The sequence below is a fragment of the Pseudorasbora parva genome, chromosome 5 (assembly GCF_024679245.1).
Source record: "Pseudorasbora parva isolate DD20220531a chromosome 5, ASM2467924v1, whole genome shotgun sequence".
NCBI lineage: Eukaryota > Metazoa > Chordata > Actinopteri > Cypriniformes > Gobionidae > Pseudorasbora > Pseudorasbora parva.
The window spans coordinates 16,289,191-16,411,086 of NC_090176.1; the positions used below are offsets into that span (position 1 = coordinate 16,289,191).

Genomic DNA, 121,896 nt, shown 5'->3' on the forward strand with positions numbered 1-121,896 from the left:
TATGTACACCTTGCCTTGAGGGTGAGTAAATCATGTTAACAGCGGTGACTCCAGTGGTTTAACCTCAATTTTATAAAGCGATGTGAGTGCTTTGTTTGCGAAAAACGAAACAAAAAAACCCAACACAATTTGCTAGGGTTGGTCTGAATTGCATTTTTTGAGCTTCAAACCTTCAGTAGTAATCAACACCGGATATCCAAAGATTCGGAGGGAGGGGGCTGAACATATTCTTCTCTATTTTCTATTTCAACATATTTATTTTTCTATTTTCACCGATATCAAACTGACGCAACTTACCCAAGATGCAAGCTGGGTTATGTGCTTCTTCCATATAGCAGCCTTGAGGGAAGTTGAGGGAACCTTTAGGCTAAGAAGAAGCAAATATATTTATCAAGTATAACTAGGTTGGATTCCTATTCAACTGTTGGCTAGGCTATAAGATTTTTAAAAAAAGTATTGAGAGTATTGTATTTTGCCAGATGTTATAGTATAAACATATTTGAGTGTTTGAGCATTAAAACTGTTTGGAAGGGGGTGGCAGGTGTGCGAAAAACAACAACAAAACAAACAAATCCCAAATTTGAAAATCGAATACCAACCCACCAAACGAATATTCGAATGTTCTAGCACATCCCTACAATTTTAACATTTATTTGCAAAAATAATCTCCAGCATCGTCAACGCAACACGCATTCTTCGTGGTTCTCATGAATGCGCTAGAGATTATTGTTTTGTTAAAAAGATCCAAAAATGAACAAAAGTCTTATGCGTTTAGAATGACATGAGGGTGAGTAATTAATGACAGAATATTCCTTTTTGGGTAAACTAACCCTTTCCTTCTCAACTGGTTTGGCCGTGGGGCCCACATTTACCAATGGTCATGAAGCTGCAACCAAATTTTTTATTTTTTTATTTTTATTTTAAATTTTGCTCCAATTATTTAATTCTCAGAAATAATTGACAGTGACACACACAAGTACCATTCCACTTCACTTTACACACATATTAATTGTAAGAATATCACTAACACTGATGAATAAATCAAACGAGGTGCTGCGTAATATCACTGCACCTGCTGCACCCATGGTATGGCAGCAAAGTTCCTGGATTATTACGCAGAAATTAGAGTATAGTTCCTAGCTTTATTGGCATAGAAAATCGCAACTTTTTGTTTTCCGTCGATCTTAGTACACAATGTAACTACACCTCACAAAAAGGTGGGCCCCACTTTATATTAGGTCAATCAATCAATCAATCAATCAATCAATCAATCAATCAATCAATCAATCAACTTTATTTCTATAGCGCTTTAACAATGATTGTTTCAAAGCAGCTTCACAGTGTTAAACAGGACAATATTGCAACAAAATTTGATTTGGGAAGTTTGATTTGGATAGTTTATAGAATTAAATAAGACCTAATTAATACATTTAATTTGTATATTTAGTTGAATAACTTGGATCATAATTTTCGTGTCCCCAAAGGTGGCAAGGTATTGGGTGTCCTTAAAGGTGCACTATGTAGTATTTTTGCAGTAAAATATCCAAAAACCACTAGGCCAGTGTTATATATTTTGTTCAGTTGAGTACTTACAATACCCCAAATGTTTCCACATATTTGTAAATTGCCATTTTAACTAAGGACCGGGACGTTTCAGCATAGCGTTTAAGCGAGTCGCCTGTCAATCACATCATATCTGCGTTACCCTTGGTTTTATTCTGCAGAGGCGCTTTTCTCTTAGCAGTGTGAACATGTCACAGCAGCGTCGAGTGAACGCACAGAGGAACGTCATAACATAATTTTAAACACGCTTAAATGTATCTAATATGATAAACAGAGCTGCCTTACCTGACCAGAAAAAGCGGAAGTGCGAGCGCCCAGTGTCCCGTCCCGTCATTATAAAAGTCCCGGTACTCGCGAGCCGTGTGTTTGTATAACAATCGCTCCAGCGGCCGTGCTCAGCTCCACAACATCGGTCCTGCTCTGCTTTACACTACAGAAAGGTTAATAACCGCATCCATCAACATGATTTCTGCCTGAGTCCTATTTTCCACCGGCTGTGAGGTGAAGACCTAGCCTGACAAGCCAGACCCACATCAAGATGTTTGGTCTGGAAACTCACCATTGACAGGGCTCAATCCGAGGGGCGGGATAAACGGTTGTCTTTCAAACTCCCTCTGCACGCGATAGGATAGCGCTACAACCAACCAGAGCAACGAAGGTGAAGCAGAGCTTGTTGATAGATTAAACATTCGCTGTATCCGGTCGGCTAAACTCCGAACACATCTTCCCTTTTTAAGAATGACTTCAGTGCCGTTCTTTGTTCTTTTCTCAGAAAAAAACTTAACTCCAAGTCTTCCCGAATCACAGTCAAAGCTGAACCGAAAGACCACTGTTCGCCAGTTTCTGTGTTTACTAGAAGCACGCAAATGCAACTCGGCCGTCGTCATTATGGCCCCGCCCGCCCACCGAGTCTATACACGATGTGATTGGCCCGGCAAGAGTTAGGGGAATACAGCTCAGAAGGGTATTGAGAGTTGCTAGGGTGCGTCTAGATTTCTAGGCTAGTGAAGACCACATGTCCCAAAATACTGCGCTTACACTTGGCGTCATCAAACTACACCTTTGTTTAGAATAGGCGCCCTCCAGTGGATGGAAAGTTGCATAGTGCACTTTTAAGTACAATGTACTTACATCAAAAAATAAGTACAATGTACTTACTGATTTCAAATTGTATTGCAAAGCACCTTTGCTGACATTGAGTTGGATACGGGTAGAGTTAGGGGCAGGTGTGGTGGTATGGGTCAGTTTAAGGGTAGGGTTAGGTGTAAGGGAAGTGACAACAGTGTAATTACAAATGTAACTACAGAAATTAATTACAGACGTAATTACATGCTAGTATTTTTATAATGTAAGTACAATGTAAAAACCTGTATGTACACAATAAGTGCATTGTATCAAATGATTAATTCAAATGTAGTTATACATACTACGTAGTACATAGTTGTTAAGGCCACCTAATATAAAGTGGGTCCAAAAGGTGTAAATAGGAAATTGTTGCGTTATTTTGTCACTTATTGAGCAGTAGGATAGATGGAGCCGTTTACCTCCAGTCTTTGCCCTAAGCTAGGCTAGCGGTGTGTGTGTGTCAGACAGAGTTATGGCACGCATAGAGATTTGAATGTTTTCAAATGGACTTATCTAACTCCGGGGGATATGATGAATAAGCTAAATCCCAAAAAGTTGGTGTGTTCCTTTAATAGTCCTGGTGACCTAATAGGCCTTTTAGGAAACTTTTGGTAGCAAAGCACATACTGGTATGAGTCATGTTTGAGAATAGCCAATATTCAGAATTCTACTGGTTGTGTAAAAAAAGGACATGTGACCATGATGACATGCACTTTCACAACAGTGTGTTTCCTATTTCTATGAAAGAGCAAGAATAAATTGAGCTGGTCAAAAAACAAATGCTGCACTGTAGTAGAGGGTTAATGTGTCATGAGGAATGTATACTTTTATACCGCTTCAGCTAGCATTACAGGTTCCCATTTCATGTACTGTAGATCTAGCCACTGTGAAATATCATTGGTCCAAAATCCTGCTCCTAAAAAATATCTACAATAAACATCAAATGAGTCTGCATGATCATAGGAATCTGCACTCTGAATGATGGATTTAATGTGTTTGTTTTTTCTTTCTCAGGAAATGCACAGTGAAACTTTAATAGCCGATCCACTCAAAAGTTTTAAGGAGAAGGAGAAGAAGGAAAGATGTCGACAAAAAAAGGATACACACATGCCATCGGCTCACCTTCCTATCAAGGCGTCTACAAATTTTTCAAACAGTATGTGTAAGCTTTTTATTTCAGAATCATGACATGATTATTGGAAATTTTTCCTAAATTTGACTTGTGTTGGTAACCTAAAAGGGATCTTGATGTAATGTTTATATCCATATTAATATCATACATTTGTATTCTGACCATGTTACTGGTGTTTTTGCAGAAGATCGACATGATTTAACCATCCCCTGGGATGATTATCACGGGAATTTGAAGAAGATTAAATACCGCGATGGACGTATTTTAGTGGTTGAACCTGGCTATTACTACGTATATGCTCACACCTGCTTCCGATATGCTGAGGAGCACGACTCACACAAAGAAGACGTCAGCAATTTACAGCTGTTTCAATACATTTACCACGAGATCCACACGCAGTCTGTAATCAAACCCGTTATCCTCACAAAGAGTGGCGGCACGCTGCAGTGGAACATTCCGAACGTTGAGTACAACATGTACTGCGTGGAGCAGGGCAGAGGTGTCCATTTGAAAAAAGCAGATGGTATTTTTGTCAACGTTTCCAATGCATGGCTGCTGGACCTGGCAGCTGATGGGACATATTTTGGTACTTTTAAGATAAGCGATTGACTTGCATCATTTTTGCTACTGAACATGTGCACATTTTGCAACCTTACGGACTTTTTCAAAGTGATTATGAACCACTGAGCACTTGTTTTTGATCACTGACTTTTGAATTTTTGTTCAGTATAGATGACATTTAAGAGCACATTGACACTTCTCAGTTGTACCGATACGGCAAGTATGTATCCGTTCAATATTGGGACTCGTGCTCTTAACATATTCTAAAACCCGCGACCATGCAGAGAATCGCATTGTTGGAGTGATGCTGGACAGTCCCAGTAAAATGCGCCAAATCACAGGAGTTTGCTGCGACCTCCACAACAGGGGAAAACCTACGAACCAAGTGGTCATATTTAGTTCGAAATGTAATGTAGTCAATATGAACTTCTTGTTCATTGAAGTGTTGTATAAAAGCAATCGCATTTGCGGCTTTAGCCGTAGTGGTGTATTGTTATCAGTGAGTAGGCCTATACCAATAAGGAACAGCCTTACGAGAGTTATAAAAGACGACATATCAGTGCATCGCTAGTTTAAGAAATTTTACATTCAACTTTTCATCATCACATTGATAGGATTACAATGTGAAAACAAAACAGTCCAAATATGAAATGTTTCTAACACAATGTTACAATGATAGCTACCGCCTATGAGAAGGTTTTTTTCAGGTCACTGAAAGCATGATCGATTGAATGGAAGAAATGGTCATGCAGACTCGTGCCAAACTAGGGGATAAGTACTCTCTGTCTCCTCAAGAATATGTACTGATGCTTTACTGATTGATGAATTTCACTGTTGGATCTTCAGAGCTTCCTTTCAGATGATATTTTTTAAATAGCGTTAACTTCTCGAACAAAACTTTCAACAAAAATCAAGGCAGCTGGACTGTCTTCGAGAAGCGATGTGCAGGACCAAACTGAATTTGGTACGCTCTAATTTAATTTAGTTTTTAATGCACTAAGTGTATTTATTTATTTTCAATAATGATAGAATGTTTGTAAAATGTTCTGTCTGGTGTACAGTTTTGTACAGTGTATATAAATGCCTTTATTCCATTCTTCAGGTTATGGATGAAGTGGATTGACTTTAGGTCTGTCGTACATGCGCTTTTGTCCCAGGCACAGGGCTCCTGTTTAAAGGAATAGTTCATCCAGAAATGAAAACTCTGTCATTTATTCAACCTCAAGTTTTTCCTAACCTGTATGAGTTTCTTCTGTTGAACACAAAAAAGAAACGGAACAGTTGATGGACCCCGATGACTTCTATAGCATTGCTTTCCTACTATGGAAGTCAGTGTCAACCACATTCTTCAAAATATCTTCTTTTGTGTTCAACAGGAAAAATGCTTACAGCTTTGGAACAACTTGAGGATGACTAAATGATGACAAAATTGTCATTTTTGGGTGAACTATCCCTTTAAATCTTAAATGGATTGGTTTCTCACTGAGAAACTTTGTATTTAAGTATAATTAATTTGACAATTCTGTGTGCAAATGTTTATGGACAGCAGGATATATGGTTTCAAACCCAAAGCAAACCTAAGAATGTTTGCAAACTTAAAGTATAAGATTTTTTTTTCATATGTTAGCAAAAGTTCTGTTTTATATGTTTATTTATACTATTCTGCCTAATAAAGATACTTTTCTAAATAAAATACTAATTTGTTCATGAAAATGCTTCATTTGATAATCTGATGTAAAATGTCATTCACCATGCTTCAGGCCTTCACCTATAGGCATAGGCATTCATAGTTTACATATGCATTAAGTCTATTTTCATATTACCGTGACAAAGAAAAAGCACATGCAGTTCCCAGCGTTAACTGGCTTGACTCTGGATGTGACAGCTAAAGTAAATGTTTGGTCTTTCCTTTCTTTGTGGTATTGTCAAGCAAACGGTTGAATTACACTGGCTGTGGGGTGGGAACATGGTCATCCTTTAAAAAAATATCCACCCGTTAGTGGCGGTTGTTTTAGCCTCTAATTCGCTGCAGATATTTGGACCATAATTTAGCTTGGACTTAGTTGCTGAGAGAATAGAAGTGGGAGAAACCAAAACAAAACAGTGTCCCATTGTGTATTTCTCAAGCCTAACTCACGTTAGCAGATTCATTTGAGAGGAACTCGCAGTGCTAGCGTTTGTCACTCAGCATAGCCAACCACTTACAGCACTGCGGTCTGTGGAAATCCAAGTGTGATTGAAATGGGCACATAGGAAGTTTAACCTCAATATTGCAAATATATGTAAAACACAACTTGTAAAGGTTTGTTTTTTTCATATAATCATTACTCTCTAAACACTCCAAAGTCAAATTAATAAATTAAGTTAGTAAATTGGTCAATAACAAATAAATAATAAACAAATAAGTCAGAGATTTAAAAAAAAGGGGAAAAAAGGATAAGATTACACTTTTTAAGGTGTCCATGCTACAGTGTATTTATACATTTAAGTACTGAGTAATAATAAAGTGCATGTACTTATTATTTAAAGAGTTGCATGCAATTATGCATAAATATTACACTGTAAAAAGATATTGTTGGTTTAACTGAAAAAATTAAGGTTGCCTTAAAATTTTGAGTTTATTGAAATAAAAAGTTTGGGTTGATACAATGAAGGAAATTAGTTTAATAAATAGAAACTCAAAATATTATTGTATTATTTTGATAAATCATGAAAATAACACAATTTGGCATGTTTCACTGCGTCATCACAAATAAAACACAATTACCCAATATGCTTACATAATCTTTTAATAATATTTGAATAACTATTGTCGATTCTCAAAAACAGGTAACTTTTAAATAATTTTTTACAGTAATATAGTAACGTGTAACAAACATCGTAACAAGGAAAGTAAAATAAAGTAAGACCAAACATACTATTTTCTAAACTATAATAATAATAATAATAATATAATGACCTCAAAAAGTAGTGTAACCATAAAATATGTTAAAAAAATTATATATATATATATATATATATATATATATATATATATATATATATATATATATATATATATATATATTTATATATATATATATATATATATATATATATATATATATATATATATATATATATATATATATATATATACATGTTTTTCATTATTTTTTTTAAAATGGGTATTTTGTATTTTAAAGCTACAGTCCGTAGTTTTTACTCTTTGTAGCCATTATTCGCGGAACATCTCAGATGAATCCAATGTTTTGAAGAGAATGGCCCTCATTTATCAAAAGTGCGTACACCAAATTTCCAGCGTACACCTTGCGTACACCCAAAACCATGGTGACTTTGAGATTTATCAATATGGACGTTGGCATACGGCTCGCTCAAATCCTACGCCAGCTCAGGAGGTGGTGTACAGACGTTTTGAGTTTGTGCGAAAATGCGCAGAAAAACTATTCCTAACACCACAAAATGCACTGACAAGATATGATATATTATTACCCACTGTAAAAAAACAACAACAACATAGTAATTATAAACTTCAGTGTTTATTTTTGTGCAACATGGACTTCAATGTTTAATTTGTGTGATTATACCAAAGCATTTGATTTGTAGGCATGTATTCCTCCAGTTGCAAGCCTGTGCGCTTTCCTTTACCTGACGTTTCAGGGTTAGGCCCGGCAGCTGTACACGGACTGGGACTCAAAATAATTCAGACTGACAAAATAATAAAAATTACATTCTTCTTCTTTTAAATAATTATAATAAAATAAATAATGACAACATTCTTCTTCTAAATAACAATAAGCATTAATAATAATAATAATAATAATAGCCTAAGAAGAAGAAGAAGAAGAAGAAGAAGAAGAAGAAGAAGAATCTTACAACTTGTCATGTAATTATCAATGTAAATGAATGGTATTCACATCACATTATCATCACTGTCGTACACCCCAATACATGTGCCGTGATACGAAATTAAATGGTAATTGTTTCAAAACATGTTGTGTAAAATAAAAATAATAATAATAGATTTTATTTATAATGCACTTTTCATTCCGAAGAATCTCAAAGTGCAACAAAGGGAACAAATAACAACAACAACGAAAAAATGCATAACAAGTAAAAAAATATCGAATAATACAAAAAAATCAACCAACACAGACAACTGAACAGAAACAGAGCTGATGGTGAACAGAAACAGAGCTGATGGTGAACAGAAAACAGAGCTGATGGTGAACAGAAACAGAGCTGATGGTGAACAGAAACAGAGCTGATGGTGAACAGAAACAGAGCTGATGGTGAACAGAAAACAGAGCTGATGGTGAACAGAAACAGAGCTGATGGTGAACAGAAAACAGAGCTGATGGTGAAAAGAATACAGAGCTGATGGTGAACAGAAACAGAGCTGATGGTGAACAGAAAACAGCTGATGGTGAACAGAAACAGAGCTGATGGTGAACAGAAAAAAGAGCTGATGGTGAACAGAAACAGAGCTGATGGTGAACAGAAAACAGTGCTGATGTTGAACAGAAACAGAGCTGATGGTGAACAGAAAACAGTGCTGATGGTGAACAGAAACAGAGCTGATGGTGGACATAAACAGAGCTGATGGTGAACAGAAAACAGAGCTGATGGTGAACAGAAACAGAGCTGATGGTGAACAGAAAACAGAGCTGATGGTGAACAGAAACAGAGCTGATGGTGAACAGAAAAAAGAACTGATGGTGAACAGAAACAGAGCTGATGGTGAACAGAAAACAGAGCTGATGGTGAACAGAAACAGAGCTGATGGTGAAAAGAAAACAGAGCTGATGGTGAACAGAAAACAAAGCTGATGGTGAATGAACAGAAAACAGAGCTGATGGTGAACAGAAAACAGAGCTGATGGTGAACAGAAAACAGAGCTGATGGTGAACAGAAAACAGAGCTGATGGTGAACAGAAAACAGAGCTGATGGTGAAAAGAATACAGAGCTGATGGTGAACAGAAACAGAGCTGATGGTGAACAGAAAACAGCTGATGGTGAACAGAAACAGAGCTGATGGTGAACAGAAAAAAGAGCTGATGGTGAACAGAAACAGAGCTGATGGTGAACAGAAAACAGTGCTGATGTTGAACAGAAACAGAGCTGATGGTGAACAGAAAACAGTGCTGATGGTGAACAGAAAAAGAGCTGATGGTGGACATAAACAGAGCTGATGATGAACAGAAAACAGAGCTGATGGTGAACAGAAACAGAGCTGATGGTAAACAGAAAACAGAGCTGATAGTGAACAGAAACAGAGCTGATGGTGAACAGAAAAAAGAACTGATGGTGAACAGAAACAGAGCTGATGGTGAACAGAAAACAGAGCTGATGGTGAACAGAAAACAGAGCTGATGGTGAACAGAAACAGAGCTGATGGTGAAAAGAAAACAGAGCTGATGGTGAACAGAAAACAAAGCTGATGGTGAATGAACAGAAAACAGAGCTGATGGTGAACAGAAAACAGAGCTGATGGTGAACTGAAAACAGAGCTGATGGTGAACAGAAACAGAGCTGATGGTGAACAGAAACAGACCTGATGGTGATCAGAAAACAGAGCTGATGGTGAACAGAAACAGAGCTGATGGTGAACAGAAACAGAGCTGATGGTGATCAGAATACAGAGCTGATGGTGAACAGAAACAGAGCTGATGGTGAACAGAAACAGAGCTGATGGTGAACAGAAACAGAAAACAGAGCTGATGGTGAACAGAAACAGAGCTGATGGTGAACAGAAACAGAGCTGATGGTGGACATAAACAGAGCTGATGGTGAACAGAAAACAGAGCTGATGGTGAACAGAAACAGAGCTGATGGTGAACAGAAAACAGAGCTGATGGTGAACAGAAACAGAGCTGATGGTGAACAGAAAACAGAGCTGATGGTGAACAGAAAACAGAGCTGATGGTGAACAGAAAACAGTGCTGATGTTGAACGGAAACAGAGCTGATGGTGAACAGAAAACAGTGCTGATGGTGAACAGAAAACAGAGCTGATGGTGAACAGAAACAGAGCTGATGGTGAACAGAAACAGACCTGATGGTGATCAGAAAACAGAGCTGATGGTGAACAGAAACAGAGCTGATGGTGAACAGAAACAGAGCTGATGGTGATCAGAATACAGAGCGGATGGTGAACAGAAACAGAGCTGATGGTGAACAGAAACAGAGCTGATGGTGAACAGAAACAGAAAACAGAGCTGATGGTGAACAGAAACAGAGCTGATGGTGAACAGAAACAGAGCTGATGGTGGACATAAACAGAGCTGATGGTGAACAGAAAACAGAGCTGATGGTGAACAGAAACAGAGCTGATGGTGAACAGAAAACAGAGCTGATGGTGAACAGAAACAGAGCTGATGGTGAACAGAAAACAGAGCTGATGGTGAACAGAAACAGAGCTGATGGTGATCAGAATACAGAGCGGATGGTGAACAGAAACAGAGCTGATGGTGAACAGAAACAGAAAACAGAGCTGATGGTGAACAGAAACAGAGCTGATGGTGAACAGAAACAGAGCTGATGGTGGACATAAACAGAGCTGATGGTGAACAGAAAACAGAGCTGATGGTGAACAGAAACAGAGCTGATGGTGAACAGAAAACAGAGCTGATGGTGAACAGAAACAGAGCTGATGGTGAACAGAAAACAGAGCTGATGGTGAACAGAAAACAGAGCTGATGGTGAACATAAAACAGTGCTGATGTTGAACAGAAACAGAGCTGATGGTGAACAGAAAACAGTGCTGATGGTGAACAGAAAACAGAGCTGATGGTGAACAGAAACAGAGCTGATGGTGAACAGAAACAGACCTGATGGTGATCAGAAAACAGAGCTGATGGTGAACAGAAAAAAGAGCTGATGGTGAACAGAAACAGAGCTGATGGTGAACAGAAAACAGTGCTGATGTTGAACAGAAACAGAGCTGATGGTGAACAGAAAACAGTGCTGATGGTGAACAGAAACAGAGCTGATGGTGAACAGAAACAGAGCTGATGGTGAACAGAAAACAGAGCTGATGGTGAACAGAAACAGAGCTGATGGTGAACAGAAAACAGAGCTGATGGTGAACAGAAATAGAGCTGATGGTGAACAGAAACAGAGCTGATGGTGAACAGAAACAGAGCTGATGGTGAACAGAAAACAGAGCTGATGGTGAACAGAAACAGAACTGATGGTGAACAGAAAACAGAGCTGATGGTGAAAAGAATACAGAGCTGATGGTGAACAGAAAACAGCTGATGGTGAACAGAAACAGAGCTGATGGTGAACAGAAAAAAGAGCTGATGGTGAACAGAAACAGAGCTGATGGTGAACAGAAAACAGTGCTGATGTTGAACAGAAACAGAGCTGATGGTGAACAGAAAACAGTGCTTATGGTGAACAGAAACAGAGCTGATGGTGGACATAAACAGAGCTGATGGTGAACAGAAAACAGAGCTGATGGTGAACAGAAACAGAGCTGATGGTGAACAGAAAACAGAGCTGATGGTGAACAGAAAACAGAGCTGATGGTGAACAGAAACAGAGCTGATGGTGAAAAGAAAACAGAGCTGATGGTGAACAGAAAACAAAGCTGATGGTGAATGAACAGAAAACAGAGCTGATGGTGAACAGAAAACAGAGCTGATGGTGAACTGAAAACAGAGCTGATGGTGAACAGAAACAGAGCTGATGGTGAACAGAAACAGACCTGATGGTGATCAGAAAACAGAGCTGATGGTGAACAGAAACAGAGCTGATGGTGAACAGAAACAGAGCTGATGGTGATCAGAATACAGAGCGGATGGTGAACAGAAACAGAGCTGATGGTGAACAGAAACAGAGCTGATGGTGAACAGAAACAGAAAACAGAGCTGATGGTGAACAGAAACAGAGCTGATGGTGAACAGAAACAGAGCTGATGGTGGACATAAACAGAGCTGATGGTGAACAGAAAACAGAGCTGATGGTGAACAGAAACAGAGCTGATGGTGAACAGAAAACAGAGCTGATGGTGAACAGAAACAGAGCTGATGGTGAACAGAAAACAGAGCTGATGGTGAACAGAAAACAGAGCTGATGGTGAACAGAAAACAGAGCTGATGGTGAACAGAAAACAGTGCTGATGTTGAACAGAAACAGAGCTGATGGTGAACAGAAAACAGTGCTGATGGTGAACAGAAAACAGAGCTGATGGTGAACAGAAACAGAGCTGATGGTGAACAGAAACAGACCTGATGGTGATCAGAAAACAGAGCTGATGGTGAACAGAAACAGAGCTGATGGTGAACAGAAACAGAAAACAGAGCTGATGGTGATCAGAATACAGAGCGGATGGTGAACAGAAACAGAGCTGATGGTGAACAGAAACAGAGCTGATGGTGAACAGAAACAGAAAACAGAGCTGATGGTGAACAGAAACAGAGCTGATGGTGAACAGAAACAGAGCTGATGGTGGACATAAACAGAGCTGATGGTAAACAGAAAACAGAGCTGATGGTGAAAAGAAACAGAGCTGATGGTGAACAGAAAACAGAGCTGATGGTGAACAGAAACAGAGCTGATGGTGAACAGAAAAAAGAGCGGATGGTGAACAGAAACAGAGCTGATGGTGAACAGAAAACAGAGCTGATGGTGAACAGAAAACAGAGCTGATGGTGAACAGAAACAGAGCTGATGGTGAAAAGAAAACAGAGCTGATGGTGAACAGAAAACAAAGATGATGGTGAATGAACAGAAAACAGAGCTGATGGTGAACAGAAAACAGAGCTGATGGTAAACGGAAAACAGAGCTGATGGGGAACAGAAACAGAGCTGATGATGAACAGAAACAGAGCTGATGGTGAACAGAAAACAGAGCTGATGGTGAAAAGAATACAGAGCTGATGGTGAACAGAAACAGAGCTGATGGTGATCAGAATACAGAGCGGATGGTGAACAGAAACAGAGCTGATGGTGAACAGAAAAAAGAGCTGATGGTGAACAGAAACAGAGCTGATGGTGAACAGAAAACAGTGCTGATGTTGAACAGAAACAGAGCTGATGGTGAACAGAAAACAGTGCTGATGGTGAACAGAAACAGAGCTGATGGTGAACAGAAACAGAGCTGATGGTGAACAGAAAACAGAGCTGATGGTGAACAGAAACAGAGCTGATGGTGAACAGAAAACAGAGCTGATGGTGAACAGAAACAGAGCTGATGGTGAACAGAAAACAGAGCTGATGGTGAACAGAAAACAGAGCTGATGGTTAACAGAAAACAGAGCTGATGGTGAAAAGAATACAGAGCTGATGGTGAACAGAAACAGAGCTGATGGTGAACAGAAAACAGCTGATGGTGAACAGAAACAGAGCTGATGGTGAACAGAAAAAAGAGCTGATGGTGAACAGAAACAGAGCTGATGGTGAACAGAAAACAGTGCTGATGTTGAACAGAAACAGAGCTGATGGTGAACAGAAAACAGTGCTGATGGTGAACAGAAACAGAGCTGATGGTGAACAGAAAAAAGAGCTGATGGTGAACAGTAAACAGAGCTGATGGTGAACAGAAACAGAGCTGATGGTAAACAGAAAACAGAGCTGATAGTGAACAGAAACAGAGCTGATGGTGAACAGAAAAAAGAACTGATGGTGAACAGAAACAGAGCTGATGGTGAACAGAAAACAGAGCTGATGGTGAACAGAAACAGAGCTGATGGTGAACAGAAAACAGAGCTGATGGTGAACAGAAACAGAGCTGATGGTGAACAGAAACAGAGCTGATGGTGAACAGAAACAGAGCTGATGGTGAACAGAAAACAGAGCTGATGGTGAACAGAAACAGAGCTGATGGTGAACAGAAAACAGAGCTGATGGTGAAAAGAATACAGAGCTGATGGTGAACAGAAACAGAGCTGATGGTGAACAGAAAACAGCTGATGGTGAACAGAAACAGAGCTGATGGTGAACAGAAAAAAGAGCTGATGGTGAACAGAAACAGAGCTGATGGTGAACAGAAAACAGTGCTGATGTTGAACAGAAACAGAGCTGATGGTGAACAGAAAACAGTGCTTATGGTGAACAGAAACAGAGCTGATGGTGGACATAAACAGAGCTGATGGTGAACAGAAAACAGAGCTGATGGTGAACAGAAACAGAGCTGATGGTGAACAGAAAACAGAGCTGATGGTGAACAGAAACAGAGCTGATGGTGAACAGAAAAAAGAACTGATGGTGAACAGAAACAGAGCTGTTGGTGAACAGAAAACAGAGCTGATGGTGAACAGAAAACAGAGCTGATGGTGAACAGAAACAGAGCTGATGGTGAAAAGAAAACAGAGCTGACGGTGAACAGAAAACAAAGCTGATGGTGAATGAACAGAAAACAGAGCTGATGGTGAACAGAAAACAGAGCTGATGGTGAACTGAAAACAGAGCTGATGGGGAACAGAAACAGAGCTGATGATGAACAGAAACAGAGCTGATGGTGAACAGAAAACAGAGCTGATGGTGAAAAGAATACAGAGCTGATGGTGAACAGAAACAGAGCTGATGGTGAACAGAAAACAGAGCTGATGGTGAACAGAAACAGAGCTGATGGTGGACAGAAACAGAGCTGATGGTGAACATGAACAGAGCTGATGGTGAACATAAACAGAGCTGATGGTGAACAGAAATAGAGCTGATGGTGAACAGAAAACAGAGCTGATGGTGAACAGAAAACAGAGCTGATGGTGGACATAAACAGAGCTGATGGTGAACAGAAAACAGAGCTGATGGTGAACAGAAAACAGAGCTGATGGTGAACAGAAACAGAGCTGATGGTGAACAGAAAACAGAGCTGATGGTGAACAGAAAACAGAGCTGATGGTGAACAGAAAACAGAGCTGATGGTGAACAGAAAACAGAGCTGATGGTGAACAGAAACAGAGCTGATGGTGAACAGAAACAGAGCTGATGGTGAACAGAAAACAGAGCTGATGGTGAACAGAAAACAGAGCTGATGGTGAACTGAAAACAGAGCTGATGGTGAACAGAAACAGAGCTGATGGTTAACAGAAACAGAGCTGATGGTGAACAGAAAACAGAGCTGATGGTGAACAGAAAACAGAGAACACTGTGGTCCACTCCATGTATTACATTTCTCCCAGCGCTAGAGGCTCTATTGCTACATTTTCCCAATTCGGCAGTGTCCTGATGATGTCATCGAGGCATGACAGCTGAAGACCAGATGATGGGTCTTCATGACGATTCATGCAGGTCGCCGCAGCACCAAACAGGAGGCAAACAAAGTTTTCCGGGCACTTCTGTGGACACACCGGGGTTGGCCGCAATGCGGAACAGCGGCGCAGCCGAGACTCAGCAGCCGAGAAGCGGAACATCCTAACATCATGTCGGACGCTGATGATGCTAGCCCAGTGCAAACTTCAGCCACCATGCAGCTCAAGCCAGAGGGAGGCCACCAGTGAACAGCCGACACCCAGAAGAGAGAGCAGCCGCAGCGAGCAACAATTCAAACAGAAACATCAGAGAAGAGGTGGAAAACAGTGAGCGGCGAACAACGTCCTCTCATGGCCGCCAGCAATCAGCAACAGTCCTAATTGTAGCTCTGACTGTTAGACTAGTCACAAACATAATAAAATAAAATAAAATCTAAATCTAACTGTACAGTTAACATGATTTTTGGGTGGAGAAGCGGTAAACAGACAACGCCAGTGTCCACTCCCTCACGTTGCCTAGCAACAAATTGTTGCATTGTGATAGGTAATTTCTCATCCAAACAGCTATTTATACTGTGGAGAGCACTTCTCAACCCCCACACTATTAACAGTACTCGTAATTTGTGTCCATATTTTGTTTTTGTGGGCACCTTTAATCCCACTCTTTAAACTCTCAAATAAAACCATTTCATTTTTTCCCACCTGGTGATGGTCTCGACCTCCACGTCGGAGAAGTTTTGCTTCTTTGCCGACTTCCGTGTGTCCATGGCGTAAAATGAGGGCGTGGGGGAGGCGGAGACTTGAATATATAGTGGCGTGTTATTCTAATGACGATCGTTTTCAGCCGCGGCATTTATCAAGGGCAGGTATTCGGACACCTGGATTGCAGAGGTGCGCACAGCTTCATAAATCAGTGTTCAAAAAGAACACTGCGCGTCAGTGTTCTTTTTTTAAATTTTTTTTTAATTTTTAATTTTTTTTAGGCGAGTGATGATTGACAGCATCTGAAGTGTTGACGTGTGTTGACTGGTCTAAAATGGTGGTTCGTCAAAGTGCCTCGTTCGAATGAGGTATCTACGTATACATATCTATGGTTGCAGCCCTCAATTGATGTTGATGATATCATGTTTTGTTATGGCCTGAAGCTCCGCCCTCCACCTATCGACCAATCACAAAGTCAGTAGGGTTTGGGCATCCGGGTTGCCAGATCTGCTCTAGTTACCACAGCTGCAGATACAAACGTTCCTGCTGATCCTGCAGCCTATCTGGCAACCTCGAGTCAGGGGGAGGGGGAGAGGGGATACACCGCTCTACAGTCATTTGAAAGTGACTGCAGTACCAGTTTTGGCTACAATATTACATACACTTCCTTTAAGTTCAACAATTTTACTCTTCTTGTCAAGTCCCAAGCAAAGAATGCTGGGAAGTTTCAGCATAAAGCATTTTCGGGTACTTAATTGGTTCACATTCAACCCAAATAATGTAATCTAGTAGATTTTAGACATTTTAGAGATTTACATTAATCGAAAGCAAAGAAATCACATTTAGAGGAGTTTTAGAGGAACATAATTTTGTTGCATAGATGATAATTAATATGATAAATAAATTGGAAAATGTGTTTTCGTGTTTTTCTCAGTGTGGTTTATAGCCCGGACACCTTTTTTATGTGTACAGATGTGCTGTAATGATGCAAAGATATGCTCAAATTTCCAGCGGAAATCTACCAGTACCACTGGAATTAAAAACATTATTACAAGCCTAGCAATGTAAATCGAGCTACGGTAAGCAACACTGGCTATTTATGTACTTATTTGATCATTTTTAACCCCCCAAAAGCTTTAATATTGTAATTTTTTTTTTATTGTTTTACTGCCTTTATAAAACAATATAAAAACCTGAAAATATTTTAGCCAACATTTTTTCAAGAATTTTCCTTTTAAAATTCAGTTTTTACTATTCATTTTTTACTATTCATTATTCATTTTTTTTTACTATAATAGTTTTTGCACTATTACTTTCATGTTGGACGCTAGCACAGCAAACGTTTCTCTGTCTCTAAAAGTTTCTTTTTTTGTTTTTGTTTTTGGAGCAATTACATTTCTCAATACGTACTTGGCACGCATGGGGTACCATAAAAAGATCAGGATGTTTGCCAACTGTACTGTGCGCACATACTGGCTTTATGTCTCCTAGATAACATGTAGGCTCTGCTTCACTGGCTTTGAGTTTTGTTTTGTTTTGTTTTTGTCTCTTTGATTTTTTTTCTTCCTTTTTAGACTTTATTGTTTATATAAGGTTTCGGGTTACTGGTTTTCAAAGCCAGAACGTAGCAACTTATAGTTTAAAGTTTTTGTTTCGAGACAGTTGAATTGTCCATCCGTTATTTTCTCATGCAGCCATACGTGTGAGTGTCGCTCCATTTACAGCTCAGTCTATATGGCACATACTTTACCATAACACATTTCTGTGGCCATCAGATGTTAGCAACCCGGTGTGAAAAGTAATAGGCTTGATGTGGAATGAAACGTTTGTGTGACCAAATTGTGCTTTTGTAAGCATATATCACAGGCATTGATATATTATTAGATTAGCTAACTCCGAGTGCCTCTTTTAATGGGGTTCTGTGGTGAGAGGGAAATAGCTTCAAGGTTAGATTTATGGAGCAGCTGGGAGCTTTGTTATGCACATTAAAGTTGCTTAGCAATTTGCCCGCTCACGCATTCTTCCTCTGCTGACTAAGCTTCGCCAGTTGTTTTTACTGGGCGTCACGGTCTACATGGCCCTCTGACAAGACGGATTAAATATTAACGTCTTTAACATGGTAACAATACACATCTATGCTGATGTTACACTATATTTAGAAAACTATGTGATATGTGATAGTTAGTTATTGACATCATTACCAAAATGAAAATACAACCTACTGCACAAATACATATACTGTCAAATATATATATTTTTTATTTATATATAATATTTCAAATAAGCATCGATACAAAAACAAAAAAAAAATAGAAAAAAAAGAAAGAAAATCCCCTGCTGATGTCCGCTTGTGTTCCCTCAGGCTTCAGGACCTTGGACAGCACAATTGCAATCAATGTCCAAATTTATCAGAGGAGACAGTGGCCACTGCAGATGACCCAGTCACATGACCATGACCCAGTCATATGTGTTCAGGGTTACCACCTTCGCTCAAAGAAGAACATAGTTTACCTAGTCGCAATATGTAAAGACATGATGAAACAGCAGTAGCGACAGATCTTTTCTTGTGACGTAATATTTGAGTGTAATGGATTAATTATTGAAAAAAGAAAAAAGAAAAAATGTAAGGCAGGACTTGTTTCTATAGCATTGGTTGTTGATTGGATGGAGGCAGCTCTAAATGCAACCTTGCAGTCGATTGTAATAAAGGGGCGGGTTTAAGCGGAATAAATAAAAGCCTGCATACATCAATAAAGATAAGTCTGTCATTTCACTGGAAGACAGTTATGCTATTTTGATTAAACTTGACAAGATCAAAACATAAAAAAACATATGCAAATATTTGTTCACAATATCAATAACATACATTTAGAAAATAGGGAAATAGGGGTTTTATTTCATGCTGACTTTAATGCAGGCAATATTAAAGTTGTATATAAAATAAGTTAGAGTTAGAGTTTCAATTATTGTAACAATTATTTTTTTGTACTGTTCACTCAAAACAAACCAAAAAAAGATTCAGGCCCTTCATAGATATGACATTTTAGTTATGTTTAATTTACTTAAACATATCTAATTTTGACACAGCTTAATTTAATTGTGTTCAATCAAACTAATATATTTAAAACAGAAGTTTACTTAATTCATTTGTATTAAAATACATGAAATATTTGTGCTGACATACAGCAACCAACTGGGCAGTGGATCTGTAGTTCCCAGCATGCTTTGCAAGGGACTGCGTTAGAAGAGTAAATAAAAAAAATCAAAGTTTTATTTTATGTGTTTTTCAGTAAAGGGAAAGATGTTGTTAGTTTATGTTAGTATTTAATGTTCAGTTATGTTGGACATTGAGGAGTTTCTGTAATTTTGTGGTTACATGCAGAAGAATGGTGCCTGTGTTTAGGCTGTAGGTTGTGGGCACTTATATACAAATTCATTGGATGGAATTCCTGATATATATATATATTAGGGCCGGGACTTTAACGCGTTAAAGTCCCGTAGTTAATTAATCTTAATTCTTTTAAGATTATTAATTAATAATCTTAATTAATTAATTACGCAAAAAAAAAAAAAAAAAAAAATTAATCGCACTTATTTTTGCCCCGCGGAACGTTTTTCAATGAATGAGTTTTGACGGACCGATTATACTGGAACACCAACTAGCGCTCATGAGTCACGACAACAACCATGAAAACAACAAACCATAGTGAACATGAACGAAGAAGCTGATGAGACCGTTTTGCTTGGCCCCGTGGATGGGAAATTTAGTTTTAAAAAACGAAATGATGGAAGCGTCGACAAGAGCATGGTTGTGTGCAAGCTATACAACAGGGGTATCCAAAGTCGGTCCTGGAGGGCCACTGACGTCCTGCAGAGTTTAGCTCCAGCTTGCCTCAATACACTGCTAAAGTTTCTAGTATGCCTAATTAGACCTTAATGAGCTGGTACAGGTGTGTTTAATTGGGGTTAGAGCTAAACTCAGCAGAACAGTGGCCCTCCAGGAGCAGGATTGGACACCCCTGCTATACAACAAGGAATTAGCGTATCACCGCAGCACATCGAGCCTCAAATATCACAAATATACTTTTGCTACACTTAATGGCAAACATTGCACTGGTCTGCTGGACTGAAATAAATAAACAATATTTTGTTGATTAAGCTTATGTATTCAGTCATTATTCAATGGTATACTAAAAATACATGTGAAAAATTACTTCTCATTGTTCTCAGGTAAAATATTTATATGCGATTAAAATGCGATTAATTTCAATTAATTAATTACAAAGCCTCTAATTAATTAGATTAATTTTTTTAATCGAGTCCCGGCCCTAATATATATATATATATATATATATATATATATATATATATATATATATATATATATATTCGGTTTGTTGTTATTTAAAAGTTTTAAAGGTAAATTAAATTGATAAATGTGTTCATCTTACATAATAAACTTTTATAAACTGAACATAACATTATTAAGTAAACTATACATATAAATATTATGTAACAGTGACAAAATCACATGGTTTATATATTTACTCAAATACATTTTGTCAGCTTTTCTTGAATTTCTTTTGCTCATATAACTAAATTGTTAGTTATAAAAATGGCTCAATATAGTTGTATGCATCCACTTGACGCATCTTTAAGTAAATTCACAGAGTCAATGTTTTTGAGTGTCATATATTTCTGTTGTTTAAAGATAAGACAATAAAAACTCTTACAGAGGCAAAGATTTCATCCAGATATTACATTGAAAAGACTGAGCTGTTATGGCCCTATGTTATCAAATGAAAAAAACATTATTTGAGCACCAAACAGGAAGGGTTGAGGTTTAGAATAGGGAATACCCTGCTGACTCATATGAGGTGATCTTAACCCTTTGTTTAACCCTTTGGAAGAATACATAGCTTTTAAAAAAAACTTCTGGAATTTTAACTGATTAAAGTCTGTGCATTAATGAGGTCATCGGTTTACATATGGATAAACATATTCAGTCTAACAGCCATTTCTGTAAGTCCCATATGAGCTTTCATATGAGAATCTTTACATCATAGTTTTGCTGAAATAAGCATTTTCAATTGAGTGTGAACACCAGTTAAACCACAGAGCTCTGTAATGGAGTAATGGAGAGAGATGTCCGTTAGTGTTTTCTTCTTCTCAATGGCAGCTGCTTGACTGCAGCATGCTATTTTCTGTGTAAAGTTATATCCACACAGTGCCCTTTACCTAAACAATAAAAATAATGTACAAAATCATGGTTTAAACAGCTCACATAATAGACATTTAAACAGAAAACCCTAAAGATGGGTGCCTCTCTGTAACCTTGTTTTTTTGCTTCTTTTTTTTTAAAGAAACCAAGGGATGAGTCAAAATTATTTTCAGATAATTGAAATCATGTCACAAAATGTAATGGTTAATTTGCACTAAACCCAGAATACTATAAGATTGTTGTGATTGTGATGTATATTTATATGTGGTTTGCAAATTTAATCTCTTCAGAAATCATTCCCATTTTCAGTGGCCAAAAGATCATGAACAATGTCGCTTGTATGTTCTGTCTAGTACTATACTATACTGTTAATGTTATTTGTATATTCTGTTTTGGTTTTAGTTCTAGTTCCTGTACCTGTTTTTCCGTTGTACCTATTTTCCCGCTAATGTATAATTTCCTTGATTACAGACTGTTGCACACTTGATTGAGTTTCGGTTCATTAGCCTCCCTTGTGTATTTTAGCCTTCCGTTCTCACAGTTCTTTATTCAGTGTTGATGGTCCTTTGAGTTTATGTGGTTCAGAGTTTGATTTATTTCCTGTTTTTCTAAAGTGTTGTTATTAAATCCGAACTAGGTAACTTTTCAACCCTCATAATATATTTTCAAGACTCTTGTGATGATACATTGACTTACAATAGGTTGAATGACACGTCTGCCATAGCTTGATGGGGTCAGTATCGTTTTTAATCTTTCTTTTAAACTTCGGGTTTCAGGTAGTAATTCGAGAAAAAAAAAAAAACTACAAAATTCGACTGCTTTACGGCATATACGTCACTTCCACCAACACCCACACTTCCTTAAATTCGGACGTGCAAGCCCAACTTTGTTTGTCGGATAATATAGTCATGTCCGAAGCAGCACAGACAAATAAGAAAGAAAAGTGATGGGATCAAAGGCAGGACGAGGATCAACATTGGACCAGCATTTGCTCGTTGGTGTGAGCTGAAGGAGGAGGAGGCGTGCCCGACCAATGCTGTCCTGCTTGTTATGGTGATTAACGCTACCTACCACTCAAACATTGAACTGAAGTATCATATAGATTCTGTAAAACGGTAACCAATAAACTACTATAATGATGCTGGCTTGTAAACGTGAGCATCATGATTATTTGGCGTTTGAAAAAAATAAAACCCATGAAATTATATTCATATGACATGCTGAAACATATGCCACTGACTGTACCTGGGATGAAGACATTTAACATGTGATGCCAGAAGAACAACTGCATGTGAACTCCTGCAGTGTTCAGGGGAACTGTTAGTGCTGCACCAACCCACGGGGCCGCTTTTATGAAATTATTTGGCCCGCCCCGCACCAATGTATATATTTTTACAACCCGCCCCGCACCTGCGACCATTAAATAGACATACGGGGTCCGCGGGTTATGAAACGACCCGCACATAACTAGTTCAGGGCTATCGGGGCTGTCATGTCAACAAATGCACGCGCGATGGCATCCCCTGTTGTAGGATTACAGAGTTTACGACAGTAGTTGAGGACATAATTTTTTTCCCAACTGTAGGGGGACCCCAAGAGCAAAAGTTACCCAGTGCTGCTTTAAAGACGGTTTTCGCTGGATTCCCTTGCATCATGCGATCATGGCAACCACCATGATCATGAACAGTGATCATGAACAATTATTTGTGACACCCATTTTTTTGTGTCAGAACACAGCATCAAAAGAAAAGAAAGGATGGACATTCCTGCAATTCTCCTTCTCCTGGAACAGTCACCTTGTCTTCTCCACTGTTGACTCTGCTGTACCGATCCAACTTGGGCCTTCCGGTCTCCAGCTCTGCCTAGGCACTTGATTTCCCTTCTCCACCTTCGCTGCTCTCTCCTTTGGCTCCACATGGGACCGTCATCCTTATGGCTTCACCAGGCTCTCTGTTCCCTCTGGTTTCTCCTTGGTCAGTCATCGCTCTCCTGGCTCCACCACTGAGGGTCGGATATCTGACTGCACACTGGCTCCTCCCAGCACTGGTTCCACTGTGAGACTTTGTCCTGGCTTTGCTCAGGGTCTTCCTCCATCCATTGACTCCTCCTTGGCTCCTCAAATTTCCATTCTGCAATTCAGATATTCACACTGCCTTGCATTGTGTTTCCCTACCACCTTCAATAAACATACCTGTTTGTCCCTCAGCCTGTGTTTCTTGTCTCTTTTTGATCATGACAATCAAACAAAAGAGTTAAACAACCATTTTAGAACACATAATATGAAAAAAAAGATGGGATATTCTTTGAGGGACAAAACCATCTCATTCTCCAAAACACAACATGTGTGCATGTGAATGTTTTTTTTTTTTTTTTTACAGAACTCATATTTTGTATGCCCTTATTTGTGCTTGAGTATTGGGTACATTTGCGTAATTTATTTTCCAATTCATGAACTCCTGTCTCTTTTTAAATGCAATGACTCAGTCAGGGTTGAGCCAGGACATGTGAAATATAGACTTAAATCGGTAAAGCCTCCAGACTTCCCAAACCACCGGCAACACACCCAGACCGAAGACGAGGTGGAATGTCATTCATATGGTCCTGATTTCTCTCCCCACTACCATCAGAAGAGGACAGGAGGGAATGATGCTCAGCTGCAGAAACATGCCGGTGGCAGAAACCCATTTGGTTACTTGCTTACGTAGGAGCTCACCACAAACTTGGGCTATGCACTGGTTAAACATTTTCTGAATCTTCCCCTTCCATTGACCATGTGCAAGATAAATATTCGAGATGTAAGAGTGGACCAGCACTGATGCACCATTACCAGGAACATGATATACACAAACACTCTCACACACACACAGTCATCATGGTCATACACTGACTCAACGTTTTATGCTGTAACTGTTTGATTAAAATGTTTTATTTATTATGACAAAATTTAAACCGAACAAATGAAAGGTGAAATTAGTAATTTAATATCAAGTTTTATGAGACAATGGTAGAACCAGTACCAGTATGGCTGAAGAAGCTGAAAAGAATAATTGCTAAAATAAAAAATAAAAAAACATAAAAACAAGCATAAACATTGGTTCTACATTGGTTTAACACTGGCCAAGCAAGCAATAGCTGTTATTTCACCATCAGGGTTAACTATAGACCCGATATAGTCTGGCTATGAGTAACCAACTTCTAGCCAAAATAACCTTTAATTGGTTACATGTCATTTTTGCCAAAATAATGTATGATATTCAGATATTCCATCATGTAAGCAAAGTCAACAGATATTACAAGGTGTTTGGTTTCATTTCTTTGACATGTTCATGTTCTAGATGACTAGTCTATTCTTAAAGAATGGTTAGACATCCATTCAATTTTCACATAAAAAAAAGTTCCCTTTTGGGGAACTCGAGCTGCGTCGAAACGCTGTGAGAACGCCTCTGCGTTAATGCGTCGTGAAGCGCGTGTAGAACCATTCCATCGGAAGATCGATCGATCGTCGGTGTGATGACATCATCGACCTGAAGCTATAAAGCGTCCGTGAAAACAAACAGGAACTAGCTTCTGTGCCTTCAGCAAGTGATCTGTGTGAACCTGTCTGTCTATTTGGTGTTTTTGTTTGTCATTAGAGAGAATTTTCCACCCTTTTGTTAAATATCATAATATTTACAAAAAAAGAGAAAAATATAGATCGAAAATGGCGAGCGAAAAGCAGTTTAAGAGGTGTGTTCATCCCTGCCCACGCTACATCACGGGTGGGGATACACACGCTCTGTGTGTTGTCTGCTTGGGAGCACAGCATGCCCAGGCAGCCCTCGAGGGGGCTGCTTGCGAGCATTGTGAACAGCTTCCCCTGAGAACGCTGCGCTCCTGCCGGGCACTCTTCGAGGAGGGTGCCTCGGCTCGTGTTCCCCGCGGCTCGGGTCCCGCTGCTGCCGAGGCAGAGCAGAGGCTTCAGTCGTGGGGTTCACAATTGGACCTTGCAGAGGGGTTTGAGATGGGCGCTGCCTTATCTCTGCCCTCACCTGCACCGTCCAGCGCCTCTTCTCGGGGCTTGGAAGCCCGCCCTGCGGTTTCTTCTCCCCTGAGAGAGGCGCCGGTGCACCAACTATCCAGCTCTGAGGAGGTGGACGTTGAGAGCATCGCGACTGAAGACTCGCCACTTCAGTCCCCTGCTAGTGAGGAGCTAGTTGAGGTGCTCACGAGAGCGGTGGCCAGATTAAATATCGACTGGCCCACCAAGAGAGCTGAGGCAGGCAGAAAAAGAACTAGCAAGCTCGATGAAAGATTTCTGCCCTCTCGTGCAGCTGAACCTCAACGTCGGGTTCTGCCGTTCTCCCACGATCTGCACACCGAGGTGGCTAGATCATGGAAGAGACCGGCATCATATCTCGTCTTCAGCCTGCAAACGTCAACTTACAGTAACATCTTAGGGCTGAAGCAGTACGGTTATGGGGTATGCCAAAGGTTGAAGAGACGCTCGCGAGCCATCTCTCGCCTTCTTCGGCATCGTCCCTAAAGGCCCCAACTTTGCCCACCAAGCCATTAAAAACAACGTCGGCGTTGGTGGGCAAAGCGTACTCGGCAGCAGGTCAGGCTGCGGCCTGCCTGCACACAATGGCTATAATGCAGGCATATCAAGCCGACCTGCTCTGGGATCTGGACGGTCGTGATGAGGTGGGGGGAGATATTATAAATGAATTAAGACAATCTGCTGATCTCGCTCTCCGGGCCACCAAGGAGACGGCCAGATGTGTAGGCCGTTCTATGGCAGCCCTGGTGGCCACGGAGAGGCACTTATGGTTGAACCCCACCGAGATCAAGGAGAGGGAGAAAAGCTTCCTGCTCGATGCGCTGCTGTCCCCTGCGGGTCTCTTTGGTGACACGGTCCACACCGTCACCGAGAGGTTCCAGGAATCAAAAAAGCAGGCAGCAGCGCTAAAGCAATTCCTCAGAGAAGCAGCAGCCCAAGCCGAGTATGAGCTCCTCACACAGGGCTCAACAGAAGCAGAGCATCGCTACCCGCACTCCCCCTCAGCGCGGGGACAAGGGGCGGCGCTCTCAGGCGAGGCCTTCGAGGGGCAGGGCTGATCTGAGGACAGTCCTGATCGCCAAGAAGGCCTCGTCAAAGCGTTCCTGACGGCAGAAGCGTCAGGACGCTGAGGGTGGTTCCCCCCGCAGGAAAAGGTGGTTACCCCTGCCTACGGTACCTGTTTTCCTGCGGCAACGCGCTGCCAACCCCGTCGCATTGCTGGGGCGCAGTCGGTCCCCGCGGGCCACCCGAGGGTGGTCCGCTCCCCCCTCGGGCAGTTTCCGAGCAGTCAATTGTGTAGTCAGTTGTTCCCTGCCGGTTCACCGCTTCAGGGCACTGTGCTTGCTGTATGAAATACACCAGAGGCCAGCCTCGAGAGGCTGGCTCCCTTAGTAGATTTTCTAGATGAGTGGAAACGTCTGTCGAATATATCTCGTTGGGTCCTGCAGATAATCGAAAGGGGGTACGCCATTCAATTCAAGAGGCGGCCACCTCCTTTCAGCGGTGTTACTGCTGACCGCGAACATGAGACCACTACAGTGGTGGCTCAGAACAAAAGGGTTCTCCCCGAGGGGAAATCCGCTCCACGCGATCAAAGTCACGCGGCGATGCCTTCGTGCTCTGGTCATGTGGAAAAATCCTGGGTTTCTGTCCCAGGGACCCCTGTTGGGGGCTCATGTTCGTCGCGTAACGCTAACAACAGATGCTTCCCACACAGGGTGGGGTGCGACCATGAGTGGCCGTTCATCCCAGGGTCTATGGCAGGAACACCAGCGGGCACATAAATCGGCTAGAGATGCTCGCTGTGTTTCTTGCATTGAAACAGTTTTGCATTGAAACCTCAGGGGCCATCATGTATTAGTCAGGACGGACAACACATCGGTGGTCGCCTATATAAATCACCAGGGGGGTCTGAGGTCCCGTCCCTTATACAAACTGGCACGTCAGTTCCTCCTGTGGGCCCAAGGGAAACTGCTTTCCATCAGGGCAGTTTACATCCCAGGGGTCCTAAATCAGGAAGCGGACATCCTGTCGAGGCAAGGGCCGAGGCCCGGGGAATGGAGACTCCACCCCGAGGTGGTGGAGCTCCTATGGCAAAAGTATGGGAAAGCAGAGATAGACCTGTTTGCTTCAGCAGAGAATGCTCACTGTCCTCAGTGGTTCTCTCTGTCACATCCAGCCCCACTGGGGTTGGATGCCATGGTACAGGAGTGGCCGAGGCTGCCCCTGTACGCCTTTCCCCCGATTGTCCTGCTTCCAGGAGTTCTGGAGAGGGTACGCCGGGACGGGGCCCAGGTACTTCTAGTGGCTCCGTACTAGCCGACCAGAATATGGTTTTCGGACCTAATATCTCTCCTGGAAAGCTCTCCAATGAAGATTCCAACCAGGAGGGATCCCCTCTCTCAGGCGGGCGGGAGATTCCTGCATCCGCGCCCAGAGTTATGGAAACTAAGGGCCTGGCCTCTGAGGGGACCAGGCTCATAGAGGAGGGTCTCTCGGCTGAGGTCGTAGAGACCATCCTTCACTCCAGAGCTCCGTCCACGAGGAAGCTGTACGCTTTGAAATGGAAACTTTTCTCAGCATGGTGCAGAGAACGCCAGTGGGACCCTGTTAACTGCCCAGTTGGTACAGTGCTGGAATTCCTGCAGGCAAGGTTCTCGGCAGGGTTGACCCCCTCCACAATAAAGGTGTACGTGGCGGCCTTAGCTGCCTTCCACGTCCCTTTGGGTGGAGTGTCTTTGGGAAGACACCCTCTAATTACACGTTTCCTCCGTGGTACTTTAAGGTTGAGGCCGGTGGTGCATTCGAGGGTCCTGACCTGGGACTTGGCCATTGTTTTACGGGGCTTGTCTGAGCCTCCGTTTGAACCTTTAGAGGAAGTCTCAGAGAAGTTCCTCACCCTAAAGACCATCTTTCTTTTGGCCATTTCATCTCTTAAAAGAATAGGAGACATTCAGTCCTTGTCGGTAGGGCCCTCATGTTTAGAGTTTGCGCCTGGTATGGTAAAGGCTTTCCTGCATCCCAGACCAGGTTACATCCCCAAGGTTCCTATGAGCCCACGGGGCCCCATTACTCTACAAGCCTTCTGTCCTCCTTCATTCATTATGTCAGACCAGGAAAGATTAAATCTGCTGTGCCCGGTTAGGGCGTTAGACGCATACGTCCACAGAGCTGCCCTGTGGAGAAAATCTGATCAGCTTTTTGTCTGTTTTGGAGCCCCAAAAAAGGGGGCTCCGGTGTCTATGCAGAGAATGAGCAAGTGGGTGGTCGAGGCCATTTCACTTGCTTATGAGGCGGCCGGACAACCGTCTCCACTGGGGTATGGCTGCTTCTAAAGCACTTTTGTCATGGGCTTCCCTCCAAGATATTTGCAATGCGGCAGGCTGGTCTTCGCCGCTGACCTTTGTCAGATTCTACGAGTTAGATGTGGCATCTACTGTTGGGGCGCAGGTGCTTTCGTAGTCGTGTGCGCTACGGCTTCACACATATGACAAACTGCAATGATTGTGATATGATGTCAGAGGCAAAGACTTTAAATATACTAAGATGTTGTGCTTCCATTACAAACTGGAACATGTGCTAGTGTGTAATGTCCTACCTTGTAATTAAAAGAGTCAACCACTGATTAGTACACTCCAGTGATGTGCGGGTTGATCAAAAACGAGCGGGTGCCTGGGGTCACCCGTGAGTACCCGCGGTTACGGGTCACCCAAAATTATTTGTAATGATATTCGGGTCACGGTTGGTCTGGTCGTTTGAAATAAAGATGACGCGGGACAAAATGCCCAATTTCCCAACACGCTGAACCGAGCAATACCATTGTAGCCTACCATTTTAATAGGCTATACTTTTAAAAGCATATAGCTCAGTAATGTCCAACATGGTAATGTGTATTAATAGTAGGCTACTAGTGTGCAATCTCGTGGAATGTATATCTGCAGTTTTTCACGTGCATATGATTTGCACTTTATGGCATGTATATGACACGCTCTTGAGTAGGATGAGGGTGGTGGGGTGGGTGGTTAGTGCGTATAATACGCCATAAAGTGCGTATCAAATGCACTCAAAAAACTGCATGCATAAAACTCATTTGGCGTATACATTTCAGGGCGGGATTTTGTTGGGAAAGTCGGGGGAGAGACGCACTTTGATTAGAATGGATAAACACATGCAGCATCTTAATTGTTAAGAAAATGAAACAAAATAAATGAATGAATCAAGCCTTAATTACACAACACTAGGCTATATCATAGCATTCAGAAAAAGAACAGTTTGCGACTTTGCACTCCTAAGGGCTTTCACACTTCCAAAAGTGGGCTCTCAATGAGTTGACCTGCTGACGAATTCTCCAAGCAGGGTCTAAACGACGGTGTTCTTCAATAATATGCATCTGCAGCTGAAATGGAAAATGATGGGCTGCCTCAACTGCCTGCTCTCGCCCCACACCTCTAAGCACACGTCAGGGCCTGAAACATTACTCTCCTCCACAGGCTGGATTAATGGATATTGGTAAGAATTTACTACTTTTAAAAAATGCAGGTAAGGAAGCGGGTCAGGTAACGTTACAATATATTCTTTTTTGCAATCCAATTTGTGGGCGGGTTAGCTGAAAACGTTGGTCGGTGCGGGTTGTTTATACATTGACCCACACATCACTGGTACACTCTAATTACTTAACAAGACCTGACATGAAGTTACCTGTAACCCCAAAATTTAGAGTTCGGGAAGTAGTTTTTGAGATTTCAGGATTCAACCATCGAAGAAATAGGACTTGGTCTTAGATGCATGAAATAACTGCCTGGAGGCATTGCAAATGTCCAATGAGTGAACAAACTTTAAAGGGACTTTGACTTTTGAATGGCAAAATGCAACAATTATCTTGCGTTTCAGTTTCCAGCATTCTTATGCATGGAAGTCAATGGAAAGAAAAGTCTAGGGTGACTGAACCTTTAATGAAGAATATTCTCAGCACTAACATGATTAGAATCAGTTTGCCCGCAAACATTATAAGAATAAATTATTATAAGAATATTATATAATATCCACAGCAATTAAAAAACATAAAAAATGTATTGGTCACATTTTTATTTATTTATAAATATATAACAAGGATTTCTAAAATTAGCTCATCCTGGTATTAGTATTAATATTAATAAAATTGATTTTAGTGTGAAAAAAATAGCTTAACATTTCTGTACTGTATTTCCAGTTTATTATATTGGTTGTATCCTGTAAGTTAACACAGGGGCTATAGCTTTGCTTCCCTATCTGTCAGTCACTTCAACGTTGTGTCGATGGATTGACACAAGTGTTCGCACTTGCGAGCCTTAAACTCCTCTCATACTTTGAGAAAGGGCTCATGAAAATTGGCAAGTGGAATTTGCATGCCCTCCCCCCAATTTACGGGTATACAAGGAGGTGGCTAACACAATTATTCGGAGCCGAGCAGTTGTGTATGCAGTCACTCTTTCCAGTCATTTTACACAAGGGAATCTTCTATCAAAGCTGGTGTACATGGTGCATTGTAGCTCTCTCTCTCTAAACGTGCAGAGAGCTCCCCAGGGTGCTTCAGCAATAAAACAGCAGATTTCCCTAAAAGAGCAAACACAGACGGAAAGCATCTTTTTAAAGATGCCTTTTCACCTGTGTGATTCTGGGTGTGGTTGATATTTCTCGTCCTCGGGTGACCACAATCTCTGCCTTCTGTGTTTGGGTTGAACCTATGCGCAGGCAGCTACCATGAATGGTTCACATTCTCATTGCGAGAAAATGACATCATGTAGGACCTACCACAGACTTTTTTATCAAGCATGGTATTTCCTGGTTGGCAAGTCTATATGATGTTATTCTCTACATATTAACCTCCCCTACACCTTAGGGTACCGCCCCAATGACAGAAATGTACCTTTTATCTGACAGTGTAGGGCAGGATGTGGTCTCCATATTGTTCTTTCTCCTAGGAAGAGTGCTACCCCAGAACTAACTTCTGGTCTGCACAGCTGTGGTTGTTATATTTCAAAGATAAAATAAAATAAGAAAGCAGAAAAGCAGAAAAGAAGACCGGCTGAAGTGACCTGTTCCATTTGTAAATACTGTCCTCACTGTCCCTGTGTGGTATGAGGGACTACATGGCTTATTGGGCGTTGAGTCGGTTACGATGTTATGGGTGCACTTGTTACCCGGCACGCAAGAGCTTACCAACATCTGCATTGCTAGAACCTCGTAACACGGTTCAGCTGTTGTGGTGTTTCCCCAGGCGACTCCTAGTGTCAGTCCATTGACACAATGTCGAAGTGACTGAAAGATCACAAACTGCTCTGACACAGTTGAGGATTCAAATACATCTTAATTAGGGCAATCCGGAATCATAATTCAGGTAATAGTTCAAAACACAGGGCATATAGTTCAAAAGGACAAACAGAAAGACAAACCCAAAACATGGGTAACCAGAGGGAGAGCGTTCAGAAATACATTGTCATACTTACAAGACTTCACCAAGAATAAATGAAAATACAGAGCTTATATAGGCAGAGTTTAACAAACTGATGAGGCACAGCTGAACATAATCACAACATAAGTCCAGGCAATGAGTTAATTAAGTGAATTATATGATTGCAATGGACTAGGGAGGAATGCCCTCTGGTGAATATCATGGGCCCACCAGCTGGACATAGAGAATGCTGCCTTCTTTATATCAGGGGTGTGGCATGAATATTCCATTCACCAATTGTCATGGGTCTTTCCTCTAAGTATCAGATATGTTTGAGGCTGCTAAGTGTGCCCTCTAGTTTTAGTCCATTGACACAACTAATCGTTCCCTCTATCATGGTCCCACCCAGTTGCAAGTCTCTTGTGTCTCATCTACTGCCAAGGCTGATTCGTTGATGATGGTCCCACACAGCGTCTCTCCCCTGCCTCCTCTACCTAAGCCAGCCAGTTCTTAAACCCTGCCTCTTCTGACTCCCTTCAGTCCCTCGGCTCCACGTATATTGACTTCGGCCTGCAAATTGGATAAGCCTTGGCTTTTCTGGTCTCCAGCTCTGCCTGGGCTATATGGCTAGAAGGAATACAGCAATAGTCAGAAGTGAGGCAAAATCTCACAATAAAATAAAAATATTCTAAAAATGCTACTTATCAGACTTGCACCTACCCCAACTCTAAACCAATAATGCAGCTACAGCATGATTTGCAAACGCCCTCCACCTTGGCAGGGGAATCCCCTGGCTATGTCTCCAGGCCACTGAGGCCATCACTCCACCTCTTGTCCTGTTGACTAGTCAGCTGCACCTTGCCTCCTCCCTCCCTTGGCTCCACTGGAACCATCATCCTTACAGCTTCACCAGGCTTCCTCTTCTCCCTGGTAATGCTTTCGGTCAGTCCCTGCTTTGCCTACATCACAGATGTCCGGGCCTTCAGCCTTGCTTTTTCACTCCACTCCTTTGATTCTGTCCTGCTCCACCTTCAGTTTGGTCCTTAGTCTTCTGGCACCCAGGCTCCACCTCAGACACTCTTCAATGCGTCTCCACCTTGGCCTCCAGGACCATTGATGTCGCTAGGCCTCTCTATCTCCTCAGCTCTGCCTGGGTCTCCTACACTCCTGGCTTCTGAATACAGCCTGGCTCCTCCAACCATCAGTTTCACTGTGGGCCTTCATTCGGATGGCATTTTGGGTCAGCTGTATGCTCCCTCCACCATCTCCTCCTTAGCTTTTCCCTTTAACATCGTTGTCGTATCCACCTCCAAAGCCCTCGTCCTTCTTTCTCTGTTGGATTTTATTTAGTTGCCGCAAGGATGCACCTTCCGGGGCATGAGGGTGGTTTGGTTTGGTTCTGATGTGTTCCAGTTTGCCTGTGTTCCCTTTGCTTGTTTGTTTCCATTGTTTCTGATTTCTGTTCCATGTAATTGGTTCCCTTTGTGTATTTATCGGCCTAATTTCTGTTCACCCCGTCTTTTCCGATGTCAATGGTAAGATGTTTGCATCTTCATCTATCAAGTTCTTCTGTTTTTATTTAGTGCCCGTGTTTATGTTATGCTGTTTGTAAAGTTAAATAAATGACTACTGTATTAGTTTCTGCCTCTCAACTCTTATTGCTGCTAACACTTGTTACAATTACATTGTTGATTGTTAGCTCATTTTAACAATTAATAGTTAATAACTATTAGCCTGGCTCCGCCCTCCTACGTACTTCCGTTCAATTATAGTTTTCCTTCGGTACTCTGCCTGGGATTGCAGTTTATTCTCTGGTTTTTACGGTCAAATTGTACCAGTCCATCGAACAGAGAGAGTGCCTGAGAACGAAGAAGTTGATGTTGTGCGCTAATTTAAAATGACATACGTCACGACTAAACGTTAGCGACTGGTTATAGCAGATCCAGAGTGGCTCAGGGCAGATACAATAGTTTTAAACTTCAACAGTACCTGACTTCAAGGAAATGAACGCTTGGCAATGGAGAGTGGCTAGACTCTCTGTACGAATTAAATGTATGAGAGTCTGGTAGGAACAGGCTAAATAACTATACTGTTAAGGTGCTGATCACACAGAGTGCGTTTTTGCAGCGAGAGGCGCCTTTTTTGAATGTATTTCGATTGGCAGAGTGTGCTCTGCGCGCTGCTTATGTCCCCTGGGCGCTGTTTTTGAAGGAGTGCTCCGAGCACATGAAGTAAAAAAAAAAATCAACTCTGAGTGGAAAAGCACACGACGTCAACGCGTTTATTTTCTGTTGTCCAATCTAATGAATGGAGGCAGGTCTTCCGTTGTGTTGACCGTTATCTTGATTTGACTGACAGGACAGCTGATTCGGGGTTGCCTAAAAACATAAAAAATAAAAAAAACGCAGTGCACTGCTCTTTTCTAAATGAAAAAAAAACGCCAACCAAAAAAGGCAGCGCAGTGCGCCTTGCGTTTTTGAACCTGAAAAACGTGTTCTGTGTGATTGGGGCCTAATACAGCTTTACAGAAGTACAACCATATCCTCTGTTGTGACCTTTTCTTTTTAATTTAACTAGGGCAGAATGAACTTTGTGAGTCAGTGCATGTTGCATGTTAGGTTTGATGTTATCTCCCTAAATGTCAGACCAGCATTTGGAAACCTGTGTATGATAAGATGCAGCATTTCTGTATACAAAGACATACTTAAAAGTTTCACTCTTATTACCTTACTGTTGTGTAAGATGTTGTCTCCTGAGCAACAGTAAGGTGGTGACAGCATGACCTGCGTGTAAAGTAACACATTTGATAAACCACATACAATACATTGCTATACAACTCTTATTAAAAATATTAAACATTATCATTAACTATAAAAAAACAACATGTACATACTGTGCTCAGTAGATACCGACTGAAATTGTGGTTTGCTGTATTTTTTTTTTTTTTTTTTTGCACTCATGTTAAAAAAAGTGAACATGTTTACAACTACATGTGCATCAAAACTGTTCAAAATTCAGAAATGTGCAAGTATTCATCAGAGAAGCTGACTGAAAATGAAATACTTTCCAATAGCAAGATTATTGGCAGTGATCACTGAAGAATGAGAACTGACATGGAGTTTAGCACAGCGAGCTCCTCTCCTCAGCGTATTTATGCTCAGAGAACAGCAGCTTGATGGCTGTAAAACTGTCATCCATCTCAGAAAACCATGTTTTTCAGTCTAAGTGGCAGATTATTTCAGTATGCCCTAAACAATGGAATAATTCTTTGCTCTAGTGAAAGAAAATTATACTTATCCTCTTTCCCCAATGCCTTAAGGGCTAAGAGTTATGATCCATAACTATATGTTAGAGCTACTCTTTATATGAAAATCTTGATGTTTAAATCTTCACTTTCATAGAGTAGGATGATCTGAGAAAAATCAATTAAAAACTTGTATTTGCAATGGCACAATCATGTGAAAAAGGGTCTATGTTTATATAGACACTTAGCTGTAAAATAAAATATTTATTTTGGTAAACTGTTCTTGAACAGGGAAAAAACTGGAAAAAACAACTTCCCCTAACATTTTCCCTCATCATAGCGGTTTAACTCGCAAATGATGAGCATTCAGCTGAACCACATATAAATATTTCCCTTTTACAAAACACAGACGTGCTTGTGTATATGTAAGGGGAAGCATATATCCTGCAAACTCTGGAAAAATCTGTCAGAAAAATCCTTGGTAAAATCTTTTAATGAACGTGCCATCAAAATAATCTCACACTGGACCAGTTTGGTTGCAGACATTGCAAAAGGAGAATCCAAGTCTCCGAGAGGAAGTTGAGAATATGTCTTTGTGGTTAGATGGAGTAATATTGATTTGGTATTATTATGATGTATGTTACGAAGCGGCAAACAGAAGCATCTGTTTGCCATTACGCAGGCTGAAAAGTCCATGATAGGAGCTGTACTCGCGCAAGATCCAAACATGCAAACACTTGGGCTGTCCCAATTTACAGTGTTGTAACACTTTATGCCAGTGTGAATTTAAGTGTACTTGCCTATGAAAATGGAACTTATGAGAGGAAGCAGGAAGGACTGGAAATTAGTGTTGGGTTTGATTGTAATGAAGCCATTATGTCACGGGAGGATTATTGTTTTGGAGAAATTATGACTTGTCCTGAGTCTACACCGCAAGACGTAATACTTCCTTCATTTTGGATGAGGGTTTTCCTAATAGCTGATCGGTTTCCCTTCAATGAGACATGTTTTGTCTTCATTTCATGGTCTGACGTACTAATATTAGTGTTGAGTTGAAATCTAATGGAGAAAACATCTCATGCTTGTAGTAGCTCCAAATCACTTTTAGCACATGGCTTTGTGGAGATCATTGCGTACAGTCAGCCGGTCATTACTGAATAAAAAGGAGGTCTTGTATCAAGGCATATTTGTAAAATAAATCAATATGAAATACTGATACTGATTTTTCACCATGAGAAGAAGGATAATATGGTGCATGAGACATGTAAATACCTTATAATTGGTCAATTATTGAGTTTAATGATAATTATATACAAACATTTGACCGCAAAATGCTATGAGTGCACAGAATCTAATTAGAAAGAGAGTCATATGTTTGATTTGACACAGAGATTGTCTTATTATTGGAGAAAGCATAACAGCTAACTTGGATCGTGTAAAGCATCTTGGCCTATTACGTTAGTGCCCGGCGTTAAAAGTTTTGAAACAGTTTATGTTGATCAGTTTCTTGTGGATTAGCGCGTTGGTCTTGTGAATATACAATATACACAAATACACAATAAACAATATATTGTTTGACACACTCAAGGTATTTGTCCAGTAGTTTTACCAGATGATGATATCGGTATGAAATTTGAGACCGGGGAATAATTATGAATGAAGTCAACTTGACAAAAACAATTCCTATATCAGGTTGCGTTCAAAAAGCAAATTTGCGTGACCAACTTTAGGGTGACCAAATGCCCTTTTTCCCAGGACATTTAAGTTATAAATAGTAATTTTCTATCCATACAGAGGAGGCATACTTTAAATGTATTGAAATGAATAAGGTAGGCCTATCTCTGAGTAAACTCTGAGTATCATTTGAGTATCTCATTGCCGGGCCGAGTGTCCTGGTTTTCAGTAATCAAAAAAATATGGTCACCCTAACCAACTTGAACATGAGTGAAATGTGTGTGGGGAACTTTTTCGTCCTCATGTTGTCACACGAACTTCTATAGATGTTAATGTATTTGGTGAGCAAAAGCAAATATGACTGCTAATGCTGCTTTCACATTACAAGATTTTAGCCCTGATTGATTTTACACTCAGCGGCACTTAATGGATTTTGCCAACAAAAGGCAGTGAAATCAGAAATCTGTGAATTTTTAAAGGTGCAAGCTTAACATTGCAAGCTTAATAAGCTTTCTATTGGTAAATGTGAAAATCTGTGAAAACTTGATATGAGGGAATCTTTCGGCCTCGCATGAAATTCCTGATTGCATGGATTCCTATTGACATGACTGGATTTCACCATATCATAAATCTATGATTAAATATTCAGACTAAAATGACGCAAAAAAGAAACATTATTTAGTTGTGTGGCTATCACCAGACCAAGCTCAATTTAAGATTGAACATTGGTCTGGGGAGTCTGCTCTGTATTTTCTACTGCACAAGAGGCGTGATAAACGAGCATTATTCAAATGACTCTGTACACAATTGGATAGTCCTTCAACCAATTAGACCACAAGAGGCATGATCAACAGGCAACGACCCATCGCTTCTCTATCCGTCATTGTGTTAAACCCACCAATAGCGTGACAGGTGGATAAACCAGTCTGTGATTGGTTCCCGCAAAAGTGTAACAGCAGCAGTAGAAATAAATGTACAGGTTTCCAGACTGAGTTGCCGGGCGAAATCAAATCACCGGCAGATCAGGCAGGGTTTACCCAGTCTAGTTATTTAGGCAATTTCACAGCAAAAATGACCCCATAAAAAAGCCTTGTGTCCAACCAGCAGTAATACCTAAACATGGATATCATTCCGTGTGAAACTATACTTTTGTATTGCTTTATTGCATGATATAGATGAGACATATATGAGACACTGCATCAAAATAAAAGTTCCTGGGGTCAAGTCAAGTCTCCATATTTATATAGTGCTTTTACAATGACGATTGTTTCAAAGCAGCTTCACAGTGTTAAATAGAAACATATTGCAACAAATATGTAGAGTCGGCTGTACAGTGGCTCTGGAGAAAACGGTGATGTCATCAGCTCATTTGAATTTATCATATAGCGACAATGTTGGCAGATCTGTGATATAGTTGATACAGTTAATTGAGTTATTAATATTATTTGGATATTTAGTTGAAAACTTAGTTTGAAATTTGTGTCCATAGTTGAGCAAGCCTAGGAACCAAAACTCCATCAGGGCATGATGGAGAAAAATAAACCTTAGGAGAAACCAGACTCAGTCGGGCCAGACTCATCTGGCCTATTAACAAACAGTGCATGACTATTATTCTGGCAACCTTACAGGTCAGAAATCATATTCGGAATATTTGAAAGTTTGAGGTATCACGCAAGAGACGGGTTTATTGAGTATAATGCGTCGATTACACAAGAATATGAATATTTGAAAGATCGGAGTCAATGGGGATTGGGGTAAATAAAAAGCATGTTATTTTTGCGTTACTTGTGCTACTACAAAAATGATCATAAAATACGTTTGAAACACTAGAGAAAACAGATGGAAGAAATTTCTAGATACACACTCTGAAACACATTCAGTAAACGACATGAAACATGTTCAAGAGCATCTGCAGGTATCGCAAACACAACTTTATAAATGGCTAATCAGCATTTTCTCACTTGACATCAAATAAAGGAAGCATGGCCAAAGCACTTCCAAGCCTGCCAAGTTTCCTCAGGGATTTTACACACGCAGACCACAGCGCAGCCCTTGAAATCCTAGAGCAAACACTACAGGATGCTCGGAATGGTAGGGTCATGGGAATGTTCTTAATTCCACCTATCAAACCTCCACCCACAGGCACTAATGCTCTCACACACACACTCACACTTGAACAGGACTGTGTTGAAGGAGGTATTCATTTAGCCATGTGTCTTTCAGCCCAGCCGTCATTCTTTCCACTGTGGGAGTGATTGGCTTGCTTTACTCTCAGGTTAACTGGATGCTCTTCTGCCTATAATTCAAAATGAGTGATAGACAGCTGTAATTCAGATGTTATGGAACTGTTTACAGACATGTTACACTGTCATTAAGCAGACGTCTAAATACCAGACAGCTCTTCATCACAACAGATGAATAATGTGAATGAATAATGAATGTTTTATGAATTAAAGTAAAACATCTGTGCGTGTAATGAACATCCCTCTCCTCCCAGCAGCTTGTTTATTATGGAACGTCAGGGCAGGAATTAGTCTTTTTGACCACTGAGTGTGGACATAATTATATAATTTCCCATGAGAATAGCTTGTTGTTTTACAAGACCGTATTCCTATTAAAACAGAATTTCCATCACCTAATAAACATTGTACAAAACATTGATTACACATATTGCTTCTTTATTGATAAACGGCATTTGTACACCATTCAAACTTTCAGGCTTCCATGGGAATTGCTCAACATGTATATATAGCACTTGTTTTTGTCCGGATCAGTGAAAGAGCAGCTTACTGCTCAGCGTACCCTCAGTACTGCTCTGAGGGACTGCTCTTTCCTGAAACCATTTATTTTTTCATGGTGTCGACAAATTAAACGATTGGGTCTTGTTGAAGTCTTAATTAAAGTCTCATTGAAGTGTCTTGATTTGCGCAGAACTCTTTGCAAATAATAGCCAATAGTGTTAGAGTCCTAAAACCAAAAATAATTAATATTTATGCACTTCCCATCACATTATCCTGAATTCAAAGGGGGTTAAGGGTTTTTTGGTTTAAATACCTGAAATTAAATGTTTGTGGTTAACACAAATTCAAAATATAAGAAAAAGGACTATTTGCTATCAAGTGGCTAAGTGGGACTACAAATGGAACTTTAAACTTCATCCCAAGTTTTACTGCCTTTTTGTGTTTATAATCATGCTCTTGCAAACTATTCTATTTCCAACCTGTACATTTTCAATAACAGAGTGTCTGCTCAAACCAGGTGCAAATAGCCTGACTTGTTGGCAATTCACCCAACCGGTTGGGACAGGTGCCTGGTGCATCCTGTTAATGTACAACAATACTGTGATAAAAATCGTATCTTTCTATCAAAACTATACTATAAACTATAAAGTATAAACATGCATGTTTTTACTATTTTCACATATTGCAAACAACTGCTTTTAATATAGTGTCAATAAAATATATCACCATTTTCACCTAGTAAATATCCTCAGGTATTTGCACTAAGTGCAAATATCATCTATCGTTAAGAGAATGTTATTTTCACTTAGTGCAAATAGCCGCTGCCTTTAAATAAAGACTGAAAGAGTAATCAGCAGCTTAGTGGTGGTGATGTTAAAGATGTTGGGGTGGCAGTGGCTCAGTGGTTCAGGTTGTCTACAAACCGGAAGGTTGGTGGTTCAATCCCTGGTTCCACCTGATCAAGTGTCAGGGTATTCATGAGCAAGGCACCTAACCCCGGCTGCTCACAAAGAGTTGGATGGTGGCTGACATTGCCGTCAGTGTATGAATGGGTGAATATGAGGCAATATGTAAAGTCCTTTGGATGGCCATAGGTCTGTTGAAAGCTGTATATAAATGCAGCCCATTTACCATTTAAAGTCATGAGAATGTATAGTTCAATTGTAGCCTAACTTTATTTTATCCAAAGCCCACTGTATTTTGTCTTCAGAATCCATTAAAGACATGTTCAATGGTGATGATTATCTTCACTCAAAAAAATGAACTTATGATGCTGTTCACTTTATTTAAGGAATTCATCTTGATTTAACACCATATATCAGGTTTCTGGTGCAAATGTAATTGATTCATGTTAAACTGACTTAAACCCGTCACTCTTTGACATAACTTTATATTTTTATTTTGAAATAACATGTTTCAATCATGTAACCCAATCAAACAGAACATTCACTTCCCATCATGCTTTGCAAATTGGCTGAATTTGGAGAGTAAATGTTTAAATAAAGGGCTATTTTATGCATTTCTAACGAGATGAGAAAATGGAGAGACTTTTTAATGTTTAATGTTTTGTTATGTTGGTATTTAAAAGTTTGTGTTATGTTAGTGTTTTTGGACGTTACCGTTGTGGTGAAGTGTAGAGCATGAGCTTGGGGTATGGATCTGCTAATAACAATTAAAGTTGTTTTAAAAATAAAAAACAGCTACTTTAGGCATGCCATGGATGTAACAAAACCATCTAACCATTGCAATCTTGTAATGTAAAAGGTTTGGAAAATGTTGTAAAAAATAGCATTTCACTAAATAAAAATAATCAATTAAACTGGACTACTTGTTTTTTTTTATTTTATATTCATTTCAGAGTAATTCAACTTAATAATTTTGGACAAAATTAAGAATGTTAACCTGATTTAACTAAATGGCACTGAATTAACTTTACGTAAAAAATACTTTTCCAGAAATTAACAATGTTAATTATATTCAACATAACTCAATTACGTGGAACCTGTTGACATAAAAAAAAGTAAATCCAACATATAATTTTTTTGAGTGTTGTTAAACAAAACAAGTAAGAATCATAAACATTTGTTGATCACAAAACATATTTTCTGCAAAAATCAAAAAGTCAATAGAAAAATCGTATTTTGTAGAGAGAGCAAGGTTGATGCTAACTTCTGCTTTGGCCAACAAAAATATGTCAGCCAGACTTGACCGCTTGGGACAGCTTTAGTTGCAATAAAAACCTTAAGCCTATAAATTCAGAATCAGTGGCACAACACTGGAGGAAACCTGGCTGATCATGCATGTAATCCGCTGGGTGCTATACTGACGGTGTAGTCGCTTTAGTTGTTGTATTTATAATATAGGGGGAAGAATAATGTTTTATTGTGCATATCCTAAGTGTGTTTTGTAAACGTTTAGACTTACACACCAGCATATAGATGACTTAAAGGAAGTGTATGTAAGAATGTGGCCAAAACTGGTACTGCAATCACTATCCCCTCTCCCCCTCCCCTTGACTCGAGGTTGCCAGATAGGCTGCAGGATCCACAGGAGCGTTTGTATCTGCAGCTGTGGTAACTAGAGCAGAGCTGGCAACCCGGATGACCAAACACCACTGACTTTGTGATTGGTCGATAGGTGGGGGGTGGAGCTTCAGGCCAAAACCCAACATGTCAACATCAACATCAGTTGAGGGCTGCAACAACAACTTCTAAATGACAATATCCTAGTCGGACTACTGTTGTCAGTAATATTATTTAAAATCAGGGTAATTTTATGATTAATTGAAATACATTTCTTACATACAGTTCCTTTAAAGCCAGTAAGCATAATATGAAAGCAACAAAACCTTAATTTGAATTTCAAATTTTCCATCCACTTTTATTGCATAGACAAGAACAGCATGAAATTCTGGACATTATTTTTGTGTTTCACCGAAGAAATAAGATAATATGAAGTCAGAACAAGATGAGGGTGTGTAAATGATGACAAAATGTACGTGTCTGGGAGAAGCACTCCAGACGAGAGAGAGGTAACCACAGAAGCATCTCCCTGCAGCAGACACTTTGGAATCAACATCATTTGCTCTTGGTTTGTTATGTCCCAGTTTGGTTTGCTATGTCCTCATATCACATTAAAAACATCTGAGAGGAGCCATTCAGAGATCCCAGAACCATGATGAAGCTCTCTTTTCTCAAAACAATTTTCCAGCGGGCACTCCAGAAACAAGTCACTGAAGTTTCAGGCATATGAGAAGTCTCGGGTCTTAACTATGCAAGAGTAAACAGGAGTATATGCATTTAAACTGGAGTTGGGTTATATCACACCGGTGGTCCCGTCTCCCAGTCCTTTATGATTCAGCAAATCACAGTGTGGAGGGCACAAGGCTAAACACTGGTCAGGTTTTGGTGCCTGCTGCAGGAGTCCATGAAAGTCTCTCATATTAGTTCAGTTGGCGGCTCCTCTGATGGTTTGGGTATGGTTAACTAAACTCTCTAATTGATTTCAACAATGTCTTCTTGTCCAGACATCGCTAATTTCACATGGCACCATGCATCAGACAGTATGGAGGCGGCTCGATTTATTCGAAAAGACTAACCTCCCTGCTAGAAGGACTATCATAGAGCGGTGTGAATTGTCATGCGGGTCCAGGCTGGTTTAGTACTGGTTTAGTTGGTTGAATGGCATGGTCTTTCTGGTAAATTTCTTTGACTCTGATAATCATGCTTAATGTAAATGCTAATGCTAAAATGTAGCTTTTATGTTTAAACCTAAATATAATGACTGTTTTCGAACAGGTCCTCTGATCATCCCCCTTCTGTAATTGACTGGGCAAACAGATAGCCTTTTTCCAAACTCATTTCATTGGTTGAGTAAATATTCTTGTTTTAGATGTTCAATCATATAGAGCAGGTATCCTCAAATAGCAGACCTTTGTTCCAACCGAACCGCGAGACATAATGACAACGGTAGCACAATTTTTAAGTGAGCAGCGCATCAAAACAAGGGGGCGGTTCACACCGCATGTGTTCAGGATTGTTTATGGTAATGGTTATTCACCACTTTAGTGGTCCGAGAAACAAGCGTGAAGCCATCTTCAGAAGTTTGAACTTCTGTTTTTGAGGTAATTCTGTACATTTATATGGCATCGCTGTCAAAGAGTAATTAAAGGTGGGGTTGGCAATTATTTTTATAAGCACTTTAAGCTGTAGGCTACTGGTTGAAACTCTTTTCAATCCTGATAGCAATCAATAATAGAAGTGATCTAAATTAAAACATGTACCTTTAACTTTTGTAGAAGTCTCAGGACCAAAAACATTTGTCCAATCATTGCATATGGTCCGAATGCAATGTCCCATGCGACTAACGCCGCAAACAAACAGCAGATGCTTTTTACAATTCCTCCAGAAATTAAATCAACAAGCTTATGCTATCCTTATACTATTATGAGAATAGCAACCCATTGCAACATTCTACTCAGAGCTGGTCACGTCCTCAGACTCGCATTAATGCTTTTCTATGTCAACACTAAATGTAAAATTAATCTGCAGCTGTCAGGTGGTACAAGTCAGAGCTCTGTTGTTTACGTTCATTATTATTGTAATGTTATGTGTTTTAAAAAATGAGGTGATTTAATGCCGTCTCTCATCACGTGATGCTTTGCAGACTCAGCTGTGTGTGTTCATGTGTTTTGAAGGGGGTGTGGCTTTCGACAACGCCTTCACAGGGGAGTGGACATTTAGGGCTGCGTTTTGGTCATGTCTTGGTGCAGGTCTACCATCTGATCTGGACATGGACCGGATCCGGCTGACTACGGTAACCTCAGCATAAACAGAGAGACTAACATTAGTGTTTATGCCATTCTTAAGATGTAACGAGTACATTGGGTGTTGAAATGTTCCCAGTTCACTCAAAAAACAAAACGGTGCTATATTGTACTAAAAGTGGTTCTTTGTGTTTCCACAGCCAAAGCAGCAGCTCTGAGCCAGGAAAAGTGGTTCTTAAGTAACACTAAAACATTGCTGGGCTAGAAGTAAGAATCGCTTATGTCAGGCGCTGGGAGCGGGATCAGCAAGAGGAACACAAACTTAAGATCCGCCATTTTTTAAATAGCAGCTAATGGAGCTAATAGCTGCTGCTCGTTTATAATCACCGTCTATACAAATTACTGCGAACTGCGTGAATGCATTGGATTCGCTGTGTTTTGATGCTGATGATTTACGATGTCGAATCAATAGTAACGTAATGTTCGGCATTGTTGATGGAAGGCTCGTTCGAGATGCCTCTTCACTGTGACATCGCCGTATGACATCAAAGTAACAGCAAGAGCAAATGACTCCTTATGCTTTTGAATTGCTCGTGCAGTATTTGGATATCATATGTGGGTTGGTCTGCGCAGCGTCGATGCATTAGATAGAACATGCCTGGAAATCGTGTGTGTGTTTGTATTTCCCGCTGCCTCGCTAGCAGTAGAGTCCTGCAATGGGTCGGGTACCCGTGGGCATAAAAGTGGCTAAAACGGGGGGATTGTGACATTTATAAAATACACGAGTGGGGATGCGGGCGGATAATTAATTCTGTGAGGGGCGGGTAGAAGCGCGGATAAGAATTATGTGCAATATTTTCCTGTGCTGTGGCGAGGTGGAGGAGCGAGCAAGACCGGGGCGTGATGGCGAATGAGCGTCACCTGCGAGCCACACCGATCTCAAATCCTCTCATGAGGGAGCTCGGCGGCATGTAAGGATGAGAGATCACCAGACCTGGATTTTACGTTGAGTTGTGTTTATGTTTTATTATGTGTGTGCGTGGCAGATGTCCATCACGTCACCACCACTGCGACTTTTGTTGATGCCTCTCGTAGCCCAGATGGAGCGAGCGTTGCAGGATTAGCAATGGATGAAGTAAAAGTAAAGTTGGTGAGTGGAGTATATAAAATTGTTGACAATGAGTCTATAAAGGCACTTTAGCCTGTTTCTTTAGCCAATTCATGACGCTGTTGTGATGTTGAGAGAGGTGCAAGATAAAAAATAAATAAAGCATTTTAATTGGAATGATTTTAGCGTGTTTGATTTATTGCGGGCACTGATCGGGTAACAGGCAAAAATTAACGGGTCTGGAATGGACCCGTGCAGGACTCTTGTATGACGTAAGACCTGGCTCTGTTGTGGCTCTTAGCATGTGGAAAAGCAAACGGTTCTTAGAAGGCTCTCAAGTCGAACCAACTTAGAACTGACACTAGCACTGGCTCCGAACAAGCACCCGGTTCATTCTGATGGAAAAGTGGTAATGCAGAACCTGTTAAGCCCCTGTATGGTTCTTCAGCGGTTCTTTAGTGGTTCTTTGGGGTGGTAAGGGTACTATATAGCACCATTGCCGTACTTTCAAGCCCCTTTAAAGGTTCTTTACACACCAAAGAACTACTGTTGCTGCCGTTTAGCACCATTATTGAGGAAGAAATAAAATGCGATATGGCACCTCTTCTGGGTTCTACATAGCACCATTTGACAAGGTGTTGTAGAGCACCTTTAAAGATATGGTGGTATTTGGCACCAAAAGTGGTTTACCTATGATTACAAGCCAAGAACCACTTTTTGTGCCAAATAGCACCAATTTTTTTTTTGAGTGTTCCGTTTGACCTAATTTATGCAGCCTAAAATCATTTAACTGATTTTAATAATAGAAATGGTGAATGTGTTATGTGTATGCCAAGATAAAGCGATGTTTTTGAGTCTAGATTTAAACTGACAGAGTGTGTCTACTGATTGCAGTTGATTTTGAACAATGCTAGGAAGACTGTTCCAGAGTTTAGGTGCTAATAAATAGAAAAAAGGATCGCCCGCCTGCAGTTGATATTCTAGGTTTTAACAACTGGCCAGAGTTCTGAGATTGCAATAGATGTGAATGACTTAAATGCATTAAGAGCTATCTCAAGCACGAGGACAAAATCAACAATATTATAATTTGAAAAATTATTTGTAGATTGCAAGCAGGGAAAGACAACTTTAACTTTTAAATGACTTTGTTTTCTGCTCATTATGAGAGTGTTTTGATTATTATGTTTTTAGTAGATGCTTATTTTAAGCAAAATATTAAAATGTCCTACCTTGAATACCTAATATATTTTCTGTCACATTCTGTCATAAATGTAAAAATAGATTTGAACTTAAAAAACAACAACAGTATACAAATTTTCTCAAATATTGAGAAAATGTTGTTGAAATCGTCTGCTTATTTGTTAAATAAATAATTTTTTACATTTCAATAGAAATCTACCTTATAATGACACTTTATCATTTTAGTTACACCACCTTAAATTTCAATTTAATCCCCACAAAAATATAAAAAACATTTTAAATTAATGGATTGAAAATATTAGGTTTTTAAAAACATAATAGATCTGAGCAACAAAAAAAACTTTGCGTCATTGAACCTCATACAGAGACTACTGGCATGCTTTAAAGGTAACCTGATACATGTAATCAGGTCTTGCTTGGTACTGCCTAAAAAGCTGTTTATTTTAATGCTGTTTCCACATTTAAATACACAAAAGTTCTCCTTGACAACAGCTGATAGTTGATTTAAATTTTCTACCAACCTAACAAACAAAACCATGATTAATCTCTAAACATTAGAATATGCTGCATTGGAAACTATATCTGTTTATATACCACCAAAGTCTCCACCCAATTAATGTCATTTCTGCCGGTGTAGAGCACAACCAGATCAGATCTACACGGTCTTCGTATGAAAATAAAACATCAGACTTGCCAGTTAGACCCCTAGTGAGTGCTTGCGTGGGTGTGTGCCGAATGACGCATAAAATAGGTCGATTTGTTTAGATTTGACTGATTTTGGGCACCTAGCTCCCTAAAAGAGTTCAAATCCTTCTAGGACAAAAGAACATTTTAATTTCAAGTTTATTCAACCTTTACTTTATGTACTTTAAGATAAGGTTTGCAGACAATATAGTTCATTTTTGTTGCACCGCTGAAAGATATATGACCATTATTGTGCTATACTTTAGTTATATTAAATTAATGATGGTTGTTCAGTGGAAAATATTGTTTTCTTTGTACAGTAGAGTTGGACCATTTCAGTCTTTAGAGACTTCTCTGGTAGAATACCACAATTGCTTAAAATTGGGTTTTACGCAATAGTTAGCAATACTGGACTCTGTGTTGTGAAAGAGGCCTGACTGTCTGCTGGTCAAAGGCCTCCCCTTGGCTCCTGAACTGATTACACTATGAATAAACTGGGATATTGTTGGGATTTTAGATGCATCATTGAGGATTTTACTGAGACAGGAGACCACAGCATGGTCAGGGTTTTGTCCTGTGCAACTTCTAAATTAAGTCACTGAGTTTATTTGGTGGAATGTTTTCAGAAAACCGTAGAGACCTGTGTTTTTGGGTTTAAGTTATGTGTATTATTTTCATCTCAGCTACAACAATCGTAGCAACCTACGTGTTTTGGAGCAATATTTATTTACGATAATATTAACGCATATTGTAAAGTCATACAGAGTACAATATGTTCCAGAAAGAAAATGTTACACTACTGTTTAAACTTTGGGGTAATAATTTTTTTTAATAAATGTGTTTAAATCTGTATAAAAACAGTTAAAATTGATCAAAAGTAACAGAAAGTACATTTGTTACAGAATATTTATATTTCTAATTCTTTAAAATTTTTGGTAGCACTTTATTTTACAGTCCTGTCTCCTGTTCCCTGTGTACAGGCTATGTACTTATTTTAATAATTGCAATATCTAGGTAATAACTAGGTATTAACCCTGAACCTACCTTTAAACCTAACCTTAACCCATGTAGTTACCTCACCCAGTACTTTCTTAAGTAAGTACACTGTAAGTGCTTGTACTGTAAAATAAAGTGCAACTAAAATTTCTATTCATCAAAGAATACTGAAAAAGTATCACGGTTTCCACAAACATATTAAGCACAACTGTTTTTAATTTTGATAATAATGTTTTTGAACCAGTGCACTGAAATATTTGTAAAAGAATATTGCCATAATAGGAATATATTTAAATAGAAAATGGGAATTTTACATTTTAATAATATTGTTCAATATTACACTGCACAAAATGCTTTTCTTATTTAGTATTTTTGTATTGTTTCTAGTCCAAACATCTAAAAATTCTTAAAACAAGAATTATTTCATAGACAAGCAAAAGTAATTGTCTTGTTTTTGGAAAAAAAAAAATCAAAATGAAGAGAGTTTTTGCTTAAAATAAGCAAAATAATCTGCAAGTGGAGTAAGCAAAATAATCTTAATTCAAACAGAAAACAAGATTATTTTTCTAACCCCATTGGCAGATTATTTAGATTATTTTAAGATAAAACTCTCTTCATTTTGAGTTATTTTTTCCCAAAACAAGACAATAATTTGTACTTGTCTAGTAAATGTTTCTTAATGGAAGAATTGTTAGATATTTTGACTAGAAACAAGTCAAAAATACTAAGTAAGAAAACGTCTCGGGTTATGTCTATAAGCCTTGTTCCCTGAGAGGGAACGAGACATTGCGTCGTCGAGTGACGACATTCTGGGGGAACGTCCTCGGCGTGACGTCTCTGAAGCATGAATGAAATCTGTCACCAATCTGATTGGTGCTACGTCATGACATAGTAAGTGACGGCATATGCGGAAGCTATAATCAATGAATCAATCAATCAACTATATTTATATTTCGCTTTTACAATGATGATTGTTCCAAAGCAGCTTCAGAGTGTTAAACAGGGTAATATTGCAAATTTTTTTTTTTTTGGCTAGTTTTATTTGGCGAGTTTATAGAATTAAATATGACCTAATTAATACATTTAATTTGTATATTTAGTTGAATAGCTTGGATCATAATTTTAGTGTCCCCAATTGAGCAAGTCAAGCCAAAGACGACAGTGGCAAGGAACCAAAACTCCATCAGGGCATGATGGAGAAAAATAAACCTTGGGAGAAACCAGACTCAGTTGGGGTGCCAGTTTTCCTTTGGCCTATTATTAAACAGTGTATAATTATTATGATTCAGATAGATGAGGGAGATGATTCAGATATGATACCACAGACATATTGTCGGACCGTATCAGGACATGGTGGCCGTGGAGGTCCGGGAGAAAGCTCCCCAGAGCTTTGTAAACCGCCAACATGCTGGGGCCCCCACAGAACTCTCGTAAACCGGCTTTCCATGACCGTGCCCCAGCCCATGACGGAGGCATCTATTGAGAGGATCTTCCTTCAAACATCGCTCCCAACACTGGCCCTTGGGACAGGAACCCAGGATACTTCCATATGACGAGGGAACGAAGGCATCTGTGCGTTACCCTGATCATACAAAAGGGATATCCCCTCGGGGAAAACCCCCTGGTTCCCAGCCACCACTGGAGGGGTCTCATGTATAGCAGGCCGAATTTTTTAGCCTCAAGCACCTGAGATGGGACAGAACGACATCTCGATGCCGAACTGCCATCTCTCGCGACTGGGTCAATATGAGCCAGTCGTCGATATAATTGAGTACACAGATGCCCTGGAGCCTGATCGAGGCCAGCGCTGCATCCATGCACTTGGTGAATGTGCGAGGGGAAATAGCTAGGCCAAAAGAAAGAACCCGATACTGGTACATTTCCCCCCGAAAACGAACCTCAGGAACCTCCTGTGGGCAGGGAGGATGGAGACATGGAAGTATGCGTCTTTTAGATCTATCGTGACAAACCAGTTCTCGAACTAGATCTGACTCACGATGGCTGGAATGGTGAGCATCTTGAACATGAATCTCCTCAGAGACAGATTCAAGTACCGCAGATCTATTATTGGACGCAACCCCCCATCCTTCTTGGGAACAATGAAGTACTGGCTGTAAAAACCCGACTCCCTCTCTGGCGGAGGAATACGTTCTATGGCCTCCTTGACCAGCAGGGAGCGTAATTTCTGTTCCATAGCCTGCCTCTGGGCCGGGGGGACCACGGTCCAGACCACACCGTTGAACTTTGGTGGTGGAACTCTAAACTGCAGTGTGTACCCCCTTCCCACGGTACGCAGGGCCCAAGCAGAAATATTCGGGAGGAATGTCCATGCTCCGATATATCCTATTAGGGGAACCAGCCTCTCGGGGCTGGTCTCTGGTACCCACCAAGCCTCCTGCCCGACCCCCTGAAGTGACTGAACGGCGGAGTTTAGTCGGGAAGGATTTTTGGTGCGCACGCATTCGCTGCCCTGCCGAAGGTCGTTCTCGAGGCGGCTGGAGCGGCGTACGTATGCGGGAAACCGATGAGTCCCAAAGCGTTGTTAATGGCGGGAGCACAGCATCGTTTCCCCAGAGCTGCGGATTCGGAACGACCTCGGTCGTCCGCCCCCGAGAGGGCCAGCTCTGAACGGTCCCGCTGCAGCTAGGACCATTTGCCAGAAGCTTTCTTCGCCTGAAGGATGTCCCTCAAGTCGCCCTTCAGTTTAGAAGCCTTCTGGCAAGAACGCCATCTCCTTTGCCAAGCTCCCTTGGGAGGGGCGCGGGAGGCAACGCTTTCTTTTTGCGCCTGCCGGTAGGTGGCGCTGGTGGACGGCCGGGACTGCCCACTCGAGGCCTTCCTTGTTTCTGGAGGCCCCGAGCGGCGAAGGAGATATTGCCGAAAGGCCGCCGACTGCTTCCTCACCTCCTGGAATCTTTTGATGACGGAATTAACCACGCTGCCAAAGAGACCCACAGGGGCTATCGAGGAATCCAGAAGGAAGGATTTCTCCTTATCTTTCATCCCCGATAGGTTTAGCCAGAGGTGCCTCTCCACGCACACCAAACCAGCCATAGAGCGGCCGATGGTCTCTTTGGTGACGCGGAGAGACAAGTCGGTGGCCTTTCTGAGCTCCGTAATATCGTCCAGAGACAGTCCGTAGCCTTCATCAAGTTCTTTTAAGAGCTCCGCTTGGTAGGCCTGCAGAACCGCCATGGTGTGCAGGCAGCTACCAGCGCGCCCGGCCGCCTTATAAGCCCTGCCCACCAGGGACGAGGTATCCTTGTATAGCTTGGTGGGCAGGACCGTGGTCTAGTGCCTCCTCAACGCGTGGCAGCGCCCCATAGCCAGCCTTAGACGTGCCCACAACATATCCGAAATCTAACACCGGGGGGTTCGATAGGCGCGCTGAGTATGGTTTTTCCCACAATTTGCACAACTCATTGTGCAAATCTGGGAAAAACGGCAAGCCCCGTCGTGGAGGCTGAGTCTGCTTTTTGAAAACGCATCAATCCATCTTGCTCACAGGCTGGACTTCGATTTTTTCCTGTGGCCATTCAATGCTTAGTTTGGCCAAAGCGTGGTTCAGCACATCCACAAGCTCTTCTTGAGCAGGAGAGTGAAGAGGGGAATCCACCTGCACTCCACCCGCCTCCATGCTGAACTGATCTGACTCCTCAGAATCAGACAGCATCAGCACTGGGTTATCTGCCTTACGGGAAGAAGCAGCTTCGCGGGTTTCCTCATGAGGCGGGAGAGCTTCTGAATCATCGGACAAGGAGTGGGAAGATGCCTCAGCATGCATGCCTCCTGTCGCGAGGTCCAGTTGAGAGCCCCATGATCCCCGCTGCCACGCTGCCTCAACAGACGCGGGACCCGATCCCTGGGGCTCGTGAGCCTGATCGGTCTCGGTGAACTCAGCCAGCCGGGAGCGCAGCACTCGGAGCGGCAGCTTCTCACACTCGCTGCAGACGGCTCCCTTGAGAGCCGCCTGAGCATGCTGCGCTCCAAGACACTGCACACACAGCTGGTGTGTGTCCGTGCCCGTAATGAAGCGCGGGCACGGGTGCACACACCATCTAAATTGCTCACTTGCCATGCTTGCTTTCAATATATATAAGGGACAGACAAACAATAAATAGACAAACAATATGCTTTTCACACAGAGCACCTCCACTGAAGAGCAAAAGCTGTCTTTACTATGTGATGGTGTCCTATTATAGCTTCCGCATATACCGTCACTTACTACGTCATGACGTAGCACCAATCAGATTGGTGACAGATTTCAATCATGCTTCAGAGACGTCACACCGAGGGCGTTCCCCCAGAGTCTAATCACGCGACGACGCAGAGCGAGTTCCCTTGATAAAGGGAACCATTTTTTTGCAGTGTGCTGTTTTTACTGTATTTTTGATCAAATAAATGCAGCATTTGTGAGCATAAGTAGCTCGTAGGTGTGGTTCTGAAAAGCCGTAGAAAACACATCTAATACAGAAAAGAAGAAACAGTTCAGGCGCAAAATGATTAAACTGACAAAATGAACATACAGTAACGAATGCATCTTTTAATCACATAGTTGTATGCATTTGCTAAAACTGAATTGGAGAAATGTCCAACAACAAATGAAAAATCTCGGCTCATTCTTTTTGAATGAAGTTTCCTTGACATTCTTCCATGACCTGGATGTTATTTTCCCAAACAAAACAAATATTGTCTGAATCACAGACAGCCACTGAAAGCACTACTTTTCTGTTGTTGCTTCATCTTCAGCTTTGTTGTGGCCTTTAATTAAGCGGCAAGCAGTTTGTTCTGCCCCCAACAGAGTCTCCGCAGAACAGCGTGTTGGTGGTTTTCAGCATGGGGTGCTTCTCTATGGGCGGGAGGAGTGAATGTCGCCTCAAATCTACTGGCAGAGGAGGTCAGACAAGTTCGAGTGACATGCAGGCCTGGGGCAGAGGAAGTTCATCGGGGCATGGCGTGGCTCAGATCTTGTGTTACCCGTGAGAAGCCAGAGAGAGAGAGTCAGAGGAGGATGTTTTTTCCAGAGTGGGCTGTCAGAAGGCCAATCTGTGGGTATTAGCAGAGAGTTTGTAAGCAGGCAGAGCCATTGCTTTAGCTATAGTCTTGGGTTTTGTGCCAGTGCCAGACCAGAGAAAGCAAATATTTTGCTAGTCTTGCAGCTGTGCAGGTTCCATGTAGAGTGACTTCAGGTTGGAAAAGGGCCAAGCCTCAGCGGGGAAACGGTCAAGATAAAAAACGCTCCAGCAAAACAATATTGGCCATAATTAGAGTGTTAAATCACATGGGCTGTGAGGACTGTGAGTGGCGTCAGCGCCTCGGTCTATCCCTCTCTTAAGGTCCTGTCAGGACAGTAGGGCATAATCGTAGTAGAGTAAAGAGCACTCATCACTACTCAGTCTTTCCTCAAGCTGTTTCATGACAGTTAGGCCAACATGGTGACAGATTTCCAACCAGTGTGCTGTATTTCGGCTTCACACCCTCATGATGGCTTAAATGTTTGGAATATAATCTGTCATATCATCACTGTTGATGCTGCTTACCAGAGTGTGCATCGTCAACTACTTTGGCAGTTTTATTGCTCAGAGGTTGCTCTTCCATAGCTCTGGAGACTTAATGCAGTTCTAAGTCATGTCTTATTTAAGGATGACAGTTTGCCTCAGATGTTTTTCTAAAATTCCTTAGCATAATTAAAAATAAATACAATCAAAATTACTGTTGAAATATAGTACAGTAAGAGAGATATACAGCTTGGTTTTGTAAGTTGTTTGGGCACTTGCCAAGGCATAAAACCATTAGAGGCTGGTTTAAACTTTTTTCCAGCAGGGAGTATAGTATATCCAGATGAATGATTTTGGAGAAAAAAAAAATCTAAACCATGAAAATGAAAGCCTGTAGAATGATTTTTATGGGAAGTAAATGAAAAGGATGTGACATATAAGTGTGCTACCGCAAGCCTCTCTTCTGTTCAATGACACACATTCAGAAAATTGAATACAGAGCAATTCGGTACTGTAATGTCAATATGTCAAGCAAAGAAAGGGAATAATTCCTCACATAGTCGGATCTATATAGTTTATAAGCTGTGTCCCATTTAAGAGGCTGCATCCTTCGAAGGCTCAGTGGCACAACAAAGGCTGTCCCAATTCCAAAGTTCCTTTGAATGCAGCCTGCGTGTCTGCAACACATGCAACAAATGTGTCCTTTGTTTCCTGGACTGGGAAGTATAGAACAGATGGATCCTTTGCAGCCTATTGCATGGAGGTGATGACTGGATTTTTTTGGGGGGAGAGAATGTAATGTTACACTTTTAAATGTAATATTCCCAGACCTGTATTATCTTACTAATGATGATGTTGCTAGACTGCGTGTTTTTTCGACAGTATGATTTCGATCTCCCCCTGATGGCTGGCTGCAGTATAGGTCTTAAACCCCACCCTCTCTATGTCGAATGGGAATAATCCAAACTAAAAAAATCTAACTACATAAAAAATAAAAGAAAAATACAACAATGGTTTCTGTCATTTTAGATCAGGGATAGGCAACGTTGGTCCTGGAGTGCTAAACGATGCAGGACTGTGGCACTCTAGGACCAACATTGTATATCCCTGTTTTAGGTATAGTAATCACACAGACGTATGTTCAAGTATTAGCTTTTCCAATAAATGTGTATTTGGTTAGTTTTTTATACTATAAAAATCAGGATTGACAGCTGTGCTTGTGACTGGGACCTCAGGATCACTACAGCACAGACTCTGAATGTCATAATTAGCAACAATTCAAATCTAAACTACATTACTGGGATATTTTGGCTTAATTTTTCTACAGATGAAGGAAGTGGAGATGCACTGCCCATCTTCTTTTAGAGGCTCACTGGGGGGTTATTAATTGAGTATGAAGGAATGAGGTGAAGTCTTGCTCATGGCTGAAGTGAGTGTGCATAACACAAACACAAATGAGAGAGTTAAAGAATGTAAAAAGATTGTTTTGTTGTTTAACACCAAGTCTGTTTCATTGTCCAACACCAAGCCTGTTTTGTCATCCTGTCACCTTAGCTCCTCACTCCCTCGGCTTTACCTGGGGCCGCCATCCTTGTGGCTCCAATGGGCTCTCTTGTCCCTTTGGCTCTGCCTTTGTCAATTATCATTTCAACTATACTCTGGACCTCCAGGCCTTCGGGTGCGCCTCAACCCTCCAGCCTTTCAGCTCCCTTGGGCTCCTCTTTCCCTCTGGCTCGGCCTCAGTCCTCTATTGCAACCCTGGCTCCACTTCAGTCACTCGTCAACGCAGCTCTGCCATGACCTTTCGGTCCTTCAATGTTGCCCCGTCTCTTTGGCTCTTCAGCTCCGCCTGGCTTTCCATCTCTATCGGCTCTATCTGAGTCTTTCATCTCCCTGGTTCCACATGGCATCTCCACCCTCCTTTGACTCTGCTGTGGGCCTACTTCCTGGTGCTCCTGCTGGAAGTTACTCCCTCACTCCTCCCACTGTCGTTTTCTCCCTGGCTCCTACCTCTGTGAATTCTGCAGCTCTGTGTCCTCCTTATAAGCCCCCCACCCCCCCCACCCTTTTTGGACTTTTTGTTATTATTGGTTTAAGGTGGTTTAAGGCGTTTATAGGGAGTATTCCTGCTTCATTTTTATGGGAGTTGAACCACAATCAGTTCTATATACAATTCATGTCCTTTTAACAAATAACTATTAGACAAGAAAAAATTTCACAGAGTGTTCGGCAAAACCTTTTTACCATGATGAATTTAGTAAACCATTGAAAAGTGGATATTTGTAGAAATGTAGATATTATTTCTCTTTCCTGAGTATCATGAACTTGAGCACAATGCGTATAATGTCAAATTAGACCATAAAACTGTCAACTCTGCTACCTTCTAGGCTGGTTAAAGCTGTTTGTTTAGGGAGTATTCCCACTTCAGATGAATTACTTTTGGGGGATAAAATGGAGCTAAACCACAAACAGTTCCATATATGATTTGCAACTCTATAATAAATCACTTCAGCATAATAGCAGGCTGTCTATTCGTTGTCAACTGCATGGTGCTTTGTATTACAAACATATCCACCATCATTCATTTGAAATTAATGCATTTCCCAATGCTTAATCATACCATGTTTGATCAACTATTTTAAAGGCACCCAATTCTCAGTGGAACTGTAGTGTATGTCAATATTTGTGCTGTAACTAGTTTATTTGTTTGTTTGTGTCTGCGCATGTGAGAGAAAGCGAGGATTGTTGGCGCTGTCAGCCAGCAGCCGAGGCGTGCCTCAATAGCCTGTCTCGTGGAGCCCATTTTCCCCAGGAAGCACTGTGACTCAGTTGTGGTTGACTGTGGAGATCTCTACATGTTACAGCCCTGCGACTGGCATGTTTTCCTAGTTCACTTTGAGGTCCTCTTCTGTCCCAAAGTATCCTCATCTTTCCCTTCTAAGAGACAAGATGGCTATTATTTCAGTCAGCACACAAGCAAATGTTTCACCCTGTATGTACAGTCTTAGTGGAATGCTGACATGGTCCCTAGTGATAAAGTTCTATCTTTTGCGGGCGCAATCGCTTTTATTTTTCTATACAGCTAGGCTACATTTCATGACTCATTCTCTCAGACAAGACCTTGGAACAATAAAAGTGTGAAAGAGCAACTCACATGAGACATGAACTGAAAAATGGTCAAAGAAAAAAAAAACAAAAGGGGTAATTTCGTAGAGAATCAATATATTTGGCTTTTCGACACCAATGGATAATGGACCCCAGATCTGCTGGGTGTATGCTGTGGTTTATTGCTGTCTGTAGATTTTTATTATTTTTCCCCCAGAATTCTTGGGTGATATGGGTAATGCTGTGACCTAATTCTGATGGGGAACCACCCACAGGAAATCCCCCAGAATGCTGCTGAGGTAATCAGGGTCTTGCAGACCTACCAGTAGTTCTGATTTGTGGGTTATCAGAGTGCGATATGACGATTGTAGTATGATCCCTTTTAGTTTCATTGACCCAGAACAACACCTTTCGGAAACATTTCTTTGTATCGTGTGTCAGAAACAACACCGTTTCCTTTGAGTTTGGGTTACCTTGGGAACCGCTCTTTCCACAACTACCTCTCCACCCCACACACAGGAAAACACACTCACAAAAAAAGCACTCATCAAAAGACAGGGAAGCTGTCACAGGAAACGGCATGTTTAATGCAGTGAACACATTTACATGAAAAAACTGTTTCTGTGCAGGAACATGATTGATCATGGTTCAACAAAAACACAAGGTAGCAACGTTATTGCGAATAACACAGAATTTACTGCATTATTTTGTTCACTAAGCAGGGTAAGGACCTTTTGAAGATCAAGAAACCTGTGCCATGGTATGCAAAAGCAGATGTTCAACTACATTTTGGCCACATTTAAATCTGAACTCCCTGATAGAGTCACCAGCTGTTGCTGTATAAGCTACAAAATGGGTTCATATACATATGTAAAAAGAACAATAAAACAATAAGATGCCGACTTTTACTGTGTGTTAGTTTAGTTTTTCTAAACACTAAACATATCTACAATTTTTTTCTCTTTCTTCATGTGTACACTTTTTTGAATCTCTTCCCACTCTTTTTTTCGACTTCTCCTTGTATACTGTAAGTACTGTATTTTAGCAAATAATGTATGTGCACAAAATACATAGAAGACAGCATTGTTTGTTGTGAAATTCAACAAAACCTGTCAACTCTGTTGTCATCATATCATAATAATTACTCTTATTCATTTAATTTAATTTAGCAATACATACATGAATTGTGAAATATATCAATTAATAATAAAACACTAACATTTATGATAATTATACAAAATGAAAGACGACACAAATGCATTTTGTTTTTGTTTTTAGAATGTTTGCATTTATTGAAATAGGATAGTATAGAAACTGACAGGAAGAGAGAGGAGGATGAGATCATAAAATACCATTATTAATATCTTGATTTAAGCAGAACAAGGCACCCATTATCTTCCATGATCAAATCTGATCAATAGTGCAACAGTGCCTGTTCACTTTTTCTGTAGCCTTGGTTTGGTATTTTCTCATTTGTTTTCTCATCGAAGTCTTAAAAATCACAACATTACAAGCTTTGTTTGAAAGCCAAACCCGTATTCGCAAATAAAAGATAAATAAAGTACACATAACTATGAAATCACAATGTAGTGGAATTCCACTGTCAAACATGATTATTTTAAAATACATTGAAATGATGTGGCCTGATGTCTTTAAAGGTTTATAAGTAAATCAGTTCCTCTAGGTAGAAAATAAATGGGATATTTACTTTCAGAAACCTGACTGTTGCGCACTATTTCACATAAACAGAGGCAGCCTTTTCAAATTCCTGCAGAGTTCTAGCAGGAGCCTATAGCATTCGGGAAGCTAATGATCTGTATGATGGTTTGGTTTTTCACTGTCCATCCCTATTGTGGATGAGTACAGAATTCCTCTAGTGCTTTACCTCATTATAAATTAGCCTTTGGATTTTGTGAACGCACATCATTTACATCATTTAGTCTGCGAACTGTACTCATGGGATCCATAAACGTTCCCACAGCAGACTCAAATCTTGATTTATTGTTTTGATTTCTTTTCTCTGTGGCTGTGTCAATCCATTTTGTGTCAGAACAAAAATAACTGCATAAACTAAAAAATAAGTTTTTGTTTCAGTTCAAAGGACACTAGAATGTTTTGTTTAAGCTCACCGCCTTCAATAATTAAATGGATAGTTCACACGAAAATCATTATTTGCTCACAAAACAACATTTGGGTGAGAACACAATGGTTGAATTTTCAGCTATCGTTCAGCATCACAACAACAACAACAAAATAAAGTGTTCATTTACACATCTAGCAGCTCATATGCTCGCTGGTAATCGCCATCACACTGTTTGATGATGTCGTCCAGCATATCTCGCTCATAGTATGGAAACCTATTCTGGAGTTTCATCAGGGTCCACATTTGGTCATGATCTGCAAAAAAAAACAACAACAAACAGACTGTAAACGTAAATATCTTTATAGCACTAAAGCAGAATCATGCACACAATGCTGCGAAGTTGTCCAAAAATGATGAGCAACATGGTCACGTGTTCCTTCAGATCCTGAGTCTCCCAGGCACACATCTCTCCAATAATGTGCAGCTATGCAGCGCAAGATTGACCTCCCTGCTGGTTCATCTGGTTCACGGAGCAGGACAGACAGGGTGGGAGAACTCGTCTCCACCGCAGTGCTTCTGCCAGCCTGTTCCGCAAACAACGGCATCTTGATCCCACACTAAACCACACACTAATGGACAAAACTAGCACTATGGCTGACAGATGTCCCATACGCACAGATCCAAGGAATGCCGGATAGATAGGAAGGTCGTCATTGAATGCAAAGACCCAAGATAATGCAACAGAAAATCTATTGAATGTGGAAAACTGTGAAAGGATAGTAGCATGCTCATGGCAATAATTGAAACCGACAGAATAAGTGGCGTTCAATGCCTTTGGCAGATGCTTACAGTTGAAGGTATACATTTTAACGCTAATCTTTTACTCCAACCAATGCCTTGCTGAAGATTTGCTTTACCAGTTGAGCTACAGAAACATAATTGAAGGTGAAGTGTGTATTTTATCTGAGTTCAATATGAAGAGTCAACTGTAAATAATCCATTCGTAGGTTGATTTATGGGTGGAGATGTTCGGAAAATGGATGTCATTATTTCTTCAGTTAAATTGAGTGATGTTAGTTGTGCAGAAATGACACACTTCAACTTTAAAAACACTGCCTAAATGATTTTCTTTGGCCTTTCCCCCCAATACAAATATATAAACATTCTTAAATCAAGATTTCCATCGGCACCCTGACTGGTCTGTGGCTATGAAGACAATGTGATATGCAACAAACTGCGATGCACTGTGTATTCTGACACCTTTCTATCAGAACCAGCGTTAACTTCTTGAGGTATTTGAGCTACAGTAGCTCGTCTGTTTGATCGGACCACACGGGCCAGCCTTTGCTCCCCACGTGCATCAGTGAGCCTTGGCCGCCCACAAACCTGTCGCCGGTTCACCATTGTTTCTTCCTTGGGCTACTTTTGACAGATACTGACCACTGCAGACCAGGAACACCCCACAAGAGCTGCAGTTTTGGTACTTCATGGCATGTTTGTCGTTTAGCCATCACAACTTGTTCCTTGTCAAACTCGCTCAAATCCTTATGCTGGCAAATTTTTCCTGCTTCTTACACATCAACTTTGAGGACAACATTTTCACTTGCTGCCTAATTTATCCCACCCACTAACAGGTGCTGTGATGAAGAGATAATCAGTGTTACTCACGTCAGGTGTCATAATGTTATGCCTGATAACTTGACTTGAGAAGCAAAATTACATTACTTAAGATATTAAAAGCTTGTGCAAACCCTCTTTCGGCATTAAAAACTACTATGAGGGATTTTTCACTGTGCTAAAAAGGCATGCAAAAAGGTTATTTTTGCAGCTTACCTTATTTCATATGCATTAGGAGTTTCCCTATCAGACGGAAAATGTATTGGAGGTATTTCTATTTATCATGCAAGGTGATTTATTAAGGTTTGAGCTCATAAATTTGGTGTTTGCGGCATTACTTACTGGCCAAAAAAGCTTGCGCACATTCACACAGCAGTAGAATAAGGTTTCCACACACATATAGCTGGATTCAAAGAGAATAGAGAACGCTTCTAGTAACTCATCATTCAGCCTGAGAACTGTATTCATGGAAGTGTCATAAGCCAGGGCAGGTCCAATCTCTACCGTGAGTAAGCCGAACCGCAGCCAGACGAGAGGTCATTCTGAGACTCCTTGGTTCAGAGACAAACACATCTAATGTTTCTGGTAATCAGAGACAGAGGTGTGAGTTTGAGAATTGGAAGACCTGGCTGACCCCAAACCTCAGCTGAGGATACAACCTTTGGTCCTTGCAGTGATTCAGATGTAAGTGATGCTGAACACACAAACATAATGTGTCATTAGGCATCTGAGAAGATATACAGACGGTTTCAACGTGAATGGCACATTAGTCCCACACCATCACACAGCAGTCCACAGGCTCTGCACGCAGATGGGAAAGCTGGCCGTTACAGTCACACCTCTTGGCAAAAAAAAGTTCACTCCACATATGGAGCTAGATTCAGGCTCAATCGGACCATATGTCATTTCCAAATCCCACTTAGGAGACTAAAACAATACGTGTGAATCATACAAGTTCCATGCCTGTTTGTCAGAATAGAATAAACAATAGTTTTAAATTGATCAATCCATCAAAGGAGAAATGCAAAATATGTCATTATTTACTTACTATTATGTTGGTCCAAACTTGCTGTTATTTTTTAAAATGGAACACAGAATAAAATTTAGCAAAATCTTCCCACAGCTCTTTTTCAATACTCAAAAAGTAAATAAAAAAATCATCAATGTTAATCACTCTCAAATGCCTATTCACTCCAACAAAAATCCTGTCAGATTTTTGCAGACCAATGTTAAAAAAAAAAAAAAAAAAAAAAAAACGTCAAAGGGGTTTAAAGATTCAATCTCTGACAGTAAATTACAGTTTTATAAAAGCAGAATAATAAGCACAAATTCTACTGGCTGGCCAGTTTTCTTTGAGGTGCAATGGAAAAGAGATTATGCCCCGTCCATAAAAAAACAAAAATTGCATTGACGGCATGCTAACGTTTATGTCGGTCTGAACAGATGGATTAATAGCTGTTCATATAAATTAAAATGTTAATCACAAAAAAATCTTGGTTTCAGTGGGACTTAAGGGTACTGACTCAGTGACCAGGGGTTTATAGTTAACTAAAATAAAAACGAAAACCATAAAAATGAAATAAAATCACATATATATATATATATATATAAAAATGTTAAAAAAATTATTTCAACTAATTACCGATTTACTAATTTTCTACTAAGACCATTTCTTGTTTTAATTTAGCTTACACTGTAAAAAAAAGAACATTTTCTAGTGACTGATCACATCTACATTTTTCAGTTGGCCGAATTGAAATTCTGAACACTTGAAAATGTTCAATTGGAGACCTGATTTTTTTTTAAATACAGTGTATCAATGGACTAAAATAACAAACTAAAACAGATAAAAATGATTATGATATAGGATATATAATAAGAACTAGATATACAGATATACATCAAAATATTAATAAATAAAAAAAACTTGAATAGTACTTAAAGCTGGGAGCAGCGATGAAAGGGCCCTCGCACCAGGGACTGCTGCCACCTTCTACCAAATGTCATACTTGTACATTAAACGTAGCTCGAATGGCGCTAAATTGAAATTTTGCAGGTGGCGCTATCAAGCCATTTGGCCACATCAAATTCTGAAACCCATATCAGACATACATTTTCACCACTTCTGACACGTGTGCAAAGTTTCATGATTTTTGAGCATGTTTAGGCCCTCAAAAATGCAATACATTTAGGAGAAGAATAATGATAGGCTGAGCATTTTCAATAGGGTCCTCACACCATCGGTGCTCGGGCTCCTAATGATATTAAAATAATACTGTCAGTAACAGTCAGTTTTTGCACATTTATTCTGTGTGTTTTTGATTTAAGAGCTGTAAAATCTTTTGCAAGGGATTTTATTTTAGATTATTCATCATTATTCCTCACACATAGATTTAGCATCATAAGTCTTGGAATATGCTTTTATTGTGCTTTAATAGTACTTTTCATCCAAAAATGAAAATTACCTTATGATTAACTCACACTTTAAAAAATGTTTTTGGTTTAACTTAAAAAAGTAAGTAACCTGGTTGCCTTCAAATTTTAAGTTTATTGAAATAAAAAAAAAATTGAGCAGATAAAATGAGGGAAATTTAAATAAAATAATGTAAATAATGAGTTTAATAAATAAAAACTCAAAACATTATTGTATCTGTACCAAATAAAACAATTGATAAATCATGAAAATAGCACAATTTGACATGTTTTACTGTGTCATCACAAATAAAACACAATTACCCAATATGCTTACAAAATCTTTTAATAATATTTGAATAAATGTTGTCGATTCTCAAAAAAGGTTCATTGTATTAACTAAAACATTTAATATAATGAACTCAAAATTTTAAGGCAACAAGGTTTTTCCTTAAAATTTTGAGTTAATTATATAAAACATTTATATAAAAATATGTTTTAAATTTTTTTTTTTACAGTGCCTTCAAGCCATTCTAGGTGTACACGGGCGGCAGTGGCTCAGTGGTTCATGTAGATTGTCTACAAACCGAAAGGTTGGTGGTTCGATCCCCGGTTCCACCTGACCAAGTGTCGAAGTGTCCATGAGCAAGACACCTAACCCCAGCATGCTCCCGATGAGCTGGATGGCGCCTTGCATGGCTGACATCGCCGTCGGTGTATGAATGGGTGAATGTGAGGCAAAAATGTAAAGCGCTTTGGATAAAGGCGCTATATAAATGCAGTCCATTTACCATATATATAAATGCAGTCCATTTACATGGCATTCTTCTTTCAAACGAACACAATCAGAGTTATATTTAAAAATGCCCTGCTCTTCCAAGCTTTATAATGGCAGTGAAAGGCAGCCCAAAATTCGAAGCCCAATCCACTGACTGATTTTCATTTTTGGATAAACTATTTCTTTAACCTACACTAGAGAAGTGCCAGTCTGTAGACAACATGGCAAATTTCCAAGTAATAATAATGCCAGACTGGATCTTGAAGAGCTAACCAAGGTTTTTACAGCAGTCGCAGGCATTAATCAGTCTGATGTCAGACAGGCATGCCAATGATTCAAGCTTCTACAAGTCCAGATGAGTTTACTTTACAGTAGGCTTCAATCTGGATTCTAAAACAATCTGGAGGAAAAACATATCCACCATGCAGCGCACTGATAATGAATTTGCTAGTTACTGGCACATGCTTTAATTGACATTAATTTCTCATAACGCAGGCAGTTCGTATATACAGGGACATCTAAGAGCATCACGTGTCAGGAGTCTGTTTAATATCAGACACACATGGAGGCTTTGAGATTTAAGATTTCGACGCAATGGAGGCGTTTCCAGAAGTGCTGTGAAATGAAACAGACCTAAACACACACAGTGCCATAGCGGATACATATAAATCTTGTTTAAGACTCACCATCCTCCTCTGCACTGTCTGTATGGACCTGTGACGGGTTGGGTACTGTGGATGAGGCCGTATCCTGTGGTTTATCATCATCACACAGCCAGACATGACTGCTTTCAGGGGTTTGGGTCACAGGTTCAGACACCCCACCTGAACGACTCGCCACCAGACGGTCAAGGAAGGCAGAGTTTACCCTGAAGAGAGCAAAACATCATCAGAACATTTCACAACTGAAATACTTCAACTTTATTAGTACAGAGACCATGTTGAAATCACAAATGTATCTGTAAGTAAATAAAACCTTTTGTGATTTTTTTTTATTTTTTTTAAATAAGAACTGTTACGGCATTTTGCAAAATTTCAAGGTTTCTTTCAACCATTGTGAAAAAGAAGTGTGCTTAATTGTATTAAAATGTACACATGTACTTCAAATATTAAAATCTTAACTTGCAGAAAATAATGAAGGAATAAAAGTCACTTAAGTGTACTTAGAATACAGTTTCATGTTTCTTAAAACTACATTTTAATAATATTTTGTTGCGCTTTAAAGTAATTTATTCTGATGTGTTGAATAATATACTACAGCAGATGTAAAGTACTTTGATTTTATATATAATAATTTTAAATAATTTATATAATTTTAACTGTAGTATGTTATTCAATATAATACATGTAAAGTTAATATACTTACAAACTATGCTTAATAATATAAAAAATATATTAAATATGACATTACACACAACTTTCAATAGTAGTACAATTTAGTTTACCAAGAAAGCTTGTCAGTACATTCAGCAGTATGCTTTCAAAGACAATAGAAGTAATTATGAAATTACATAAAGATGTACTTAAGTCCTACTTAAGTGTGTCAAAATGGCAATATGTAGTTCATCTAATTGCATTTAATATAAATTTAAACTATAATACATAGTCTTTTAATTTAAAATCCAAATAACACTAGAACAATGTCATATATTTTGTTGACTTGTGTCTTACAATATTTCAAAAAATTTCCAAGAATGTTTAAATCCGGTCTAAACAGGACACAAACTAAGTCTGTGCATCACCTATCAATGACTTCATACCTGTGTTATCCTTGAATTTTCAGTTTTATTTTGTAAAAACCATGGAAACACCAAAGACGCATTGAATTGAGAAATCAACTTGCCCTTGACCCCCCCCCCCCCCCACCGGCAATAAATACGTGAACGCGACAACCGCGGGCATCATAAAGTAATGATGCGTAGGGCATCAAGGCGGCCAGCAGCGGTACTGAGTAACATATCTAGCTCACTGCATTGTGCAACAAGTGTCTCCATAGTAGCCGCAAAATAAATGAACAGAGTAGTATTATAACATAACTTTCAACATACTCAGATGTATCTAATATGATAAAAGAGTGCTGCGCTACCCAATAGCGGAAAAAACGGAAGCGCTCGTCCGCAGGCTGTGGCATGATAAAAGCTCTGATGCGTTCCAGCTGTGTGTCGCGCTGATCTCATATTAGCAATTGCTCAAGCGGCCTCGTTTCCGCTCCAGCAGTTTCAGCCTCACCCCGCTTTAAGCTAATCCATGAATATAATTTCCGAGTCCCTTCGGTAAAGACACCATTTCCCATAACTCCAGAAAGAAAAAAATGCATCATCAAGCTACACATTTGTTTTGAATAAACAACCTCTAGTGATAAAAATTACATATTGTGCCTTTAAAGTATAATATTGTCATGCGTATGTTCTGTTTTGCCTGAGTTCCTGGTCATTGTTAGTTGCCCTATAGTTGATAATTAGTTCCTTCACCTTTGATTATTCTCCCTGTGTTTTTTCATTTTTCTCTGTCTTCAATGTTTAACGTGGTTGTATTATTTAGCGTATTCCTGAAATCTCTTATTCAGAGTATTTCTGAGATGGATTTAAATTAAAGTCTGTTTTGTTTCTTGGATTCTCCTGTGTTGCATGCTTCATTCCAGCCACACGTGATTATTATTTTTCTAATATGTTTTCAAAGTGTTCTAAAATGTACTTATTTTTCCCCATTGGAGTATTTAAGTTGTGTTTCATACTTCATACAGGTTTCAAAATGTTCTTTGAAACCTGTATGAATTCTCCCATTTAATACAAAAGTAGCTACTTTTATGCAAGATTCTCTCTGAATCACTTAAAATCCTGCCGGAGAACATGATCATCAGGTTTAACACATGCTTGTAGAGTACATGCAGTCATTGTGGAGTCATTACAGCAACTAAAATACTAAAACATTAATGATATTTTTCAAATTCAACTTTCCTTCCTTCAAATTGCTATGTTGACAATATAATTTGTAATGAAAAAAAAAGGCATCAAATTAGAAAAATCCATAATATAAGCATTTTTACTAGTGGTCTCAGACTCCTTTATTAATTCTGACAGTCATGATTTTTTTAGCGGTTTGTCATGATTAGGCGCCCATACCGCCGATGGTCAGCTTCATCCCGTCTCTTCCTGTCCTCCTCCTGTTGTTTTTGTTTTTCCTCCAAAGTTTCTGTCTGGAAATAGTAAGGTAATGAAAATGTCATCTCCAACAGAAATGTCTCCTCTACTTATGTAAATGAACTCAAGATCTGTGGCTGTAATAATTTAATTGTGCATTTGCATAAATGAACAACAATATCAACATGATAGGTCAGACTGACCTTTTGGTCCTTGATGCATATCAATGAGAAAAATGTATGTTTGACCAACATAGAGGCATTCAAACCCACAGAAATGCCACTATACAGCCAGCTGGAAAACACCTACACTACTTCATCCATGACTACCTCCTATAACCTAGAATGTGGTAATCAACAGCATATGCTAGGCAGAAAGTTCTTTCTCTTGGCAAAGCCTAGACATTTAGCTGTGGTGTTCCTGTGAACCAAAAGTGAAGGTGATGTTCGTATGTTCAGGCCATCTGTTTTACTTCCTTTGTTCTGTACCTTTCTCCTCTGCTCCTCTTTCATCTTAAGCAGGCCTGCGTTCTCCTCCTCTCTTCTGGAATCCCTGTACTCGTGACATTTAACCTGGGAAGAAACAGTGACCACGCAATGAAAACTAGGAATGTGCAAAAATACATCTTTTTAAAATGGACTATGCTGAGTTTCCTGAACGCCCTGAATATTTAGGCTGGTTTCAGGTTCAACATGCATTGTTCAAAAACATAAGGGAAACATTTTTAACTTGACACGCTATCTTAACAATGCAAAACTCATGGCAGAAGGCGTTCACAAACCTTGATGCAATGGTTAAATATGTCCATCTGCATGTATGTGAACCACTCACAGTTAGATCTGTGGCCATATTGTGCATATTGGACACAAAAACGGCAAGCACTAACAAAAACCAGCAGTTCCAATATAACTGGTTGGCTTTACACTTTTATGCATACTGGACTGAAACTACCGTATAATTGGTGAACTTGAAGAAGAACCGGGCAATGGATTATACAAAATATGCAATGTTAAAGACATCTGAGTTTAGACTCATAGAGGCAGGCATGTCATCAAAATGCATAGCTGTATTTTCTGAATTATTACGTTCTGGGAGATGAGTATTTAACTTTTTTCGCTCTGGAGAAAACAGTGGTCATCAGGTCATTTCAATTTATCATAGCGACAATGTGGGCAGATCAGTGATATAATTGATATAGTTAATTTAGTCATTCATTTTATTTGTATATTTAGTTGAAAACTTAGATGAACATTTTTGTGTCTCCAACTGAGCAAGCCAAGCTAAAGGCGACAGTGGCAAGGAACCAAAACTCCATCAGGGCATGATGGAGAAAAATAAACCTTGGGAGAAACCAGACTCAGTCGGGGTGCCAGTTCTCCTCTGGCCTATTAACACACCGTGTATGATTATTATTCTGGCAAACTTACAAGTCAGAAATCATATTCAAAAGTTTGAGGTATCAGGCAAGAGACGGGTTTATTGAGGTTGACGTGTATTTAGGATGATTTGTAGAGTAAACAATTATTAAATATGAATATTTCGAAAGATCGGAGTCATCACGCCGGAGACGGGTTTATTGGGAATGACGTGTCGGTGAGGCAAAATTGAATTCTGTCAATTTTGAGGCATCGGTGAGGCATGAATTCTGTCTCCCCTTACGAAAAAGAAGTATACTTCAAGTTAATTTTATTTAAGTATATTTTATGTAGTAAGTATCATTTTTCTTATATTTTACCTTTATTCCACACTGCTGTCTCCAGTGTCGTTTGCTTCCTGCTTCTATGAAGCCCATTCCTCAGTAAAACGCAATGGTCTTAGATTGGTTAGATGGCCAAATGTAGTTTCATGTATTTGTATTGGCTGAAGTGCCAAGCACAGAAACGCCACGTCCCTTACCATTACGGGCAGAAGACACATCTGCGGTGACTAGCAAGGGTTTATGATGACACCAACCCGGGAAGAAGCTTGCTGTAGTCCAAACCGGCCGTTTTTGTAAACTGTCATAACTTTAAAAGACAACTGTATCAATTAATTTTCCCACAGTGGCCTGTGATTGTGGTATTATTATTTCAGATATCTTGGCCCTGTGTAAGAACCAAAACAAATGTGGCTGGTCATTGTGTATCTCAGTCAGATGGTTTCAAAGTAGGCGTTTCTTAGCCAGAATAAGCTGCAATGAGGAATTTCTTCTGCAACCATACTGGACCCCAGCCATTGTCCATACAGCACTACCCCAGAGGGTGTACATCACATATTTTAGCACAAAACTGAGTTCTGAAATGGTTGTCAGCTGTGATGTTACTCTAAGTTTCTCATGGCCCTGTTCAAAAAGATGCTGCAAGGAGGGGCAAGCAGAGAGCCTGGAAGTTGAAGAGATCCTTTGTGTGTTTGGTCAGACGGCCTGGGGACAGCAGGCAGGGGCTGCTCTGTTTGGAATGGCCAGAGAGTAAGGGGAATAGGTGGGACGACCTGGGCCTGGCATCCTGGGAAGCCAATACAAAGGATCTTTTGCACAAACAGAGGATATGGTGGAGATTAATCTGTCTTGTGGAAGCATCACTGAAAGCATAACAATTCTCGGTGGCCACAAAACCACATCAAGAACCCGTCTTTCCACAAACACTTTGATCGGCGGGCCTACGACATTTAGGTTGGAGCGTTCCATTACTTGGCCTGGAGGCCATCCAACCACTTAAGTCAATACAGCAAGAGAGAGCACAATTGGATGGCCTCCTCTCCGATAAGCCGAGAGAGCCAGAGCTATGCACAGAACGCTGTTGCATGTGTTGTGTACCACGACCCTGCAGTACTAATGCACAATCTGTCTATTAAAGGGGTTTTCCCCATTAGTCATCCAGAGGGAAGTCCTTGAAGGTCTCAAACAGGGAACAATTTTAGATGGGTTTCTGAAAGCCACACAACAAAACATTCTTTGCTCAACATGAGACAATATCGTTTTTTAACAGTGCTGTCAGATGCCAGTTTTAGTGGTTTCTACAACATAAGAGCCAGCCCTCAAAGCTCTTATGGTCAGCCCAGTCACGGTCAGAAATTAACCAGGGCTCAGGGCAAATTGCCACTCAATGTGACAAAAATACTCCTGCAGCAAACTTCTCTATTTGACCTGTTGCCTAACATTTCATAAATTTCATTACATCAAATTCTAGGCCTCTGCAGTGATCTCTGTAGAACAGTGGCGGCTGGTGATATATTTTTTTGGGGGGGCGCGGGTTTTTTTTTGGGGGGGGGGGGGGGGGATTTACGTATATTTAAGAATAATTGCGTATATTTAAGTATAATTGTTAATTTAAGTATAATTTACTTATAAATTATAATAATAATAATAATAATAATAATAATAATAAGTATATATAAGTATAATTACTTATAAATTATTTTACTTATTTATAAATCAAATAAGTAAAATAAATACAAAGCAGTACCAAGAAGCATGTTGACTAAATTCAAGCATTAAAGAGAAAACAGTGTCTGCACTTTTTATCTTTTTACATATTTATTTCCCATATATAATTGAACAAGGAAAGGAAAAAACAAAAGTAGCAACAACAGACTGGCATGTTGACTACTTGAACATAAATTTTGCTCTCCTTTCTTTCTGGCCAGTAAATTTCTCAATTACTCTCTGATTAAAGTCAGTCATCTCAGTGACAAGTCTCTTTTCCATGGAGAGCAATGCAAGTGCATTCAGCCTCTCCTGGGTCATGGTGTTTCTGAGAAAAGTTTTTATTCTTTCCAAGGTCGAAAAGCACCTCTCACTCACTTTGAAATAAGAGACAGTGAAAGCAAAAAAAGGGCAATGCTACCGTCACATCCAGTCAGCCACCTCCTTTTCTCATAACGAGAGCAGGTGAAGCTCCGAGTGTAGCTTCGTCCTCTGTCACTGGACTGCTGCTGAATTTGTAAATCGGGCTGGTCCGGTCCGAGATCCTTAATTCTTATTTTTTCTTCCAGCGAACGCCTTGTGAAAGGATTTTTTTGTAAATCAATCACAGAATTTAGTTTGACTGCTGCCATCTCTACGAATGTTTAGGCGGGCGGGGTCGGAGTGACGTTGTCACCAACGCTCTCTCGCAGTAGTGGCCAAGAGCGTAACATTGAATGACAGTTGACGAGAACCAATCAGATTGGATCAAAAAACATGTATGCAATTCTGATTCGCCAGGGACGCAGCGACCTGCGCCCGGAGGAGAATCTTTAAGAAACCAATTAGAGACCAGCTTCAGGTCACATGCTGCCCGACGATTTATGGACTGAGATAGACATCCATTTGTCCGGCGTCCCTCGCCCATGAAACCGCATGAAACATTAAAAAACATATAAAATAGTTTTTTTTTATTAAATGCTGAGGCTCTTAATTACCCACTCATACATCATATGAGTAAACTATTTTATTTTAATTTCATTTTTATATAATTTTTGTATACATGTATATTTCTGGAATTGTGATGGGGGCGGCGCCCCAGCGCCCTCTATTGACAAGCCGCCACTGCTGTAGAAACTGTTACTGATGTCAGCACAAATACTGTCTCAGAGTGCTGTGAATGCGCAGTATCTGATATGCTTTGTGACAGAAAAAAAGAGCTCTGAAAACAATGAAAAACCACTACAGAAAGGTTAAGATATCAAACACATATTTGCCACAGAATACAGCAGCTGTACTCATAGCAGATCTAGACAGGTGGAGCTGGGGAGAAAGCGGGAACATTTCATTTTGAGTTCACACTTACATATAGTTTATAGAGAGGAAATTTAAATGCATATTTGGCGTGTTGTCCAGGGGGAGGGATTTGAGCTCGGACTTCGGCTCAAACCCAGAGAACCCCCTGTATGTAAGTGGTTTAGAACTAAAAAGTGCAAAATGTGGAGAAGGGGTGGTGAAGGGTTGATGATAAATTGTTAACAAAATAGAGATAATACAGCTGCGTATGTATACACCTCTTTTGTTGATTAGCTGAGTACTCACCACCTGTGTCAATTATTTGATCATGCTCCTCCTGAACCTTGTTTAATAAAAATATAATTTAACATTGTGTACTGCATGTGCACTGTAAAGAGACCAGATGAGAACATTGTCTGATGTAGTTACACCTAAGATTTAATTAGTTTAGAGAGATGTACTAAAGAATATTAAGAACAATCATTGACAACAATAAGAAATGTTTCTGGTTCAGCACATTAGCATATTATAATGATTTCTGAAGGGTTGTGTGACACTGAAGACTGAAGTAATGATGCTGAATATTCAGCCATTACATAACAGTTATTTTAAAGGGGGGGTGAAATGCTGTTTCATGCATACTGAGCTTTTTACACTGTTAAAGACTTGGATTCCCATCCTAAACATAGACAAAGTTTCAAAAACTAATGTTGGACGTTTGCTGGAGTATTTCTGTGTCAATAATACTCCTTCCGGTTTCTCACAAGTCTCTGAGAGTTTTTTTCGAGTATGGGTTTTTTCCTTGTATGGCCGTACGGGCTCTTCTCCGGGTAGGGTGCGCGCGCGTGACTAGAGCGAGAGAGGAAATGCACGCCCATAAACACTCGCTCAGCTGCAGATCCACTCGTCCGTGAACACTTCTATGGTCGCGCCGCGCTCCACTTTATTCCTATGAGTGACATCAAGCGACTTCAACGCTTCAGCACAGCATTCCGGGAAGGCAGCGCTGCATTTGAACCAATTTGAACGCAGAAATGATAAGAAGCTTCACAACATCGCTTCAGTCGCATCACAAAGTGGATTTCCATGGTCACAGCTGTCAGGACTTCACCAAATCATACCAAAGAAGTGTGTTTTTGACGGAGCGGTCCCAGCGATAAAGGTTCAGTCCTGCTTTGGAAGCAGGCGGTGAGTAAAACTGCTTCAAATGTCTGTGCTGTTGGCTATCGTCGCGTGAGTAAACATCAGTAAACAACACGATCGTGTATAGTTAATTTATCAATGGAGCATGCGATCTATGGTGTGTGTTTATATGCATTTGTTTAGCTGACCAATATAGGTGTCAGTTTGTTTATTGTAAAACCACCCAAACATAAACCTAGCGTTCTCACAAAGCGTGCTTCGTCATTCAAATGCGCTAACGGTTACTCCATTGTTGTTCTCTGTATAACGTTACACTAGTCTGACGTGCAAAACCGTTTTGCTTGCTACTGCTAAGGTTTAGTCGTCATTTCCTCATAAACTGCGAGTAAACACACAAATGTTGACAGGCCACTAAATACAGTATACCACAGAGACGGACGTCCTGCTGTTGTTGCTTCTCCTGTTCAGTTTATTTCAGCCTCCGGATCTGATTCTGGATCATATATGTATTACTTGAATCTGATTGATAGCCATGGTTTTTTTAGGGTAGCGTTTTCTTCTCCACGCTTGAGGACGTCACCGCTTGTCATTCTTTAGCTCCGCCCACACGATACGCCTCCAGGCGCTCTTTTTTTTCCGGAAAGACTCGGTGCAGCCTATATTTCTTTTATAAATATGATAAAACTAAAGACTTTTCGGAGATATGAAGGATGCAATACTACTCTAGGTACTCAAGATTGACATGAGATTGACTGAAACTGAGTGTTTCACATCCCCTTTAAATATACATTAATATATTTGTATAATATATTATTCATATTATTATATTAATTATTCATATATTATATTATTCATAATAATATGACACAATAATGCTGCTACTGCTACAGCTGTTGATAAAAAAAAATAGTTTTGATACTCTTAACGATTCTGCAAACAAAGATTTGTAACAAAGTTTGCTTAAAAAAAAACTAGAAGCAAAGCATGATCTATATCTCAGTGTTTATTTAACACAAGAGCATACTGACGCATACCGAAGCTGCTTAAAATTCAAGTGAAATAATGGTGGTTAGCAGTAATTAACACCTCTAAAGCATCCTGTCAGATTGCTTTTGCTGGCTGAGACCCTGGCTCCTTTCCAGGTACTTTCACTCAAACAATACAGGTTATTCCACACCAGTCTCTCTTTTTGTTGCATTCTCAGAGACCCATCTCTGCCTTTTGTGAGGCGTGCTCGCTGTGAACTCTGGGAAGTCCCCTGAACTCTGCTTGCCTCACCGTTCCAAAGCAGCAAATGCGCCATTGCAATGGCTGCCCATGAAAAGGAAGCTGCATATTTAAAATTGAGAAAGGTTTGAGATGGACTCAGATCTTTCTTCTAGCATGAGGCTAATAAGGAGATAAGCAGCAGGTCGACTCTTTCTACAGTCCAATGTGCCATGACAATGAAAGCTCTGGAGTGAGGGCTGTTTACTTTGAAAACATGCGTCAAAGACAGATCAATTGGTGTGAATTATTCCAGTGCCTGAGGCTCTAACCTCAGCGCCACAGTTATGCACAAGAGGCTTGAACTCAGGCCTATGGAGCATACAGTGCATTTTTGTCTTACCCAGGATGATGCTGGTATGGAATTGCTTGATGCCATAGAAACGGTACTGCCCGACCTCTCAATTCTTTGAAGAAACTCATTGGTTTTCCTGCAGTAGGAAAAGACATAATTGTGATTACAGGGATAGTTCATCCAAAAAATGAAAAATGTGTCGTCATTTACACATCCTAATGTTGTTCCAAACCCATAAAACTTTTTCTTCCAAAAAAAGAAGAGTTAAAAAGTGCACGGAATTATGAGTTGTTCTGGATTCTGGAAATGCTGGAATTTAAGTTGTTATTTACAGACTGTCTTGGACTCTCAAATTTCATTCACATTTGCTAGGGCTGGAAATGTGATGTTTGATGCTGTAAAAATTATTAAATTAATTTAAAAATAAATCAATTTAACATCAACATAAAACAAAACAGCCTAAACTCAGTTTTGGAGCCATTCAATTACAGCAAATTATGCTGCATCCAGATTCTGATTTCTTCTAGACACACACTATACACAGCTAACATGCTGCTGATATCAGAGCTAGTGGTGAAGTGAATCTGAGCATCATCAGCACAGCAGTGATACCCAAGGCCATACTTCCTAATAAGTAGCCCATATGGAAGCATATTTGCTAAATAGAGTTGGGCCTAGTACTGAACCCTGAGGAACTCCCTGTTGAGCTGGCATCAGATTATGATTTACCAGACTAACACACAGGGCAAGATTAGTTAAATAAGATTGAAACCAATCTAATACCATTCATGAGAGAATCAGCCAGCTGTGCAGCCCATGACTTATGGTGTCAAAGGCAGCACTGGTCCAACAAGACCGAGATACTTTTTGTGACCAATCAAAATTTGCCATATTGAATATGCACATTAGAATTACACAATGAGATTTAAAAGCTAAACCAAAAGGGAAAAGATTTTGGGAATAACAACTTAAATTATGGGTTGGTTTTCAAACAAAACTATTGTATAATTTTTAGAAAACTTGGAATATAGCGAAGAATTCATATGGACTACTGCATTAATGATGCATTATTGTGATTTTTTGTACTTTTTTTGTTTTTTTTGGCCAGTTTGGAGCTTAATAGCCTCTGGTATGACAACCAGACAGTCAAAAACGGGTTTACAACAAAAGGGTTTATGATGACAGAAAAGTGTTTAACTGACAATAGTGGCACATATCTGTTTAACTAACTTGAAGGATTCCTTTCATTTGTTTTCAATCATCTCTTGACAAGATCTCTAAATAAAAGGCATATTTTCTACTGAACTTAGGCCAAGGCTAAACTTGTGCATTCAAGTTTATTTTTTTTGGATAATGGCCAATAAAGCAGCTTAACATCCTTCTTCCTCCTTGAAACAAATCACACTTTAAATCTGGCATGTGTAAACGTACATTTGCTTGTCATGCTGATACCACTCCTTTCTCTGTTCCTCTTCTTGCTTTCTCCTCATCTCCAGTTTATTGGCCTGCAATGTAACGCATTAAAGATGTTTTAATATACAAACCTGATTCCAAAAAAGTTGGGACACTGTATAAATTGTGAATAAAAACAGAATGCAATGATGTGGAAGCTTCAAATTTCTCATGAAATCCAAATGAGCCAATATTTGGCATGGCATTTCAAAATGTCTCATTTTCAACATTTGATATGTTATCTATATTCTATTGTGAATAAAATATAAGTTTATGAGATTTGTAAATTATTGCTTTTCTTTTTTATTTACAATTTGTTTGATTTTTTTGGAACAATATCATTTATCAGATTAATATGCAAAAATAACTATAAGTAAGCCATTTGTAGGTTGATTCCCCAAAAAGGCGTAAGCATTTAGGCTCTCTTTGACATATCAAAATGCTGGGTTTGTTTGAGCATTCGCTAACACTATAAATTATGCTTAAACTAAACTAAACCAGACCCTAATCCTAACCATATAGTAATGTACTTAATTATTATTACTCAGTATCTAAATGTATTATTAAACTGTAAAATGGACTCCTTAAAATAAAGTTTAACCAAGCATTCTGATCAGCTGGACATACAGTAACAAGATTGACTCATCCAATGAACTATCAGTTATTACCAATCTGTTGTTATTATATATATTGCAATGTTCCTCAAGGGCAACGCAATACATTTGCAACAGAATGCTAAAGCATTTGCAAGTAGTAAAAATTATTAAAATGCTTTTATTTTGTATTTTTATGATTTAATGCAAAGTTGTTCATAATAAAATCCAAAGTCTGATCTTTGGACAGATTCTTGAAATACATGGATACAATTGTTTGATTACCTTAAAACAGTGCACATATTTTTATTTTAATATATATATATATATATATATATATATATATATATATATATATATATATATATATATATATATATATATATATATATATATATATATATATATATATATATATATATATATATATATATATATATAAATTTAATTTAATTTAATTATTTATCAATATTATGTTTCAACATTAGCAGCATGTTTATTTTTCAAATTCCTAAAACGTTTCTCTGTTTCTTTTTCCTTATTTATTTAATTTTTTTTCAGGTTTAAACATGTTTTTTTAACCACATATTTTCAAAGGACTGTCATTCCCACTGTAGACTGCACTTCCTGTTAGAGGCTTACTGCATTTCATTGGCCCTGTATTTGTACTCTCCACAACGGCAATAAAGTTAAATCTAATATAATTAAAAACTTTTTTCTTTAGTTGTTTTTCATTTCCAGCATTCCAGGCTTATCTACAATCCCAAGATCTCTAAAGTAAACCGTTATTACACTACGAGAACAGCCAAGCAGTGACCGGCGCATGTTTAAGCAAATGAACTCTGGTGTCTGTGGCTGCCGGAATAATTAGACTCGTCAATCACGCAAAGCTCATGCAGCGGCAGCACTGAAGGCTGATGTCTAATATCTCCTGTAATTGCAGAGAATATGATAACGTGTATGTTGCCTGCAGTGACATCTGGAGTTATAAAGTCTGAATTACAAAGACATCATAAAAAGAGCTCTGAATCCAAACAAAAGCCAGATGACCAGATGAAGTTTTGCAGATGCATGAGAGTAACATAATACCCTACAGAACGCTGTAAAAGTCAGATGTGGACAATTTCTTCGGCTGTACCTTCTCTCGCTGAATGGCCTTCATCTTCTCAATCTCCTCCTCCTCCGCCTGTCTCTTTATTCTATCCATGTCCTCTTTTCTGAGCTGTAGAGATATGCAAATGTACTGTAAGTATGCAAAATACCACAGTATTTAGGAAATAAATCAGACATTTTAAACCTTTTTTCTCAGCTTTGACTGGCGTGCTTCCACCTGCTGTCTCTGTCTAACTTCTGCCAATGATACTGCACCACCTGTGAGAGAATATATTTGCCAATTTAGAAGTTCTTGCTCTTTTATGTTTTAGAACAGGACTTCCATATATTTCAACTTTGCATTACCAAGTCTCTCTGGAGGCAGCTGAATGGGTCCAGGACGATTCTCCTCCTTCAGTCTCATCAGATCCTCTTCTTCTTTCTGTGCAACTGCAGAAAGAGAATTAGGAATGCTGCTCATTTCTAAACACAAATGGGATGATGTGACAGTGGCAGACTGGCAAATAAAAGTTTGCATGGCACATGCTAATAAAAGACAACGTTCTACACATACATTTAAAAACTAAAAGTTGGAATACACTACTACACAAATGTTGCCCATGTGTTAGCCCCAATTTGCAGTCGCCAAAAGTCAGAGCCAGTCTGCAGATTTTGTGTCTTTGGACTCGGAGTTGGCCGACCAACCCTTAAACACACCTGAACCAGCTAATCAAGATCTTCAGGATCACAGACAGCTGTGCTGAAGCAGGTTGGAAATATGTTGCGTTCATGCCATGTCATAATTAGTATAATTTTCAATGTTTACTCAGAACTGTGGATCGCTGTAGATTTGACTGGTCGTGTCATGGAGTTATAATAAGTGAAGCCACCGTGCCACCATATTGGTAACACATCCTATTAATCTAAAGGGAAACCATCTGATTTTAATACGTAAACATTACCTAAAGTCAGTGTTTTAAACAGTCTCCCTGTATATTCTTTCATTGCATCCTAAATGTCCTAAACATGCAACTGGTCATTTATTTAAAATTGGGAATTTTTCTGGTACACTACACTTAGAAAAAATAGGTATACACTCTTAAAAATAAAGGTTCTTACATTTTTCTTTGGCAGGGTGCATGGTTCCATGAAGAATCTTTAATATCCAAAGAACCTTTCCATTGCACAAGAGGTTCTTTTGTAGTGCAAAAAGGTTCTTTAGACTATAAAATGGTTAGGAAAAAAATGGTTATTTAAAGAACCTTTTACAAAACAGTTGTTTGGGGAACCAAAAATGGTTCTTCTATGGCATCACTGTGAAACCCCATTTTTGGTTCTTCCTGGCACCTTTATTTTTAAGGGTGTACCCTAAAAGACAATATTTTGTTATGTGAAAAAGTTTGGTCTCCTTTTATTTCTTTTCTGGAAGCTTGTGATTAATGTTATGCTTTTACCAGTTTTTTCCTTAATAATTTTCCCCCTGTTAATTATTATTACATTAATTCAACGTTTACATGCATATTTGTTAGAGTTTAAGTTTTGTTTGTATTTTTTTTTTTAAAGTGTAGTTACAAATTATCTTCTGCTGAAAACACAACTTTGGGATTTTTTTGTGCATTTCTGTGGCAACACTATAAACGCCTAAATAAAAGTGGTCAGGTGGTAGCATTCATGTGGTACAATTAAGTCTCCCAGTTTAAAAGTTGGCTAACACTTTATTTTACAGCGTCCTTGTTACATATGTTACATGTACTAGTAATAACAGTAAAGTATGCATAATTACATGCAACTAACCCTCAAACAAACCCTAACCCTATAGTAAATAATGTAGTTACTAAATATTACTCAATAATTACACTGTAACAATGACACCTTCAAATAAAGTGTAACCCAAAGTTGCAATTACGAGTTCTACAAAGACACTTTTTACAAATTGGAATCTCGCAATTATGGTAATTACAACATGGCGTGAATGCAACTATAAAAATGACAAGTTTGACCTCTGAATTATGCACAGTTTTGACTGAAGCCATTTACAAAGTCGCCCATGTGTAATGATGCCTATTGTTTTAAAATGTGTTCAGATTTTAAAAGTTGTAGTATATTCCAGGCTTAAGATAATATTTTAACTACATTAACAACAACAAAATAAATGTGTCTTCCGTTGCAGTCACAAACAAGCATGCTGAAATGGCACCTGATGGTAACAATTAGAGAAACATCTGGATCACATGAAGATGGAAAATACAACAACAGTCGTGTCATGACTTACTCCTCTGCAGTTTGCTCCGTCTTGATTCATTTGGTGGTATCTTGGTGTATCCCTCAGCACTGTGTGGGCAAAGGCATACATGTGTTGTGAACTTATCAGCTGTCTCATGTGCCAGCAATGTCTCAAAACCAAGGTGGGTCACAAGTCATCTTTTCTTACGCAACGTCAGAATTTTTCACAAACAACTCTGGGGAACTCCCCCGCTATCCCCATCATATTTGAACGTGACAAAATACACCCACCCCAAATAATGCAAGCTGTCAAAACCCAATTAAAAACCCATCTGTATCATAACCGATGACATCACAAATGACCCCAAATGTGCTGCATGATGACATATAATACAATGACCATGTGGTGTGGTATGAATGAAAAGATTATAATTATTTATGATGATCGTTAGATAAATCAATAATCAAGTAAATGATCACAACAAAAATTTAAATGATTATAAAAATTATTAATTAGAATCCGGCTTACAAAAATTCACCACAATAACCATACCCCTTTCAAAGTATCATTAGTCATTGTTATACAAGAAAACTTTGAAATGGCAAAAAGTTGATTGTTGAAAGAGATTAATTTAATAAATGTAACTAATTAAATTATATAAAAATATTAATCCCTTACTTTACTTATCAAGGGAAAAGTATTATGCAGTAACATGGTTACTACACCCAACAATTTAAATGGAAACTATATGGTCACTTTGTGCCAGTAAAATTAAGGCATATGTAAAATGATATATATAAATAATGCTTGAAAATAACCAGAATATTATTATTATTATTATTTATTATAGTTCACTCTCTTCCCATGCACTGGGGAATGAGTAATTATGGTTGCATTGTTTGATTTTATTTCGAAAGTAGTTAATGATGTTGGCTTATTATCTTTTTGTCTTGTGATGACTTGTCAGTACATTTGCTTCTTTACTCAAAACGAACAGGTAAAACAGACTAACACAATATGTAACAGCGTGTCCACTGTAAATAAAGGGAAACATTTGTCTAAATCTGAAGAAACCATTTAAAGGGATAGTTCACCCAAAAATTAAAATGCTGTCATAATTTACACACCATCAAGTTGTTCCAAATCTGTATACATTTATTTATTTAACGGAACACAAAGGAAGATATTTGGAAAAATGTTTCTAACCAAGCAGATCTCAGCAACCATTGACTGCCATAGTATTTTCCCCACTAGGATAGTCCTTTGTGTTCAGCAGAACAAAGACATTTATGCAGGTTGACCGTGACCGTGAATTAAACTTGAATTAAAAATACATAATTTTCACATAACTATCACTTTTTAAAAAAACTAGTTGAAAACGGAGAAGGGTATCAGGCTAAGAAATAAGTGGTAAATCAGGCGCTGCTAATCAAACATCTTTGATTCATTGATCATCATTAATCATAAGCGTGATCTATAGAAGCAACAGTTTTTGCAGTTTGGTTAGGAGCATTTAGGTGTGTGTTAACACAATGCCAAGGACAAAGTTCACCCATTTTTTGGGTGAACTATCCCTTTAATATGACCTTTATGTAGGTGTACATTTTATACAGGCTATACATGAGTTCTTATAATGGACAGCATGACATGGTCAAGTTTAGTGGAGATATTAAATAAAGACATTTACATGTGTTTTATTATTGTGGAAATGTACAGTCTACTAGAGAGTTAACCCTTACAGAAAAAAACACATGAATTTCACATGTGATAACATGTGCTTCACATGTAAAAACATGTTTTACATATGCAAATGTTCCAAAAGCACATTTCTCATGTGCAAAACATGTGATTCACATATTTCACATGTGCTTTTAACATGTTAAATTTCACATGTACATGTGACCACATGTGTTTCTGCACATGTGAAGTTCATGTGGTTTTTCTGTAAGGGAAGGTTAGGTTATTTGTTGTTTTGTGATAGGTCTGTTTTACAATGTTTTTAGTTTTACAACGTTCAGTGTTACTAGGCTATTCCTGTTTAAATCCTAACCTTTGAGAGAGACAATAAAATGTGTTCGTGTGCTATAGTATCAAAGACAAACTTCCTTTAGGGGACAATAAGTATCAGTTGCCATGTAAATATTCATAATTTCTGAGTTTCGTTTCCACTGTTTGTTTGGACGGAAACGAAAGTGAAACTAGTTTTTGGCAAACTGAGGAGCGAGTAGGTTAATATAGGATTTAACCCCCAGAATTAGCCGATCGTTTGCTCAAACACATCGAAATAACGATACATTTGTTTTTAAAACATTTAAAATGTGAACATGTTTTAAATCTTAACTTTTTATGTAGGCCTATTTTCATAATTGTGTTTATACTATCTTTTTTTTTTTTTTAAATAAATAAATATCAACGTAAACATTCGTGAAATTCCCGTTGACTAATAGGCCGAGACCTAAAAGCTTTATCTGAACTCACTGTGTTGGCTGATTTTGAGGGTTTTGCGTATCAGGCGATTTCTTCTCATATTCATATTCATTCGGTTGCTCACTGCTGTCCATCATAGCGCTCCTTTGATTTATTGTATTTCCCCTATATCCCCCGCTTCTTGCGTTATTACGATTTAGATGTGTATATTGATCCATGCTGCTATATTCGGTCGCGTGTCCTAAATAAACCACAACAGCTGATCACTGGGAGTGGTAGAGCTGGTTGTGGCAGGGTTGGCAAGTATCTGTGGGATTCCCCGCTTTATGCAACACAATGCATGAAACATTTTTAAAACCATGATAAACAAATATAATTAATAGGGTTTACATCATGCATGGAATGATCAGGGCACATACAACTGTTTTAGAATGGTTTTAAAATAGTTTAAGAATTTGCTTTTTTAGAATCGCGAGACCCCGCATTAGCAGGAGTTTTGTCCCTCTGGTGTTTCCGTAGTTGTGTCTGTCAGACTGTCACAAGCATGGCGAGCTCCAGTGGTGTAGCGTTGGACGGGGACTTAATGAGACATGCTGAATATACACCAAAATCCAACGTGCAGAGTGAGACAGATATTGACAAACGCCTTGTGAGTAAATGTCGTGCTGGTTATTTCGTGCGATATTTACACTATTTTAATATGAAATGGCTTATTCTTACTATGAATAAATTCCATCTGTACTCGTCATATTGTTGACCTTGCTGATCACATCTGAAACTCACGCATTTATATTAAGACTTTTACATTTTTTCTTTTCAAATAATTTTATATTATTTGTCCAATACTTACTGTCAACTGATGTATTAATGAAAATCGCTCAATATTGCCCGTTGTAGCATTTGAAATAATCATTTATCATTAAAAACGAATGTCTCAGTTTTTATAACGTTAACGTTACATCAGCCATTTGATTATATATAACAGACACTTTATGGCCCACTAGAATTTCAAGCTGTTAATATTAATACATTAATAAATAGTCGATCCTTAAAGTTTATTTGTACTTTATATACAAATAGGTTCGGTGGTTGACATTACTGGCAATTATTAGGGTGTTATATATTACCATCCATCCATCAAATAGATAGATGGATGGGTGTGTGTGTGTGTGGATAAACTGTCAGATTTACCATCCATCAGATAAATAGAAATTAGACAGACAGACAGATGCATAGACGGGTGGGTGAATAAATTGTCAGATTGATTGATTGATCGTCAGATAGATATGCCTTTAGATAGCTAGATAGGTAGACCGTCAGAAGAATGAAAGTTAAAGGACTTACATTTTTGCATTTACATTTTTGCTGTTTAACATTTGCAGCTTGAATTCATAAATCAACATGCAATTTTAAATTTGGCAGCTTTTCTCTTAAAACAGATTGATGGTCTTTGCTCTGTGGTGGGTTTAGTGGACATCATTTAAAATCTCTGAAGAGTCAGAAATTTCCAGTGGAAGTCAACTGTTTGAATTTTTATCAGAAAACCATGTAATGTCTAGCCAACATAATTATATGACAACACTTAAAATGCTTCTCTACCAATGCTGGTCTTGTGTTCATTGATAATTATTATAGTTATATAATCTGTGTGTGTGTGTTTTAGGCTGGCACTCTGATGGCAGTGGGACTGGGGGTTGCTGCGGCAGGGTTTGCAGGTGAGCATAACCGCTTTGAACCCAGTGCATGCACCCATTTGGAGATTTCTTTGTCATTCATATAATACGAGTGGTATGTATGGCCTAGTGGTTATAGCTCTGGGCTGGAAACCAAAGGTTAACTGGTTCACACGGATGATTGATTACCATTGTGCTTTTGAGGAAGCGCTTAACCACAGTTTACTCCAGGGGGAGTGGATTGCCTGGATTTTATTGCTTGTATTGCTTGCAATAAGTGTTTTTAAGCTGTTAACTGCATAGCAAGATGACAAATTAGGGGCCATTCATGCAGAACTAGTTTTTGTGGTTAAAAATGCGAGATGCAGTTCAGTGAAGCAAAAAAAAAAAAAAAAAAACCTGCAAGGTTTAGAGATGGATTTTTAAAAAGTTAAACAAATTATTAAAAGTTTAACTTATTTTAACTTGAGCTGTGTTTTAGAACGCTGCGTCATACAAGATACTGCAAATTATGCAAGACCTGAGTACATCAACCAAACGCGCCCATCTAGTACGTTTTGAACAACAATGGGAAAGTGTTGCAGTGGAATGATAAAACGTGTTCTGTGTGAACGTGCCCTTAGGCAGTTGGTTTACGCAGTGTTCTCATGTTATGTTACGGCCGTTTCACACCGCAAGCGTGAGCGGCGCGTGAGCAGCACGTATTTTTTTCGGCGCCCATGTTAATCAATGAGTGCATTCACACCGGGAGCAGGAGCAGCGCGTGAGCGTCAAGCAGGAGCGTCGCGTGAGCAGCAGTGAAGCGGGGGTTTCGGCTGCGAGCCTATTTTTGCTGCGCTGCTGACGCTCAATTAAAGTGAAAGCATACTTTTAAAGGACAAAATAAATATGATTTCACACAAAAAGTGCCTAAAATGCACACAGGAAGCATGTGTAGTGTATTTGAACAATAACTGGAGTATGTCAGAAAAGAAAACGAAGAATAAAAAAAAATCTGTGGAAGATTTTTAGCAATTTAAACTTGTTTTGATTATTCACTTTGGGTGAGAGTATGGTTATGATTATAAAAAATAAAGTAAACTAGCCAGAAAATATAACAAACTTTCGTTTAGTTTAGTATTTAATATTCAGACAGGTAAAGGCTCTCGGTCTGCAGCTGCAGTCACGGTGTAAAGCGAAAGCACACTTTTGATGTACAAAATAAATATAATATCACAAAAGCGCTCAAAATGCACACAAGAAGCACATGTGGTGTGTTTTAACAATAACTGGAGTATGTAATTAAAGAAAACAAAGAATAAAAATCATCTGTAGAAGATTTACCCATTTAAACTTGTTTTAATTATTCAGTTTGGGTGAAAGTATTATAAAAAGTAAAGTAAACTAGCCAGAAAATATAATAATTTATTTTAGTTTAGTATTTAATACTCAGACAGGAATAGGCTCTATCATTGTGGGAGCCGCTGCTGTGACGCTGCACCAACGCTTCCAGAGTGAATACTCTCGCGCATCTGCAGCTGCAGTCACGGTGTAGTTACGCTGAAGTGCTGCTCACGCGCTGCTCACGCTTGCGGTGTGAAACAGGCGTTAGACACATAAGTCGCTTTTCTACTAATGTTTTCACATTAGAGTCTAGTATGGCACAGGGAGATTACAAATTGTTCTCTGCCAGGAATTAAAAGTTTTAGAACATCTCAATTTGTCCAGTTTTATTGAAATTTGTGCAGTTGAATATCTCAATTTACACTGAAATTAAAGCACAGAACAAACAGGGTTCACAAACAGGGGAACCATACTTTCGCCTGCTTGACGGCGTCCAGAAGCTCTGCATGATGAACTTAAGAGTTTTGATAAGACCTTCCAGTCTTTAGTACTTCACTGGCAGCGCTTCATGGCCCAGGCAAGCATTCTTTTTCTGCAATGTCTTTCTTGGTGCTACTCAACCTGTCAAGCCTGCAGCATGAATCCTTCTCTTCATGGTTGAAACTGAGACTTGCTTACTTCTACTAGTGTTAAGCTGTGCTTAAAGCGGTGGTTCTGTGAGCTGCCTATCGCACAAGCTGTTGACTCTCAAAAACTTGTTTTCTGATTCTGTTATGGCTTATCTTGCCAGAGTTTCCTCCAGTTTCAAAGTGCTTTTTGATTGTGTAGGAAAATGTACTCACTGACACCTTGGCTATTTGCAATTTCTCTTAAGGAAAGACCTACACTTTTAGGGGTCAGAATGGTCTGTCTGTCTTCCTTTGTTAATTTCCAGTTTCTCACCATTATGAGAGCAGTATACTATTTCCTGCAGGACAATACTATCCAAACAATTTTAACACTGCATACAGATAAAGTAATCAACATAAGTTGGTAGTTGGGATAAATGTAGGAATTGTTAGCATCAACTTTCAAGGCTTTATTTACTTCCATTGCTGCAGAAAAGTTGTTAACCCATTACTACTTCTTTGAAAAAGATCTTTTTCATTTTTTGTAACTAAACTCTTTTTACTGCTTACCTTTGTGCCATTTCAGGTTGGTTATTCACTGGACTTGAATGGCTTAAATTTCAATGAAAACCGGAAAAAAGGGAGTGTTCTAAAACTTTTGACCAGTAGTGTATAATAAAAATTAGGTAATAAGAATTTATTAAAACTGTTAAAAGTATCAAAAGCAAAAACCCATAAGGTTTTACTGAAAAACATTGTTAAAATACATAATGTAATGCAAAGGTAACAATGCATCTATTTCTGTACATTACGATTCATAACAGAATAGATGCCTGCAGGGAGCCAGTGGCCTGTTAGAAACATATTGATGTACTATTCTCCTATTTTGTCTTATGTATAAATGATCATGCTATGAATCTGGTGAAATGGTGCATATTGCCTTCCCAGATGAACATTATAAGCAAACCAAAACGTTTTTTTTTTGTGTGTTTTTTTTTTACCAAGCTGAGTGGCGCATGTAATTGTGCAACAGTGTTTTAACAAATCAGTTGAGCGAATAATTCAATGACTACCCTGTGTCCCAATTCGCATACTATCCATACTAAATAGTACTCGAAAATAGAATTAGTATGTCCCAAATCGTAGTATGTTGAAAAGAGTATTCCAAAGATACCCGGATGGTTTACTATTTCCGGTCCGAATTCGAAGTATGGATTGATGGGCACTCTAACTGCGGATATTGCCCACAACCCATTGCGAGTTGGACGAGGATTCGATTAGAACTACAAACGCGGATAAAAAGCGTAAAAAAAATCTATTGTTTCTATCATGAATAAATCAGTGTAATTGAATAAATCAGTGAAAACTTTCCACCACTAATACATGGAATGACAGTGTGTCTTAAATGCGCAAACACAGACAAGCAGCGAAAAGACCAAGACTGGAATAAATATCAATCAATCAATCAACTTATTTCTATAGCGCTTTTACAATGATGATTGTTTCAAAGCAGCTTCACAGTGTTAAATAGGACATTATTGCAACAAAATTGGATTTGACTGGGTTTATTGAGGACGATGTGCTGGTGAGGCAAATTCAGAGGATGTGTTGGTCATGACTGGGCGCAGGTCCACCATCCGATCCGGACACGGCCTGGATCCGGCTGACTGCAGTAACCTCGGGATAAACAGAGAGACTAACATTAGTGTGGATGCCACTCTTTTTATGATCTAACGAGTACATCAGGTGTTATGGGAAGTGTTCCTGGTTTGATTTGAATAATGAGAGTTAAAAATGTTCTATGTGTATGCCATAGTAAAGAGATGTGATTTTAGTCTTGATTTAAACTGACAGAGTGTGTATGCCTCCTGAACAATGCTAGGAAGACTGTTTCAGAGTTTAGGTGCTAAATAGGAAAAGGATCGACCCACCTGCAGTTGATTTAAATATTCTAGGTATTATCAACTGGCCAGAGTTTTGAGACCGCAATAGACGTGATGGAGTATAATGTGTTAAGAGCTCGCTTAAGTACTGGGGAGCTAAACCATTCAGTGCTTTGTAAGTAATAAGTAAGATTTTTAAATGTATGTGATGTTTAATAGGGAGCCAGTGCAGTGTTGACAGAACTGGGCTAATGTGATCGTGCTTCCTAGTTCTAGTAAAAACTCGAGCTGCTGTGTTTTGGACCTGAAATATCAGCACTTTTGGAACTCAGAGGTTTTGTGTTTGCGATCTGGCGCAGAGTATGTTTCTAGGCAGGATGTTTGCAAGCTAAAATCCCTTATGTTGTGGTTCACAGTGGGATAGAGTAGCCATTGTATAATGTAATAAAAGTTTTTTCCTCTTTTGTCTTCTTAAAATATTTAGCTAAACTTTCCTTGTGTATGTTAAAGCTGCCCACAGATATTTATGATGTGATTCTAAAGGATTGGAAGCACTCGAGATGATGGCGGCGTTGATGAGGGAGATGGTTAAGCCGCTCTTACTGCGAGTGTTTGTTCAAGCCCCCAGATGAAGCTCACCCTGGTTAATGAGGTCAATTTGGCCTCCAGCATTAGAGGAATCAAAGAGTCTTTAAATGGCCGCATGTGGCCAAATAATTAAAGCGACTTTGTCATCAGCCTGTTTACGTTTCATTCTTTTCTGGCAGGTGTCTCTGCCGTCCTCCCTACTGCTGCTTGGTAGTTAATCATTGTTAGTCGCCAAGTCTTCCACCCATAGCTGTGTGAGGTCAGGATGGAATTGCACTTGTGGTCGCTTTGAGGAAGGGGGCTAATTCCCATTTCAGTACATCGAGGGGGCAGCGCTTCTGCCAAAAGCTGAGGCGGTGTGTGGTCTGATTCGCTCAGAGGCAGGGCTTTGGATTACAGCGGAGGGAGCTTCGAACGCTTTTTTGCTGAGAAGCAAAATAACATTTTCCTCTCAACAATATACTCCTCAGAATTTGATGAAATAAAAATCCAAAAATGTTCCCATAATGTATTAATTTCATGAATTCTTCAGCTACAATTTGGTTGCATTAAACGAGTCACTTAACAGCCTTTCTCAGCTTTTTTACATTGAATGCTGGATGTTCAGAGGCATTATTATGTTCACTTCTTTGAGTGCTGCTGACTTGCAGTGTGTTGCTTCACAGTTGAACCACAACCGCTGGCAGTTCACCATCCCCCTGACCAAGTAAATACCAAGGGAAGTTGAAAGGCGCCCTCACCTTTAACACGTATTGAATAAGACTAAAATGTGGTTTTGTCCTTGGTTTCACCCTTAAACCAACTTTGTTAACCCTGGAAATTAACTCTGTAAATGGCCTGCTATCAAGTGGCACAGTTTTTCAACCCATCAACACTTTTCCCCTCTTGTTACATTCGCTTTTAGGTCGATATGCATTCCATTTATGGAGGCCTCTGGGTCAGGTTATCACGGAAGCTGCCAAGAAGTTACCCACTACGGTAAGTGACAGAAACAAAGCAAATATTTTTTAGCATGCATAAGCGATTGATTTGACTATGGGATTGCTCTCAACTACCCTATGAATCAGTATTCCCATTTGAAAAGATCCAGCATAACATATTTATTTTTTTAAAATTGTAATGGAATGAAATTTGGTCATGTTCATTTCCACATCTTGAGGCACTTGTTTGTGTGCGTTGTTAGCATGTTAAAGCTCCTGCTGTAGGGCGAAGGACTGATTCATCGTGTCTTACTGGCCCTGGCCATAGTTCACACTGTGCTTCTGCCTGGTATTTGATGGAGTGTGTAAACCTGATTTGTCCAGGTTCTCCTTAATCTCTAGGGATGTGTGGTTGGGGCTGGTTCCCAATGCTTTGACTCAACCAGTCCACCTGTGAATGCTCTGAAATGTATTTAATCTCAGTGGTTTTCACAGATTCGTGACTGAGCCTTCTTGTAATAGATCATTAGTAGAGTTATTAATCCAATGATTTCATTTTTCGTGAATCACATAACGGATGAGTGTGATTAAGTGATGTTGTGGGCTGAGATAGGACTGAACATTCTAGTCTCACTCGCCCTCTAAACGTACACAACACATGTTTTTACTCAGTTCTGAACTCTGCCCGAAATCCTGCATCATGTACAATTTTTGAAGAAGCCGCAGACCGATGTTATCGTGTTGTGGCATCTTTATTAAAGAGATAGTACAGCGAAAAACAATGGAAACTGTTGTTTAATCAACATCAAACAGTACAGTTGTGCTGTTATTTTTGCCATAGAATACAAAAGTTGAAATTTTTGAATTGTATATTCAACCACAGTTTAAGTCCAAAGGCTGTTTAGGTCCAAAAATGACCAAAAACATTCATACAATCATAAAAAAAAAATTCAAGCCTCATTCTCATTCAACCCTGGTTTAATGTGATTTTCTCAGCATTTTGCTCAAACTGTGTCTTTTTTTTCTTTTCTTTTTTTTGTTTGTTGTTGTTGAAACTTACCAATATTCAAGTGTTGGTATAAAAAGAATGCATTCGTCTAGAATAAGAATAATAGACAGATAGAATAATAGTTTTTTTGTTTAAAAGCAGAGGCTCTGTTCTTTCTTTTGATATATTGCATGTGTAGATATTCATACAACAAATATTCTGAGACCAATTAAAATGTTGTGAAAATTATCAAAAATGTTGGTGGTGACTGGCACCTTTTTTTTAAAATACAGGGGGGATGGCAAATAATGTATTAATGATTTAAAGCTACACTGTGTAACTTTTTAAAAACACTTAGTTCTTTCAAAAATATATGTGCTCTTCAATGTATATTTACTTTTTTCAACTAATAAAGTATTCTCGTAAGTTTATAATACGATATTGAAAATACATACGGGTGAGGGGTGCGAATGCCGGTCGCCATGTTGCTCCTCCATCAATTCAAGCTTCGCCTTTTAACACTCAATGGCACCGTGTCGAATGTGAAGAGGGGGATTGCCATGTTAATCTTGGACTAAATGGGCCACCGTAGGAGTTGAAGCAAAATCGAAATTGAGGGGAACAGAAACTAATATTCACTGGATGGTCATATACCTTTTCACCGCTAGATGGGGGGAAATATCACACAGTGTAGCTTTAAAGAACTGTAATATTCAGGTAAAATTCTCCTTTAAATTTTAAGTATTTGCTGAAAATATGGAATAGGGCTTTTCGCACTGCGCTTAACCCCGGGCTGTTGTCATTCTAAACGCCACCTTTAACCCCATGTTGTGGTGCCAAACTTGTGCGTTTTGAAACGATGCAGTATTAGAATGTAATGGCTAGATGCTTAACAACAGACAGCTAATCGTGTGGCTCATATTCATGTGCTTTGGACAGTCAGTCAGCTTTTGAGGGGGAAAATGTCAAATGGCATTGGAAAATTGTCCAAAAACTTAGCCTTCATGAAAAACAGGTTTTGTGTGGCATTCCTCCAGTCAATGACATTGACACAACAAATATGCAAATAAGAACAATTACCCAGTGTTTAGAAATTTACAGTATGAAACTTCTTAAGAATACAGCAGATTAATTATTATGAGCAGTGGGAAAGGTGAAGCATGATAACATAGGACTCCATTTACCCAGGGTTTAGAATAATGCAGGGTTAAATATTTCAAGTGGAAAATGGAAACGTAAATGTTCCCATGAGGTCTGTACTGTAACAAAATCTTCAAAAATGTTTTGAATTTGAATGAAGAATACAGCCTAAACTTTATCCAACCACCTGAGGCTCATAAGAAACTTGGCCTTCATGATCTTAAAGGTATAGTTGACCCAAATCATTCATTATTTACTCACCCTCAAGTTATTTCAAAACTCTATGATTTTCCTTCTTCTGCTGAACACAAAGGAAGATATTTCAAAGAACATGGGTAAACAAATAGTTGATGGGCCTTATTGACTTCCATATTATGGAAAAAAACAATACTAATTATTTTATGTTCAACAGAAGAAAGAAACTCAACAACTTGGAACAACTTGAGGGTGAGTTCATTTTTGGGTGAACTATCCCTTTAATGCTCAATCTTGGGCTGTTTAATTTATGGTTTGTTTTCTGCTGTGTCAGAATTACTGTAGTTACTAGATGACAACCTGGGATGTTCTACTTAGAACTTTCCACGTTCTTGGACTCGGAATAATGCATAATTTTAAGGCACACACATTAATCTGTGTAATTTGTGTAATCAATAGACAAAATCACAACATAAGATGTAATGCAAATGCCTTATTAATAAACCTATATTTTAATGTTCATTTTGTGCTACATATCTTTTGTATATTTATTTTATATAGAAATCCACTTGGCCAGATTTACTGTAGTAAACGCTGCTCAATGGTATCGCTTTTAACAACGTCGGACAGATAACAGTAATTAATATGATTAGCCTTTTTCTTGGCTGCGTTATCAAACCGCTACTAATGTGTTGTTAATGTCACACAAACACAAACAATGTTCCTGTTCTCCATCTCTGTCTGCCTTCTTAAAATCAGCATCCTCATAAACACTTTGAACATCATAGAATCTCAGTGGAGAAAGGCATATAGGTCATCATAACATCTTAATATACATAATTAATATACTTAATATACATATACATAATTCACCTGCTATATTGCTAAATATCAACATAAAAATAATTAAATTATATATATATGGCCAGCAGCCATATCACCCTGTAGCCCAAGACGCTCAAAACCCAAGGTTTCCCACTGAAGCTAAGGAGGGCTGAGCCTGGTCAGTACCTGGATGGGAGACCAACTGGGAAAATCAGGTAGCTGCTGGTAGAGGTGTTAGTGAGGCCAGAAGGGGGCGCTCACCCTGTGCTCTGTGTGGGTCCTAATGCCCCAGTATAGCGATGGGGACACTATACTGACAAAGAGCACCGTCCTTTGGATGAGACGTTAAACCGAGGTCCCGACTCTCTGTGGTCATTGAAAAAAATATCCCAGGATGTCCGTCGATAAAGAGTAGGGGTGTAATCCCGGCATCCTGGCCAAATTTGCCCATTGACCCCTCAGTCCATCATGGCCTCCTAATAATCCTCATATAATGATTGGTTTAATCACTCCGTCTCCTCTCCGCCAATCAGCTGGTGTGTGCGGTGAGCGTTCTGGCGCAATATGGCTGCCGTCGCTTCATCCAGGTGGATGCTGCACATTGGTTGTTTGTTGAGGAGATTCCCCCTTCTTTATGTAAAGCACTTTGATTGTCTAGAAAAGCGCTATATAAATGTAACGAATTATATATATATATATATATATATATATATATATATATATATACTCCTCTGCTTAGTTGTCCACATAGTGATGATATGCTAAAGCCCGCCCACACGTTGACGTGATTGGTTACAAGGTAGTTTTTGATGTAACTGATTTAAAACCTCCTTTTTGTCTTTGGTTCATTGCAGTTTTAAGTAGAAAATACTCTGCAAATGGGGCTGACTTATGACTTTGGTTTGTCTGAAAGCGTATATAAAAACACCACATACACTTGATTTTCACCACAGGGGGTCTTTAAGACATTAACAATTGTGAAAATATGATATATCAAAATGCGTTTGACTGTATTGACTACGTTTTACTGCTGAAGCCGCTGCCATTTTGAGTGTTTCCGGTTGATGTTGCAGCGATCAGGCAGTGCAAGTCAGGACTCAAAGAAAATTCAGCTTACAAATTAGAACTACGAGTTCAACGAGGACATGAACGCTTTTCAAGTCAGCAATTATGGTAATTCTAGCGTGAACGCACCTTTAATTTTGGAATTTGGATAATTATGGGGTCGATTTTCTCAAATCCCTAAAATCTCCATTTTCACATAATAAGCAGAAAAAAAAGTGCTGATCATGGGGCTTTTAGCCGAGCCAAAACAACTTGGTTGCCATCAGTATTGAGATTATACATGTTATTGTGCACATTAGTCATCTCGTATTGTGATTAAAGGATGGTTATGGGTTCAGTATTATACTATTGACAACATTTGAGGCATAATGTTGACTACTACCGAAATTAATTCCGACTCATATTTTTCTTAATGCACTTAAATGAGTTATTCAGTTAAACCCTGTTTATAATTTGATCTGTACAATTTGGTGGAATCGGTTTCAGCTGGGACCACTTTTCTGGGTGAACGAACTTCTGATTACGGATTACCAACGTAATGTCTGTGCTTTACAGATACCTCCATCATGTCTCATTGTGTGTATCATGACAACCAAATTGAAAGATTGGGTATAACTTTGCAAGTGATTCTAGCATCCCAGTTTCATGTCTGTGAGGTTGAAGTATCGTGACACATTGAAAACTGTGTGTATGTATGCCAGGCGTCTTGTGCATTTCCATTCTAACCGTTTAAAACTGAGGAAGGCATCATTTGTTTCCTAGTAATCAACAAGATACCACAGATGTGCTGTTGATAGGGTTTAACTTTGAATCTGGACAATTGTTTTCAACATTTTCTTTTCTTTCCTAGTCATTTTCTGCATATTACAAAGGTGGATTTGAACAGAAGATGACCAGACGGGAAGCCAGCCTTATTCTCGGGATCAGGTAATTGTGGGCTGTGGGCTAAACAAAGCCCTAAATCACAGCAATTCCTCTGGCTGAATTCTCTCATTATGAGTTGTCATGGAAGAAAACAAAGGTGTTTTACAGTATATACACACATACTGCATCACTAAACTTCCCAGAAGAGCTTGCGGTTAAGTCTGGGGGCAATTCTTTTGGTTTGAAGTCGGTCGTCATCTCCTGTCATCAGAGCTTTGATCCTATAACGTCTAATGGGAAAAATTCTCAGCTGTGTCTCTTTTTAATTTGTGATCTGCTTTTGGGTGGACCACCCTCCTCATCCTAGGAGGGTATATTTCTCTAAAAAATTCCCTTCAACAGAAGTTCACATGGTCCCACAGCAGGTGTGACTCACACCGTGCAAGCATCACATCCTGTGTGGCGTAGCTTGCGTCATTTCTTTGTGTTGTCAGTCAAATTGGACCAATGTTTTCATAGAACTGAACCAGACTGTGTCCAGTATTTCTTGGATGTGACCAATATGAACTCTGTTAACCGCATTTATGCTCATAACACGCCGCTGATTTGGGTTAATAGTTTTTATTATTCTCTTCTCATCTGTCTTCGGCCTAACTGGTGTCTGTCACTTACAGCTGAAATAACTGTCTCCAGTAATGTTATACTGTTTGCATTGATATACTTTGATCTCTTTACACCCATAGTAAATTAAGCTAATTTGTAGGGTCATTTGTTATTTTTTTAAAGGGATAGTTCACCTAAAAATGAACATTTTGTCATTTTTATTCATCTATCTGGCTGTTAGTCTATTGAGCAGAAATGCGTGGCAGTCTGGAGACTAAACTATAGGAATAGTTTCAAGTTTTCAAGTCAATTTTTTTTTAATCTATTGATTGAAGAATTCTGAAAACAAAAATATTAAGCAGCACAACATTGATAAGAAATGTTTCTTGATCATCAAATCAGCATATTAGAATTATTTCTGAAGGATCATGTGACGAAAGCCTGGGGTAATGATGCCTCGACAATGTGTCAAAGTAACATCCACATGATGTGGCAGAACCCAAGATTTCCCAGCAGAACATTGCCCAAAGCATCACACTGCCTCCGCCGGCTTTGCCTTCTTCCCAAAGTGCATCCTGGTGCCACGTGTTCCCCAGGTGAGCAACGCACACGCACCCGGCCATCCAAGTGATGTAAAAGAAAACGTGATTCATTCAACCAGGCCACCTCTTCCATTGCTCTAGGGTCCAGTTTTGATGCTTACAGGGGTCACCATCGGCACCCTTACTGGTCTGCATCTATGCAGCCCCATTCGCAGCAAACTGCGATGTACTGTGTATTCTGACACCTTTATATAAAAACCAGCATTAACATCTTGAGCAGTTTGAGCTACAGTAGCTCGTCTGTTTGATCCGACCACACGGGCCAGCCTTCGCTCCCCACGTGCATCAATGAGCCTTGGTCACCCATGACCCTGTCGCCGGTTGACCACTGTTCCTTCTTTGGACCAATTTTGATAGACACTGACCACTGCAGTGGTCCCCACAAGAGCTGCAGTTTGGAGATGCTCTAACCCAGTGATCTAGCAGTCCATTTACCATTGATCTAGCCATCACAATTTGGCCCTTGTCAAACTCAAATCCTTATCTCTTCATCACAGCAACTGTTAGTGGGTGGGATATATTAGCCAGCAAGAGAACATTTGTCCTCAAAGTTGATGTATTAGAAGCAGGAAAAATGGGTTTAAGGAGTCTGACAAGGGCTAAATTATTATGGCTAGACCGACTGGGTAAGACCATAACACACACGCACGCATATATATTTTATACAGTGTATTGTATTATGTAAAAATATTTCAGAATATTTTTGTTTTTACTGTATTTTTGATCTAATATATGCTCATGTTCATGTTTTCTTTGATCATCCTTACATTCATTACTATTCTGACATTAAATGAGTTTGAGCACATAGTTTAGTCTCCTGACTGCCACATATATCTGCTGGATAGACTGATTCTTCCAGCAAATGCTGTTTTGCCTAACGGATTCGTCATCACATTCTGGAAGCATCCACTCCGCTCAGTGTTTTAATCAGTTGCTCTGGCCCCTCTCAGACGCCTACTCCTGCATATGATTTGAGACTTGAGAGGAGGCTTGGTAGGACTGAACGCTTGTGTGTAAGCATTAATGTATCTTTTAATCATCACTTCTGGCTGTTTAGCTATGACTCAGATCCAAACCTTGAAAGCTGTAGGCTGGAAAGAAATGTATTCATCTTTCAGAAAGGATACAGTGTAAACTCAATGCTTCATATAGATTCAAATATTTAATCAATTTAATAAATACAGAAATTTGAAACATTACTATATACTGACTGAATGAAGATGAAAATGTATTTTATTTATTTATTTTTGTTAATAAATGTCCTTGATTGTGTCACACATTGTACAGAAATTGTTTGGGATTTAAGCAAGTCTTATTAGTATCTAGCACACTTGAAAGTCTTTTAAAAGAGGGAGATGAAAATAGTCATGTAGTCTTAATTTATTAATTCATTGAAATTAATACTAGATTTTACCATTTGTGTAATTTTGTCTCGTGCTTTACTTTATCCATTTGTCAGATAAGTAAAAAAATATCCCCAAACGTAGACATTACCTTATTTTTTTCAGTTCTGTTGCTTGTTTTGCCCACTAAATTGGGGAATTTCAGGGAATGTACAGCATTTCCAGTTGATGTGTGCAGTGATGAAGACAGACCACACATGTTGATGATTAGTGCAAAAAAATCAGTCTGGACTCTGGAGGCCTGTAATTAGATTCATGCAGCAGTTCTCACTGTGACCACTAGATGGTGGTGTGTTCCTTCTCTAATTGTTCTGTTTTCTTGTTCTCCAGTCCAACCAGCACTAAGGCAAAGGTACGGGATGCCCACAGAAGGATCATGGTCCTAAATCATCCAGATAAAGGTCAGTAGTTCATGTTGACGTGTTGGGATGGTTGTTTTAATCAATACCTCTCTGGTTCGTTTCTCCACATGCTGCCCTAGTTGTAGGTATTGTCTGAGCAGACAGTAGCAAAGACGGGTGTTGGTTACATTATTGATTTGAACAGCATTTGTCATAACACACTTTTTAAAGAGGGCTCACATCCTTCCAATGCTGACGTGCTATAATTTAAGCCAGAACACACAAGGCAGGATATAATTAGGTGAACTATCACTTCAGCCAAACTTTTGTTTTAAATATTTAAATAAAAGATGTAAAGGTGCGCTATATAACTTTTCCATCTGCTAGAGGTCGCCTATTCAAAACAAAGGCGTAGTTTGATGACGTTAAGTTTGAGCGCAGAATCTTGGGACATGTTGTTTTCACCTCACAACCGGTGGAAACGAATCTGAATAGAACTGGGGTAGAAATCAAGTTCATGGATGTGATTATTAACGTTACTGTATGAAGCAGAGCTGGGCTGAAAGTTGAGGAAGCTGAGCAAGGACGCTGGAGCGATTTGTTAGGGGATTTGAGAAGCAAATTAGGACTTTTATTATGACGGCTTTTCCGGTCATGAGTTTGAGGTAACGCAGCTCTGTTAATCATATTAGATACATTTAAGTGTGCTTAAAATGATGTTATGACGTTACTCTGTGCGTTCATTCAGCGGCTGCTGTGACACTTGTTCACACTACTAAGAGTTTCTAAAGCGTTTCTGCCAAATAAAACCGAGGGTAGCGCAGATATGACGGAATTGACAGATGACTCCCTCAGACGCTATGCTCAGACGTCCCGGATCCTGGGTTAAAATAGAAATTTTCTCAGATTTTACACATAGTTGAACACATTCTAGATATTGTAATAACTCACCTGAACAAAATATATAACACTGGCCTGGTGGTTTTTGGATATTTTACTGCAAAAGTACTACTTAAACCGTTAAATACTGTAAAAATATACTGAAAATAATCAAGAAATGTTTTCCAGTCTGTTCTTCTCTAAAGGAAGGGATAATACTGAATCATTTGCATTTACATTTTCCCAAAAATAATAATACATAGTGATCATTTTTAATAAAAACTTTATTTAAAAAAGCCATCCAGAGAAATCTTTCAATAATGCCACAAATTAATAATACATTTTTAATCAATTCAAATCAGTTTTATATTTCTTCAGTTAATAATTGTATTAGTCATGGTAATTAATCAGTCTTATCAAATATATAATGTGATGTAAATGTACAATGTAAAATATAATTTTGCAGCTAAAGTTTAGAGACACTATTAATACATCTTGATTAATTATTACTTTATTAAGTCATGATAAGAGAAAGGAAAGTAAAACTGGCACATTCTTTAAGTAATATAATGGTTGATTAAGCAGATGTTTGTCCAAAAAAACATTTTTGAATACTTTTATTCAGCAAAGATACATTAAATTAATAAGAAGTGACAGTAAAGACGTTTAAAAGTTTACAAAATAAAAAACAAATATGATCATGGCAAAAAAAAAAAAAAAAAAACAGCTGTTTTTCAACGATGATGATAATGTTACAAGATAATGTTTCTTCAACAATAAATCAGCATATTAGAATGATTTCTGAAGGATCATGTGACACTGAAGACTGTTAATACTGAGATACAGCTTTTCCGTTAAAGGAAAAACATTGCGTTTTGAAATATATTTTGAAATTGTAATAGATATTTCAAAATATTATTGTTTTACTATATTTTTAATTACATAAATGCAGCCATGACGAGCATAAAATACTTCTCGAAAAGAACATATTTTTCCATACATTTTGAATATTCTGTGTATCACACAGTAGTGATAATGCACCAGTTACTAATGTATTTAGAACTGATAAGGATTTGTTCACTCTGATCTGTGCGACACTGGTTATAAATCATTGTCTAGCGAATTGCTTTTTTGGCTGTGGTCTTTTTAAGTGCAGGGTCTTACCTAATAAACACTGTGAGCTGGAGTCTTTATTTTCCCTTGGTCACTGTACTCGCCCTGTTTTTCTGTTCAAGGTTAATGGCCTCACCTTGCCTTTCTCTGGGTTTTTCCTCCTTCAGGTACATTTGTCACAGCGCACAGAGATGCTTTATATATATATATGTGTGTGCGTGCGTGCGTGCGTGCGTGCGTGTGTGTTTGTGTGTGTCAGCTCTTGTTTGCTCCTCTAGTCCACTAATACTCTCAGTGAAATAAGTGATGATGTCTGTGATGCTATCTGTAGTGGATAGATAAGGCCACTGACTATAGGGAGGACATCCAACAGAGAAAGTGTGCCAGATTTGTCCCATCCTCTAGCGCTGCTAAGAAATCCTTTACTACAGTGCTGATAATAATTGTGTGCAAGTGCCCATTTTGTTTGTTATACTAGTGGAGGGGGCTGAAGTATTAAAGACCCCATAGAATGGCTTGATGAATGCAGTTTGCTTTCCTGTGGCATTTATTTATGTCTTAGGCCAGATTTACACTGTAGGTCTTGATGCACAAATCCGATTTGGTGACTATCTGATTTTTTTTATTTTATTTGAACACCCGCTTAAAGGGTTAGTTCACCCAAAAATGAAAATTATTTCATTAATTACTTACCCTCATGTCGTTGGACATCCGTAACACCTTCGTTCATCTTTGAAACACAAATGAAGATATTTTTGTTGAAAGCTGATGGCTTCAGAAAGGCCTCTATTGGCATTCAGTATATTTCCACAAGACCCAAAAAGGCACTAAAGACGTCGCTACAAAGTCCTTCTCAAGCTCAAGCTCAGAGAATATTTTTTGTGCGCAAAAAATCCAAATAATGACTTTATCCGCCAAGTTATTGTCTTCTGTGTAGGTCTCGGACGTGAGCTCACTTGATTGCGGCGGTCCTCCTCTTCCGGGTCATGTATCTGAACGGCGGATCTGCGTCATATTCTGCGTCATATTCTCACGCATACGTCGAGTGCACATCAATAACTTGGTGGATAAAGTCGTTATTTTGATTTTTGTGCGCACAATAACTATTTTCGTCACATTGTAAAATGATTGTACAGCCACTGTAGTGAGATGGACTTTGTATTGATGTGTTTAGTGCCTTTATGGGTCTTGTGAGTGGGAATGTACTGAATGCCAATGGAGGCCTTTCTGAAGCCTTTCTCAGCCATCAGCTTTCAACAAAAATATCTTCATTTGTGTTCTGAAGATGAACGAAGGTCTTAAGCCCCGTTCACACCGCCAGCGATTTTGTCACTGCATGTCGCCAGCGCCAGAGATTCATGTCGCTAGTGGGTGTTCCCACTACGGTTGCATATAAACGTCATTAAATATATTTGTACTATAGTACCGTTTTTATTACTAGTGTTTTGCAGAACAGAGCAAGTTATTAGAATACATGCACACTGTACTGTAATAGGTAGACCATATTGCATGCAGTTTAGTCAAAACTTACTTTATATCCCCACAATCCCAGACACCTTTTTCCATGCATCATTTTTTTAAATGTGTCTCTGTATGTAGGCTACACAGAGACGTAATATAAAGAACAGGGGGCTTGCTAAAAGCTAATATCAACAACTCCTCCGGACACCGCAGTAGCAGCAGTAAAGCAGACGGATCACGTGCACTCCACTGACTTCACTCCTATTGGTTGTCGCTCGCGAAAATCGCTTCTCGTTTGCATAAAGTTGAAATTTCTGAACTTTTGTCGCGTGTCTCGTGTCGCTTGGCACGCCCACATTCTGTCGCCAACGGTCACTGTCGCTCGTGTCGCCGGAAGTCGCCAGCGCTCCATTGAAATGAATGGGATCATGTCGCTTTGTCGCTGCGTGTCGCTGGCGGTGTGAACGGGGCTTTACGGGTGTCCAACGACATGAGGCTGAGTAATTAAGGAAATAAGTTTCATTTTTGGGTGAACTAACCCTTTAAATCATCTTTATAAAAAGCGACCCATATCCGATATTTGTATTTACACTATACACTGGCAAAATAGCCCAAGATATTCTGACCCGGAAAGGGAAAAATGTTATAGTGTCACAGGTGTGTGTAGGCAGGAAGATGAAAACGGGCTGATACAATTCTTAAATGAAGTTTAATGTTTAAGGAATCTCAGTTGCGTCAATACTGGCAGGCTAACAACACATACATAGACGAGACTGGACAGAGACTGAAGTTGATGTTGTCATGTTGTCATGTTGTGTTTTGGCCTGAAGCTCCACCCTCCACCTATCGACCAATCATGAAGTCAGTAGTGTTTGGGCATCCGGGTTGCCAGCTCTGCTCTAGTTACCACAGCTGCAGATACAAACGTTCCTGTGGATCCTGCAGCCTATCTGGCAACCACGAGTCAAGGGGAGGGGGAGAGGGGATAGTGATTGCAGTACCAGTTTTGGCCACAATCTTACATACACTTCCTTTAAATAGGGAACTAGCTTGACAAGCCAGACCAGCATACTGTTTCCCCTCTTTGTAAACTTTGTTCAATGCATGCGAGTGCGGCCGTATGTCCGAATATGACCAGTCGTTTTCGCCGTCTTTACCCGGATGTAGTACCAGAAGACGCGAATACGAACTCGCGCGCGCTGAAAGAAGATCCGTTATTGCGCATCATCCGAGAACGCGCACTCGTCTCACAGCGCGCAAATATTGAGTTCTCTTTCAAGTCTTGCGCTTAAATGGACAAACTCACACAAAAAGTATGCCAACATGTCCATCTTGATTAGTATCCAAGCAGACATAGTCTGAATATGCCTCAAGTGAACGTTATACAGTCGAGAAAGAAGAGCATATCCCTGCACTAGGTCTTAAAGGGGCAGTAGCCTTTACTGCTGTCTGTTTAATGTCAAACAAAAGGACATCACCCACTGTTCTTGAATAGCTTTTGTAAGTTTAATAAGGATTAATCTTTAATTTAAACAGTTACAATATGCAGTTATTTTACATTTGATTACTTTATTGAATTTCTGTACCTTTCTGCAGGCCATTAGGCCTGTACATTAGCTATTATTAAATGTACACATGAGTGAGGTCAAGTTAAACATTTTAGTTTGAATTGTATTTTATACTGTGGATTGTTGCAATGTGCTAAATAAATATTTGCATAATTTGTAATTGATTAATATTTGAAACTTTAATATTAATTTATGCAATCGCAATGCCTTGATTTTTAGTAAAGTTACACAGTCACAGCATTAGCCATAAATGCAATGGTACTAATAGTTGGCATAATTTCTTTTGGTGTTTCAGTTTCGGACAAGAATTTTTATTTCTGTGCATCCCTACTGACAATGTTCTGCTCGGTGTGTCGTCAACACGCTTCAGAAGATGCCAAAACTAATAGTTTCATTGTTGGGACTAAAAACCTAAAACTGGAAGCCATAAAAGATCACAAATCATCCAAATCCCACATCCAGGTAAAAAAAAAAAAGTGCACAGAGCACAGAGCCCTACTCATTTTATGAAATGTATATCAGTTCATGGTTTGTGTGTGTATAAGAGAGATAGAGAAAATTTCAGTATTTCATTGAGACTTGAGATTAAATAAACTGCTTAAGTATTGTAGAGCTTGTAGTATTAATTTTTCACATGCAGTTACACATTGTCGGTTAAAAACAAGAAAGTGGCTGGTAAAAACATGGAGTGGCTGGTAGATTTTGAAATCCACCAGCCACAGTGGCCGGTGGACAAAAAAGTTAATTTCCATCCCTGTAGTTGACAGATTAAACTTTCACCGTATCCGTTCAGCAGAACTCCGAACACATCTTATCTTCTTAAGAATGACTTCAGTGCCGTTCTTTGTTCTTTTCTCAGAGAAAAGCTTAACTCCAAGTCTTCCATAGTCACGGTCAAAGCCTATTTGCAAGACTGCTGTTTGCCAGCTTCTTTGTTGTTTACTAGTCTAGTAGCACGCAAGCGCAACTCAGCCATCATTATGTTAAGCCCGCCCACCGACTCTGTCTTGAACACACAAAAAAAGTTACAGACAGCAGCTTTAAAGTATGGTCACATTTAGCAAACTCTAAAAGTTTGGCAATTTTTCATTGGCAAAATACGATCATTTTAACTGTAATTCCTGCAATTTGGAATTTCATGTTAGGGTAAATTATTTTTCCAACACAGATTCACTTCAACAGGTTCAAAGGGGAGTCTTTCAAAAAAAGCTGCTTGACTTCTGTGTGAGCTGTGCTTCATACTGTTACGTGTAGATGTAGTTAGGCAATGAGAGAGCCAAGACATCCAACTAACCGGGTTTGTTTATTAACCAAGAACTCAGAACACAAACAATAACAACGTTAGACTTAACTCGACACTACATTCACACAAGAACAACACACAAGAACTGACACTAGCTGCGTTTCCATTACAGATTTGCGGAAAACTTTTGCGATATTTCTTAAATGTCGATAAAAAACTGTTGCGAAATGACAGCGTTTCCATAGCTGCAGTTATGCGACTAAAACATATTACTTTCCTCTCGCGATATGTCATTCCAAAACGATGGCACTTGGTAGGTTTGTATATCCTATCCATCACACTAGCCATTATTTTTATTGGAAGGAGACATATGTTATCCAAGCATTAATGGCAAGGAAAGCCCCTTAGGTTACTTAAGCGGCACGGATATGAGGTGTGTGTGTGTGTCAGATCTTCTTCAAGGTCTTCATGATAATGTAGCATTTCTGTGTTTAGAATCTAGTATTACTGTAATCCTATATTGTCTTTTATGAGTTTAATAAAGAACTCCGTCTCGTCTTCTCTCCAAACCGAACCCGTCATCTGTAAAGAATGATCGCCTTTTAAGCGCGGCAGGTTGACGCATATAGAGTAGAGCGAAATGTTTGAATTTGCATGTTAACTCAAATGTTTTATTTTTATTTTTACCACTTTCGTTATTTTGGCTAGATATTTCGTTTGATTGGCATTTGAACTGAATTTAGAAATGCTTTGGAAAAGAAAAAATTGGCATTTAATAAACGAAATAATTTTTTTGAAATGGAGACCGCGTTTGGAGTGAGTGCATGCAAAATAATTAGTTCCCTGAGTCCACAAATAAAAATAGACAGTTTATAGTTTATAATTATGTCTTGAACTCATCTGTAGAGCTAAAAATGACAAGAGTATTGTAAATTGTTTCATCTCTCTTAAAGGAAGAAGGAAAAAATGAGACCGTCAGCGCTTTTATCTGCCGTGGGTTAAAGAAAACATAGCCTAACTACGAAACTAAATAGGCTGCGTTTAGGCCTAAACATTAGCCTGTAATATTATTATTTTAATTTATATGTTGGTTATGAAAAGTGAGCAGCATGAGTAAGAATCGCAATATGTTTGAGACCTGGGGAGTCACATGATTTTGATCACTTCGAGTTTTATTTTCTAGAAAGTCTTTCTTAAAAAATATATTTAGTTTTGTATAAATTGTATTTTTATTTTGATCGATGTTTCATCAATTAATTGCCTGTTTATTAGATAAGAAGCAAACTAAGATCGTCTGGAATGGATTGACGTGCGTAACTGGCCTGTTTCCTCTGCCTTTGAGTAAGGCTGAAAATACAGACTAGCTCTTTCTGTTTTAATACATTTCTTGAATATATGTCTTAATTACAGTATATATAGCCTGTAGTCCTTATTAGGAGAAAATATATGTCCTTTTAACTACATTATCTTGTTATTACGACACAATTGAGTGGAAAATAGAATATATAGGCCCTATGTTGCAGCAATGCGTCACCGCAACAGGTGACATGTAAATGCGGAAAAACCGTTTCCATTGCAGTTTTGCGAAAATGTCCTTTTTCGAATCGCCTGAAAAACCACCTCATGAGAGCGTAAAAACTTTTTTGCGATATATGGGAGTTTTTGCGAAATTGCCGCGTTTCCATTGGGCGTATTTTCAATTCGCAATTTCAATTTGCGCAATTTGAAGGGTAATGGAAACGCGCTTAGTGAGTGAAGGGAGTGAGTCCAAACATAAAGGTGTGCTAACGACTAAGACCAGGTGTAGGGAATCCCGGGAGAGATGATGAGGAAGTGAGTTCAGGTGCGAGACAGGGAGGATCATGGGAGATGGAGTCCGGGAACAGGAGTGAATGGGACACATACATCGCTGTCCACGATTATTGATTTAATCAACTGGTCGTGATAATCCATAGTAATTGCAGTTATTTGAGATATATTCACAATTTCACATGGTTAGAAATGCCAAATGAAGGCTTGTGGCTTTTATTATATTATATTATATTATATTATATTATATTATATTATATTATATTATATTATATTATATATTTTAGTTTATATAACATTTTATAAAACATAGAAAATAAATGTTCATAGCATTAAAGTAAATCATATGATCCTAATCATTTTTAATATTATGATTTTGAGTAACTCTAAGTGAAAAAAATTAGAATTAGAATTCCCCAGAATTAACTTATTATTCACAATTATTTGTATGACAATTAATGGTCTGCACAAAATGATCATGACAGGCAGACTATACATTGCTACAATATTGACAATAGACTTATTTTGCCTGGTGAAATTTCACTACTGTGATCACATTTATAGTATTTTCCATTCAGAGTTGGATTGTGATAGTCCTGCTTGATATCTCAGACTTCCGACAACAAAGGTGTTCTGTTACGCAAAGCTCCCATAAGGAAACGAAAGGGCAAAGCAACCATTAAACACTGCAGGTGTCACAGGTGTTTCATTGCCAACACAGAGGTCTCTGAGAGCGTGAAATATGCTGTGCAACAGTAGCATCTGTTCTGCAGGAGTGTCATTATCAACAGAGAGTATCCTTTATGATCTAATATAGCAATTTAATGTAGCATTTTATTTACTGTACATCTGAATGGGCACCCTGCATGTGATTGTAACAACATACTTGTACATTCGCATCTCGAAAAAAGTCTTCAGGTTTTTCCAAGTTGAAACTTCGAGTGGTGTCAACTGCGTTCTGTCTTGTTAAATTCAGATTTTCCATACGTGACAGCAGTTTCTGACCAGCAGCACCCGGTTATTACTGCTGAAACGAGTGTTATTCCCTTCTTCCGCTTTTCCATTGTTTCTGTATTCTGTAGACGTTTTCAAGGACTTTGTTTTATTGGTTTCTGAGGAACTCTGACTGGCGAGTTTTCAATATGGGTCTATACATACATGTCTCACCTTGACATCACACACAATTCAAGTCAGAAAGGAGTCTGTAACCCAACTGAGATTGAACGTTTTTCTAAATTTCTGTGTTCATCTTGCGTTTAGCCCTTTTGTGAGTTTAAGCCCTCATGGCAAGGTTTCACAATGACATGAGGATCGACGTTATTCGTTCCGGTATCCGCTCTTTAGGTCGTAATGAGATGATTAACTTTGAGCGGTCAGGGTAATGGCATGGAATGATTGTTGAATTGGCTTTCATTAGTTTGCTAGCTATGAGCAAATGAGGACATTGAGAAACCGTCATACATGCCTTAACTCATCTACCAGAAACTGTATAAAATCTGAAGCAAACTAAAAAGGAAAAGTACATTTTTGCATGCTATTGTACTCTATCATTTTAAACTAAAAAAGCTTTCAAGAGTATCTAGTTACAAAATTATGATTTCTACCCATTTTAGGTAAAGAAAAACTAAAGGAAGAATGAGGTTGAATGGTTGACCAAAATGTAAATGCAACAAAGTAGCATACAAACAAATATATGTTTACTTGCATATATTTATAATTTGGTCCATTTGTCACGGTACCAAAGTTTCAGTAGTCAGTACCAATACCAGTAAAATTTTGTAGTTCTCCGGACCAATTTCAGTATCAGAGCAAAATCTGTTGAATTAAGAAGGCTACTTGAATAAACGTTGTCTTGTTTTGTCTCGTCCTTTGGTTATCGGATTTGAATGTACATTTAAATGTCAATCCAGAAACTTTGCAGTGTACTTAGCAGCATGAAAAACTGAACTTGTATTTGTGAATGGGTAATAAACAGAAAGCAAAAGTCAAGAAGAGCCTCCTTTTAAGGCTGCCAATCTCTAAAGCACAAGCTCACTGATTTCTGCTCTCTTGCAAAAAAACCCTGTTATAAGAAAAAAGCTCTTAATTTTAGTGTATTTCTTACAAATATCATGTTTACGCTGTTGGTTTAAAGGGATAGTTCAACCAAAAATATTTACTCATATTTATTTGCCTCAAGCCATCGTAGGTGTATATGACATTCTTCTTTTAGCAAAACACAATCAGAGTTAAATACAAAACTATCCTTTTTAAAAAGTGAACAAGTTTTTGAAGCCCAAAAATGCGCATCCATCCATCATAAAAGTAACCCATTCAACTCCACAGGGTTATAATGACCTTCTGAAGTGAAGTGATGGGTTTTTGCCAAAAAATATTCATATTTAAAACTTTATATACTATAAGCACAAGAGAGTCTCGTTCCATCTGACCCGTCGTTTTGTTTTGTCTCTGTGCTTCCACGTTCATCAGTTCTCTCCTAAGCTTATACTTTGCTTATATCAGGTCATGAGACAAAGCTGGGAAGAGCCAAGATATTTTGTAATATAACTCCTATTGTGTTCGCTTTGAAGGAAATCATATACGCAGGATGGCTTGAGGGTGAGTTAATTTATTATTCATTTTTGGATTAATTATTCCTTTAAAATACCGACTGGTATTTTGTTTGAGAACCCTATTCTAATGTGAAAATTCTCTGGCGGGTCATGCAATTTATTTAACTGACACTTGGATTTGATACATAGACGTGAATCAAACATTTAAAGTGTAACCATCACTAAAAAGAATTGTCTATTGGAAATGTACTGTGCATACTGATATTGGCAGAAAATAATGTGTAATTAAGTGCATCACTGCAGGCTGAGCGCACAGCTCCACTTCTTCTCTGACACACAGACAGATTAGCAGCCTCCTCGGGCCCTGCTCTCTGCTACCTGCTCACTCTCCTGTGTGTTTTCCAATTTGTTATTGTTGCTTATCATGATAGTCTTGTGCAAGTGGGCAGACAGACTGTGTGTGTGTGTCCGTGTGTTTGGGTACACAATGGATGCTTTCAGGATCTTGGAGAAGAGTGGCATTATGTAAATCCTGTGAATGGTATCTTAGTGCTGTTCCCTTAATCTCATAATCAATCAATCAATCAGTAAATTAATTAATGATTTTAAAGAATTGTAGGATAAATATTACAAACATTAAACATTAAGGTTTTTAGTACATTTTTATATTGTAATAATTTCAAATTTAATCTTCAAATTAATGTAGAAACAACTTTAAGACAGTATATTTAAAATATTAGTTTAATGGCATCTTTTTATGAAAGAAGGCCATATCACCGATTTTTCACAGACAGAATTTTTACATTTATTAGGCTTAAAAAACATTTATTGAACTTAAAACAATCTTCACATAAATCCATTGTAAAAAATGTCACATTAACCTGTGTATATATATGCCGCGCTTTTAAAATTCGAACACATTCAATGAGTGTATATATATATATATATATATATATATATATATATATATATATATATATATATATATATATATATATATATATATATGTGCAGTATTTTAATTATGCAGTACTTTCTGGTATTTACACAAGCTCACCAAAATTGGACAGTTGCAGACTGGAAAATTTTTGCCTTGTCTGATGAGTCTCAATTTCTGTGGAGAGATTCAGATGGTAGAGTCAGAAATTGACGTAAACAGAATGAGAACATGGATCCATCATGCTTTGTTACCACTGGGCAGGCTGCTGGTGGTGGTGTAATGGTGTGGGGGATGTTTTCGTGGCACACGTTTAAATGCCTTGGCCTCTGGGCCGCATTAATGCACGGGCTTACCTGGGCTTAAGCCCAGGGCCCCGGGCTGGGGGAGGGCCCCGATGATGCCGGGAAATATTGTAACCGGATTTTATAATATGTTGGCTGTCCCTTTAAAATTACGCTTTATCGCGTTGAATGCACATGCGGGCTTTGCAAGTCCTGCTCGAAAAATGTCAGTCAAACCCTCTCACTCAATGAACCCTGCAATCAACAGTCACAGTTGGAGTTTAGAGCTCAAAAAATCAAGCCCGACCCACCGAGCCCCTTATTTTGTCTGAGCCCGGCCATGCCCGACACATTAACTGTAATTATGAGCCCGATTTAAACCCGACCATTTTTCAATACAAGGGTGTTCTGACGAGAAAGATCGGAGCGGAGCGGTGTGACCGCTCAATAATCTGCAATAATCATGAACCCTCACCGGTAAAATTATGTTCGCTCACACGACGTATGTGAAAACTGTTGACACTTCTGCTAGATTCCGAGACAAGCAAACTCTTGAATATCACGCGAAAATGTCCTGTTCTATATTCTGAAAATATTCTGCCATGTAATATAGCAATATAGCCTAAGGCATACGCTGATAATATGATTTTTTTTTAATGCTCAAATTAATGTGAGCACTGAACTATACTGAAATATAGGCGCTTATTTTGCAATGTATAATATTTAAATGCATCAAATAAAATGTTGACTTCTGTGCTTATTATATAATTGAAATAAATTCATATTCTTGCATAGGGATTCAATAGAGAACACACTTTTTTTCTTTTACTGGGTTAAATTTTTGACAGAACTGTTGCAATTATTTATTTTGACAACTAATATAGAAAGTATTTACTTTACTAACATTCAGTCTTTAGCGTTGCAAGGTTTAGAAACAGTCCTTACAGAATAACTCAGAACTGTTGAAGAGTTAATTGATTATATAAAATTCAATAGGCCTAAAGATTGAATAATTTAGGCTATGTAGTTATCTGCATGTATCATCCATGAACGATGCAACAATGGAGAACAATCTATTGGGTTTTTGAGAACCAGAACCAAGCTGACTGAGCAGGGTAAACTTTAGCTATAATGTAAGCCCCTTGGAGGTGGGGAATAACACTAAGAAATTCTCAAATTCACTCAGTATTCCATGATCTAATTCACTAATTCACTATACTATCTAAATTACAATTAAGTACAAATTAACTGTTTTTATTTGTGTTGTAGTCACTTAAACAGTCCAGTATATAGTCAAACAAATTTTTATGTTGAAATAGTAAAGATTTCTGTGCCACAGCAGAATGGTTGCTGGCCCCTGCCCGGCCACCCCTATAAAAAAAAATCCTGGCTCCGCCACTGTGACAGCAATGTCTCGTAATATAAAAGTAGTGCGAAAAACAGAAAAACAGCGCAAGATAAAGTAGAACGTCAGAACGGTGAAGGGGAAAAGGAATCACCAGCATGTACCGGTAGGTTGTGATCAGTGTTGCCACAGTTACTTTGAAAAAGTAATCTGATTACTGATTACTCCTTTAAAAAGTAACTTAGTTACTTTACAGTTTACTTGATTTTAAAAGTAACTAAGTTAGATTACAAGTTACTTTATTAGTTACATTCAGCAGTTGCCGACAACACCGCTGCCGCCTCAAAATAGAAATGACAACCGTTTTTGGCAACACACTTTATTGCATTTATGCCCGAGCCTGACGGCCCCGACTTTTTACGCCCCTTTTTTTAGGCTTCTCCTTCGTTTTATATTTATTTTAATAATTAAAATGAACAATGAGATGTGCTGGTGGAAACTACATGAGACCATGATAGCTTGCGCCACTGTCGAGATTATGGCTCGCGCAGGGTTAAAGAGTCCGTTTATTCAGTGCAGCTGCTAGAGTTATGGCCTTTTTACAACTGGTTCCTTCATTAATTTTATGTGACCAGGTATCTATCTGATTGCGAAATGACCAGGAGTAGGCCTAAATGCCTTCCGAGAGTCTTTCGAGACGTATTTAATTCTGATCACTCAAACAAACCAATTCAGAAGGTGCATGAAAGCATTTCAAACTAAACCGGACAGATGTAAATGTATCTGGTTGTTTAAACCACATGTGTAAATTTTACTCCTGACAAATAATTAAAAAATAAATGTGTGAGAGCGTGTTATGGTGTAGTCAGATAGATATGATGGTGCTAGGCTACTGCAGCATCGCTGCAAATGAGTAAAGCAATTAAGCCAACGCATATGGCCGTAAATGAAACTTAAAAATAAGTCACACAAAACACAATCATCTTCAATATAAATTAATGAGACTAATGATCTTACCAGTGCTTAGGTCACTCTCTCTCATATTGCGATCTTTGAATTTGAAATGGGCTGCAGAATAAAATGCTAGAATCTTTTGCTTTGATGTGAACTCCGTTAAATGAGCATATACCGCGGGAATTGAAGATCGGATTTATATTAATTTTGCTGAAGTCTAAGGTAGGCTATAAGACAACCTGCATGTACTTTTTTTTCTTTAGATTGTGTAGCCCGTTTCGTTTTTTTGAGCGCCGTTGCGAGCAGTAGGCTAATCTATCAGCCTGCCTCAAATGCCTTTGTGGTGGTATAATAACTAGCCTACTTTGTTTTTAATGTCAAAGTAGTTATATTTCGTTTCGTTTCTTTATTAAGTTCATTTAGAAAAATGTTTAGAGCAATTTTTTGTTTGTTAAATTAAAGTTTTAATTTTTTTATGTGACGACCCAGTGAGTTAACCGCATGTTTAATAGCCTAGTCTCTCAAACCAACTCTTGAATTGTCTTGCCTATATAAACTTTAATTTAACAAACAAAAAATTGCTCTGAACATTTTTCTAAATTAGGTTAATAAAGAAACGAAACGAAAAATAACTACTTTGACATTAAAAACAAAACTGAACTATTTTAATGGCTGCAACAAGGTAAAAATAAATAAATAAAAAACAGGCTCCAGCCGAACTCAGGCTGAAAATTTTGATAAGCGTTAGATTACTCGTTACTGGAAAAAAGTGGTCAGATCAGAGTAACGCCTTACAGGCATCACTGGTTGTGATACAGTAGGCTAGCAGCAGATAGCTAGATATGATAGTCTATTAAAATAATTATCTCCTTTTAAACTTTACAACTTAGTTGAGCTCCCAGTAGTTAGCTAGCCACCACACTAGAGCTGTGGAATATAATAATTCTTATCTAGGGCAACGTTGATACAAAAGATTCTGCATAGGCTACATGTAATTAAATAGGCCTTATCATGCATGTTTCCTACGATAATCTTAAGAACATTTTGAGACGCCATGAATATGAACTAAAATGTGTTTTTAACATACCATCTCTGTATTTAAAAAAATAATAATTATATTAAAAGCACATTTTTAGTTCCTATTCATGGTGTCTTTAAGTACCTGGAAGAGCACTTTTTCACTTATTTTTGTGTATTTTATATAACAGACTTATAGATTTGGATGTTTTTAAATACCATTTATTCCCGTAAAATAAAAGGCTTGTGATATTTTTGTAATTGAAAAGATCAATGATTCAATGACAAATGCATTTTTAACAGTCACTTGTTGCCACCTGGTGGGGTAAAAGGGGTGGGACCATAACTTTAAACAATTAATTATGCAGTTCCAATGGATGAAGGGCCCCCCAAGAGGCAAAAGCCCAGGGGCCCCTTGAAGTCTTAATGCGGCCCTGCTTGGCCTACCTGAGCATTGTTTCTGACCATGTCGATGTCTTTATGACCACCATGTACCCATCCTCTGATGGCTACTTCCAGCTGGATAATGCACCATGTCACAAAGCTCAAATCATTTCAAATTGGTTTCTTGAACATGACAATGAGTTGACTGTACTAAAATGGCCCCCACAGTCACCAGATCTCAACCCAATAGAGCATCTTTGGGATGTGGTGGAACGGGAGCTTCGTGCCCTGGATGTGCATCCCACAAATCTCCATCAACTGCAAGATGCTATCCTATCAATATGGGCCAACATTTCTAAAGAATGCTTTCAGCACCTTGTTGAATCAATGCCATGTAGAGTTAAGGCAGTTCTGAAGGTGAAAGGGGGTCAAACACAGTATTAGTATGGTGTTCCTAATAATCCTTTAGGTGAGTGTGTGTGTGTGTATATGTATATATGCAAACTAGTTAATATCAGGATACCTTTTATATATAAATATATATATATATATATATATATATATATATATATATATATATATATATATAAATGGTATTCTGATATTAACTAGTTTGCAGTGCCCTAAGGTACAAAAGTGAAAAGGTACATGCTAAATTGTACATATTAGTCCCTTATAAAAGGTATACTTTAAGATTACTTATTAGTACCTTAAAGGTGCATATTATTACCATTTTGGTTTTGTACCTTAGGGTACTGCCCCAGTGACAGCAATGTACCTTTTTTCCTGACAGCGATGTTACTAGGATGTTGGCTGTTTATTTGTACTTATAAATAGGGTTGGGCATCGAGAACCGGTTCCAACTTGGAACTGTTTAAAAAATAACTATTCCATCGGTCTGAATTTCGCGGGATTGCACATAATTCTACGAATCCCTCAGATTTCAGGCTCACATCTGAAGCGCGCACACACACATACCGTAATAAAGCCCCCTCTGACATACAAGTGCAAATATTTGCTTCTTTTTCCAGCTTATTATTGGTCAAATACAATCAACCAAATTGTCAGTGCACATTTTGAAGAGTATTAATGTAAACACAGTCGTAAACAATTCAGGAAGAAATGAAGAATGAGTAACAGGAACAGTGTTCAGGATCCATGAGTGTGGCAGTTCTTAAAGGGACCGCAGTTATTTGTTATTTAAAGTCAAACTACAAAAAGACAAACGATCACACTACTCTTGACTGATCAACGTGTGTAACTTTAATGGTTTTATATGAAACGATTTAATTTTTTGCAAAAAAAACATTATCCAATGTTATTTTAAATTTAATTAGCCACTTTGCGTTTTTTAATTCAGTTCCTTACCTGAATGTTAGACCTTCCTGAAAAAATAAAGCAGTCTTTCATTTATATATTTTATTCTATTTTATTTATTTGTGCTATTTTTTTGTAATATGTTTATTTGTTCTTATTTAATTACTGTTTAGTCGTCTTTTAAATTCAATTTACCATTCGAAATCAAGCTTACTTGTGCTGTGTGTAAGCTATTGCAACACAATTACCCCGTTGTAAAAAATACATTGAGTTAGCAAATATTTGTGAGAGAATATATAAAAAATATCTAATTGACAGTATATGCAGCGTTTTTCCCCCGTGGTATTGAAAATAGCATTGAATATCGATGTGACATGTTTTGACTCCACCCCTCAAAGAATCGGAATCGAGAATCGAAAAGAACCGGAATCGAAAGTAAGAATCGGAATCAGAATAGTTCAAATCAAAACGATGCCCAACCCTACTTATAAAGCACATATTAATGCCTTATTCTACACAACCATATTCTACATCTCTTAACCAGGCGTTTAAAACAGGCATGGTGAGCGTGTGAATGGGAAATGATTGGTACAGAAATCTGCTTTGACTTTGTGACTGTGTTCTGGACCTCAAGAGCACCTCATACGGCAATCAATCAATCAATCAACTTTATTTATATAGCGCTTTTACAATCACGATTGTGTCAAAGCAGCTTCACAGTGTCAAACAGGGTAATATTGCGACAAAATTAGATTTGGCTGTACAGTCGTTCTGGAGAAAACAGTGATGTTATCAGCTTATTTTAATTTATCATATAGCGACAATGTTGGCAGATCAGTATTATAGTTTATAGAATTAAATAAGACCTAATTCATATATTTTATTTGTATAATAAGTTGAATAACTTTAATCATATTTTTAGTGTCCCCAACTGAGCAAGCCAAGCCAAAGGCGACAGTGGCAAGGAACCAAAACTCCATCGGGGCATGATGGAGAAAAATAAACCTTGGGAGAAACCAGACTCAGTCGGGGTGCCAGTTCTCCTCTGGCCTATTAACACACCGTGTAAGATTATTATTCTGGCAACCTTACAGGTCGGAAATCATATTAGATCGGATTATTCAAAATTTTCAGGGTATCACGGAAGAGACAGATTTATTTAGGATGGGGCGTCAATTACACAAGAGTATGAATACATGAAAGATCGGAATTATTGCGCCGAAGACGGGTTTTGAGCATGTCGTGCCAGTGAGGCAAATTCGGAGGAGACACCATTTGACACGGCTCAGCAGACACTCCAGGCACTCGTGGAATGAGGTTTACTGAAGGAAAGATGCAATGGAAATTTATAGCTGCATGATGGGGCGCAGCAGGCACCAGGTGTGGCTCATCACACTCTGCCAGCAATATCACATTTCCCCCCTCCCAGCCACACCATCATACACCATGGACGTGGGCTGAAAGTCAGTAATTGGAGGCAAAGCGATTTCTTTTCTAAAGCTTGCGGATGTTGAGCTGTAATGCAGAAATCATGATAGATTTGTGCCTGTGGACTCGAGGTTGCAAATTAATTATGTTGCTCCATTTAGTTTCAAAGTGACTTTAAAGTCAATGAAAAGCACTGTTTGCAACCCATTTGATTTCTGTAATGACATTTCTGAGTGAAATGTGATATTTAAATGAAAAAGAAAATGTAAGGAGGTCAATTTTATCCATCCCGGATTGATTGGATTTCAAAAATGGGTGTTGTATACACTAGTGTTCAATAGTTTGGTCAGTAAATATGTATTGAAAAAATCAGCATGGACATGTTAAATTGATCAAAAGTGACAGTGAAGATCTTTATAAGGTTAAAGGGGTGCTTCCGTGTTTTTTGTCTAGGCGTGGTTGTGTTTATGGGGCGCAGTATTACATGTCTTAATACTTTTTTTTTTAAACACCATCTTTTTCTCATATTTGAACTTCATTCCACACCGCTGTCTCCACTGTCCTTTGAACGGCTCGTTTGCTTCCTGCTTCTATGAAGCCCATCCCTCCGAAAAAACGCAATGGTCTTAGATGCTTGCAGAGGTTAGATGGCCAAATGTAGTTTCCTGTATTTTTACTGGCTGAAGTGCCAAGCACAGTTTGCCTAGAAACGCCACGTCCCTTACCATTACGGGCAGAAGTCACATCTGCGGTGACTCGCAAGGGTTAGCTAGGGGTCACCAACCCGCTCGCTGTAGTCCAAACCGGCCGCTTTAGGCAATAAACTGCCATAACTTTAAAAGACAATATCTGCGTTTGCATTGAACTTTCAGTGCTGTAACTTTGCAGATACTGTTTATGCTCAAGCAGCAACATTACACACTAACTGAAGTTAAAAAAGTGAAATCGCATGCAACCACCCATTTAATATTTAATTTAAATATTTAAAATGTATAATATTCTTTATTATGTGAAAGGAGCTAATTATAGTTTGTTTGCAACAGGCATATTATCTGTTTGGCATCTCCCTTTTTATTCATACACCTTCAGAAAAAGAGAACTTGGGGCCAGATTTACTAAACAGGTCAAATTAGCGAGAGTGCAATTAAAAAAAAGCGCCGATGGGAGTGGAAAGTTCAGCGCATGATCTACTGACAATCAAAAAGTTAAAGTCACTGTTTAGAATGTTACTTGAGTAAAAGTTTTAAAGTATGTGATATTTCTTGTACTTAAGTATGAAAAATATTTTTTTTCCATATTAAAAGTAAATTAAAAACACAAAATGAGCAAAAAATGTAATTCTATACAGGTTAAGTGGAAGATTTCTTCCATCTTGTTTTTCTATAAATAAAAAACGGGAAACTGTTTATTATGAGTTTTTAAATATAAAAAATATAATATAATATAATTTTTTTTATAATTATACATCAGTCATTTATGTTCATTCATAATTTACAGTATATAAAGCCTTAAAGTTCTGCATAATTAAGGGTTTGTTTACTTCGAGTGACAGGTGGATAGCCATTTACCCGCCGTCTATAGTGTGTGCGTCACCTAAGCTCCGCCCACATCCCGCCTTTTTGCCCATTTTCTGTTATCCGGGAGTGACACGTGATGACACGCGATAGTAAGATGGGAACGGCCAGCTCATCTCTACTTTACGTTTCAGAACGGCTTATCGGGTGAACCTATGGTTGACGTCACGGACACTACGTCCATATTTTTTTTACAGTCTATGATATAGATTTTTGAAAAGAGTACCGCTTTTTCCCTTTTTTTTTGCCTGAGTGTAGAAATGGGACAGGAAGCTATTGGAGGAAGTGCACATTTTATAGTTTAAAAGAATAAGATGAGGAAGCGGAGACAAATCATGACATGCTCAAAGAAAACTGCTGCTTCTCCTGCAGGTGGATCCCCGTATTTGGCAGCCAAGATCAATGAAGCAAAAGATCTGCTTGACTCTGGCCCTCGGCGCTGACCCAGCTGCCTGTGCTACCCCAGAAGAGAGTTACATCTACTTCAGCGCCGCCAACTCACCCATGAGCCCCCACAAGTCATTGTTCTTCTCCTTGTTTTTCCACCATAAATCAGCCGACTCTCAGCATTTTGTGCTCTGTTCTATCTGTCACTGTTCCTTACAGACACTCTAATGCATGTCGTGAAAGGTTGATCCTTCATGTTAAAGGATTTTCACACTGTCCATGTGAAATGTTTCGCAGTAATCTTTATTATTTATTGAGGTGACTTGTGTAATGCTTAACATCTGCTGAAAAATCTGGTGGATGTATCATGTCCAATGGCTAAAAAGCCCAAAGCATTTCCCATAATCCGCAGGCACCAGACCATGTAGGTGTAAGTTATTTTAGCTTGCTGAATAAACAGTTTTACAAATCTGGAATGACTCATTGTGAGTATTTTTGTTTGTTTGCACGCTACCCTTTTCCTCCCGCTGTGCTCTTGCTGATGCATGTGGTACAGATGCCTGTCTGGTCGGCACGTCTGAGTTATCCACGCAGGAACGGAGCGTTTGGGATTGGACAGATTGGACAGAGGGATGTTCTGCACGCCATGCCTTGGACTGCTGATTTGCTGTCTGTCAGGCCTGGAGATTAATGCCAAGGCCAACATATCACAACACGAACTGCACAATCCACTAACACATTACTGCAGAAGAAATAAATGGCAAGCAACAGGGAAAGAAATTGCTTCTTGGTTGCATTTTATATTTCATTTCTTTGAGAGGTTATGTTTAGAACTGTTCAGTATTAGCATGTACCTGCCGCGTACTGCCTACTCTGTTTTAAAAGTAGCAAGTGAAACAAGGCATTAAATGTTTCTGTTAATGCTTTGTCTTATTAACACATTACTTTATCTTAATCATGGAAAAATAGCATTTTTAATTAACTAACTTTTATTTTTAATGTGTCTTTGTTGCAATTTACACACTGTTATATGCTGTCAAAAGCTTTAAAAAACTTAAGTATGAACAAATTGGCTGTGCAAGTAATTTCAACTAACTTTTATTGAGTTAATTTATATAAAATTACATTAAACCGACTTAAAAATTGAGTTGAGTCTTGACAAATGTAAGTTGATATTGGTTCTTCTCACCTCTGGTTTCTCCCAAGGTTTATTTTTCTCCATCATGCCCTGATGGAGTTTTGGTTCCTTGCCATTGTTGCCTAAAATTATGTTTAAGTTATTCATCTAAATATACAAATAAAATTATTTAATTAGGTCTTATTTAAACTAGATTACTGATCTGCGAACATTGTCGCTATATGATAAATTAAAATAAGCTGATAACATCACTGTTTTCTCCAAAACGACTGTACAGCCAAATAGAATTGTGTTGCAATATTGTCCTGTTTAACACTGTGAAGCTGCTTTAAAACAATCGTCATTGTAAAAGCGCTATAGAAATAAAGTTGGTTGATTGATTGATCGTTGACCCTCAATGTCTATGGTGGTTACGGCCCTGATATACAGTATAGACCACCCCACACCACTGGATTTATTGTATAGGCCTACTTCAACTCTGGTGAAGTTACTGAGTGTGATGTATGGAAAAAAAAAATGTTTCCAAATTCTTGATTCAAAAAGCCTAACTGAAAACACAAGGCTGCTGAAATTACATCCTTTTCTGCAGATGAATGGAAAAGTTCTGATAACAGGAACAAAACCAAAGCATCAAAGAGCCTTCAAAGAATTATAGCTGGCAGCTGGTAGACTGTCATAAAAGTTATATGAAACATTTCATGAAGTCTCATTCAAGCAGACCGATAATACCAGGAAAAAAAAAACACTTTTGACATTTTATAACACTTAGTCACAATACCAAGATCAAGTATCAAGTGTGTCAAGTCAAGTGTGAAAGTTGGCACACTTTTTTAAACGATAGGCCTTCATATTTTCAATTGTACAAGCTGGTAATAGGAGTTTTATGAGGTATTTTGTTTTCGCTTACATCATTTGCTCCTCTGGGAAGTGCCTAACACATATCTGTAATGAAACCCTGTGTGGATGAGGGTTTTTTTTTATGTATTTTTTTTAACGCTGTTTAATGGAAATTCACTCTGACAGAGAGAAACCTGTGGAGAACAGGCTTGCTCAGGAACTCCATGCTGGTTGCACGGCAAGCAGAGGCTGAAAATAGCTGCAGTCACAAGGGGGTCAGAGCAAAACCATTTTACGACAGAGTAGCCTGACCGCAATGCAACTTCAGCTTTTACCTCTGTCGTACATGTAGTCAGGACAAAGACAGTGTCACACAGTCTGGGACAGCGTTCCCAGCTGTCTCCTACATACAGCATGCTAGCCTTTAATCAGTTTTTACAGCCCCTAAGAAGGGTCAGGCAAAAAGAAGCAGGCTGTGGCAGTAAATACAGCCCGCTAGCGAGGCCAGAGCAGGGCAACACTCAAAGTGGCAAGTATTTCATAAGTGTGCCAAACACCTCACTGGGTTTTATTTGTGGACTCAAGCTTTCACCTAATATATCAAATGGAACATTTGGAAAATGAACTGGGTTGATCGAGTCTTTCCATGACATACGACTTGCACTCATTCTGCAACGGTCTGGCTTAATTTTCATGTTGGTCCATCTGGAACGACGAACGTTCCAAGATAGCGTCCTGTTTTGTAGCATAGACTCAGTTAGTGGGTCTCATAAGGATCAAGAGGAAAACTTCCACACATATTATAAAGGCTATGTTCAGAATACTATATTACTCATCCACTTTTTTGCATTACATAGCGTTTTCTATATGCAGATGGCCTACATTTGTCTAAATAAGCAGTAAACTATGGGGGAAAAAATATAAGATGGAGGGGGGGGGGGGGGCTTTTGCATTATCTCACAAATGTTTTAAGAAATGTTTTGTAAAATTGTTGGGTAACACTTTATAATGTTCAGTTATAAGTCATGTATGTTATTAGTTAATGATGAACTAATCATTTACAAAACAACACTATACATTCATAAATTATTAATAAGTGATATGCTAACATTTTATGAATGTTTTGTTAATTTAGTTGTCATTTATAAATTACTAGGTAATACATTCATAAGTTATTAAAGGGGTAGTTCACTGAAAAATGAAAATGTGATGTTTATCTGCTTACCCCCATGGCATCCAAGATGTGGGTGTGTTTGTTTCTTCAGTAGAACACAAATGAAGATTTTTAACTCCAACCATTGCTCGTATAATGCATGTCAATGGGGTCTAATTATAATAACTGTTGGAGTTAAAAAATCTTCATTTGTGTTCTACTGAAGAAACAAACGCACCTACATCTTGGATGCCCTGGCGGTAAGCAGATAAAAATCCAATTTACATTTTTCAGTGAACTATCCCTTTAATGAATGGTTTACACTTTAGATTAGGGGATGTAGAATGCTCTGTAAATGATTGACACATCATCTGTAACAGGTGTTGAACACTTTGCAGTGTGTACTGCAGTGTGCTGACTGGTGAGGGAATAGACTGTCTTCTCTGACTCTGACACACATGGAGTCTTTAAACACTGTGCAGCTGATGTGAGCTTCAGTGGAAGGTGGAACTGGTTCACATGATCAAACCCACTGCAAACCATTTATAAATGATTATCCCTTTGAAAATAAAAACAAATGAATTACTCTTCTTAAAAAATGCTGTTTTAGCATCCTGCATGTTTGTGCTTTTGAATACAGACCAGCTTATAGTGATCATTTACTAACGGTCTATTCATAATTTGTTCAAGATTAACCATTGTTTATTGAGATGATCCTATAAAAATGTTGACATAAATACTTCAGTGATTTATAAATGATCAATTGTGTATCAACTAATAAATCATCAACCATCTACTATAGATCTGTTAGATTTTTTAGGATTTACACATTTTAAGATAACTAACAGCACATTTGTATACCACTAATTAATACGGTTTTTTGTATCATCATGAACTAATAACTTATAAGTGACTTATCACTGAATTAAAATCAATTATGAAAGTTCATTATAACTATGTTGAAAGCTTGAATCTGATTGGTTGATGTACATTCTGAGGTTTGCAATTATTGTCTAGGAAACGTACAGCGAACTTAGCTCCAGGCAGCTCTCTTGACCACATTACAGTTCCATATCACTTTGCATAGTTTTTTTTTTTTAAAGTTTTTATTTAGTTTTTTGTTCAACAAGCAAAATTCCAGTTGCCATCATTTTACACAAAATAGCATAAGTCTTATATATATACACTGTATATAAGAACTGATAACTGCAATAGATTACTATCAAAGGCTCAAGCCTCTGTTACCAGCTTTAAAATGATGTCTCTGAACTAGCAAAAGAGTCGTTGGATGAGACGCGGAAGAAATAGTCCTA

General features: G+C 38.9%; 3 protein-coding genes across 3 annotated transcripts in view; 2 read left to right on the forward strand and 1 right to left on the reverse strand.

Annotated features, from left to right (window-relative positions):
- tnfsf11 (TNF superfamily member 11) overlaps nucleotides 1-6,042 on the forward strand; it is a 15,806-nt gene extending 9,764 nt beyond the window's left edge. Inside the window, exons 3-4 of the mRNA XM_067444927.1 lie at nucleotides 3,703-3,844; nucleotides 4,005-6,042. Coding sequence (XP_067301028.1) covers nucleotides 3,703-3,844; nucleotides 4,005-4,429 — 567 coding nt within the window. The 3' untranslated portion in view covers nucleotides 4,430-6,042. The remainder of the gene's footprint in view (nucleotides 1-3,702; nucleotides 3,845-4,004) is intronic.
- Nucleotides 6,043-58,243: 52,201 nt separating this feature from the next.
- On the reverse strand, nucleotides 58,244-82,486 carry epsti1 (epithelial stromal interaction 1). The gene is made up of 11 exons (XM_067443348.1): nucleotides 82,234-82,486; nucleotides 79,804-79,862; nucleotides 77,898-77,981; nucleotides 77,737-77,810; nucleotides 77,578-77,661; nucleotides 75,826-75,899; nucleotides 74,443-74,530; nucleotides 67,501-67,584; nucleotides 66,995-67,068; nucleotides 64,560-64,741; nucleotides 58,244-59,380 (listed from the first exon to the last, which is right to left on the reverse strand). Exons 1-11 carry the CDS (start codon nucleotides 82,398-82,400, stop codon nucleotides 59,250-59,252), a joined length of 1,101 nt encoding a protein of 366 aa, XP_067299449.1. The 5' UTR covers nucleotides 82,401-82,486; the 3' UTR covers nucleotides 58,244-59,249.
- A 190-nt stretch (nucleotides 82,487-82,676) lies between these two features.
- Nucleotides 82,677-117,927, forward strand: dnajc15 (DnaJ (Hsp40) homolog, subfamily C, member 15). Its single transcript, XM_067443350.1, has 6 exons — nucleotides 82,677-82,831; nucleotides 83,846-83,897; nucleotides 89,162-89,235; nucleotides 94,241-94,317; nucleotides 97,193-97,263; nucleotides 117,441-117,927. Exons 1-6 carry the CDS (start codon nucleotides 82,727-82,729, stop codon nucleotides 117,509-117,511), a joined length of 450 nt encoding a protein of 149 aa, XP_067299451.1. The 5' UTR covers nucleotides 82,677-82,726; the 3' UTR covers nucleotides 117,512-117,927.
- The last annotated feature ends 3,969 nt before the right edge of the window (nucleotides 117,928-121,896 follow it).

Excerpts from the sequence above, each read along its gene's own strand:
- epsti1 (XM_067443348.1), bottom strand. The coding sequence starts at position 82,400 with ATGGATCAATATACACATCTAAATCGTAATAACGCAAGAAGCGGGGGA. Across the intron at positions 77,811-77,897 it reads GCTGCCTCCAGAGAGACTTG|GTGGTGCAGTATCATTGGCA; the intron begins GTAATGCAAAGT and ends ATTCTCTCACAG. Across the intron at positions 74,531-75,825 it reads TATCAGCATGACAAGCAAAT|GAAAACCAATGAGTTTCTTC; the intron begins GTACGTTTACAC and ends TTCCTACTGCAG.
- dnajc15 (XM_067443350.1), top strand. The coding sequence starts at position 82,727 with ATGGCGAGCTCCAGTGGTGTAGCGTTGGACGGGGACTTAATGAGACAT. Across the intron at positions 83,898-89,161 it reads TGCTGCGGCAGGGTTTGCAG|GTCGATATGCATTCCATTTA; the intron begins GTGAGCATAACC and ends ATTCGCTTTTAG. Across the intron at positions 94,318-97,192 it reads AGCCTTATTCTCGGGATCAG|TCCAACCAGCACTAAGGCAA; the intron begins GTAATTGTGGGC and ends CTTGTTCTCCAG.